The sequence below is a fragment of the Ranitomeya variabilis genome, chromosome 2 (genome assembly GCF_051348905.1).
Source record: "Ranitomeya variabilis isolate aRanVar5 chromosome 2, aRanVar5.hap1, whole genome shotgun sequence".
In the NCBI taxonomy this organism is placed as follows: Eukaryota; Metazoa; Chordata; class Amphibia; order Anura; family Dendrobatidae; genus Ranitomeya; species Ranitomeya variabilis.
Genome location: NC_135233.1, coordinates 426,030,075 through 426,168,723, shown reverse-complemented (window position 1 = coordinate 426,168,723; position 138,649 = coordinate 426,030,075). Strand labels below are relative to the sequence as shown.

General features: G+C 47.2%; 2 protein-coding genes across 4 annotated transcripts; one reads left to right on the top strand and one right to left on the bottom strand.

Moving 5' to 3' along the window:
- Positions 1-20,460: 20,460 nt before the first annotated feature.
- On the top strand, positions 20,461-132,219 carry CSTPP1 (centriolar satellite-associated tubulin polyglutamylase complex regulator 1). Of its 3 annotated transcripts, XM_077286836.1 has the most exons (9): positions 20,461-20,652; positions 74,610-74,712; positions 103,804-103,934; positions 117,036-117,120; positions 119,004-119,089; positions 119,308-119,503; positions 127,910-128,022; positions 131,027-131,090; positions 131,279-132,219. In XM_077286836.1, the coding sequence occupies exons 1-9, from the start codon at positions 20,610-20,612 to the stop codon at positions 131,454-131,456; spliced, it is 999 nt and encodes a 332-aa protein (XP_077142951.1). In that variant the 5' UTR covers positions 20,461-20,609; the 3' UTR covers positions 131,457-132,219. The 3 variants fall into 3 exon arrangements, with proteins under 3 accessions (XP_077142951.1, XP_077142954.1, XP_077142955.1); XM_077286839.1 differs by lacking the exon at positions 131,279-132,219 and having other exon boundaries at positions 20,488-20,652; positions 131,027-131,094; XM_077286840.1 differs by lacking the exon at positions 103,804-103,934 and having other exon boundaries at positions 20,587-20,652; positions 131,279-132,217.
- On the bottom strand, positions 64,149-66,025 carry LOC143809542 (uncharacterized). Its single transcript, XM_077292599.1, has 2 exons — positions 64,898-66,025; positions 64,149-64,777 (listed from the first exon to the last, which is right to left on the bottom strand). The coding sequence occupies exons 1-2, from the start codon at positions 65,023-65,025 to the stop codon at positions 64,240-64,242; spliced, it is 666 nt and encodes a 221-aa protein (XP_077148714.1). The 5' UTR covers positions 65,026-66,025; the 3' UTR covers positions 64,149-64,239.
- Positions 132,220-138,649: the final 6,430 nt, after the last annotated feature.

Genomic DNA, 138,649 nt, shown 5'->3' with positions numbered 1-138,649 from the left:
TGAGTGCTCACTCACCTGAGGCTGAAGTGCCACAGCCTCCTGTTGGATCTTTTTACAAACTTGTAAAGACTAGGTGAATGGGACACAATGGCTTGTAATAATGAAAAACATACTGGGGCCATGTAAGAACCAGCCCATAACTGCACCAGAGGCAGAGCAATGAAATCCGACACACTGGAGGCACATATGTGATGGCTGGAAACTACAACCCCCAGCATGTCCTGACAGACACAGATCAAGAGTTGTAGTCTCCAAAAGCACAGCCACCTATGAATGTGAGCAGGGCTTGTGCACTCCTGCAAAGGATGAGGCCCTCAACTATCACAGGTCTTTAATAGATTGGGCCCCCAATAGCCCCCTAGACCAGGTCACAAGTACGACTGCAACCCCTGCATCCACTATCACTAGACCCCTGGTTGTAATAATAGTGCTACTTACATTTTAGGGCTTTTATAAGCCCCACTGTATCGCCATATCCTCTTGTTATACCCAGATTCCACGAAAATTCACCAAAAAATAAGTAGCATCATGTTCATCAGGCTTTGGATATACGGGCGCGAGAAAGAATACAAATCTGCGGCCACATCCTCAGCCTAATCCAAGGGTCACTCTTGGATTTCTCCCACGGATCCGACACAAGTGAACATGACCTGTCCTAAGGGATCGTACACCCTGAGCACATGCACTGCAGATTATGCCGATGGAAAATCCACTGGGCCGGCACCAAAAGGGCAAAGAGGCGCCAATGCCACTGCCAACTAATTTTATTATTCTTAAACAACAGTTTTTTGGTATTGAGGGAAAGAATAAATCCCCTCTGTTATTTTTTAGTTTGTAGTCACACCAATAACAATTCTGCACCATTTTTAAAACATTTTGTGCCAAGTTGATCACTTTTATTTTGAGGAATGAGAAGATGTGGATCCCGGGATTCTCATACTTTCACTCATGTTTATGCAACTTTTTTGAAAATGGCGATCAAAATGTCCTATAATTATTCCAGAAGAGAGGTGGCGTTAAAAATCGGAAAACTGGTTCTAGGCAGGAAGTGTTATGTCTTAAAGATTTCCTATATTTATCAAATATCGCACAAGACTTTTATAATAACAACGCAGCCAGAAGCAAATCTGACTTAAAAATTCCTCTAAGGGTATTCCTCTAAGTCTTTAAGACGCCAACGCACTCCCTGAGGTTTTCCTAGGTGAAGTTGCGTCAGGAAAAAGCCGGCAATCCTTTTATTGAAGCAGTTTTACTGGTGGTTTTTTTAGCAACTCCACCATCCTTGGAAAAGGCTCCAGGGTCAGTTCCCATTTCCATGGAGAGTATGGTTGTTTGTGGTTTTTTTTTTTTTTTTTAAGAGAAAATATCCCCTCTCTAAACTGTGCACATAAACAACATTTTCTTTAGGGTCAGTCAGCGTGAAGAATATTGGAGATATCATTTGCATCCTATGTGGCATGAGATTATAAACCCCCATTCAGTTTGCAGCTAGCTGCTGCAGGGGGGCCAAGCCTCAAAGGCTGTGAGTGATAGATATCACACCTTGATCAGCTCAGAGCAGGACAAAGGCTGGCTTGCAATATAGAGTCATGTGGAAGCTGCCAAACAACATTCTAGAAACATCATTCCATAAGGGGTTATGGAGATACTATCCCTAGCCGTACATCATGTATATTTCCGAGATCCCCAGAACATGGCGAACACCCGCCTGGGGAGATACATAGAAAATCAAGGATCAAAGGATTTCTCAGGCCCTCCAAGGTTGGCAAACATGATTATTCTTTTATTCAAATGTAACAGCCCATAGCATGATCCTCCTCCACCATCTGTACAGGGGCACAATGCAGTCGGGGGTAACGTTCTCCTGGAGTCCCCAAACCCAGACTCCTCCATCAGACGCAGATAGAAGTGCGATCCATCACTGCACAGAACACGTCTCCTCCAGGGTCCAGTGCTGACCGTGTAACTATATATCCTCTTGTATTCTCATAGACCTGAAAAAGTAAAATTTTAGTGTTACTGCACCAGATCTAACTGCTTGTATTGTTCTTTTGTTGTTGTTTTTCTACAGTTTTTTTTTATTAGTGTTGTGTCCACAATTCTAGAAGCTTCTTCCTGGTTGTCTAGTAAACGTCTTGCAGGTGTGTAAAGCAAGCCGGATGTTTTGTTGTTGTCCTCACGCTGTTCAGGGGATGTGTCCGTGTAGTTACGCATTGTATGATATGATATATGACATCTTTCTGCTATAAACGCATCTTCAGAATGAAAGTTGTACACGATTTAGTAGAGATGAGCAAATAGTCAATAGTCTGTGGCCACCAGGACGGGAGCTCTGCCTCTTTTGATCTGTATTGCAATCTTATCGATAACTTTGATCTAGAACAGTCAAGACTCCCATCCATGGCCGCGGACTATTGACGAGGCTGCTGGATCGGGGTCCTGAGAATCGATTTGCTCATCTCTGTTGCTTAGTAAATGCAGGTAATCTATAACTGCTTGGCTTTGATGGAAGCAGCCAGGCTACAACGACTCCTGGGGTCATCGCTCCATTTAAGTTCTGGATCAATTTGTTGTTTTCCTATTATTTGATTGCACTGAATGAATCAATATAACATGATTGAGTTTCACCTTCAACTAATAGGACATAACCTGCAAATCAATTCAGCCATTGTTCTGCATCAGCCGGTGGATGAAGCCGGACGGTGACATATTTGTAAAGTGCGTTTTGATCCCTTTATGTCAAATAATCACCTGTCTCCGATCCAGCAACGATCGGATCTGGCATGACCTGAAGGCATTAGGATCCGATTTTGTCCTTGTCCCCAACACTCTGGTGCAAATCCCGGCTTGTTTAATTTCTTCCACCAGTCATCAGCTAGAAGCTACTCAGCAGATCCCAGTATAAGGGTCCCTTTCCACCCTCGAGGGAAAAAAAGGTCCGTAATCTGGACTGAAAAAACAGATGTAACGTATGCGATTGTCATGCGAGTGCAATGCGATTTTTAATCGCATCATCCGTTTTTTGTAATCACATAATCCGTATGACATCCGTATTACTGTCCGATTTTTACGCACCGGTGTCCTTTGAAAAGCCGGCAAATCAGTGCTGGGTACAGTAAAATCACACTGACAGGTTAGAATAGAGTAGATATATACACATAGAATAGGTATATATACATATATATATGTCAGTGAGACACCTATATATGTATTTTTATATTTAATGCAGCGCTAGATAGCATAAAAGTTGCTAATTCAATTGCCGGCTTTTGCTCTCTCCTTCACAAACCCGACAGGATATGAGACATGGTTTACATACAGTAAACCATCTCATATCCCTTCTTTTTTTACATATTCCTCTTCACTAATGTAACAAGTGTCTGTGTGTCAAATTTGGGGGCTCTAGCTATTAAATTAAAGGGTTAAATCACGGAAAAAATTGGCGTGGGCTCCCGCGCAATTTTCTCCACCAGAGTGGTAAAGCCAGTGACTGAGGGCAGATATTAATAGCCTAGAGAGGGACCATGGTTATTGGCCCCCCCCCTAGCTACAAACACCTGCCCCCAGCCACCCCAGAAAAGGCACATCTGGAAGATGCGCCTATTCTGGCACTTGGCCACTCTCTTCCCATTCCCGTGTAGCGGTGGGATATGGGGTAATGAAGGGTTAATGTCACCTTGCTATTGTAAGGTGACATTAAGCCAGGTTAATAATGGAGAGGTGTCAATTATGACACCTATCCATTATTAATCCAATTGTATGAAATGGTTAAAAAAAAACACACACACAATATTGCAAAGTATTTTAATTTTACTGTACACCGCGCTGAATTACCGGCTTTTCAAAGGACACCGGTGTGTAAAAATCGGACAGAACTCGCATTGTGCGAGTGCTGTGCGATTTTTTTTCTCGCACCCATTGACTTGCATTGGCGAGTCTCGTCCGAGAATCGCAGCAATACGCAGCATGCTGCGATTTTTTTCTCAGCCGACCCAGATTTTTCTCAGTCCGATTTCTGCTGAGAAAAAAATCGCAAATGAAAAGACACCTATTAAATAACATTGGTCCGTGTGCAATCCGATTTTTTTATCGGATTGCACTCGTCCGTTTTCCTCGCAAGTGGAAAGGGGCCCTAAGTGTGAAAACCAGTATGCCCCTAGGTGGAGTGACCATCGCCAGCCTGTCCATGGAAATGCAGCTGACGGATTGTCACAGCCTTTTATTCTTCTTGATGACTAGGGCGACCACAATGCTGGTGTGTACCTGACGTAACTACAATGTGGCATCTCATAGACTTCCTGCCACCAGATATGGCATACCATGTAGCGCCACATCTCAGTTTGGTGCCGGCCATAGTCTCGGGCACTGATCCAGTCTTGCAGATGGCTCTACAATAAAAGATGCGCTGCTCTCTGTCCTGGTAGGTCTCTAATACTGGTCATGCAATCCGCAGTATAATGAACACAGACCTTTTATATTGCGGAAAATAGAAAAAATTGGAGTCTGGCTCAACCGGACTGGATTTTCCTTTTCTTTTTCTTTTTCAAAAGAAAATATGGTGCATACAAAAGAAAAAGAGTCATGAGTAAGACTGCCTAGTGCAGTCAAACCGCGTCGACTGGGTCATGTTGACCATGTAAATTTTTCTATTGTATGCACCATATTTTCTTTTGAAAAATAAAAAGAAAAGGAAAATCCAGTCCTGTTGAGCCGGACTCCAATTTGTTTTCTATTTTCCTTGATGTGAGGCCAGGGCGAGGCCGGTGTCTGAGCCCCAGGGGGATGAGCATAGAGCAACTGGGTGAACTGGAAATAAGTTTCTATAACTTTTATATTGCGCTTAATCTTTAACCTGTAAGAAATAACTTTACTGTCACATAATAAACAATAATTTCGGATTTTCAAAGTGAAATTGGATCAATTATCTTTATAGCCTTTGTTTTATCTGTCGCCATGTTGTCAGATGTTATTTCCACAGAGATATGAAAGGGCTGGCAGATGAAACCTAGAATTGATTTTTGTCCAAAGGATCCTTTAAATAGATATGAGGAAGGACTTCACTTCCTTCACCATCTTGTTCTTTGTTCTGATTTTCAGCGTGATATTTCTGCTTTTTTAAGATGCTGACTTTGAAGAATGACACCAGAGAGATCACGCACAATCCCTCTGCTGCCACTACATGTGACGGACCCGCATCTCGGCACCCTGCTTGACATCACTCTTACGTCAGCGAGATCATGTGGTATGGTCTCCTCACTTGCACCAACGTGACGTTCCGTACCCCCTGGGGGCACGTAAGGTCAGCTTGGCGCAGTTTTACACACACGCATCCTGTCCACATGGGTCCAGGGAGGCACGGAGAGTGAGAGGATGTGGCCCACGCAGTCACTGATGTGGCTCATACTCGCTCACAACCCTGACAGGCTGAGAGGCCTCTTTCACTAGCACCAGTGAAACAGAGAGCTGCCAGCCCGGCAGGACTGCTACCAGTTCCTCATTAGATATACACCTGGTCAGTTAACATGATTATGTCGGGCCAGAAACCAGCCCCTTTAGCATAGAAAGTTAAACCAAGAAACGGACGTGTGGGTTCATGGATCGAGATAAGAGTAGCCCGAAGTTAAATCATATATTTAATCGCCTTAAGGACACACTGGACAATACACTACAGGTGTTTCTCACAAAATGAGAATATCATCAAAAAGTTAATTTGTTTTAGTTTTTCTATATAAAAAGTGAATCTCATATATTCTAAAGAGTCATTACAAACACAGAGTGATCTATTTCACGTGTTTATTTCTGTTAATGTTGATGATTATGGCTACAGCCAATGAAAACCCAAAAGTCATTATCTCAGTAAATTAGAATAATTATCAAAAAACACCTACAAAGGCTTCTTAAGCGTTTATAGAGGTCCCTTAGTCTGTTTCAGTAGCTCCACAATCATGGGAAGACTGCTGACCTGACAGATGTCCAGAAGGCGTCACTGACAAACTCCACAAAGGAGGGGAAGCCACAAGAGGTCATTGCTAAAGAAGCCAGCTGTTCACAGAGTGCTGTATCCAAGCATATTAATGTAAAGTTGAGTGGAAGGAAAAAGTGTGGTAGAAAAAGGTGCACAAGCAACCGGGATAACCGCAGCCTTGAAAGGATTGTTAAGAAAAGGCCATTCAAAAATTTTGGGGAGATTCACAAGGAGTGGACTGCTGCTGGACTCATTGCTTCAAGAGCCACCACACACAGACATATCCAGGACATGGGCTACAAGTGTCGCATTCCTTGTGTCAGCCACTCATGACCAATAGACAATGCCAGAAGCGTCTTACCGAGGCCACGGAGAAAAAGAACTGGACTGTTGTCAGTGGTCCAAGGTATTGTTTTCAGATGAAAGTAAATTTTACATTTCATTTGGAAATCAAGGTCCCAGAGTCTGGAGGAAGAGTGGAGAGGCGACAATGCAAGCTGCTGGAGGTCTAGTGTGAAGTCTTCACAATCAGTGATGGTTTCAGTAGGCCAACATGTCGGATTTTTAAGTAATTTTTCAAGCTGGTGTTATAAAGTATTTTAATTTACTGAGATAATGAATTTTGGGTTTTCATTGGCTGTAAGCCATAATCATCAACATTAACAGAAATAAACACTTGGAATAGATCACTCTGTGTGTAATGACTCTATATAATTTATGAGTTTCAGTTTTTGTATTCAAGAACTTATACAAATGAACTTTTTGATGATATTCTAATTTTGTGAGAAGCACCTGTATTTGGGACCAGGATGGGAGAACATATGGGGACCAGGATGGAGATTTATGGGGCCAAGATGGAGACTTATGGGGACCAGGGTGGAGACATATGGGGGCAAGGATGGAGATATATGCGCATCAGGATGGGAGAACAAATGGGAACCAGGATGGAGATATATGTGGACCAGGATGGGAGAACATAAGGAGATCACATGGGGACCAGGATGGAAAACACATTGGGACCAGTATGGGAGAGCATATGGAGAACAAGATGGAGAACACATGGGGACCAGGATGGAGGACACATGTGGACAAGGATGGAGGACACATGGGACCAGGATGGAAGACGTGGGGTCCAGGATAAAGGACAAATGGGGACCAGGATTGGAGGCATAAGGGACTAGGATGGGATAAATTATTACAAAAACGGGTCAGGATAGGGGACATTATTAAAAAAAGTGGCCCAGGATGAGAGACATTATTACAGAAAGGTGCCAGTATGAGGGACATTACTGTACTTTAGTGACTAATTAAAGGATATTATTACTGCTGTGATGTACTGTAGTTTTGTTTTTTGAGGATGCCGTTTTCAATGGGAGGGGGTCCTGTTACTGTGCAGGATGGCGCTATGTCGTTTTTTTTTCATCAAGTGTAGAAATCGGGGAAAAGTGGAGAATGTGATGTTGAAGCGATAAGCTTTCTGTGCTGGATGAAGAGGAAAAGTGAAAAGAATAACGTAAACTACAGACGTCACTGGTAAGTCAGTGTGTTACCCGTATACTGACACTATATACCGAGCTCCTGTGTATAGCGTCACTGGTGATCACTGTTTTACTTGTACACTGAGACTATATACAGAGCTTCTGTGTATAGTGTCACCGGTGGTCACTGTATTACCTGTATACTATACTGACACTATATAGAGAGCTGATGTGTATAATGGCACTGGTGATCACTGTATTACTTGTACACTATATACAAAGGAGCTCTGTATATACTGTAATGTCACTGCTAATAACTGGTGATCACCGTATTACCTGTACACTATACACCATATATAGAGCTCCTGTGTATAATGTCACCCTGTGATCCCTGTATTACCTGTACAGTATACACTATATACAGAGCTCCTGTGTATAATGTCACTGGTGATCACTGTATGACCTGCACAATGACACTGTATACAGAGTTCCTGTGTATAATGTCACTGGTGATCCCTGTATTACCTGTACACTATACACTATATATAGAGCTCCTGTGTATAATTTCACTGATGAGTCACTATTTTACCTGTACCCTGTATACTATATACAGGGCTTCTGAGTATAATGTCACTGGTGATCACTGTATTACCTGTACACTGACACTATATACAGAGCTCCTGTGTATAATGTCACTGGTGATCCCTGTATTACCTGTACAGTATACACTATATACAGAGCTCCTGTGTATAATGTCACTGGTGATCACTGTATGACCTGCACAATGACACTGTATACAGAGCTCCTGTGTATAATGTCACTGGTGATCCCTGTATTACCTGTACACTATACACTATATATAGAGCTCCTGTGTATAATTTCACTGATGAGTCACTATTTTACCTGTACCCTGTATACTATATACAGGGCTTCTGAGTATAATGTCACTGGTGATCACTGTATTACCTGTACACTGACACTATATACAGAGCTCCTGTGTATAATGTCACTGGTGATCCCAGTATTACTTGTACACTATATACAGAGCTCATGTGTGTAGTCACTGGTGAGTCACTATTTTACCATACCCAGTATACTATATACAGAGCTCCTGTGTATAATGTCACTGGTGATCACTGTATTACCTGTACACTGACACTATATACAGAGCTCCTGTGTATAATGTCACTGGTGATCCCTGTATTACCTGTACACTATATACAGAGCTCATGTGTGTAGTGTTGTGAACTATACTTCTTGGCTCCCTCTTGTGGTCACTAGTGGTTTGGCACTTGGATTGTCTTTTCCCAGGTTGGTACTCACCTGGTTCGTTAGGCCTGGGTGTTGCTATTTAAACTTCCTGGATTCTCAGTCCAGTGCCTGGCATCGTTGTAATCAGTTCATTTCTGTTTGCTCCTGTCTTCAGGTCCTGGTTCTTTGCAAGATAAGCTAAGTCCTGCTTTCTTATTTTTGTTTATTTGCATTGTTCATATTTTTGTCCAGCTTGTACAAAATGTGATTCCTGATATCGCTGGAAGCTCTAGGGGGCTGATATTCTCCCCCCTCACCGTTAGTCGGTTCGGGGGTTCTCGGATATTCAGCGCGGATATTTTGCAGGTTTTTTTGCTGACCATATAAGTCATCTTACTATCTTCTGCTATTAGTCAGTGGGCCTCTCTTTGCTAAAATCTAGTTCATTCTTACGTTTGTCTTTTCTTCTTACCTCACCGTTATTATTTGTTGGGGGCTTGTATTATAACTTTGGGGTCTTTTCTCTGGAGGCAAGAGAGGTCTTATTTTCCCTGATAGGGTTAGTTAGTTCTCCGGCTGGCGCGAGACATCTAGAATCAACGTAGGCACGTTCCCCGGCTACTGTTAGTTGTTTGTGCTAGGATCAGGTATATGGTCAGCCTAGTTACCACTTCCCTATGAGCTGGTATTTATGTTTGCAGACTTTGCTGTAATCTCTGAGATCCTCTGCCATTGGGATCATAACAGTGTAGTCACTGGTGAGTCACTAATTTACCTGTACCCTGTACACTATATACAGGGCTCCCGAGTATGTCACTAGTGATCACTGTATTACCTGTACACTGACACTATATACAGAGCTCCTGTGTATAATGTCACAGATTATCACTGAATTACCTGTACACTATACACTATATATAGAGCTCCTGTGTATAATGTCACTGATGAGTCATTATTTTACCGTACCCTGTATACTATATACAGAGCTCCTGTGTATAATGTCACTGGTGAGTCACTATTTTACCGTACCCTGTAAACTATATACAGAGCTCCTGTGTATAATGTCACTGGTGATCACTGTATTACCTGTACAATGACACTATATACAGAGCTGCTGTATAATGTCACTGGTGAGTCACTATTTTACCTGTACCCTGTATACTATATACAGGGCTCCTGTGCACTTATGATATTAGTGTTATTAGTAATGTGTTGGTGGGGTGTTATTCTGCTGCTGAAGCCAGAGATCAGGTGCAGTAGACAGTTAAGGTGATAAATGGACGGGTGCTCGTCCTTTCCAATTTGAGCAGGTTCCTTTAGTGCTAATTTTCAAAACTTGTAAAAAATCCTTTAAAACCCTCCACCATACTAAGAAGTGACTGGGACAAATTGTGCTGGACAGGAGGCAATGAGACCTGAAATGAATCTACGGGTGGGGCAAGAAGGGGAAAACGCCTTTACTTTTCATTACTGTTACTTGCATTTTGTGGTTGAGTAAAATATGAGTAAAAACAGGTGTGGCTTTTAATATGGGCGTTTTAAGGGTATGTGTCCACGTTCAGGAAACGCTGCGTGTTTGATGCTGCGCAGAGCTGCAGCGTCAAACACGCAGAGTCCAGATGTTACAGCATAGTGGAGGGGATTTTATGAAATCCCGTCTCCACTATGCGTGGTAACACGCACCCGTCGGCCCTGCGATTCCGGACATGCAGCGCGTCTTTTAAGATCGCAGCATGTCCGTCTACCTTGGGGCGCCGCTGCGCCGCCACAAGGTAAATCACAGGGCCCTATGTATGGGGTGCGATGATGCCTGATGTGTACAATGAACACATCCGGCATCATCGCGTCACAGAAGGGGGCGGGGCTTAGGGCGGAGCAGGTTTGCCGCTCCGTCCAAACCGCCGGCCATCCTGAAGGTGGACACATTCCCTAACACAAATAGGGAAACTGTTAAAAAATTTAATCCTACCCCTGTCTATAATGGAGATTGTGAGCGTAGATGGTTTCTGTAAGGGTATGTGCACACGTCAGGATTTCTTGCAGAAATTTTCCTGACAAAAAACGGACATTTCTGCCAGAAAACCGCATGCATTTTTATCACTTTTTTTCATGCGTTTTTACGCGTTTTTTGTGCTTTTTTTTCCAAATGCTTTCATTCACCCCCCACATCCGATCACTGGCTCGCTCTTCTTATCTGCATCTCAAAAACATTTCTAGAATTCGCCCTTTTCTTACTTTCGACTCTGCAAAAACTCTTACTGTTTCTCTTATTCATTCCCGTCTGGACTATTGTAACTCTCTACTAATCGGCCTCCCTCTTACCAAACTCTCCCCGCTCCAATCTGTCCTGAATGCTGCTGCCAGGATCATATTCCTCACCAACCGTTACACCGATGCCTCTACCTTGTGCCAGTCATTACACTGGCTACCCATCCACTCCAGAATCCAGTACAAAACTACTACCCTCATCCACAAAGCACTCCATGGCTCAGCACCACCCTACATCTCCTCTCTGGTCTCAGTCTACCACCCTACCCGTGCCCTCCGCTCCGATAATGACCTCAGGTTAGCATCCTCTATAATCAGAACCTCCCACTCCCGTCTCCAAGACTTTACACGTGCTGCGCCGATTCTTTGGAATGCACTACCTAGGTTAATACGATTAATCCCCAATCCCCACAGTTTTAAGCGTGCCCTAAAAACGCATTTGTTCAGACTGGCCTACCGCCTCAACGCATTAACCTAACTATCCCTGTGTGGCCTATTAAAAATAGAAAAAAAACTAAACAAAACACATAATCAGGTTCCTTGCATCGTGTTCTCATACACCTTATGCAGTTAATAGCACTCTGTGTCTGTACTGCTACATACTTAGGCAGTTAACTGGTTCATGCAGGTTTACATGAACACCCGAGCCTTACACTATGGCTGGTCCAAATAACTAAAGCAATTGTTACCATCCACTTCTCGTGTCTCCCCTTTTCCTCATAGGTTGTAAGCTTGCGAGCAGGGCCCTCATTCCTCCTGGTATCTATTTTGAACTGTGATTTCTGTTATGCTGTAATGTCTATTGTCTGTACAAGTCCCCTCTATAAGTTGTAAAGCGCTGCGGAATATGTTGGCGCTATATAAATAAAAATTATTATTATTATTAAATGCATAGAATTGCGGGAAAAACGCTGAAAATCCGCAAAATTAATGAACATGCTGCTTTTTTTACCGCAATGCGTTTTTTTCACGGAAAAAAACGCACCATGTGCACAAAACATGCAGAATGCATTCTAATTGCTATGATGCATAATGTATGCGTTTTTAATGAGTTTTTATAGTTTTTATAGCGAAAAAACGCGAAAAAACCTGAACGTGTGCACATACCCTAAATGATGCACAAAGATCAAAACGTAAAGAGATCAGGAGAAAACAGTTGTTTGTCATTGTAGCCCCCCGCCCTGTCAGTCCCTCGCCCTGTCACTCATCTACATAGGCCTATTTAATGCCTACAGCTGCCCATTCCACTCTCTGGTGACCACATTCCAATCCGGCAGACACCATTTCTCTCATGCTCGTTACACACAGATAAGCTGTGGTCTCTTTATGCATTGAAGCAATCCGTTACAAAAGTATTCATGCCCTCCTTATATTAATTAGCCGTGCTCACAGGGATCGTTTTTGGGGAATCCGAAAAGGTAAATGTCACAAAATGAAGAGAACTAAGATAAGGATTAGGGAGAATAACTGCACTCAGCATAGACGGCCGTGATATAATGGGGGTAGCGATATTTCTGGTGGGTGCCAAATGGGGATGGTATCTGCTGCCGGTCTCGGCTACATGCATGCTCTCGACATGAGATGTGTGCATATTACTGGAGATGTGGACATGGACGTGCACTTGGAAAAAGGAACTAATGATCGATCCGGTGGTGAAATGCGCAGAATCCACAGCTCCAGAAGGAAGTTGTTGGCCAAAATCTTGCGATACATGACCCCATCCATCCTCCCTGCAATGCCGTGCAGTCCTGTCCCCTTTGCAGAAAAGTACCCCCAAAGTATGATGTTACCTCCACCATGCTTTACAGGTGGGACGGTGTTTTTTTCACTCTTTTTCTTCCTCCAAAGGTGGCAAGCGGAGTCGATACCAAAAAGTTCTATTTTAGTCTCCTTTGACTACATGATCTTCTCCCATGTCTCCTCTGGATCATCCAGATGGTCAATGGCGAACTTCAAACGGGCCTGGACATGTGCTGGTGTGAGCAGGGGGACCTTGTGTGTCCTGCAGGATTTTAATCCATGACGGCGTTGTGTTACTAATGGTAATGTTAGAGACTGTGGTCCCAGCTCTCTTCAGGTCATTGACCAGTGTAGTTCTGGGCTGACTCTTGTCCTTTCTCAGAATGATCCTTACCTCATGAGGCGAGATCTTGCATGGATCCCTAGACTGAGGAAGACTGACAGTCATTTTGTTTCCTCCATTTTCTAATAATTGCACCAACAGTTGTCACCTTCTCACCAAGCTGCTTGCCTATTGTCCTGTAACCCATCCCAGCCTTGTGCAAGGCTATAATTTTGTCCCTGGTGTCCTTAGACAGCTCTTTGGTCTTGGCCATGGTGGACAGGTTGGAGTGTGATTGATTTTGTGGATAGGTGTCTTTTATACAGGTAGCGAGCTCAGAGTAGCAGGCTTCTTACAGGAAAACTAACAGGACTGTGAGAGGCAGAATTCTTGTTGGTCAGTCGGAGATCAAATACTTATTTCATGCAATAAAATGCTAATTAATTATGTAACAATCCTACAATGTGATTTTCTGGATTTTATTGTCAGATTCTGTCTCTCGCAGGTGAAGTCTACGTATGATAAAAATTACAGACCTCTCCATTCTGTGTAGGAGGGAAAACTTGCAAAATCGGCAGTGTATCAAATACTTATTTTCCCCACTGTATATACCTGCAAGCACACACACACACACACACACACACACACAGATATACACACGCGGTGATTATGTTCCAGTGGGGGCCGAGCAGCACTTACAGGATACATATATAAGCCATATGCGGCCTACGCAGACAATATGGGGGGACTGATACCCGCAGCGGGCCGCGCTCCTGGGGGGAATATCCTATCATTCTTTTTCAGCTACTGTGTCTGGCGCCAGTGAGACAAAAAAACATTCATTATTATAACCGCAGGAAGAAAGTCCAAAAACAGCAGGTTTTAGCCTTAATTCTTAAGAAAATATGATTTCCATGCCAGGGGGCAAAGAAACCCCAGACATTTATCAGGCCGAAATGAGGAGAAGCTGGACTGAGGCTGATAGGATTTTCCGGAGAAGGGGCAGAAGGTAACACAGCTGGAGAGAGGAGCGATGGATTAAATCCTCGCCCTGACATCACCGCTGCTGGGAATGAGGCTGTTTTAACAATTTTACTAATTTAATCACAGTCGAGTGTCTTTTACATAGCAGGGGTCTGTGGAGAGCAGCTCGGACATTAACACTTTACAGGGAAGGTATTGCTTATAAAAAGATAGATGGGAATAGAACATAAAATAGCTTTTTTTTCTTTTTCCAAAGACAGCGCCACTCTTGTACATGGGTTGAGTCTGGTATTGCGGATGAGCTCCATACATAAGAGTAACGCTGTTCTTTATGGAAAAATAAATTGCTGTCTCCTCCAATTCCATCCCGAACAGGCAGTGGAAAAGAGAACATATATTCAGATTTTTCTTGAAATTTCATTGGAACATATGTGGACATTGTGTCCGGATATCACGATCTGTACTCGGAGCTTGAATGTTGGGGGTGAGAAACCGGCCTAAAGTTCTCCTATGCATTTTCTCATATGTTTAGGCTGCAGGAAAACTTAATTGAAATGCTCAGGCTCAGGACTCATTCATCTGAATTATTATTTATCCTTTTTATAAGCTGTCTGCAGCTTGCATCTGCCTGCTATCAATTTTTGGGCCTAAAAAATTGTGGTTTACATAGTTTATTTTATGTTAAAAAAAAAATCCCAGATAGGAGGCACGAAGTACTCTGGTTGTTTTTTTCTTTTAAAGATTAAATTACTCAGATCAGTTGTTCCTTCATTCTGCTGCTCATTTTTCAGGTCCCTTTTTAAGAATTGTACGTTACCAAAATATTAGATGTGAGTGACAGAGACAGCTCTAGTAAACCAGATCCCTGCAAGACAAAACGGATACAAGGAGATACCAATGTATCTGTTCAAAATGGAAACTTTGCTCTTTGATCACTTTTTTTGTGCTTTTCTGTTTTCTTATCCATATACAGGTGGAGACATATCTTTGGTACAGACTGTGGGGGGCCCAAAGGATAAGGGGGCCATTACAACATGTGGGGGGCCACTACCACCCCAGAGCAACCAGCAGCTTCTGTCATAGCAGAATTATTGGACTGCAAATGGCTCGGATACTGTTCTTGTGCACAGGCCCCCTTCTCTCTGTGTCCCCCACTGTTCTTACGCAGGGCCCCTTCTCTTTGTGTCCCCCACTGTTCTTGCACAGGGCCCCTTCTCTGTGTCCCACACTGTTCTTACGCAGGGCCCCTTCTCTGTGTCCCCCACTGTTCTTGCACAGGGCCCCTTCTCTCTGTGTCCCCCACTGTTCTTGCACAGGCCCCCTTCTCTCTGTGTCCCCCACTGTTCTTGCGCAGGCCCCATTCTCTCTGTGTCCCCCACTGTTCTTGCACAAGGCCCCTTCTCTCTGTGTCCCCCAATGTTCTTACGAAGGGCCCCTTCTCTCTGTGTCCCCCACTGTTCTTGCACAGGGCCCCTTCTCTCTGTGTCCCCCACTGTTCTTGCACAGGCCCCCTTCTCTCTGTGTCCCCCACTGTTCTTGCGCAGGCCCCATTCTCTCTGTGTCCCCCACTGTTCTTGCACAAGGCCCCTTCTCTCTGTGTCCCCCAATGTTCTTACGAAGGGCCCCTTCTCTTTGTGTCCCCCACTGTTCTTGCACAGGCCCCCTTCTCTCTGTGTCCCCCACTGTTCTTACGCAGGACCCCTTCTCTTTGTGTCCCCCACTGTTCTTGCACAGGGCCCCTTCTCTCTGTGTCCCCCACTGTTCTTGCACAGGCCCCCTTCTCTCTGTGTCCCCCACTTTTCTTGTGCAGGCCCCATTCTCTCTGTGTCCCCCACTGTTCTTGCACAAGGCCCCTTCTCTCTGTGTCCCCCACTGTACTTGCACAGGGCCCCTTCTCTCTGTGTCCCCCACTGTTCTTGCACAGGGGCCCCTTCTCTCTGTGTTCACCACTGTTCTTGCACAAGAGCCCCTTCTCTATGTGTCCCCCACTGTTCTTGTACAGGGCCCCTTCTCTCTGAGTCCCCCACTGTTCTTGCACAGGGCCCCTTCTCTCTGTGTCCCCCACTGTTCTTGCACAGGCCCCCTTCTTTGTGTCCCCCACTGTTCTTGCACAGGGCCCCTTCTCTCTGTGTCCCCCACTGTTCTTGCACAGGGGCCCCTTCTCTCTGTGTCCCCCACTGTTCTTGCACAGGGCCCCTTCTCTCTGTGTCCCCCACTGTTCTTCCACAGGCCCCTCTCTCTCTGTGTCCCCCACTGTTCTTGCACAGGGCCCCTTCTCTCTGTGTCCCCCACTGTTCTTGCACAGGGCCCCTTCTCTCTGTGTCCCCCTCTGTTCTTGCACAGGGCCCCTTCTCTCTGTGTCCCCCACTGTTCTTGCACAGGGCCCCTTCTCTCTGTGTCCCCCACTGTACTTGCACAGGGCCCCTTCTCTCTGTGTCCCCCACTGTTCTTGCACAGGGCCCCTTCTCTCTGTGTCCCCCACTGTTCTTGCACAGGGGCCCCTTTTTTTACGTAATATACTATATATATATATATATATATATATATATATATATATATATTATTCTTATTTCCAGCTGTTTTGTTTTACCATTGCGCCCTGAAAACTGCGATCTTTGTCAGGCACAGAACCAGCACTGAGACAGATTGCTGAAGTGCAGTGAAATCCAGCCCATGGGGGTCAGGAAAACAAGCTGACAGCAGGCAGCCGCCATAACTTGTGCCAGACCCCTCTGCCGCTGCCTCATAGGTGACATGGAGGCTGCCAGACAAAACCTGTCAGGACAGCGGCTGGACACATTCCACTCGTTAGAGATAAATCCTCATCACAGCATTTTTGTGTGGAGGTGTTTGCTTCATTTTTAACATTTACATGCAGTGTTTCCTTTTCTTTTTACAGAAGCATAGGAAGGTTTTCCAGCTCTGACTGAAGATTCTATGTGGTTCTTCCAGGTGAAGTTTAAAGGGTCGGCACCTTTGGGAACAATTTGTTGTGGGCTTCATTACAAATGTTGCACCGATTTGCTTTGTTTCCCAGTACAGTCACCCACTTCCCTCCCGACGGTCACACAAGCTCACTGATGGATTCTCGGGTAACTCATTCTGCAACCAGCAATAGGCAGCGCAACATACAAAAGCCATAGAAATGTTGCACCCTTTGTTCTCTAAGTAAACCGAATTGCAAAAATTATTTGTAACCTTAAATAGATTAAGTAAAAAAAAAAAAAAAACCTGCATCCCCACCAAACTTATGGACGTGACTTTTTATTTTTGCATCATTGCGCTCCAAGAGTCATAATTATTTCTGTCGGCATAGCAATATTTTTTAGTAGGATGTCTCATATTTTACTTCAATTATTTTGAGACACATAAAGTGCAATATATATATATATATATATATATATATATATATATATATATAGGTTTTGTTTTTACAAAATTCATAATGACATACAGGTGCTTCCCACAACATTATATTATAAGTAGGGGCTGGGGTGGTGATGTCAGTAAACAGCTGCAGAATATGATGATGCTGCAGAAACCAGTAAAATACACAAATAAATCAATAAGGCTACGTGCACACGTAGGTTGGATCTCTGCTGATTTTTCCACACCTGTTTTCGTAAATCCGCAGGTAAACCACACTGCGGATTACCTGCAGATTTACCACGGTTTTTGTGCGGTTTCCACCTGCGGTTTTACACCTGCGGATTCCTATTATGGATCAGGTGTAAACCGCAGCGGAATCCACACAAAGAATTGACATGCTGCGGAATAAACAACGCAGCGTTTCCGCGCGGTTTTTTCCGCAGTATGTGCACTGCGGATTTTGTTTTCCATAGGTTTAATTGGTACTGTAAACTCAGGGAAAACCGCTGCAGATCCGCAGTAAAATCCACAGAGTGTGCACATAGCCTAAAGAATGTAAAGAGAAAACCGATACCCAGAATTGCTGTTGTTTGGACACTGCTTGTCCTCATGAACAGAAACCAAAACCTCATATCTGTTCTTGGGTAATAGTGACGAGTAAATGAAAGCGCAAACAAAACGGAGGGGATGTATCTGCCATTTTTCTAAATTATTCATTAAATACGACCAGTATAACCACCCCCATCCAGACCACCGCTGCGTACAACGCCCTGATCCACACCACCACCACGTACACCACCACTGCTGCGTACACAGCCCCCATCCACACCACCGCCGCGTACACCACCCTGATCCACACCACCACCACGTACACCACCACTGCCGCGTACACCGCCCCAATCCACATCACCACCGCGTACACAGCCCCCATTCACACCACCGCCGTGTACGCAGCCCCCATCCACACCACCGCTGCGTACACAGCTCCCATCCATACCACCACCGCGTACACAGCCCCCATCCACACCAACGCCGCGTACACCGCCCCATCCACACCACCGCCATGTACACAGCCCCCATCCACACCAACGCCGCATACACAGCCCCAATCCACACCACCGCCGCGTACACAGCCCCCATCCATACCACCGCCACGTACACAGCCCCCATCCATACCACCGCTGCGTACACAGCCCCCATTCACACCACCGCCGCGTACAGTCCCCATCCACACCACCGCTGCATACACAGCCCCATCCACACCACCGCCGCGTACACAGCCCCATCCACACCACCGCCGCGTACTCAGCCCCCATCCACACCACCGCCGCGTACACCGCCCCATCCACACCAACGCCGCGTACACCGCCCTCATCCATACCACCGCCGCGTACACAGCCCCCATTCACACCACTGCCGCGTACAGTCCCCATCCACACCACCGCCGCGTACACAGCCCCCATCCATACCACCGCAGCGTACACAGCCCCCATTCACACCACCGCTGCGTACACAGTCCCCATCCATACCACCACCGCGTACACAGCCCCATCCACACCACCGCCGCATACACCGCCCCATCCACACCACCGCCGCGTACACTGCCCTCATCCATACCACCGCCGCGTACACAGCCCCATCCATACCACCGCCGCTTACACAGCCCCCATTCACACCACCACTGCATGCACAGCCCCCTTCCATACCACCGCCGCGTGCACAGCCCCCATCCATACCACCGCCGCGTACACAGCCCCCATCCATACCACTGCCGCGTACACAGCCCCATCAACACCAACGCCGTGTACACCGCCCCATCCACACCACCGCCGCGTACACAGCCCCCATCCACACCACCGCCGCGTACACCGCCCCGATCCACACCACCGCCGCGTACACCGCCCTGATCCACACCACCGCCGCGTACACAGCCCCCATCCATACTACTGCTGCATACACCGCCCCCATCTACGATACCGCCGCGTACACAGCCCCCATCCATACACCGCCGTGTACACAGCCCCCATCCATACTACTGCTGCATACACCGCCACCATCCACACCACCGCCACGTAAAGCCCCCGATCCACACCACTGCCATGTACAGTGTTCCCATCCACACCACCGCCATGTACTCCGCCCCCATCCGCACCACTGCCGTGTACACCGCCTCCATTCACACCACCTTGTACACCGCCCCCATCCGCACCACTGCCATGTACACCGACCCCATCCACACCACCATGTACTCCGCACAATCTGCACCACTGCCGTGTACACCACCCCCATGTACACCGCCCCACTGCTGTGTAAACCGCTTCCATTCGCACCACCACCATGTACTCCTCCCCCATCTGCCGTGTACACTGCCTCCATCCGAACCACTGCCGTGTACACCGCCTCCATCTGCACCACCGCCATGTACTCCACCCCTATCCGCACCACCATGTACTCCGCCCCACCATCAGGTACTCCGCCCCCATCCGCACCACTTCCGTGTACAGCGGCCCCCATCCACATTGTTGCCATGTACACCACCCTCATCCACACTGTTGCCATGTACACCACCCCATCCACACTGTTGCCATGGACACCACCCCCGTCCACACTGTTGCCAAGCACACCACCCCCGTCCACACTGTTGCCATGTACACCGCCCCATCCACACTGTTGCCATGTACACCGCCCCCATCCACACTGTTGCCATGTACAGTTGCCATGTACACTGCCCCATCCACACTGTTGCCATGTACACTGCCCCCATCCACACTGTTGCCATGTACACTGCCCCCATCCACACTGTTGCCATGTACACTGCCCCCATCCACACTGTTGCCATGTACACTGCCCCCATCCACACTGTTGCCATGTACACCGCCACTTCGTGTCATCAAAATCTACATGTCATTGATAACAGACAGTTCTGCTAGTAAGCTGCTCTTTCCCCCTTCCTAATGGTGTCAGTGCAGTCCCTCCTGTACGCTCCACATCTCCCCTCAGTATTGCTGTTATACACTGGGACGTCCAGTGCAGGCGCCATAGTGCTGGAACATTAGTGCGTAGGAACGAAAGTGCAGAAAGACAGTTTCCGCCCGGGAAGCGTAGGCGCAGCACTGGATCCGACAGTTACTATGGTTACAGGCGACGCGGCCTATTCGCCGGCCCGGAACCTGCGCCGTACATCAATGACGTCACTGACGGGTCTTTCCACTCAGGAGCCGAAAGGATCAGCATGAGCCCGGAGCGGCTGTCACAGTCTGGGCCGGAGTATCTGGGTGAGCGGTGCTTTGTGCGGAACGCTGCGCCGCAGTTATGTGCAACCTGCTAATAGCTCCGGGCTAGTTTTATACCCGAGTGTGCTGTATAATATGTGTCTGTGTGTCGCTGTAATTGCTGGCTGATAATTGCTGGTGTAACACCGCTGCAGCAGTGTATGGTCCAAGGCACAGATAGTGCCGCCTCCTGCGCTCTGTAGGTTGTACGTACGGATAGTGCCGCCTCCTGCGCTCTGTAGGTTGTACGTACGGATAGTGCCGCCTCCTGCGCTCTGTAGGTTGTACGTACGGATAGTGCCGCCTCCTGCGCTCTGTAGGTTGTACGTACGGATAGTGCCGCCTCCTGCGCTCTGTAGGTTGTACGTACGGATAGTGCCGCCTCCTGCGCTCTGTAGGTTGTACGTACGGATAGTGCCGCCTCCTGCGCTCTGTAGGTTGTACGTACGGATAGTGCCGCCTCCTGCGCTCTGTAGGTTGTACGTACGGATAGTGCCGCCTCCTGCGCTCTGTAGGTTGTACGTACGGATAGTGCCGCCTCCTGCGCTCTGTAGGTTGTACGTACGGATAGTGCCGCCTCCTGCGCTCTGTAGGTTGTAGGTACGGATAGTGCCGCCTCCTGCGCTCTGTAGGTTGTAGGTACGGATAGTGCCGCCTCCTGCGCTCTGTAGGTTGTAGGTACGGATAGTGCCGCCTCCTGCGCTCTGTAGGTTGTAGGTACGGATAGTGCCGCCTCCTGCGCTCTGTAGGTTGTAGGTACGGATAGTGCCGCCTCCTGCGCTCTGTAGGTTGTAGGTACGGATAGTGCCGCCTCCTGCGCTCTGTAGGTTGTAGGTACGGATAGTGCCGCCTCCTGCGCTCTGTAGGTTGTAGGTACGGATAGTGCCGCCTCCTGCGCTCTGTAGGTTGTAGGTACGGATAGTGCCGCCTCCTGCGCTCTGTAGGTTGTAGGTACGGATAGTGCCGCCTCCTGCGCTCTGTAGGTTGTAGGTACGGATAGTGCCGCCTCCTGCGCTCTGTAGGTTGTAGGTACGGATAGTGCCGCCTCCTGCGCTCTGTAGGTTGTAGGTACGGATAGTGCCGCCTCCTGCGCTCTGTAGGTTGTAGGTACGGATAGTGCCGCCTCCTGCGCTCTGTAGGTTGTAGGTACGGATAGTGCCGCCTCCTGCGCTCTAGGTTGTAGGTACGGATAGTGCCGCCTCCTGCGCTCTGTAGGTTGTAGGTACGGATAGTGCCGCCTCCTGCGCTCTGTAGGTTGTAGGTACGGATAGTGCCACCTCCTGCGCTCTGTAGGTTGTAGGTACGGATAGTGCCGCCTCCTGCGCTCTGTAGGTTGTAGGTACGGATAGTGCCGCCTCCTGCGCTCTGTAGGTTGTAGGTACGGATAGTGCCGCCTCCTGCGCTCTGTAGGTTGTAGGTACGGATAGTGCCGCCTCCTGCGCGTTGTAGGTACGGATAGTGCCGCCTCCTGCGCTCTGTAGGTTGTAGGTACGGATAGTGCCGCCTCCTGCGCTCTGTAGGTTGTAGGTACGGATAGTGCCACCTCCTGCACTCTGTAGGTACGGATAGTGCCGCCTCCTGCGCTCTGTAGGTTGTAGGTACGGATAGTGCCACCTCCTGCGCTCTGTAGGTTGTAGGTACGGATAGTGCCGCCTCCTGCGCTCTGTAGGTTGTAGGTACGGATAGTGCCGCCTCCTGCGCGTTGTAGGTACGGATAGTGCCGCCTCCTGCGCTCTGTAGGTTGTAGGTACGGATAGTGCCGCCTCCTGCGCTCTGTAGGTTGTAGGTACGGATAGTGCCGCCTCCTGCGCGTTGTAGGTACGGATAGTGCCGCCTCCTGCGCTCTGTAGGTTGTAGGTACGGATAGTGCCGCCTCCTGCGCTCTGTAGGTTGTAGGTACGGATAGTGCCGCCTCCTGCGCTCTGTAGGTTGTAGGTACGGATAGTGCCGCCTCCTGCGCGTTGTAGGTACGGATAGTGCCGCCTCCTGCGCTCTGTAGGTTGTAGGTACGGATAGTGCCGCCTCCTGCGCTCTGTAGGTTGTAGGTACGGATAGTGCCACCTCCTGCACTCTGTAGGTACGGATAGTGCCGCCTCCTGCGCTCTGTAGGTTGTAGGTACGGATAGTGCCACCTCCTGCGCTCTGTAGGTTGTAGGTACGGATAGTGCCACCTCCTGTGTTATGGAAATATTTGGGTTGGATAAATCTTATCCCTGTGTGTGCTGTGGCCGCTCCCAATTAGACTGAGTATTTTGAGCGCTCATCAAGAATGGACTGTACACAACTGTGACAGAACAACATTCCATCAATACTGGTACTTTATTGTACATACATAGTTTTATATTTTCACATAGAAAGGAGTGGTTAGGGGTTGTCAGGGGTGGTTAGTTAATTACCATATTGTCTAGCTCCTCTGTCATTGGTTATCTAAACATATATGGAATATGGTGATTAATGCTCATATGACAGAGGGTTACGCAATTAAACTTGAGTTCTGTATGTAGGACAGAGTTGAGACATCTGACACTGTTGGTCTGCCGTTTCAGCAAGATTCAGCTATATTCTAGACATTATTTCAGACATCTGACCCAACTTCCGCTTTTTGGGATGGAAAACCCCATATGATCTGTCTGGGTTATATCAGGCTTATATCAGTTCGTGTCAGCCATTTTAAACCATTGATTATAATGTATATATTAGCTGCGAGCATATAAGTATATATTTGATTATAGAAGAGTATACATGCAAGTGAGATCTACATTATATATATATTTCTATCACAAGCCCCCCTTAGATATCACTTGCCCTAATCCTAGCCTCCTGTCCCAAAGCGCTGCAACTCTTTTGTGCTGTCGGCGAACTGACACAAGCCTAACGCCTGTGCCCCACTCCGTACAGACTTTTCGCAAATGGGCGGTCAAGAGATCTGTCCCTAACGGGGGTTCGTTGCAATCAGTCTCTTAGTCAATAGCATGTGTAGTGAGCGATGTGTAGTCTTTATCAGGTAGGTCATCTTTTCGGTCAGGCCGCAACATCATTCTGGCTTGGGTGTCATCTTCTGGTAGGGGAGCTTTCTTGCGATGCGATGAGTGGATCCAAGCGGGTCTTCCCTCCAGTTTCGCAGAGTTTGGTGTCATCAGCAGCACTTGAACAGGACCATCAAATCTGGGATCGAGTGGTGTTCTCCTTACAAACTTTTTTCCACCAACTCCCAGTCTCCTGGCTTCTAGGAGTGCATACCGGACACTGAATCTGGATCTGGCAATGAAGAAAAAAACTCGAGAATGGATGTTAGCAAGTTTCTTGGTGAGTTCAATTACATAAGCAGACAAAGTATCATATTACATAGTCAGCTGCTGAGGGAAAAGATACCCCTAACCTGGGACTAGACACAAACAAAATTTCATATAATGACAGCTTTTCTGGGCCTCTGGGAGTGTGCCTAACACTGAGTAGTGTGATTGGGAGTGTGTAGGCCTAAGTCTGACCCTACTGCTAACTAGATCTCTCATGTGAGGTTTGCTGTGAATGTGGGTCCCTGGTCACTCTCTATCACTTCTGGGACCCCATAGCTGCATATCTCGTCTCTGAGAGTAGCTTCTTTGCAGTAGTCTTTGCTGACTGATTCCTCACTGGGAAAGCTTCTGGCTGTCATCCTGAGAACATGTCCACGACCACAAGGGCATATTCGAATCCTTCACTTGGCGGAATTTGGATGTGGTCTATCTGGATCCTCTGGGAGGGGTACGGTGGTCTGGCAAGATGATGTATGGGAACTTTCTCCATTCTTCCAGGGTTGCATTGGCCACAGGTCAGACAGCTGTTTATGAACTTGGCTGTTAGGGTGGAGATTTCTGGAGCGAACCAGTAAGCACCAATCGGATCATTCATCTGTGTCTTTAATCTGTGTGTGGGCCCATGTGCCCACTGGACCACCATAGGGTACATGCTTCGGGGTAAACAGGGTTTGTAGTCCATTGAGTATACCCTTCCTTCTTCATGTGTTGCTCACTTCTGCATCCAGCATTCCTTCTTGTCCTTTGGGGCTTGCTCTTGCAGCTTTTTTGAGCAGATCCCAGGATGTCATCTTGCCAGGTTTTCCTGTCTTCAGCCGTCCTGTAGTAGCCGTCCGGCTCTACGACCTCTTCCACTTTTCCATATTGTCTTCCTTTGACTGCTTCTTTGGTTGCCATATCCGCCATATTGTTGCCTCGTGCCTCTACTGTGTTTAGTTTTCCATGCGCTTTGACTTTTAGTACTGCCACCACTTTTGGAAATTGAAGTGCGTTCAGCAGGTCCTTAATGGCTCCATGATGCTTCACGGTTGTTCTACTTACTGTGATGAAGTCCCTTGCAGCCCAGATGGGTCCGAAGTCGTGTGCTATGCCATGCGAGTACCCCAAATCGGTATACATTTTCTCAGTCTTGTCTTCTGCCATCTGGTAGGCCTTCATCAGCGCTATCAGTTCTGCTTCCTGGGCTGACAGACTGGGCGGCAGACTTCTGGACCACAGGATCTCTTGATTGCTGGTCACTGCACATCCCGTGTGGAATCTTCCTTCATCATCTGCAAATCTGGAGCCATCCACATAGAGGATCAACTCTGGGTTGGTCACTGCCTCTTCTGCCACCTTGGGTAGTCCTGCCGTTTCCTGTGGCATGATGCTGAAGCAATCATGGCCATCCGTCCGGAGCAAATTCAGATCCCATGCAGACTTTTTATCTGAGGGTCCATATCTGTATCCCCCCTTGGGAGTGGGAGTAGAGTGGACGGGTTGAGGACTGTGCATCTGGAGATGGTGACATTGTTGGGCAGGAGTAGAGAGCACTGGAGGCGAAGATGCCTGGCGGTGGAGATGTTTTAGCTGGGTTTGGTTGAGGATTGCCGAGATGTCATGCAGAGCCAGGATTTCCAATGATTTTTCCACTGATGTCAGTAGTCCTGTCCAGGAGGGCGTGTGCTGCAAATGCTGCTCTCATGCGGGAGGAAGAGGCTCCCCTTGCAACTGGATCCAGGCAAGCTGAAAAGTAGTCCGAAAGTCTCCGCTTTCCCCCCTGAAGCTGCGTCAGGACTCCAGTAGCAAGGCCTTCTTTTCTCATCAAGTAGAGACGGAATGGCTTCTCGTAGTCGGATAGGCCTAGTGCTGGCAGAGACTACAGAACCTTTTAACTTCTTGAACGAACTGAAGGCCACATCTGTCTGGAGGAACGGGGTCACACTGACGTATTCACACAGAGGCTGCATTAGGACGGAAGCATCAGGGATCCAGGCTCTGCAATTACGAAACTAGACCAAGGAAGGCCTGTAGCACCTTTTGAGTTGTTGGAGGAACCATCTTCTCTACTGTGGTCTTCCAGTCATCTGTCAGGTATTTCACCTGGTGAGCAATACAGTGTCTCTGGAACGTAACTTGCTTCAGACACCACTGGACTTTGTTCTTTGAGATCTTGCAGTACTGCTCCGCCAGGTAGAGTAGGAGATACAAGGAATGGGCTTTACACATGTCAAAGTCAACTGCACAAAGGAGTAGATTGTCCATGTATTGTAGCAGGGTTACTTCTGCTTGTTCTGTGACCCAGTTGGTGAGGACTGTGGACATGGCTTTGGTGAACTGTGGAGGGCTGTTCTGGGCCCACTGTGGCATCACTGTCCATGTGTGGTGTCCCCCCTGGTGCATTAAGGCAAACAGGAACTGGTCTTCCGGATGAAGGGGAACACTGGAGAAAACATTAGCCAGGTTGTTCACTGTGAACACTTTTGCTGTGGCAGGCACATTTGAGAGCAGAGTGTGCGCATTCGGCATAATTTCAGTTTCAAACACCGTGGCGTCATTCACAGCTCTCAGGTCATGTACCATTCTGAACTTGGCTGGCTCTCCTTTTACAGTCTTTTTTCTTGACGGGGAAAAGCGGGGTACTGCAAGGCGATGTGCGAGGAACAATGATTCCTATTTCCAGGTAGACCTTCAGTTGGTCAGAGGCAGCTTGACTCTAGGCCTGGCCTGGGCCTTACGAGGGTATGGGGTACATGGCTTGAGTGACACCCGTACTGGGGCAACTTGAGGTTTTCTCATGTGCTGGGGACCCTTAGACCATAGACTTTCTGGTACTACATCCAGTACCTCCTTGGGTAGGCCTCATCGATTGTTTAATGTTCTTGTAGGGCCGCCAGCATGACTCTTCTCGGGTCAGGGATAAAGAAAGTGTCACTGTCCCATCTTCCTGGAACACTGTGGTTGCCTTCAGCTTCTGCAGTAGGTTCGCTCCCAGCAGGTTGAGTGGCAGGTCCTTTACACCACAAACTGGGACAGGATAGAGTGTCCTGGCTGAGTGCACACGCTCAGTGGCTTTGTAAGCTGAGAATGTCTGACTTGACCATCAATGCCCATGCGAGACACAGAGGATTCTGATAGGCAGGTGGGATCAGTGAGTTCCACAGGTGTTATCACACTTCTGGCTGCACCACTTTGGATCTGACAACGCCATCCATTTTAAGGGTAATTTGAGGTAGTGGTTTTGCAGATGAAGTTTTACATGTCAGGAGCATAGTGTCTTGCGGACCTGGCTTGCTTGCCCCTGTCCTTTGGATGGGGTACTTCACTGCTTTCTGCACTTCTTCCTTGACCTGTTTCTCTGGACCAACTCTTGGGTTGCATGGGTCCAGTCTCTTCGGGGGCGTGGGTGCTTTGCACTGGTTCTGGTAATGGACAAACGTGCCACAGATGTAACACTTGACACTTCTTCTGTCTTTGTAGGGTGGTTGCGCTTCCAGGTTACTAGTCACCATGAGAGGGGCTGTCTTCTGCACCCCTGGTTGGGACTCAATCCCTTTGGCTACTGTGGACAACATGATGGGTACTGTAGCGGCAGCGGGGTCCGGCCTGCTGATTGAAGCTGCGGTGGTAAGACGGGGCCTGCAGGTGCATTCGTGGCGAGGCCCGGGGGTGCCATGAGACCGGCGGCTGCATCCAACCCAAGGTCTTGGGGCATTACAGGGGCTGCGGCTGCATCTGCCATCACTTCTTCCCCCTGCTCCGACATAGCTTCTCCCCTTTGCTAACCTTATTGAGGTCGGTGTCTCCTCTCTGGAATCTGCAGCGGTTCTTCCGGTGTGTTGATCGGCACTTTGCAGCGTCTTCACCTCTGGCTCCCCTTCCAGCGTTCTCAGCAGCACGGCACCCGTTTCCTTCTTTGCGCTTTTTGTGGTGCTATAATAGCGGCAGTTTTGGTGACAATCGGCAATAAACAGTCTCCTAGGCGCACATAAAACATTTTGCTGGGTCAGTCCACTGCTATTGACCTGTTCTCAGGCCTAGCCACTATCAGTGGTTTCCTGATTGGCTGTCTCAGTCCATGCACAAAGGCCTGTGCCAACATTTGCCTGTGTATCTGGTCATGAATGGTAAAGCCCAAGTCTTGGGATACTTGCATTACTCTGCCATGAAACTTCTTTACAGACTCTGTCTTATCTTGGCTCATGTCATGTAAGCTGAAGGCCTGTCCGGCCAGCCTGCCTTTGGTGTCATGATCTCCATGGCCAGAGAACTAGCATAAGCCTCAATAGGAACAAGCTCTTGGAAGATGTAACTATACTGACCATGAACTAAACCTACCGCATCATCTAGAAGTAGCCAGGTAGCATGTCCTACTTTTTATCCCTATATGCCCAGCGCCGGCCGGAGAACTAAATAATGCTAGCAGAGGGAAATATAAGACCTGACTCACCTCTAGAGAAATGCCCAAAAAGGAGACAGAGGCCCCCCACATATATTGGCGGTGATATGAGATGAAACAACAAACGCAGCAGGAAAATAGTTTTAGCAAATTTGAGGTCCGCTTTCTAGATAGCAGAAGACAGAAAGCATACTTTCATGGTCAGTAGAAAACCCTAACAAAACACATCCAGAAATTACTTTAGGACTCTGGCATTAACTCATAATACCAGAGTGGCAATTCCTGATCAACAAGAGCTTTCCAGACACAGTAACGAAACTGCAGCTGTGAACTGGAACCAAAATACAAAAACAAAACATGGACGAATGTCCAACTTATCTAGTAGATGTCTGGGAGCAGGAACAAGCACAGAGAGGCTTCTGATAACATTGTTGACCGGCAAGCATCTAACAGAGAAGCCAGGTTATATAGCGACACCCAGATCTAATCAGAACAGGTGAACAGGGAAGATGATGTCACAAGTTCAATTCCACCAGTAGCCACCGGGGGAGCCCAGAATCCAAATTCACAACACTTTGGCCCACTCTCTGAGTTGTTCAATTAGCTGTGGCCCTGACTCCCAAGCGTGTACGTCTGATTCTGCTGGAAGTTTGAATTGTTCCTTCATGATTGGCCAGAGTGCATCACCTGCTTGTATTTTCATTCATGGCCCAGAGATCACTCCAGGTGGCTGCATATTTTCACTGGCTCTGCTACATTCTTCGGTAAAATGGCATGGGATGCATCCCTGGGTCTGGAAGATTGTCACCTGACTTGAAGTGCAGTGCACATAGTGTAATGGTGGTGCCTCTATCTGCCCTTGCATTCTTGGTGCCTGTGGGTTTCTTTTCTAGTACTGGACAGCATGTATGATGTTCCCTCTTCATCTTCATCAGAGGAATAGTTGTGATAGCTTGTACTGGGGTCCTACACTGGCTGATTTTGGACTTAGAAGTTGCTTTTTCTTTTGTGAGGATGTCTCCCCCCTTGCTGAAGCTGTGATGGATTAGGCTTATAGTTCTATGTTGGTGTGAATGTAGGCAGCTCTGACCGGTGCTGAAGTTGTACATTATCAATACATGGTGATATCAAAGTTCATGTAAAACCTTAAGGGTTACAATATTATTGACTGTGAAATGAGGTAACGGAGGATCTGTCAGTGAGCTCGTTCTGATATCATTCCTCCCCCCTCTGCACCCAGGGCTGAGCTGTCTGCTACCTGATGTGTCTGGGGGCTGCCCACTGCATTGTGTGTAGGGGGATTTTCACTTTCGTTCCCCGATATCACAACTGGCAATGGCTGGACTGTGCCTGGGGCATAGAAGGAAACCTTGTGCTGTAAGCACCATATTATTTGAATTGGGCGTTGGCCCAGCTGGCAACAAGGAGGAAAAAAGAGGAAGAAGAAGAGGGAGGGGTTGAGGAGTGAGACAAAGGAATAGTAGGAGGGGAGAGAGAATGTGGAGAAGAGGGAGGAGAAGAGAAGGAGGAGAGAGAGAGGGTGAGGAGAAGAGGGAGGAGAGATGGGTGTGGAGAAGGAAAAGAAGGAGGAGAAAGGTGTGGTGGGGGAGTGGAGAAGGAGGGAGGAGAAGATGGAGGGTATGGAGGGGAGAGATAGAGAGGGGAAGAGAGAGAAGAGAAAAGTGTGGAGGAAGAGGAGAGGAAAGGAGAGAGAGGGAGAGAGAGAGAAGAATGCGGAGAGAAAAGACTGACAGAGAAAAAGGAGGATAGAGGAGAACAACAAGAATAATAGAGAGGAGCAATTATGCCTTCTCCCTGTAGGGAGAGACGGGGCACGCCACATACTGTGCAAAAAAACCAAAACAAACAAAAAACTACCTATACCATGGATTCTGCTAAAAGCAGACTGCGCAGATTCTCCCGTCTCATACCCACAAAAATCACTTCCTGGTTTGCTCACATAACTTTCTGTACCACCTAAACGATGTAAGCTCTGCTGCTACTTCATACCATGTATTGGCATTCAGCAATCTAACATCAGCTAACTTCCCTTATTTTCCCTTCTACGTCATGCCACTCCGCAGCTTGAAATCTGCCATTCTAATGAATTTCACGTACTTTATACCTTCCAAAAATCTTCACATACTTAACACCTTCGTGTTCTGCCACTATCTAGGGGCTGTTTTCTCATTAGGAAGTAAAAAGACTGTCCTGTTGCTCGGCCACTTTATTCCCCATGGCAAAAGCAAAAAAATGAAAAACACACAAAAATGAAAAAAACGGTACTAAAAAAAACTTCTAAAAATGAGTACCGTATTTTCCGGCGTATAAGACGACTGGGCGTATAAGACGACCCCCCAACTTTACCAGTTAAAAAATAAAATCTTCTTAAAAGTCGGGGGTCTTCTTATACACCCTATGTCGTCTTATAGGGCCGGTGAATATGTGCCTTTTGGGGGGGGGGGGAGTGATCCTGATGAGGACGAGGGGGCGTCTCACAGGAAAGTGAGTATCCCCCATTACCTTATCATAGCGCTGCAGCGTGGGGTCTCTGTGCTGGGAGCGGCGGCTGCTGTGCTGTGCTGTGCTGTGCTGTGCTGTGCTGTGGCGGCTCCTCTTCTGCAGTGTGGGGCCTCTGGTGCTGTGGGGCGGTGGCGGCGGCGTATCTTCATACAGTCGGGGCTCCTCCGGCATCTCAAAGACTGGAAGCCCCGCCGGCAACTCCATGGGTACAATGCGGTCAGGTGGCCTCCGGGAAAATGGCCGCTGCTCAGATTCAGATCTCGTCCCGAGATCTCGGGAGACGAGATCTGAATCTGAGCAGTGGCCATTTTCCCGGAGGCAGCTCAATAGGTGCGATGCGGTGGCCCGGCCGCTGGGGGCTGCGCATGCTCAGATTCAGATCTCAACGAGATCTGAATCTAAGCAGCGGCCATTTTCCCGGAGGCCAGCGCATTGTACCGATGGAGTTGCCGGCGGGGCTTCCAGGCTGAGATGCCGGAGGAGCCCCGACTGCATGAAGATACGCCGCCGCCGCCACCGCCCCACAGGCCCCACACTGCAGAAGAGGAGCCGCCACAGCACAGCAGCCGCCGCCGCTCCCAGCACAGAGACCCCACGCTGCAGCGCTATGATAAGGTAATGGGGGATACTCACTTTTCTGTGAGACGCCCCCTCGTCGTCATCAGGATCACTCCCCCCCCCCCCACCCACCATATACACCCGGCGTACAAGGCGATTCCCGGCGTACAAGACGACCCCCGACTTTTAAGAAGATTTTCAGGGGTTAAAAAGTCGTCTTGTACGCCGGAAAATACGGTATATAAAACTCTAAGAAAAACCCAAAACGATAAGAAAAACCGTCAAAAACTTAGTTCACAACCAAAAACTCAAAACTTTGATACAAGAGGAAAGAAAAAAAAAAACTTTTTTCAAAAATAAATAAATAAATAAAAAATAAAAAGGTAAAGAGATTGAAGATTGAGGAAAACTTAATTAAAAAACTTTAAAATGCCGCAAAAAGAAAAAGACCCTTTAAGAGAGTAAAAAAAAAAATTAAAAATTAAAACGGCTTTTCTCTTCTCCTTTTTTCTTTTAGAATCTCTGCGCTCAAATACAGTCAGACACACTTCCTCTTTTCGTTCCGTATGCTATTGCAATCAATGTCACTAAAATCACGTATCTGAAAACACGTATGTCACACCAAAAATGATAGATACGATTTGTTTCTTCACAAATAGCTACACATAGCCAGCATTGCAGCTGAAAACAGTCAGGGGAAAAAAAACCCAGATGTGACCGTGTGATTTACAATGCATCTCTGCTTCAGCAGCTGAAAAAAAGAAGAAGTTCAAGAGAGAAGAAAAAGAAAAAAAAACAAAAAAAAAACAACTTTCTTTTCAATTGTATGCTTCTTAAAGCAGCAATACTTGACAAACAGAAACAGATACAGATAGACAATCCGAGAGACGCCCTTTTAAAGTCTGTGACACGTGCAGGTTGCGCTGGGAACAGACAACTATCAATCGCACTGGCACGCATATGCCGGACTCTACCACCCTCCGCTCCGGTCGTCCTGACTGGCCGCCGGCTACGGGAATCTGTGGCAGCCCTCAAAACTATCACCATCCGAGCCTGGAACATGGAACTGCCTGTCCCGAGACCTTCTGTCTCTCCTATTGCACGGGAATCTGTGATAGCTTATTCAGCTATTTGACCTCCTGCTGTCTGTTACCCAGCCACCATAAACAAAAGTCACTTTTCCTTCCTCTCCCGGATTTTTCACAAACACAGAACACATACACGGCACACAGCAGACACCTCCCAGGGTCTGGATTCGTGGCTACGGATTTTTTGCACTACCTGGGAACTGGTGACCACACACCTGACCGGCAAGAGGCATAGACAAGGACTGGGCACAGGGGACTTTCAGGTAAGATGATAACATTTTCTTACCTTACTTATGGAGCTGCGCAGTCTCCTGCCCCTGTGCCAAGGCCACGGCCACAACCTCCTTCTTTCCGGTCAGTAGTGGGTCCACGTGTGCGTTTCATCCATGCCTCGCTGTTGGGGGCCATTAATGTTATGGAAATATTTGGGTTGGATAAATCTTATCCCTGTGTGTGCTGTGGCCGCTCCCAATTAGACTGAGTATTTTGAGCGCTCATCAAGAATGGACTGTACACAACTGTGACAGAACAACATTCCATCAATACTGATACTTTATTGTACATACATAGTTTTATATTTTCACATAGAAAGGAGTGGTTAGGGGTTGTCAGGGGTGGTTAGTTAATTACCATATTGTCTAGCTCCTCTGTCATTGGTTATCTAAACATATATGGAATATGGTGATTAATGCTCATATGACAGAGGGTTACGCAATTAAACTTGAGTTCTGTATGTAGGACAGAGTTGAGACATCTGACACTGTTGGTCTGCCGTTTCAGCAAGATTCAGCTATATTCTAGACATTATTTCAGACATCTGACCCAACTTCCGCTTTTTGGGATGGAAAACCCCATATGATCTGTCTGGGTTATATCAGGCTTATATCAGTTCGTGTCAGCCATTTTAAACCATTGATTATAATGTATATATTAGCTGCGAGCATATAAGTATATATTTGATTATAGAAGAGTATACATGCAAGTGAGATCTACATGATAGAAATATATATATCACACCTGCACTCTGTAGGTATGGATAGTGCCACCTCCTGCGCTCTGTAGGTTGTAGGTACGGATAATGCCGCCTCCTGCGCTCTGTAGGTTCTAGGTACGGATAGTGCCACCTCCTGCGCTCTGTAGGTTGTAGGTACGGATAATGCCGCCTCCTGCGCTCTGTAGGTTGTAGGTACGGATAGTGCCACCTCCTGCGCTCTGTAGGTTGTAGGCACGGATAGTGCCACCTCCTGCGCTCTGTAGGTTGTAGGTACGGATAGTGCCACCTCCTGCACTCTGTAGGTACGGATAGTGCCGCCTCCTGCGCTCTGTAGGTGCGGATAGTGCCGCCTCCTGCGCTCTGTAGGTGCGGATAGTGCCGCCTCCTGCGCTCTGTAGGTGCGGATAGTGCCGCCTCCTGCGCTCTGTAGGTGCGGATAGTGCCGCCACCTGCGCTCTGTAGGTGCGGATATTGCCGCCTCCCTGTCCTTTGTAGGCGCAGATAGCAATACTGCTTCTGTCAATTTCTGTAAATAATATAGCCGCGGATAGTGCTGCCTCATTGTCTTTCTCTAAAAATTATGTGCACACGTAGTACTGCTTCCCTGTTTCTCCGTGTAATTATGTAGGAGCAGGTTTTATGGCTTCCAGGTCTCTGTGTGCAAATTACATAGAAACGGTTCAGTCTCCCGATGTCTCTCTGTAAATGATGTAGGGACAGCTAGTACTGCCTCTTTGTCCCTCTCTGTAAGTGAGGTGGGTACAGAAAGCACTGCCTCCCTGTCTCTCCTTGTAGTTCATGTTGGCACAGATAGTACTGCCTCCTTTTCTCTCCTTGCAAATGTAGTAGATACAGATAGTGCTGCCTCCCTGCCTCTTCTTGTAAATGTAGTAGATACAGATAGTGCTGCCTCCCTGACTCTTCTTGTAAATGTAGTAGATACAGATAGTGCTGCCTCCCTGACTCTTCTTGTAAATGTAGTAGATACAGATAGTGCTGCCTCCCTGTCTCTTCCTGTAAATGTAGTAGATACAGATAGTGCTGCCTCCCTGTCTCTTCTTGTAAATGTAGTAGATACAGATAGTGCTGCCTCCCTGTCTCTTCTTGTAAATGTAGTAGATACAGATAGTGCTGCCTCCCTGTCTCTCCTTGTAATTCATGTTGGCACAGATACTACTGCCTCCTTTTCTCTCCTTGTAATTGTAGATACAGACAGTACTGTCTCCCTTTCTTTCCTTGTAAATTATATAGGTGCTTTCCCCCTTCTGTAACTTCTTTCTTGTACATTTAAATGTAATTCTGCTATAACACAAACACAAACAACAACCAAACAACCCCTCTGCGCTAGTCCTGATCTCGCCCGCACCATATTCTGGGACATGTGAATCTTCTGGTTTGGAAACTTGTGTTTTTCTGTAATGATTGTAGCTGAAGGCAAGACATGACACGTCGGGCCGCTCCATCTCTGTGAATACTCACAACCACACGATGAGACGCCTCCTGTTCTGATGCTATTATCGCACTTAGCAGCTAATAATATTATTAAGGGAGTTGGTGTGAAATCCATTTAGCAAGAGAGATTTCAAAAACAAATATAATCCGTATTTTACCGAAACCATTACTAGGGGCGATGGCACAGGCCTGATATATCTGTGGGCTGGTTATAAAGGGATTGTGGTGAATATGACACTGTGGTGTCTGTGGCTTCTAGGCGAACGCAGCGGCCCCTTCTGTGTTTACCCAGCCCAGGACCCCCTTCTTGGTTTAGCCAGCCCAGCACCCCCTTCTTGGTTTACTCATCCCAGCACCCCCTTTTTGGTATGCCCAGCGCCCATTTCTTAGTTTACTCATCCCAGCACCCCCTTTTTGGTATGCCCAGCGCCTTCCTCTTGGTTTACCCAGCCCAGCGCACCCTTCTTGGTTTACCCAACCCAGCACGCCCTTCTTGGTTTACCCAGCGCAGCACCGTACATTCACTTCATCCCTTTGCATCAGCTGATCGATGAAGGTGTTAGAAGTCAGAATCCCAAAAATCTGATATTGATGACTGTCAGGTGAACGGCCAGGGGATCACACAGATATCACATCGCTGCCACCAATTTGTCAGGAACCAGACGGGGGAATACACAGGTATCCCCCCACTGTTACCAAGTTGTGAAAAATCAGCACTAGGCTGCCTTCAATTGTCAGGACAATTATGCAACTGACTGATTAGATTAGTGATGGACTAGGTCGTGACTGCTTTTGCTTCTAAAGGTATCGTCACACTCAGCGACGCTGCAGCGATATAGACAACGAGCCGATTGCTGCAGCGTCGCTGTTTAGGTCGCTGTAGAGACGTCAAACACAGCAGCTCCAGAACAATGCAGGAGCGATCCTGTGACGTAACGGCGACTCACTTATCGTTCTCACAGGTCGTTAGCTCCATGTTTAACATTGCTGACATCGTTGCTTTTGCTGTCAAACACGACGATACACGCTGATCTGACTACCAAATAAAGTTCTGGACTTCTAGCTCCGACCAGCGGTATCACAGCGGGATCCAGATCACTGCTGCGTGTCAAACACAACGAGATCGCTATCCAGGACGCTGCAACGTCACGGATCATTGTCGTTCTCGTTGTAAAGTTGTTTAGTGTGAAGGTACCTTAAGGCCTCTTTCACACTTGCGTCGGTACAGGCCCATCGCTAAGCATCGGCACGACGTACCCACGCACGTTGTGAAACTTTGGGACAACGTGGGCAGCGGATGCAGTTTTTCAATGCATCTGCTGCCCATTGTAAAGTCCCGGGGTGGAGGGGGCGGAGTTCCGTCCGCGCATGCGCGGTAGGAAATGGCGGACCCGACGTACGAAAAAACGTTCCACTGAACGTTTTTTCGTGACGACGGTCCGCCAAAACACAACGCATCCAGTGCACGACGGACGCGACGTATGATCATATGTCGCGATCCGTCGGCAATACAAGTCTATGGGAAAAAAATGCATCCTGCGGGCACATTTGCAAGATCTGTTTTTTCCCCAAAACGACGTATTGCGACGGACGTCACATGATGCAAGTGTGAAAGAGGCCTAAGCTGATTGTTACGTAAAGTGAAAAGGATAAAAGTACTAAACCTGTGTAGCGGAAATGGCGCAGATCTCGGCGGAGGGAAGCACTACTTTGAATACCGTACATAACTACAGCGAACTGTGTCTTCCGGGACTGACGATGATTATAATTGAAGTCTGTATTTATCATATGAAATTCATGCTCACATGATGACCTCAGTTGGGGCCAGGGCCGGCGTCAGCACCCGGCGTACCCGGGCAAGTGCCGGGGCCCTGGCGAGACAGGGGGGCCCATTCAGGGCCGGCATTAGGGGCAGGCAGCTGCCAGTGCCTAGGGCCCCCGCTCCCCCAGGGGCCCTCAGCTAGCGGCACATCATGCAGCTGCTATGGGGCCCCTGTGAGGCAGGGGGGTCCGCCTGTCGCAAGCGCCAACTCCCCCGCCGCCACTTTGAACTTTACCGGTGTCTGCCGGTAAAGTTCAAAGCAAATGATGGAGGAGAGAGCGTCACCTGACGCTCCCTCTCCCATCATTCCCCGCTCTGCCTCTGACACTGCCGCTGTGGGTGCGCGATTATGTCATCGTGCACTCGCTGTGTGTCAGGCAGTGCAGCGGCAGCCGCCGAGACCGGAGCAGGGAGGGAGCAGTGCGGCGCGGAAACGTTGAGAGGTGAGGAGTGTTTACTACGTGGGCTGTTATATACTATGTGGGCTGTGCTGTATACTATATGGCTGTTCTATATACTACGTGGGCTGTGCTATATACTACGTGGTGGGCTGTTATATGCTACGTGGGCTGTGCTATATACTACATGGCTGTTCTGTAAACTACGTGGGCCATGTTATATACTATGTGGCTGTGCTATATACTATATGGGCTGTTATAGGCTACGTGGGCTGTACTATGCTACGTGGGCTGTGCTATATACTACATGGCTGTTCTATAAACTACGTGGGTTGTGTCCTATAATATGTGGCTGTGCTATATACTTTATGGGCTGTGATATGCTACGTGGGCTGTGCTATATACTATGTGGCTGTGTTATATGCCACGTGGGCGTTATATACTACATGGATGTGTTATATGCTACGTGGCTGTGCTATATACTACGTGGGCTGTGTTATATACTATATGGCTGTGTTATATGCGATCATGATTTGTGGTATGTGTTAAAGGGGGGCCCACTGAGACTCTTTCGCCCGGGGCCCTCAAAAACCTGGAGCCGGCCCTGATTAAGGCTGGTCAATGTTTTGTGGCTTGGGTCTGTAGCATAGCTGGGAAGAACAGGGTTAAATCCCAGCTCTGCAGTGCTTGATTAGAAGAACCTGAGTGGTTTCTCTAAGAAGCAGGAAGCAGCTTCATTGTGTGGCTGTGGTGTTGGTGGGACCAGCCAAGATGTGATCTGTACTGAGAGAGACACGTCAGGGTCTGTCTGGAGTGACCGGATAGTCAGTCAGTCTACTGGCTGTAGCAGAGGCAAGAATCCTTCTCTGAGAAGAGTCTGCAGCGGCCGTGTGCGGAGAACCGTATGTATCAGTGGTTGCTATGGACAATAGCTGTTTTGTGTGGCCGAGCCGGGGCTAGCTCAGCCATGTATGAGTAGCCAGGGTCTGTTCTGTTTACTTAGTCCTTCGTCAAGGCCTGGATTTATGTTTATAAGTTTGTTTTGGTGCTGAGCAACCTATGGAAGTCCCAAGTGGGAGATATTATTGCCATATTTGCTATCATTATTTTAGCTTTCCATAGATAGGAAACCTGGCATATGTACTGTCATCAGTCTGTCCAATATTAATTTGTAAGTGATGTGCAGGCCACCCGTGATGTAAGGGAACGCTTTGTGATCACTACTTCGTCACGACGTCCCATAATTGTAGGACATACGCCGTTCCCAAGAAAAACAATATTCATAACTGGAATCTGGAAACAAAGTCTGAAATAATTCCACAGGTGATAGATTTGTTTCTTCTCAGCCTATTGTATTCACTGAGCCCAGTCTTCATGGCTGTTCTCCAGCAGATAACCTCCTTCAATTACCTGTTTACAGCAGGAGGTCATAGAGCAACAGGGTTCAGATGAAATGCTGGATCTTTTCTTTTTCCATTCCCAAGTTACAGTTAAGCCATGCTTCAATGTTCGATATGAGGGTGACACTTCCCATCTCTAGAGATGGACTTTTAGATTTTACCATTACATTTGTGACAATGACCTATCCTAAGGGTCCCTTAACATTAAAGGGGTTTATATCAACATCACAAATGGTTAAAATTACAAAGTTCTTGTAAAAATGACCAACTTTTTTCTTTAACATTTTTTTTTGTTATCAAGAATGTAGGGAGGGAGTTTTCTTAGTTTACGGCTTGCTGACCAGGTTACCGCCACCTCCTCAGTGTTTCAGCGATGGCCGGTCACCTAGGCAAAGAGCGCTGTGCTGGGAAGTTCTTGGGTATAGAGCTTGTTTGCGCTGCTCTGAAGTTGGCCGGATCGCTGGGGGTGGATTTGCTGTAAATGTTCTTGGTCAGAAATGTATTCTGGGTCAGCAATTTTTCAGAAGTGCCATACAAATCAATGGGCCGGGTATGCTCCTCTTGGTTCGTGGGACCCACAGCTATCATAAATTGGCGTATTCCCCCAACGTTCTGCAGCAATGTCGGCGCTTCTAATTTCAGGACTGCAGCATCATGTGTCTTGCGTTGTTTAGAGATGTTTCCTACTTTCGATGTAACAACAGCTATAAAGAGCATTTATTAGTAAATCGAGCATAAAGCAGATCGGCTCCAGAAGTGATGGATCGACTTGTAGCAGAGCTCATGTATACGATGCCAGACTGAAAGGTAGCTCTTGTTCTAATCATCAGGCCTGGAAAGAATATACATAATCAGTGCAAGGCCCTGTGAATACCATATACACGATGTCACTGTAAAAGGTCACAAAGCCCACAACTGTGCGTACTGTGCCTTTAAGATGACCTTTCGCTAGCTCTGAAGATACACTGTGTTTTTGTGTTTTAACTTGATTCGAAGGGGGAGGGCGATCGGGATCCGATAAAAATAGTTATTATTAGAGATGACGCTGAAAAATTCCTTGGACTACGAAGACCAGCAGGTCAAGGGATGGCTGCCGACACTTAAAGTGCAAGTGCATGATCAAAACATCTTTTCACATCTCATAGAGACTAAGTTTTGCCAAGTGCCAAGACCACCGTTAAACATTAACATGAAGGAGCAGAAGCACTCATGGGAGCGACTGATGATGGGCTCCATGTGATACAGGTATAGATAGTACTGCCTCGCTGTCTCTCCCAGGAAATGATATAGATACAGATAGTACTGCCTTCCTGTCTCTCCCTGTAAATTATGTAGATACAGATAGTACTGCCTCCCTGTCTCTCCCAGGAAATGATATAGATGCAAATAGTACTGCTTCCCTGTCTCTCTAACAAAATGATCTAGGTACAGATAGTACTGCCTCCCTGTCTCTCTAACAAAATTATCTAGGTACAGATAGTACTGCCTCCCTGTCTCTCTAACAAAATGATCTTGGTACAGATAGTACTGCCCCCTGTCTCTCTAACAAAATGATCTAGGTACAGATAGCACTGCCTCCCTGACTCTCCCAGGAAATGATCTTGGTACAGATAGTACTGCCTCCCTGACTCTCCCAGGAAATGATCTAGGTACAGATAGTACTGCCTCCCTGACTCTCTAACAAAATGATCTAGGTACAGACAGTACTGCCTCCCTGTCTCTCCCAGGAAATGATCTAGGTACAGATAGTACTGCCTCCCTGACTCTCTAACAAAATGATCTAGGTACAGATAGTTCTGCCTCCCTGTCTCTCCCTGGAAATTATGTAGGTTCAGATAGTAGTGGCTCCCTGACTCTCTAACAAAATGATCTAGGTACAGATAGTACTACCTCCCTGTCTCTCTAACAAATTGATCTTGGTACAGATAGTACTGCCTCCCCGTCTCTCCCTGGAAATTATGTAGGTTCAGATAGTGCTGCCTCCATTATATTCATGTGTTCAGCAAAACAAATTGTGTTGCTGAAATAGGAAAAAAAAGTTTGTGCCCCTCCTCAAATAACTGGCAAATGATCATCGCTTCCAATGACGACTTTCCCGCCTCTCCCGTTCGCTGTTCAGACTGACTGCAGCTTCTCTTTTCTCCTTTTGCTCTTCTCGTCTCAGTGATTGACTTTTCCCTAGGACAATATAAAGTCACAAAGCAGTTGATAAAGTAAATGTTTGCATACTTTCCAGGGTTCACTTTCTTTTGGAAATGTTCGCTCGTCAGATCTCTTAGATGTCAGTGCGGTATGAATGCACGAAGCGCGGGGCATTGTAGCTGTAGTACATGCCGGTTGCTTATTGCGGGAATTATTATTTTAGACATACTATAGTAAAATTCTGGAGACATGAGTAACGCTTTCCAGATTGTTATCGTTCTTGTGAAGAGGCCAAGGTAAAGTGGTTGCTCCTTTTTGCTAAATGAGTTTTGTGCGTGCGGTTTGGACGCTCTGTGCATTCTTGGTATCTTCCCGCATCTGTCTTTCTATTGGAAATATTCTGTGGCTGAGACTTCGCTATCCTTTTAGAGCCAGAACCGAAACCATCGTAAAGCCATCGTTAAGTCGGGGTCGTTAGGTCAATTCCAGAAATTGTGGTTTGTGATAGATGGTAAAAAGAATGTAAATGTTAGGACATTTATGGGAAAAGCTTTGTAGTCTTCACACTAGTACCCATAACCGAAAGCCGCTATAAAATATATCCTCTAATCTCGTCCTCCTTTACCTTCTCCTTCTCATACACTGGACGGAGCTTGTGCCATATTGGAGGACAAGTGGTCTTAGTGGTTAGTGCGGCACATTCCCGCACAGCCTTACCTGGATAATAATAATAATAATAATAATCTTTATTTATATAGCGCCAACATATTCCGCAGCGCTTTACAGTTTAACAGTTTCAAACACAACAGTCATAGGTAACAACGTTAACAATACAGTAATAAAGCAAAAATAAGACAAAATAAGACGACCCTGCTCGTGAGAGCTTACAATCTACAATGAGGTGGGGAGATACAAAGTACAGGTGTGTATTTACAATGGTGTATTTACAGTGATGGTCCAGCCATCTTCAGGGGGTGGGGGGTAGATGGAGATAGTGAATGGGCTACACACACACAAACATAAAATGAGTTTGATTAGGGAACGTGATAGGCCGCTCTGAACAAATGTGTTTTGAGCGAGCGCCTAAAACTATGCAAATTGTGTCTGGTCCTAATGTCTTAATAATAATAATAATAATAATAATTTTATTTATATAGCGCCAACATATTCCGCAGCGCTTTACAACTTATAGAGGGGACTTATACAGACAACAGACATTACAGCATAACAGAAATCACAGTTCAAAACAGATACCAGGAGGAATGAGGGCCCTGCTCGCAAGCTTACAAACTATGAGGAAAAGGGGAGACACAAGAGGTGGATGGTAACAATTGCTTTAGTTATTTGGACCAGCCATAGTGTAAGGCTCGGGTGTTCATGTAAAGCTGCATGAACCAGTTAACTGCCTAAGTATGTAACAGTACAGACACAGAGGCTATTAACTGCATAAAGTGTATGAGAACATGATGGAGGAACGTGATTATGTTGTTGTTTTTTATTAATAGGCCACACAGGGATAATTAGGTTAATGCGTTGAGGCGGTAGGCCAATCTGAACAAATGAGTTTTTAGTGCACGCTTAAAACTGTGGGGATTGGGGATTAATTGTATTAACCTAGGTAGTGCATTCCAAAGAATCGGCGCCGCACGTGTAAAGTCTTGGAGACGGGAGTGGGAGGTTCTGATTATTGAGGATGCTAACCTGAGGTCATTAGCAGAGCAGAGGGCACGGGTAGGTTGGTAGACTGAGACCAGAGAGGAGATGTAGGGTGGTGCTGAGCCATGGAGTGCTTTGTGGATGAGGGTAGTAGTTTTGTACTGGATTCTGGATTGGATGGGTAGCCAGTGTAATGACTGGCACAAGGTAGAGGCATCGGTGTAACGGTTGGCGAGGAATATGATCCTGGCAGCAGCATTCAGGACAGATTGGAGCGGGGAGAGTCTGGTAAAAGGTAGGCCAATTAGTAGAGAGTTACAATAGTCCAGACGAGAATGAATAAGTGAGACAGTAAGAGTTTTTGCAGAGTCGAAAGTAAGAAAAGGGCGAATTCTGGAAATGTTTTTGAGATGCAGATAAGAAGAGCGAGCCAATGATCGGATGTGGGGGGTGAATGAAAGCTCGGAATCAAGGATGACTCCAAGGCAGCGGGCATGTTGCTTTGGAGTAATGGTGGAACCGCACACAGAGATGGCAATGTCGGGCAAAGGTAGGTTTGTAGAGGGAGAGAACACGAGGAGTTCAGTTTTTGACAGGTTCAGTTTCAGATAGAGGGAGGACATGATGTTAGAGACAGCGGTAAGACAATCACTGGTGTTTTCTAAAAAGGTCGGCGTGATAACAGGAGAAGAGGTATATAATTGGGTGTCGTCAGCATAGAGATGGTACTGGAAACCAAATCTACTGATTGTTTGTCCAATAGGGGCAGTATACAAAGAGAAGAGGAGGGGGCCTAGGACTGATCCTTGAGGAACCCCAACAGTAAGGGGAAGGTGAGAGGAGGAGGAACCAGCAAAACAAACAGTGAAGGATCGGCCAGAGAGATAGGAGGAGAACCAAGAGAGAACGGTGTCCTTGAGGCCGATGGAGCGGAGCATAGTGAGGAGGAGCTGATGATCCACAGTGTCGAATGCTGCGGAGAGATCCAAGAGAATTAGCATGGAATAGTGACCATTAGATTTAGCTGTTAGTAGGTCATTAGAGACTTTAGTGAGGGCAGTTTCAGTAGAGTGTAAAGAGCGGAAACCAGATTGAAGAGGGTCGAGAAGAGAATTATCTGAGAGATAGCGGGTAAGACGGGAGTGGACCAGGCGTTCCAGGAGTTTAGAGATGAAGGGAAGATTAGAGACAGGTCTATAATTAGCGGCACAATTTTGATCGAGGGAGGGCTTTTTAAGTAGTGGATGTATGATGGCATGCTTAAATGAGGAGGGAAAAATACCGGAAGTGAGGGAAAGGTTGAATATTTTTGTTAGGTGAGAGGTGACAGCCGGGGAAAGGGACTGGAGGAGATGCGACGGAATGGGGTCGCTGGTGCAAGTGGTCGGGCGAGAAGATGCAAGGAGCCTGCTTACTTCTTCTGTAACTGGTTCAAAGTCAGAGAGTGAACTAGATGCAGTGGGGGAGGGAGGACAGTGCTTGGTATGAAGAGATTGGGAAATGATTTCCTGTCGAATGTGGTCAATTTTTTCTTTGAAGTAATTGGCCAGATCGTCAGCGTGGAGATCTGTGGTTGGGGCCTGCTCTCTTGGGTTGAGTAGGGACCGGAAAGTGTCAAAGAGACGTTTAGGGTTATTGGACAGCGAGGTGATGAGGGTGTTGAAATAGGTTTGTTTGGAGAGGTGAAGGGCAGAGTTGTATGTTTTTAACATGAACTTATAATGGATGAAATCTTCGGGCAGATTAGATTTTCTCCACAGACGTTCGGCGCACCTGGAGCACCGCTGCAGGAAACGTGTTTGCAGCGTGTGCCACGGTTGTCGCCGTCTGTGCCGAGTTGTTCTATGTATAGGAGGTGCAGCTTCTTCCAGGGCACTTTGCAGGGTTTCATTGTAATGCTTCAGAGCAGAATCAGGACAAGAGATGGAGGAGATTGGGGCCAATGAAGACTGCAAGTTCTTCATAAGTTTCTGGGTGTTAATGGCCTGTATGTTTCTATAAGTGTGGAAAGTGGGGATGACCTGAGCGGGATGGCAGTTCTTGATAGAGAATGAAAGAAGGTTGTGGTCAGAGAGCGGGAGAGGGGAGTTTGTGAAATCATCCAGTGAGCAAAGCCGGGAGAAGACCAAATCAAGGGAGTTTCCATCATGTGTTGGAGAGTTAGTATGCTGCGAGAGGCCGAAAGAGGAGGTTAGAGATAAAAGGTGAGAAGCAGATGGGGAGAGGGGAGAAGCAATTGGGATATTGAAATCACCCATGATGAGGGTGGGGGTGTCATAAGAGAGAAAGTGTGGAAGCCATGTGGCAAAATGATCCAGGAACTGGTGAGAGGGGCCGGGAGGACGATACACCACCGCCACTCGCATGGAGAAGGGGACGTAGAATCTGACAGCATGGACCTCAAAGGAAGGGAATACAAGTGAGGGTACTTGGGGGATAACTTGGAAGGTACATTTGGGTGAAAGGAGCAGACCAACGCCTCCACCTGCTCTGTTGTCTGATCTTGGGGTATGAGAAAAGTGTAGTCCACCAAATGAGAGAGCAGCAGCAGCGGTGGTGTCTGACTGCTGGATCCAGGTTTCAGTAAGAGCCAGGAGATTAAGAGAGTTAGAAAGGAAGAAGTCATGAATGAAGGAGAGTTTATTACACACAGAGCGAGAATTCCAAAGAGCACAATTGAAAGAGACAGAAGGCATGCATGGAATATTAATAAGGTTAGAGGGGTTTCTGGGTGTAGCAGTTGGGAGGTTTGACTGGCTATAACATGGGGGGCCGGGGTTCGGAGAGATGTCTCCAGCAACTAGGAGAAGGAGGATAGAAAGAGTGAGCAGATGGTTAAGTGATTTGTGAGAGCGTCTCTTGTGTTGGATGGTGGGACTGAATGGATCTGTACTGTTAAGCAATGTGAACAGAGCATGAGTGCTATACATAGGAGAGGCCAGGACAGAGGGGCCAATATGGATGGAGTGTAAAGAGTTGATGCAAGGGCGGTGATTGTGTGTGAAAGCAGCAGCCATGATATAGATTATACAAATACATATGGTGAGTATTTGCTGTGTGCCAACTGAATAGGGAATAGATTTTGATTGTCTTACCCGTCTCCTGCCCTGTCTAACTGCCATGTTATAACTGCTGAATACTTTGAAAAAAAAAATGTACACGAATAATAGTGCACGAATGCCCCCTGCATGAATGCTTCCCCAAGCTATATCTACATTTATAGGTGGCCAGCTCTTAGATCTCACTTTTTTTTTTTTTTTTGGTCTTCCCCCCTCTCGTTACCAATCAATCTAACTCAATTGAGACAGCAGGGCACAATAAATGTAGTGATCAGATAAACAAATGTCCAGGTCTACATGGATCATAAACCCCTTTGAAAAACAGTTATGCGAACTCTTGGCATAAGGACAAGCAGAAGAGAATTAAATATCTAGAAACAAAAACAATTGCATAACAAGCTGGCTAACAAATATAGATATAAGCAGGAATCAATGCTGAAGGTAGAAGGACTCTGATACCATTCAAGCTTGCTTGCTGTCAGGGAATGGAGCAATAGACATGCAGGATATTTCAGTTCAAAGAATGAATGATATGTTACCATTCAAGCTTGCTTGCTGTCAGGGAATGGAGCAATAGACATGCAGGATATTTCAGTTCAAAGAATGAATGATATGTTACCATTCAAGCTTGCTTGCTGTCAGGGAATGGAGCAATAGACATGCAGGATATTTCAGTTCAAAGAATGAATGATATGTTACCATTCAAGCTTGCTTGCTGTCAGGGAATGGAGCAATAGACATGCAGGATATTTCAGTTCAAAGAATGAATGATATGTTACCATTCAAGCTTGCTTGCTGTCAGGGAATGGAGCAATAGACATGCAGGATATTTCAGTTCAAAGAATGAATGATATGTTACCATTCAAGCTTGCTTGCTGTCAGGGAATGGAGCAATAGACATGCAGGATATTTCAGTTCAAAGAATGAATGATATGTTACCATTCAAGCTTGCTTGCTGTCAGGGAATGGAGCAATAGACATGCAGGATATTTCAGTTCAAAGAATGAATGATATGTTACCATTCAAGCTTGCTTGCTGTCAGGGAATGGAGCAATAGACATGCAGGATATTTCAGTTCAAAGAATGAATGATATGTTACCATTCAAGCTTGCTTGCTGTCAGGGAATGGAGCAATAGACATGCAGGATATTTCAGTTCAAAGAATGAATGATATGTTACCATTCAAGCTTGCTTGCTGTCAGGGAATGGAGCAATAGACATGCAGGATATTTCAGTTCAAAGAATGAATGATATGTTACCATTCAAGCTTGCTTGCTGTCAGGGAATGGAGCAATAGACATGCAGGATATTTCAGTTCTTGGGTTAGAGCATTCCAGAGGATTGGCGCAGCACTGGAGAAGTCTTGGAGTCGGGAGTGGGAGGTACGGATTAGTGCAGAGGTTAGTCGAAAGTCATTTGCAGAGCGCAGAGGTTGGTTAGGCCAATAGACAGAAATGAGGGAGGAGATGTAAGGGGGCCGCACTATGGAGAGCTTTGTGATAGGGTAATGTTAGATCCACAGAATACCACGACACTCCTGGGCCCAGTAGTGCAATTCAGCCCTATTGATTTAGATAAAAGTAATGTCACAATGGGTGTATCTTGAACTTTTCATCTAGAGGTCGCTTTGTCATTGAATCTTTTCATAGTGTTATGTCAGAAGTTTGGATCTATGGTGATCTGGGTGCCAAGACCCCCCTCAATCACTAAAATAAAGAAAAGTGCCACTCTCCTGAATCTAAAGACGGACTTCATAGGCTTTTTGGTAAGCCAATGTTCAATTTAGCAATTGGTAAGGGTCTCAGTGCCCAGACATCCACCAAACTAAGCTTGTGATATATCTCTTTTGATGGTTACACTTTTAAGATGGCAACCCAATGACCTAGCTTCACACACATACACTTGATTTGGGCTAAAAAATCCTGGTTCTTGTTTACCCCAACACCTGTCATTGAGGGAGAAGTCGGTGACCTTACACACTGAATAATTGGCAGGTCTTGCTGAAATAAGGGGTTCGGGCAACATTTGTCATTTATGGGCTCCCTAATTCCCAGTGTGCATCCCACTGCAAAATAAAGAAGAAAACACATCACTGCGACGCGTGGTCATGGTTGGTGCTTTCCACTGGCCAAAAGGCTGATGGAGTAGAGTAAGGCCCATCCAGGTTCTTCTTCAGCTCTTGTATGGTCCGTCAAGTGGATGAAATCTTATAATGGATTCCTTTAAAGTTGCACAATGTCGCACAGCAGATGAGAGAAGACCTGGCCCTCATCGAAACCACGTCCTGCTCATTACAACCCCTCAAGCCCCAGTGATTCAGACCACTTGGGACAGGACACTGGAGTCAATGTTGGTATCTCTTCCTATATAGAAATCATTGCCAATTGGTGAAGAAACAAAACCACAGACTCCAGAGAGGTGGCAAGAAGCAAAATCATGGACTCTACAGAGAAGACATTGCAAGGTTTTTGTTTGTTTTTTTTGCATGAAGGTCCTGAGCAATTAAAATATTTTTACCATTATCTACCTGTTACTAGAGAGAAACCTAAGCAGATGAAAGGCAGATGATTCCAGATATTGTAGATCACATATCTCATCATATTAACCTTTAATCAGGGAGAGCTGACAAATCCTCGAGGTTTGCCTGGAGTACCAAAATTGTGATGCTGATTATAGATGAGTGGATCGCTTTGGTCTATGGACCAGGTCGGTTCTCTTCGGCCTTGGACAGGAGCTTACTCTAGGATCCAAGGCTTGGCTTAAGATTTGCCAGAGTGCCGAGACATCACAAGTGCGCCTCAAAGATGATGTCTTGCCAAACTGGTACATCAAATAACCCAGAAACTCATGAAATTTGCGTAGTTCCGGTCCCCGGCCAAAGAGTACCGAGCTGGACCGTGGTTGCACAAATCGATCTGCTCATCTCTAATACTGATCCAGTTTTGGCTTTGGATCAATGTTAAACTCATTTTGCCTCAGCAAAACCACAGTCAGATATGACCTACAAAATTATATGGTGGCAATTCAGATAAAGGACGAATACATGGAAGTCTTGTGGCTACTCAGTTGGTCCATGGTGTAGACCAGTAGACAGTTCATGGCACTCACAGGCTCTCTCTCTCCTGTAAACACTCTTATCTGCGCCCTTCTTCGCCTTTGTTCTCCCAGTGAACATGTCTCAGGCAGGCCCTCTTCTCTGAAGTTTTCCCAGGGTATGCCACTATCATTTCAGCCTCTTTGAGCTCAGCCCCATTTGTCATCATTAAAGGACTTTATTATCATAACACACAGTTTAGCCCGATCCCTGTCATCAACGCTTGCAAATCTCAAAGTTTACTTTGCAAGAACACTACAGAAAAAAAATCCTGTTTGCCAAGAGATGTTTTTTTTTTTTTATTATTTTTATTCTTGTAGTCTTTTTAGCTTTTATTTTTCTTCAAAGCGTGCTTCTTTCCCCAAGTGCTAGGAGCCTGTCCCCAGCTGTCCCATTGTGTGGAGCAAGCTCTTGTTAACACCATTATCTGGCAGGGAGATTACAGGTAATTGTAATAAAGCTACAATACTCAGTCTCTGCAGTCACATTCAGAAGGCTCCAGGCCGCCCCGGGCGATCCTATCAGATGTACAGTCTTTCAGAACCTGAGTTTGCTCTTCTCTCTGATCTTAAAAGCTACACCTGGGGCTTTGGGTTTAGAGGTAAAACAAGGCAGGTATGTAAGGATGGGGGGCCACCATCGACATGACTGTGAGGAGTTTCTGTGTGCCTATGTCACAGATATACAATGACTAAATATCGGGGACCTTTTACACCCTGTGGTTTGTTTTTGCCCCCCCATCCCGTCTCCTTTACAACTGAAGAATAAGATACGGCACATAAAAGCTCTGGTCTTGGACATTCGAGAAGATCTGAGTCATGAACGGTACTAATCTTGTTATTCACATGATACTTTTCTGTCCCAAAGCCGTAAGGACATAAAACAAACCGATTTATCTGTGTTTGGAGAGTGTCAAGTACAGGCAACTCTTTGACGATGAAAGTCATTGAAAATTTATCGGTGTTTTTCCACAGTGCAGACCTTACGTCACAGAGCTGGCTATTGATATCAGGTTTTGAGCCAAAAGGCCCCTGTAAATGTTGGATTAAAATGTGAATGAAAGCAAGGGTTTTGGCAGCTCTGGCTACCCAGATAATCATCTGTATAGTGGGATACTGACTCTTCCCTAGAATTATCTGGAGCGTGGGAGGGAGGGGCCAGGGAGCGTGGGAGGGAGGGGCCACGGAGCATGAGAGGAAGGGGTCGGGGAGTGTGGGAGGGAGGGGCCGGGGACGGAGGGGCCGGGGAGCGTGGGATGGAGGGGCCGGGGACTGTGGGATGGAGGGGCCTGTGCGTGGGAGGAAGGGGCCGGGACATGTGGGATGGATGGGCCGGGGCATGTGGGATGGATGGGCCGGGGCATGTGGGATGGATGGGCCGGGGCATGTGGGAGGAAGGGGCCAAGGAGACTGGAAGAAACTGGAGAAGGACAGAGGTGTTCTGATGAGGGGGAACAGTTTCCTGGAAAGTGGATTGGTCATTGTGGGCCAGTTGAATGACCACCAAGGTCTCCCGATCTGACCCCCTTAGACTTTTATCTTTGGGGTTGGGGTCATCTGAAGGCAATTGTCTATTTCTCAGTCGCCCATGACAGCACTACCAGAGAGAGGGGATCCGCCCTTCAGGGACAGGAAACCTACAGGATAAAAGGGCGGTACCTCTCCCCTGCATCAGTTTGGTTTCCTGTCCCTGACGGGGAACCTCTTTGGACGGTACCTGTTGAAGATGACCGACGAGGACCCGGGGCCGGCCAGTCCGACGCCCCTGCTACGGCTGGTCCGGTATCCGAAGCCGCCACAGCCACTACCGATGGGTCCGGAAGTGTGTGCGGGGGGAAGCGCAGCCGCCGCTCCGATGGGAGCCTGGGGCTTCATCATGCTGCGAGAACGCCGAATTCCAAGATGGCGTGGCTGTGGGCATGCGCAGTAGGAAAAAAAAAAAAAGGGACGCTTCCTCTTTCCGGCAGCCACAGGTGGAGGGGATAAACGGCGTTTATATGGGAAGATGCATGGAGGCTCCTTGCTGCAGGCTGTTCCACGGTAATACCATGGAGGACAGCGATCAGCAGCTCCAACCGCCGCCACCGCAGCAGCAGCAGCAGCAACGCCGTCGGCAGAAATCGGACGTCCAGGAGAAACGGATTTCTGCAGGCAACCGAAGCTCTCGGTCTGATAGCCGTTCCACCCAGCGCAGTAAAAATTCCAGCGTGGTAAATCAGCTGCCACCCACGGATGCTTCTCAGGCGACCCCCTCCTCCAGAACCGGCAAGAAAGAGAACGGGGAAGATGAAGCATAGAACCTGCCCCTTATGTGGAAAAGCTTTGTCACAAACGTGGGATAAAAAGCTATGTGACTCTTGTATAGAACGAGTCCTCTGTGAGGAGACCCCAAACTTCGCCTCCGAATTACGATCAGTAATTAAATCGGAAGTCGAGACTATGTTTAATTCCCTTAAAAGTAGAAAGATTGCTAGGAAACAACCTATTCCCCTGGTGGGTTCCGACCCTTCCTACTCTGAGAGTAAGAGCTCAGATACGCATGACTCCTCATGCTCTTCTTCGGATAACGAGAGTGGAGGTCGTCATTGTTTCCCCCTAGAGGAGGTTGATGGCCTTGTTAAGGCGGTAAGATCAACAATGGGGGTTCTGGACCCCCGTTCTGACAAAACTGTCCAGGACATTATGTTTGGGGGACTATCCCGGAGAAAGCGTATAGTATTCCCCCTTAATGAAAATATACAAGCGTTAATTAAAAAGGAATGGGAGAAACCGGAAAGGAAAAACGCATCGGTCCCCTCTATTAAAAGGAAATACCCCTTTGAAGATGAGGCTTCTGTCTCATGGGATAAAGCCCCCAAACTAGACGTTGCAGTGGCTAAAGCCTCAAAAAAGTTTGCCTTACCGTTCGAGGACATGGGAACCCTGAAAGATCCTCTCGATAAGAGAGCAGATACCTTTCTCAAAGGGGCCTGGGAGTCAGCAGGAGGATGCTTAAGGCCTACCATAGCGGCAGCTTGCACGTCACGGTCTCTAATGATCTGGGTCGATAACCTAGAGAAACAGCTCAGAGATGGGGTCCCCAGAAATAAAATCTTAGAGTCTATCCCTATGATTAGAGGAGCTACGGCGTTCTTAGCGGACTCTTCGGCTGACTCAATTAAATTGACATCTAAATCTGCAGCCCTTTCAAATGCAGCGCGTAGAACCTTATGGCTAAAAACCTGGCCAGGGGACTTACAAACTAAGCAGAAACTTTGCTCCATCCCGTGTGAGGGCAAGTTTCTTTTTGGAGAAACTCTGGATGATATTCTGCAAAAAGCGGGTGATAAAAAGAAAGGTTTTCCCATCCTGGCCCCAACATATAATAAGCGGCCCTTTCGGAATAGGAAATTTTTTAAAAGGAGACCGCCAAGAGAACAAACCCGATGGGATGACGGGAGAAGGAAGGATAGAGGGTTCCTTTTTGATAACTCCCCTCGCGATAGAAACCCCCCCCCTGCAAGTGACATCTCTCCCAGGGTAGGAGGGAGGTTATCTCAATTCCTCCCGGCCTGAGAGAAAATTTCGACCAGCCCTTGGATTTTAAATTTAATACGAGAAGAGCTTCACATAAACTTTCTATCCTTACCCCAAAGGAACTATGTGGTAACACCGCTGAGGTCGTCTCCCCTACAACAAGAGGCTCTGGAGCTAGAAATCGTAAAACTGCTAAACAAATCTGTCATCCAAGAGGTCCCCCCTCTGGAGAGGGGGAAGGGATTTTACTCTCCATTGTTCCTGGTGCCCAAACCAGACGGAACCTTCCGGACCATAATAAACCTACGGAAGTTGAATACCTCTGTAAAAAAACAGAGATTCAAAATAGAGTCAATAAAGCCAACGATAAAAAATCTGTTTCCAAACTGTTTTTTATGATAGCTCTAGATCTCAGCGACGCGTATTATCACGTCCCCATCGACAAGTCTTCTCAGAAATTCCTCAGACTGGCGGTAGTCATGAAAGGACAGACAAGGGAATACCAATACAAGGCTCTTCCCTTTGGCATATCAATTGCAACGCGACAGAGTCAGACATTTAAAAAAAATTGGGGTGGTTAGTGAACCTCCTAAAGTCGAAGCTGGAACCAGCCAGGGTTCAGGAATTTTTGGGTCTCACCTTGGACTCAAATTCTCAAATGTGTCTCCTTCCACACGAGAAAAAAAAATAAATAATCCACTTAGTGTCAGAAGCACGTGCAAACCCTACCATGACCCTAAGGAAGGCGATGTCATTACTGGGGTCCCTCTGCTTGTCTTCCAGCAGTTCAGTGGGCACAGCTCCACACAAAGACCCCTCCAGTGGGACGTTTTAAGAAACCAGAAACTACTGGGAGGGCGGTTAGAGGGTCGCATGACTCTAGATTTGCCTACTATTCGTTCCCTAGCTTGGTGGTTAGATCCCAGCAACTTATCAAAAGGGGTTCCCTGGGTGATAGAGGCGTCTCAGATAGTCACTACAGACGCAAGTCCCACAGGGTGGGGGGCTCACCTGGACAACAGAATCGCTCAGGGGTTATGGACAAATCAGGAGCTCCAGTCTTCCGCAAATCAAAAAGAACTGAGAGCGGTAAATCATGCGTTACTGTACTTTCTAGATGAGCTACAAGGACATCATGTCCGAGTATTCTCGGACAACAGAGTAGTGGTGTCTTACTTAAACCACCAGGGGGGAACCAGATCCCAAACATTAATGAGAACCACCTCCGAAATGTTCAGCTTGGTTCAAAACAACTTTCTTTCCCTATCGGCCCTACACATAAAGGGGGTAGAAAACCAGAAAGCGGACTTCTTGAGTCGTACCCAATTAAAACAGGGAGAGTGGTCTCTAAATCAGGGGATCTTCAACAAAATCACAGATCTATGGGGAATCCCCGTGATAGACCTCTTTGCCAATCTTCACAACAGGAAGGTGGAAGCCTTCTGCTCCCTAGATTCCAGGGGGAACCCTCAGGCAGTGGATGCATTCACAATTCCCTGGACACAAGCACTTGCGTATGCTTTTTCCCCCACTATTCTCATTCCAGCAGTCCTACGGAAGATCAGGCAGGACAGATCCAGACTCATCCTAATAGCCCAAGAGAGCCTGGTTCTCATGGCCGAGGATGCTATCGATCACCGATCCCTGGGTTCTTCCGGATCTTCCGGACCTTCTGTCTCAGGGACCGGTGTTCCACCCTCAGTCAGAGAATCTCCATCTGACAGCGTGGAATTTGAGAGGTCACTATTGAGGGAAAGAGGTTTCTCTGACAAACTAGTATCTACTCTAATGAAAAGTAGGAAACCTGTGACCACAAAAATCTACGGTAAAACCTGGAAGAAATTCCTATCCTCTTCTGGGGTAAGGTTACAGGACGGGGTTCCAGTTGCTGAAATATTAGAATTTCTACAATGAGGGTTAGACCTAGGCCTTTCAGTAAGTACCTTAAAGGTACAAATAGCAGCTCTAGGAACATTATACTGTGAAAACATAGCAGCCAACCCTTGGGTAGTGCGGTTTGTCAGAGCAGCTGCAAGGTCTAAACCCATAACTATAAATAGATTACCATCCTGGGATTTGAACTTGGTATTGTCAGCCCTAACAGAATCCCCGTTCGAGCCTTTAGAATCTCTACCCCTTAAGATTCTCTCACTAATAGCACTGACATCGGCCCGTAGGATAAGTGACCTCCAAGCCCTATCTGCAAACCCTCCATTTACACAAATCCTGGACGATAAGGTTATACTAAAAACAGACCCTGCCTATTTACCAAAAGTTGTCTCCACATTCCATAGGTCTCAGGAAATAATCCTTCCTTCTTTCTGTCCAAACCCTAGAAATGAGAAAGAAGAGAAATTCCACACACTAGATGTGAAAAGGTGTCTAGTCCAATACCTTAAAATCACCTAACAGCATAGGAAGGAAGGGTCTCTCTTTATGTGTTTTCAGGGGCCCAGAAAAGGACTCAAAGCTTCTAAGGGCACTATTGCTCGATGGGTAACAGACGCAATAGCCTTGGCGTACTCATCCACCGGAAACGCCGTTCCACAGGGACTGAAGGCCCACTCTACGAGGGCTATGGCGACCTCCTGGGCCGAAAGGTCAGAGGAACCATTAGATCAAATTTGTAAGGCGGCCACCTGGTCATCACCTTCAACCTTTTTCAGACACTACCGCTTAGACCTAGCCTCTTCATCTGACTTAACCTTCGGAAGAAGGGTTCTGCAGGCTGTGGTCCCTCCCTAACCAATATATCTCTGCAATTCTCTCTGGTAGTGCTGTCATGGGCGACTGAGAAAGTCATAGTTACTCACCGATAACGGTGTTTCTCAGAGCCCATGACAGCACCTGCTTATTCCCCCCCCCTTATCACGTGTGCGGTGAGCACATTATTTTGTGTGAAGTGGTTTTCCATATAGACACGGTGTTTACTTGCTAAGCGATATGATAAAATTGTTTATTTTTTATTGTTGTGACTAACCTGGAGGACCTCCGATGCTCTGTAAACAAAACTGATGCAGGGGAGAGGTACCGCCCTTTTATCCTGTAGGTTTCCTGTCCCTGAAGGGCGGATCCCCTCTCTCTGGTAGTGCTGTCATGGGCTCTGAGAAACACCGTTATCGGTGAGTAACTATGACTTTTTCCTTTAAGATACGAGATGTGCAGCATCTGAAACAACGGATACTGGAAGCCTGTGCTAGCATTTCTTTAGCAGTGTTGCTATCCGTGTGTCAAGAGTGGGAGAAGAGGGTTGCATTGACAATCCAACACAATGGGCAGCACTTTGAACACATTTTATAAGTGGTCATAAACTTGTAAATAACTCATGGAAGAATAAAGTTACGTTAAAACCAAGCATACCATTGTTTTTCTTGTAAAATTCTCAATATGTTTGATGTGTCACATGACCCTCTTCCCATTGGAAAAAATAAAGTTGATTCCAAAATGGCCGACTTCAAAATGGCCGCCATAGTCACACCCAACTTGAAAAGTTTTTCCCCTCCCATATACTAGTGTATATCACCAACCATTCCCATTTTATTTAGGTGTATCCATACAAATGGCCCACCCTGTATATGTCAATAAGTCTTGACAGGTTATTCCCTTTAATTAAACCTAAATAGAGCCCGACTCATCGTGAATGTATTTCTGTGCGTTCTTTATCGAAACGGAATTATTCCAGTTATCAGCACTGCTCTGGTCCCTTCACAATGGAGGTGAACAACTTATTTTCGCATTGTTCTGGCGGCTTTTAATCTTGCCCTTCGCGAGGGCCAGGCCTATTTCCTGCCAGCTCTGCCCATGTGAGCACGCATCATTAGAATCAAAGCACTCGCGAGCGAGACTTGTACACTTGTAAAGTCCAGGGATATACAGCGCCAGTGCTATTAAAGCTTTTCAACGGAAAACTGAAAAGGGTCCCTGAGTTAGGATTGTGAGGCGACAGAGCATCTCGGTACTTGGCAGGCAAAAAAGACACTCATTCTTCCGAGGCTGAAATAAAATGAACTCCTACAGAGTAGCTGTACCAGCAAAAGGGGGGCTCCCTAAACTGCCCCAGAGGAAAATCGTCCTCTGGCCGTGGTCCTTCTCCCTAATCAAACATGCTCAGCACGGCCTCTCTGAAGGCTTCTCCTGACACTTTTTTGTGGTGGAAGTAAAGGGTAGTAATTAGTCTTCACTGGCCTCCAGTGGCCCAGCCCAGGCCCCATTCACATCGGCTTGTATCACACTGCAGTTCTTTGGGAACACGTTGTCCAAAGATGTTTCTCTCTGGCTCCTTTTTCTTCTGTGGTAGCGAGTGTTTTATTGCTCAAACCTCGTATGGCACTTGTGACAAAGCCATGAAAATTCAATGATTTTCCGGGATACCTCTTCTGTGTTTACTTTCCTGATTAGTTTTCTCACAACGAGAGTCACTTGTTGTTCTACTTACCTGACCACCCTTCTGTCCGGGTGCAATTATTTCCAACTAATAGTGAAAAAATCCTTCACATTTTGAAAGGTAAGCAGATGGCAAGATAGATTAGATAAGTGGTCAGATTGGTAGACCTCTCACGTACCTCCGTATTCTGGAAGATATTTTCGTATCCACTATCCTCCCTATCAAAACAAACCATCGGTACAACAAAGGAAGAATTATATGTTTATGGCCTACTTTACACATCGTAGCCCATATGTAACACACATATTTAATCCAGTTTCCCCCCTTTACCTTTTTTAATGATTTATTTCTTCACCCCTGAGCTTGATGGTCATGTCAATTTTTTTTTCAAACATGTTCACAATATTATATTTCTTGCACCCATTAATGTCACTTAGTCCCAAGTACAGTTTCAAGACAAACCGCGTCATTTTGGGTGACTCTTAAGAATAAGCTGTCCTGCGTGTACTTGAAGCATAACACTATTTCACAAGTTTCCCCTTTGCCAGCTTTATTTATAACTTTCCGTTTCCTCTGAGCTGGTGGGTAGAAACTAACTACTATAATGTCGCCCATACACAGCACACCAACACAACCGAGAATCCTGCTGACTTTTCTCTATGTAGTACTGAGCAGTATAGCTGTGAATCCAGCACTAAGGTGATATATAAATACTTAAGAGAAGCATTGAGGACCTTTTTCAGCAATGTTGAGCTGTGTACCTGTGAATCCAGCACTGGTGGATTATAAAATGCTTAGTAGAAAGCAGCATTAGGGAGGACATCGCACAGCAGTACTGAGCAGTGTAGCTGTACCTGCAGCTCAGGTGTTAAAACACTCACAAGAGAGCAACAGTAGCACCATATGTGTGTCTACCTCTTTTTTTGCTCTGATCTTCCTACCTTCGGCTGTAAACTGATCTCTCAGTGAGCTAGTGGTCCAGTCTTGCCTTGAGCAGGACGGATCTTACAAGTTTTTCAAAGTGAATGATGAGTGTGGGAGCCAGGATGAAGGGAGTAAGTAGCTTATAGGTGGGAAAAACGAGCAGACTTGTCTGATACGATATATCACATCGTTTCTGACATTGACTTGTACTATTGATTTAGAAAGAATCTATTTGAATCTCTGCGACCATCTAAATGTCCTCGATGAATGATGCAGCGTCACCACTAGAGTAAGTATTGCTACAGTTAATATTTCCTGGAATATTACCCCCAACAAGAACAACCCTTTTTTAATAGATGCAGTTTGTTTTTTACAAAAGCCAAAATTAGGTTCTGAAGGAATGGACCGAAAGAACTGTATAAAAAAAGTGGCTGAGGGCAAACTCCAGCAATATCTGTGCTGGTCGTCCGCCTCCATGTCCTTTATATCTGTGTTATTTTTATTCCGTTGTCTGTAAACTTCCATCCCAATGTTTCTATGGGAAGGGAAAACTGTCCTAAGTCTTCCAGTTAGCGGAGAGTCCAGCCGTGATACAGGGTGGTCGGCCATTTAAACCAGTGCTCTGATTTTGGCTGACTTTTTTCTATTATTACGTGTTAGCTTTTAGTTTTCTAACTTGATTGTGCCGCAACCCATGGCAAAAATACATCTGTTCCTCATATGATCCTGCACGTGTGACTTTGGTGCCATCTATTCGGCCTTTCCTGGAAAGATGGCATATATAAACTTCTTATAGGAGCAGCGATCTGCTGGCTTGGACTTGATTTTCCCTGGATGAGCTGGCACTGGGCATCCCTGTTCGTGGCATGATCTATTTCCATGTTGGATATGTCAATCACCGCGTCTACGGACCGGACAGACGTATGACAGCCTATCTGGCGCATGGGATGGTCAGCCAGTGTGGCCACCATAAAAGCTGCTGATAACCTCCATCATTAGAGCCACTTACATGGATGTTATCGTCCAGGATCAGAAGAACATGAGGACGTGCCCTCAGCGTGACGGAGGAGCATTCATGCCACTCTGCAAACCTGCAGCTTTTATCTCCCGGCGGTTCCTATTTCAGACACAGAACAGGTGTGTGTTTGTGTCAGAGGTAAGTCTGTGCAGCGAGCCCTCCCCGGAGATGGCTTCTAAGACCCTGCGCTGGTCTCGTTAGTAGCCCCCATCGCTGTCTCCCCTCTGTCTGCGGCTTCTGGTTCAGATAACAAGTGATAGAATTGAAAGCTATAAGGAGACAGAGGATCATTGTCGCAGTGAGGCTACAGGCGCGTCTCATGTCTGTGTGATGGGCGCTGTCACCATCATCTATGGAATACGTCACATCATTGACATTAAAGGGAGGAATGGTGGTGGGGGATGGAAAGAAGTGTGCAAAAATGGCGTCAAACTTCCAACCCTAGTATTCTAGGACATGATAAATGTTGTTCTACGTTCTGCGCCAATTATACTATTCACTGCAGTGGCTTCAGATGATCAATCACATCAGCATTATGTAATGTCTCTTGTAGGATCGCCTACAGATAGGTCGGCTCTTTGAAGGTCCCTCGGCAGTCGAAGCACTAGAGGCTGAACTCCACAGCTCCATACACCGTGTAGTGACCAGTTTGGATCACATTGACTCCAATAGGAGCTGAGCTGTAGTACCTTGAACGGCCACCATACAGTGTACGGAGCTGTGTGGTCCGGCGCTGCTCACTGTGTACAAGCCGCTGATATGGGACCTGCTGACAGCTGATCAGCGGAGGTGCTGGGTGTAGAATCCTCACTGATCAGGTATTGATGACAAATTCAACAATTTGGTCAATTTGGTGCAGATTTTTTTTCCCGTAGAACTCTATTGGAAAGTCCAAATTCATAAAAAAAAAAAAAAACGCTATTCCTAAAAGTAGGAAAAGTCATAACGTGACTTGAGACGTCATAACAGGAGGCTGCACTGTGCAGAGACTGTCAAGGATCCATGCAAGGATGCCTCCGGAGACCAGCAGCAATCTGGTGAAACCTGAGCAAACCTGTGCTGAAAATACACTTTTTGGTGAGGATTTTCCTTGCAAACTCTTGTGTACTCTTGTGTATTTTCAGTAGCAATTTAATCTAAATGTAAATATAGCCTTAGTATGCGGACACCTTCCTAAATATTAAAGAGATAGTTCCACAATCAAACGTTAATGTCTACTCATAGGCTTCTGTGGAGACACGTGGGTCGGTTGGGGCTTTAGTCCTCTGGCTCAACACCGCATGGATCAGGGATCATCCCACTAAAAGCCCCCTCTCCGTTTATCGTGGGCATAACACTACTCAGACAACACAGGGTGTGGGTAACACGGTGTGGCAATAATTTATTGAACTACAAAACAGGCAAATAACATATAGAACAGTCCCAGCAAAATACCCAAGATGGTCCAAACGACTTGCCGTCATAAGAGCAGCTGTGACTTCAGAGCTTCCAGGGCTGACTACCCCAACCAGGGGCACCCCGTTTTTGGCGGGCACCCACAGAGAAGAGGTAATGACAAGCTTAGGAAGCTAAGGCTAGTTTCACATTGGCGTTCGAATCCGCAGCGTTTAATCCGCATCCGCAAGTGCAGGAAAAACGCTTGAAAACGCGTACAAACGCGGCGTTTTTTAGACGCATGCGGAAACGCATTCGGTTAAAAAAACGCCAGGTTTGTACGTGTTTTCAAGCGTTTTTTCCTGCATTTGCGATTTTGGTGCGCATGGTGACATATTTTACAGGAGAAAAATCGAGGTAACTAGATAACCAGGCCCAAATATTTTGGCCCACCTCATATCTCTATACTAAAGACACACAAAGCTGCAGTCTTTTATTTGCTAACTACTGGAGATATGATGTGGCCAAAAAATAAAGTGTGTGGCGAAGTTTATTTGGCGCACGGTGTGTGTTGCCGGCGGCGAAAGACACAGTAAACCAAACATAATTGTCCAAAAAAAAATTGTTTTTATTTTTAAAAAACAAAAATATTTATTTAACTGCGCCGGCTTGGGGTAGAGTGATGCAAACGGGGGGTGTGAAGCACTGAGGCCTGGCTAACTGTGGACGACGCAGAGGTGGCAGGAGAAGGGGCAATGAAACTAGAAGGGTCTGGAAGTTCGGGGATGGGGCTTGACACATGAGAGGCTTGAGACGCACTGGAAGGGTGAGACAAACCTGACATTACAGACACACTGGGAGGTGAAGGGGGAGGAATGCTAAGAGTCCTCTGTTTTGTTTTTTTTTGTTTTGTTTTTTGGGATTGCCGGGTTCTGGGAAGCCTCGGTGGGCTCATATGGCGTGGCATGGTCGTGGTGGGTGACCTGTCAGGGTCCGGCTGTACTGTGTCAGTCCATAGTGCTCGTAGAGCGTGCAGCCATGCCAGAGTCCATAGTGCTCGTAGAACGTGCAGCCATGCCAGAGTCCATAGTGCTCGTAGAGCGTGCAGCCATGCCAGAGTCCATAGTGCTCGTAGAGCGTGCAGCCATGCCAGAGTCCATAGTGCTCGTAGAGCGTGCAGCCATGCCAGAGTCCATAGTGCTCGTAGAGCGTGCAGCCATGCCAGAGTCCATAGTGCTCGTAGAGCGTGCAGCCATGCCAGAGTCCATAGTGCTCGTAGAGCGTGCAGCCATGCCAGAGTCCATAGTGCTCGTAGAGCGTGCAGCCATGCCAGAGTCCATAGTGCTCGTAGAGCGTGCAGCCATGCCAGAGTCCATAGTGCTCGTAGAGCGTGCAGCCATGCCAGAGTCCATAGTGCTCGTAGAGCGTGCAGCCATGCCAGAGTCCATAGTGCTCGTAGAGCGTGCAGCCATGCCAGAGTCCATAGTGCTCGTAGAGCGTGCAGCCATGCCAGAGTGCATAGTGCTCGTAGAGCGTGCAGCCATGCCAGAGTCCATAGTGCTCGTAGAGCGTGCAGCCATGCCAGAGTCCATAGTGCTCGTAGAACGTGCAGCCATGCCAGAGTCCATAGTGCTCGTAGAGCGTGCAGCCATGCCAGAGTCCATAGTGCTCGTAGAGCGTGCAGCCATGCCAGAGTCCATAGTGCTCGTAGAGCGTGCAGCCATGCCAGAGTCCATAGTGCTCGTAGAGCGTGCAGCCATGCCAGAGTCCATAGTGCTCGTAGAGCGTGCAGCCATGCCAGAGTCCATAGTGCTCGTAGAGCGTGCAGCCATGCCAGAGTCCATAGCGCTCGTAGAGCGTGCAGCCATGCCAGAGTCCATAGCGCTCGTAGAGCGTGCAGCCATGCCAGAGTCCATAGCGCTCGTAGAGCGTGCAGCCATGCCAGAGTCCATAGCGCTCGTAGAGCGTGCAGCCATGCCAGAGTCCATAGCGCTCGTAGAGCGTGCAGCCATGCCAGAGTCCATAGTGCTCGTAGAGCGTGCAGCCATGCCAGAGTCCATAGTGCTCGTAGAGCGTGCAGCCATGCCAGAGTCCATAGTGCTCGTAGAGCGTGCAGCCATGCCAGAGTCCATAGTGCTCGTAGAGCGTGCAGCCATGCCAGAGTCCATAGTGCTCGTAGAGCGTGCAGCCATGCCAGAGTCCATAGTGCTCGTAGAGCGTGCAGCCATGCCAGAGTCCATAGTGCTCGTAGAGCGTGCAGCCATGCCAGAGTCCATAGCGCTCGTAGAGCGTGCAGCCATGCCAGAGTCCATAGCGCTCGTAGAGCGTGCAGCCATGCCAGAGTCCATAGCGCTCGTAGAGCGTGCAGCCATGCCAGAGTCCATAGCGCTCGTAGAGCGTGCAGCCATGCCAGAGTCCATAGCGCTCGTAGAACGTGCAGCCATGCCAGTCCATAGCGCTCGTAGAACGTGCAGCCATGCCAGAGTCCATAGCGCTCGTAGAACGTGCAGCCATGCCAGAGTCCATAGCGCTTGTAGAACGTGCAGCCATGCCAGAGTCCATAGCGCTCGTAGAACGTGCAGCCATGCCAGAGTCCATAGCGCTCGTAGAACGTGCAGCCATGCCAGAGTCCATAGCGCTCGTAGAACGTGCAGCCATGCCAGAGTCCATAGCGCTCGTAGAACGTGCAGCCATGCCAGAGTCCATAGCGCTCGTAGAACGTGCAGCCATGCCAGAGTCCATAGCGCTCATAGAACGTGCAGCCATGCCAGAGTCCATAGCGCTCGTAGAACGTGCAGCCATGCCAGAGTCCATAGCGCTCGTAGAACGTGCAGCCATGCCAGAGTCCATAGCGCTCGTAGAACGTGCAGCCATGCCAGAGTCCATAGCGCTCGTAGAACGTGCAGCCATGCCAGAGTCCATAGCGCTCGTAGAACGTGCAGCCATGCCAGAGTCCATAGCGCTCGTAGAACGTGCAGCCATGCCAGAGTCCATAGCGCTCGTAGAACGTGCAGCCATGCCAGAGTCCATAGCGCTCGTAGAACGTGCAGCCATGCCAGAGTCCATAGCGCTCGTAGAACGTGCAGCCATGCCAGAGTCCATAGCGCTCGTAGAACGTGCAGCCATGCCAGAGTCCATAGCGCTCGTAGAACGTGCAGCCATGCCAGAGTCCATAGCGCTCGTAGAACGTGCAGCCATGCCAGAGTCCATAGCGCTCGTAGAACGTGCAGCCATGCCAGAGTCCATAGCGCTCGTAGAACGTGCAGCCATGCCAGAGTCCATAGCGCTCGTAGAACGTGCAGCCATGCCAGAGTCCATAGCGCTCGTAGAACGTGCAGCCATGCCAGAGTCCATAGCGCTCGTAGAATGTGCAGCCATGCCAGAGTCCATAGCGCTCGTAGAACGTGCAGCCATGCCAGAGTCCATAGCGCTCGTAGAACGTGCAGCCATGCCAGAGTCCATAGCGCTCGTAGAACGTGCAGCCATGCCAGAGTCCATAGCGCTCGTAGAACGTGCAGCCATGCCAGAGTCCATAGCGCTCGTAGAACGTGCAGCCATGCCAGAGTCCATAGCGCTCGTAGAACGTGCAGCCATGCCAGAGTCCATAGCGCTCGTAGAACGTGCAGCCATGCCAGAGTCCATAGCGCTCGTAGAACGTGCAGCCATGCCAGAGTCCATAGCGCTCGTAGAACGTGCAGCCATGCCAGAGTCCATAGCGCTCGTAGAACGTGCAGCCATGCCAGAGTCCATAGCGCTCGTAGAACGTGCAGCCATGCCAGAGTCCATAGCGCTCGTAGAACGTGCAGCCATGCCAGAGTCCATAGCGCTCGTAGAACGTGCAGCCATGCCAGAGTCCATAGCGCTCGTAGAACGTGCAGCCATGCCAGAGTCCATAGCGCTCGTAGAACGTGCAGCCATGCCAGAGTCCATAGCGCTCGTAGAACGTGCAGCCATGCCAGAGTCCATAGCGCTCGTAGAACGTGCAGCCATGCCAGAGTCCATAGCGCTCGTAGAACGTGCAGCCATGCCAGAGTCCATAGCGCTCGTAGAACGTGCAGCCATGCCAGAGTCCATAGCGCTCGTAGAACGTGCAGCCATGCCAGAGTCCAGAGTCCATAGCGCTCGTAGAACGTGCAGCCATGCCAGAGTCCATAGCGCTCGTAGAACGTGCAGCCATGCCAGAGTCCATAGCGCTCGTAGAACGTGCAGCCATGCCAGGGTCCATAGCGCTCATAGAACGTGCAGCCATGCCAGGGTCCTGCTGCATCGTGGTGGTACGGAAGGCCATGCCAGGGTCCTGCTGCATCGTGGTGGTGGCGGTACGGAAGGCCATGCCAGGGTCCTGCTGCATCGTGGTGTCAGTGGAGGAGGTCCAAGCAGGAGCAGCGGTTGTCGTGGTGGCGGTGGGATGTCCAACTGTACTCGGCATGGTGGTGGTGCTGAATGGTGTCCGGCACTGCTAGGAATAGAGGTGGCCGTGCAGTGGTATGCAGCAGAGGTCGGCATTGAGGATAATCATGACAGTGAAGGCACAGGTGGATATGCCGCCACTGTCTGCTGAAAATACCGACTCTGCTGCATAGCCTGCATGTAAGCAGCATTGCAGGCCTGCATGACACTCAGCTGGAGATCAGGAGTAAGGTGTTCCGACATGCCCTGCTCAATTTGGTTAAAAAAATGATGTGCTGGCCTCTGGAGGTCGGCTTTTACTTGGTCAAGGCTTTTGGTGTCCTCCTGGATACGTGTATTCATATGGCTAAGTGAAATATCCATTCGGTCACCCAAAGCCTTGAGTCTTTCGTGAAAAACCGAGCTCAAGTGCAAAAACTCGGGCATGAGGGACCTGTCCGATGCCCGCTGCCGGGAGGAGCCCAAAAAAAAAGAGGCAGTGGCAGAGGACTGCGAAAGGGGAACACCTGATGGACCAGCTTCCTGGTCTCCAGTTAGTGTGGCAGGCCCACTTGCTGCAGCGCTGCTGGATGGCTGGGACGGGTCCGTGGCTGTCTGATGAAGGACCGCTCCAGAACCTGGTCCAACAGTAGTGCTCCATGTGCTGTGAAAAAAGAAAAAAGAAAATGTATACCAAGAATTAACCAGACGCAAAATCCTATGGAAAAGAAATATACAGATTATGGCAATACAATACAACCAAATGCAAGGGGAAAATACTTACGTTCTCTGGACAAGGACCGGTCTTAAAAATGCCAGAACGCGATGGTATTTGTATTTTCTGATCCTTGCTCCTGAACCACTGGGAACACGGCTCTCTTGACACAGGTCCTTGTTGAAGCGGTCCGTCATCGAACGCCAACGTGTTTTCACTTTGGCCACTGGTAAAAAAAAAAAAAAAAAGTCAGAAAAAGGACTTGGCCGTGCTCACACAACTGTGTGTGATGAGAGAAACTCCTGAGAGTTTCTTTCATCACACACAGTTGTGTGAGCATGGCCAAGGTCTCTGCTGCTTCACACTGCATTGCAATAATTACCAAATGCACTTCGGACCCGATTCGGGGCGTTGTCCCAGCCATCCCACATCGCTATGGCCACCTCATTCCATAGGCGCCGGATCGTCACGTTGTTTGAGTGCTGTGGAACCCAGGTGTCCCACAATGGGACTCGCTCCTGGACCAGGGAGATGAGGATATCGTTGTCAATGAGGTCCTCATCCCGTTCTGGAACCTAAAACATAAATGAAGACATTAAATGTTGCATACATTAACATAAGGAAAAGAAAGAAAACAGAGGCTGAGAAATGGCATGAATAAGGAAAGTCAAGATAAAAAAGGAGTCCAGAAGAAAAATGTAAAGAAAGAGGAAAGTAAAGAAAGGAAGATTCAAGAATACTAAAGTGAGGATACAGTAAACAGCCTTGTATACATACACGCTGCCGACTTGCCACCCGACCGTGACTCCGCTGCTCCTGCCCAGTCTCAGCCGCAGTAGAAGTAGAGCTCTAAAATTAAAAACTAAAATTGTCATATGTGTAGATGTGACAGTGAATACTTAACAATCTGAGGAGGCAAGTACTCCCCTCACTGACATGTTCTACTTCAGAAGGCCCAGGACATTGCTCCTCATCAGAAGAAGACATTCTGATGCATGCATGCAGAAAGAAAGAAATGGCAGAAATTAGGACATGTAGAGACAGAAAATAAAGGCATTGGATAGGATATACGGTACTCACATTGTTCAGTGTCTTGTTTTCCTCCAAGGATGTAGCCTGCGTCTCGTCTGCTTCAGTGTCTGCTGAGTAGTGACCTGCAAATGTCCACTCCCTCCCTTTATCACCTTGTATGTGGGGGGTGACTAAATAGTGTCTAGACATGTTTTTCTGTGGTGTTACGAATGCGTTCACAAACGCAAGCAAACGCATTTGCTTGTGAACGCATGCCTTCATATAGACAGCAATGCGGTTTTTTTGGCGCATTCCTTGCGCAATCGACCGCATACGTCTCCAGGCGGTAAATTGACGCCTCCAAAAATTACTACATGTTGCATTTCCGCAAAAAGCCGCAGACGACGAAGTGACGCATGCTGCGTCAAACGCGGTAAAACGCGAACGATTGCAAACGCATGCGTCCCTAATGTTAAAGATAGGAATACACAATGCATGCGGATATTTGCGGAAGAAACGCTGCGGACACAACCGCAAATGTGAAACCGGCCTAACCGAGTGCAGTGAGGTATGTGGTCACGAGACCTTAATATCCCAACCTGGATTCTTCAAGACGTCTCTGAGGGTTTAGCGATGGTCAATGGAACAGATCTATGTTCTTCCAGCTGGGGCCTTGGTCCCGTAAGCTGCCATCCTGGAAAGTCACTTGGAACAGAGGCAGTGTCTCCTTATATAGTTCACAACTATCCTTCAAGCCATCATTTACAGGGAGAAGGGGTAATGAAGTAACCCCCATTGTTTGATTATGTATAGTTTATCCTACAATGTTTGCAAGTCAACAAACTGCATGGCCCGGTATAATGTGTAATCAACATATTAGCAAACATCATTGTTCAATTACCTTGTGTCCTTATTTTGCAAAGATAACAGTACAATAAACTGCAGGAGCTGATATAAGAGGTACGGTAAGTAACCATTTATCAATTTGGAAATATTACGGTAATTCAACCTACAAGAGCAATAATTCAGACAATAATCTATAATTCTGTGCCTACGGAATTTGCGTCTGGCATAATTAAGAAGAAATACTGTGTTGTCACAGCTTATAATAACTTCTAGACTGGTGGTGGTACCACCACGGAGACTCCCACTGATCACCAGAAAATGAAGAACTTTTGTCCATGCATCGTGTAGTGTGACAATATCAGTTCAGATGGTCCATGGATGGGACGCCCTCATGGTCCATGGTCGGCGCGCGCTCATGTTCTATGGTCGGCGCTCGCTCATGGTCCGTGGTCGGTGCGCGCTCATGGTCCGTGGTCGGTGCGCGCTCATGGTCCGTGGTCAGTGCGCGCTCATGGTCCAGTGTCTGTGTGAACGGATGTGCCCCAGTTATCTGGTAAACAGTAACCCTAATTTATGAAGACATTTCCAGTACGAATAACTGAGGAACGGACAAATGCCTAATTTTTGTTTCATTTCCGAATACAGTCTTGTCCTGAGAGCTAATGGGTCCTATCTGCAGGGGTAACTAGGTGTGAATGTGCGGTGTGAGCTGTGTTTTCTGTTTGCTACAGTGAAAATAATGCCTGTATATCTCATCTCATCCAGAGCAATCCGATCCCCTGTGATGTGCGGCCCGAGGGTCAGGTCTGATAGCTTGTTAATGCCCAAATATCCAGCATGGAGGGGGTCAGCAGCCCCCCCCCCCCGGTGCATGTCTTGCCCGATCAGCAGTGTTTGTATTCCCTTTTAGACTGTTTATTTCCAGGTCGTGTGTGATCTGAAATAGCCCTGTGTCAGCGAGGGTCCCGGCAGCATGTGGGTGACAGCCATGCATTCCTCACATCACAGGTCAGCAACTACAGCCTGGGCCTCACATGGACCCGCAAAGCCAGCCGATGCCCAGCAGATGCGTGGGACGATCCGCTGGAGGATGTGATGGTTCTGGCTCTTAGTCATTGGCTTTTCTGTAAGAGGAGGGGTGTATGGGAAAGTCAGGTAAGAGCTGCCGGCCGATAAATCACCTGTCTAGTGTGTATGGGGGCCTTGTGCTGCACAGACTGTAGCTTCTGGTCCGGTTATGCCACATTATGGGGACCCTCCAGCTGGCCCGGTCTTTTTCTGTAATTACATGGGCCATTATTACGATTTAGGAGGGGAGACAATACCTCTTTTTTAATGTCTGTGAAGACTCCCACATCTTTTCTCAACCATCACCGGCTGCCGGAAAATGTTCTGAGAATGTGCCGGACATCTCGGATGGGGAGGTGACCACACACAGTCATTCTGGGGGGCTTTGGGTCAGGTTTCAACCATCCTCTGACAATCACAGGCTAGAAGATCACACGAGGTTTCATGTTCACAGACTGGGTCAGTGAATTACCGTAATGTTTCCGGAGAGTTGTGATCTTATACGGGGGTAACAAAAGTACGGGGAAAAACAAAGACCGATTAAATATTAGGCCTCGTTCACACCTCAGTTTTTCACGTACGAGTTCTGTCGACGTGATTCACAGAACGATTTACGTGTCTGTGTATGTTTGTGAACCGAGTGCCCGAACCAAACCGTAGACGCCCAGTCTACGATCACGCTCCGGTGCAAGTCTATGAGTCAGTGAAGACTCGGCAGCACAAGGTGACATCCTCACTGCATCCGTGAGCTGCCAATTGTTACGTTCCTTTGATAAAAAAAAGGAAAAACTTCTCCTATGCAAAAAATAAAAAATAAACTGATGGTAAAAACCGACAAATTGCGGAAACACTGATGAAAATTGGACTCCCATCGATCAGTTGATCTGATTTCTATCTACCTGTAGATTGCAGCCACTTAATATCGATATGCAGTAAATCCGCTCATTTTAGGCAGGGCCTGCGTGATGGCGGTGGCAGCGGGACGCTGGTTTCATAGTGGATTTTGGAAAGGGATCTGAGCTCGGTCTAACACTGAACAGGCCACTAAGCTTTACTTCCTCAAATAATATTTCAGGTCCTCAGCTGTCAAGAGGTGGGAACCTTCCCTAAAGAAAGACGTAGAGAAAATACAGAAGGGAAATGTGAGAAGGTAAATCATGGCTCAAAGGCATCGCTTCCCCCGGCCCATGTGAAGGAAGCATGGAGCTATGTGCAGGCGGAGGATTGCATTTCACAGGAAGGTCACAGCTGAGGCTCAGGCCTGGATCAAACCCAGTCCTATAAATCTCCGCCATGCTGGGGGAGTGATGGCTCCTACCCTGCTGTCACACAGATCGTAGTCCAGCAGCAATGTGGAGGTCCTGGAGTCTATCAGCTGTGCTGTCATCTACTGACAGTGGCTGAAGGCACCAGGAAATGGTCAGATCAGCGGCCCAACCGGCACAGATATTCCGGCACTGTCAGGACATGGTCAGATCAGCGGCCCAACCGTCAAAGATATTCTGGCATTGTCAGGATATGGCGAGATCAGCGGCTCAACCGGCACAGATATTCCGGCACTGTCAGGACATGGTCAGATCAGCGGCCCCACCTGGCACAGATATTCCGGCACTGTCAGGACACGGTCAGATCAGCGGCCCAACCGGCACAGATATTCTGGCACTGTGGTCTGGTAGCCCATGGGAAAATCCTTCTTATATCAAAATCCTCACGATCAACATAAGAGCCTTTTCCAACTCTGTCGTACAAATGACCGTCCTCCGAGGGGTCCGAGTACCATCCGTGAATTCGGCTACAGAATCTAGAGGGGTTGGGTTGGCCTTTGTGGGTAAAGGACATTATCCACACTGGCATTGTATGCACCAGCCTAAAAAAAAAGATAATTGAGAATAATGCATCAACTTTATTAAAAGGCACACACAACTTAATGAATTTGGCGCAGTTGTAGAAGACTAGACCTCCCAAGAGGAGGTGCAGATTTCTGCCAAAATTAGCATTTTTTTTTCTAAAATAAAACTTAATAAATCTGTTTTAAAAGTCATTGAAAAATGTATGGCTCCAACTTTTTTAACTTTTGATGAGCGCACCTCAAAAATTTAGGACAATTTGTCACTTTTACATGGTGATTTTTTAAAAATATTTGGAAGTTTTTAGGCAGAATGCAATTTTTTGGGATTTATTTTATGCCGAAAACTGTCTTGAACTACCTGATAAATGTGGGCCGTACTTACAAATATGGTTAAAACATTAGAAAAGGCAACTTAATAAATCCTGTTAGAAGTTGTGTCGTTCTCCAGCCACGATATGGTGGATACGATGTGCTAGTTACTTGATTCTTTAGGATCTGCACATGTTCTAGTTTTTTCCTTTTATTTTACCTGCACATACCGGTAGTTTTCTGACCTGCATACATGCCAGAATCCCAGCCGAGACCAGTGATTGGCAGCAGCGGTCTCTAGTGTGATCGACATTGCTGATCACTGCATGAAGGGATTGGAGACCAGCAGGGACCTCTGGAGCTGCTTTAAAAAGTTAAACTAAAAGTCAGAGGTCAGACCCGAGCTTTAACGCTCCCAGCTTCCCAGTATGAGAACCAAGACTTTCATCATGAAATGGCTTCAGTTTTAGGGTCTGCGGCAGGAGTAGATTTACTTCCCATCTTGTCATTACGTTTTCACAGTTATTAGGTTTTCCAGACTTTTCCTCTACAGTCTGATTGTGCACAATGGGCTGTAGATGGGATTTTTTTTTTTTCGGACACTCATGGATTATTCATGGGGTTTGGTTAGAAAAGTTGTTCATGAGGACATTTCCGATGTAATGATGGTCACAGCCGGTGAGGAGAAGTTACCTCCTTGTTGCGATGGAATGCCATTTTGCTTTGGTACGGCTGTGATGGGCCGAACAGTGGGGATTAAAAAGACAATACACGATATATGGTCCGTTTATTTCTGGGCCCTAAAGGGGCATTCACCGGGAAGACATTGATGACCTATCCATGTGCAAACGTGCTGCCGATCTGACAAGTGTCCAACACACTCATTCATACCGGTATGGAAGCATTGTTCTCAGCAGCACATTACCCCATGTACATAGATGTGCTGCCGACAATATTCATGCTCTATGAGGACAGAATGATTTTGTACTTTCAGATAACTAGTTCCCAAACTATTTTATACTTCTGAAACATCAAGCACAGATGACACTCGCCCTCCTCTGATCTACGGCCCGCGCTCTGCCGCTGGTCCAGTACCTTGCAATAGATAAGTCCCGTGCAGCACTCTGTTGTCCATGCACACATGGTGTAGCAATACGGAGAAATCCAGGGCAACAATCATCCTTCTTTTGTATCTTCATTGGTACAGAAAAATCGCAACGTTTCGGCCACGTAGTGCCTTTACCGAGCCATAGAAATGCATCTCTTTTTCTATAGCTTGATAAAGGTCCTGAGCAGCCGAAACATTGATTTTTCTGTCTCAATAAAGTTACCAAAGGAGGACGTCTGGTGCCCTGGTTCCTGGACTTCACTGATCCAGTATCTGTTTTGGCTGCAGCAGTGACATCATGACCCCGCACATCACCACTGCAGCCAATCTCTGAGCTTGGTGGCTAGTGTCAGTTGTATAAGCAGGACTGCGAAGTTCAGTAATTGACTGCAGTGGTTATGTACTCGCGATGTCACCACTGTAGACAAACCAGATGCACCACAACAGTGGCAGAGAGTCGGTGCTGGGCCCAGGGATGGTGAATACTATTTGTGTTGGTTGTTTTACAAGTATGAAGTCCTTTGGGCACCAGTGGACTGTCCCCATACAGTCACCCTATGCAAAGGGGCATTAAGTTAGTAGGGGTTATGCCGAGCGTTATGATGGCAGATTATCATATCACACACAATCTCTGTCTCCCAAATCGTCTTAGGTGACCTCTCATTCTCCATTCTGTCCAATCACTCTTCGGCTCGCGGTAAAGTTTCTTAAGGGATCGTTCCACCTATGTGATCTCCTTAAAATCCAGAATCCCATTGATTGCGAGCTGTCTGCTAAGCGATGTGCAGTACATCAGTATGGGTTATGGCAAGGATTGGCCATAAATGTTAGAAGGTCTGAGCTTTAGGACCAGCTGTGGCCATGAGCATGGAAGGAGCTGCACAGGGGGTCTCATCACTTCAAGAGATTGTCCATTTACATAAAATATACTTAAAATAGCAAAGTATACAACTAAATAATAGAGTTCAGACAATAAAGGGGTCCTGATCAGAAGATATCCGCACAGTGCCGGGTCCCGGCTGCTCCTCTGCAGGTGTGTGCTCTACACAGGGGAGGGTTTCATGTCATCAGCGCTTCATGAAGGGGGCTGGTTGCTCACGCCAAAGCTCAAACAGCCCCCTTATGTCTGTGTCTCAGCTGCGAGAGAGAAATGGGGTTGACTTAGCCAACCCCCTCCACACACACATTGCTGATGATGTGTCCTGTGTTCAGCACAAACCGAGCATGGTGCTGCCGGGACCCTGAATCACCTTTGATAGTTCAGCGGTATCAACCGAATGTATAAATTCACAATTTGAAGCATATTTAATATTTTTTTCCAACTAGACACCCCTTTTAACTACTTCTACAAGTTCATTATTTCAAGGATAATTGGGCCCCCACCAATGAGAAAACTTTAACATCTCCTAGCAATATGTTGTCCTATTATATTGTGGAAAAACCCTTTTAAAGGGGACCTGTCACTCACTATAAATCAGTAATTGTTGTACCTTATGTAAACGCCGCTGTTCTCCTGAATCCGACGATGTTTTTCTTTTGTTCCTGTGTGTCTCCGTTCCTGAGATACGGCCTCCCTTTCCCAGTATACAAATTTAGTCTTGTTACTAAGTGGGTGTGGTCCCTATAAACACGCCCCACGGGAAGCCACTCCCAGTTGGCTGATAAGATGTGTATAATGGGAAGAGAGGGCCGTATCTCAGGAACGGAAAGGCGCAGGAAGAAAAGAAAAACATCGCCGGATTCAGGAGAACGGCGGGATTTACACCAGGTAAAGCGATTACGTATTTATGGCAATTGACAGGTCATCTTTACACCACATCTTTCTCTTCTCTTTGTCTTATTAACCCTATATTGTGTACAGAATTGTAAACCTCTCAAGTCATGGGAAATGTGTTCAGCACACAGGATTGTGACGGCCCTGATTGTGAGCAGATCATGGGCTCCACATCAACAATTTATGAGATGTTACAGGGTTAACACCATGTAATTACAGCTTTAAAGGGCCAGGCGCTCCGAAAGGAAAGTGTCAATATTATTTTTTCCTCTAAGTGGCTGCTTGCGATTTAATGGCCCAGGTTGGCTATGGGGGATTTGTGAGTGTCTGTGATTTATTACATGGCAGGAGGGTTTGCAGGTTATACAAGTATGTAGGTCAGGTAGCTCAGTAAGTGATACTTGACAGTACCTTGTGGCCCACGTGGAATGAATCTCCAGGGGGCAACGACTGAAGAACAAGAGACCGATATGCAATAAGAAATGTGATGAATATTGGCCGAGAAGCAGAATATTCATTAAGATTTATTTTCTCACCTTTTTCATAAAGTTTTATAGATGGCTCCACATTGTTCTCTCCTGTGACCCCAGCAATCAATGTGCGAGATCTCCCACTCACTAGGACATCATTGCTTTGTCTAACATTCACCTGAAATTAGCCCCATACCGCCCCATGCTGCATATTCGGGGGGTAGCGCTCTGTTCCCCCTCTTCAGTGACCTGGTGGTTGGACTTTAGGGGCAATGCTTGTAACTGAGTGTTTCCATCCATAGAGCAGCAATGGAGGTCGCATCAGTGAATACTAAGGTTCTGCAGCAATGGTATGGCGACCCCGGCAAGTGTTAAAGGGGCAGTCTCCATATTGATACATGATAATCGTTAGATCGCATCCCCATCACGAACCATTACCATGGACCTTTTATTGCCTCTCACCTGGTGAGGTGGATCCACAAAGTCTCTGGTCTGGATGAGCAGGTCTTAAGCAGTGTGACCAGATGATACCGGAGCAGCAGAGCAGAGGAGTTGTGGATAGAGTTGTATCGGCGATGGAGTTGAGCTGGTGAAGTCAAGCTGGACAGAAGTAGCAGAGCTGAGGAGCTGAGCTGAGGTTGTGGACAGCAGGATGTAGCAGAGCTAAGTAGTGGTACTGGAGGTTTGAATGTAGCAGAGCTGAGCTGTGTTGCTGGAGTACTGGGGACTTGGGTGCAGCAGAGCTGATCAGTGGTATTGGCGTAGTGGGGACTTGGGTGTAGCAGAGCTGAGCAGTGGTGCTGGAGTAGTAGAGACTTGGGTGCAGCAGAGCTGACCTGTGTTACTGGAGTAGTAGAGACTTGGGTGCAGCAGAGCTGACCTGTGTTACTGGAGTAGTAGAGACTTGGGTGTAGCAGAGCTGAGATGATGGCATTGCAGATACGTTTGTCAAGCATGTGACTGTGTTCATCTGTGCCATGAGCTTGGAATGGGGGGGTCACTTGCACAACTTTTTCCTTTTAATTCCCCCTGTCAGTGGAGACACAAGATCCCATTCTAGCGATTGGTGGCGATCCCAGCGCTGATCTGACCATTTATCACCTATTCAGTAGATGATTTCTGTGGACTGGGACTCCCATTTACGTTCCCCTACAGAGGCAGATTATCGGGTGTAATGTGCGGCCGCGCTGGGTCTTCCATGGTCACTCCTGGTAGTCGCAGCACTCGGACCCTGAGCTCAGGACATGGAATGTAATTGACTCTGGACTTGTGGGATTTTGTGTTCTGGGCTATGGAAATAATAGCACATAATTAATTCCGTCCTCTCCGCTCTGTATTTTCTGCAGCTCAGAGACACGTCCTGACCTACATGGAGGATGCCCTCACCCAGCTTCTGGAGCATAAAGATGAGGTTGAGCCCAGCAACATCGCCAAGTTCTTCTCCGAGTAGTGAGTATTCCTTCTTTACTCCGTATATAACACATTGTGGACGCCTCCGATGCATCACCATAAGGCCGAGCAATTACTCAAAAGCCGTAACCAAAAAATGTTTAGAATATATAAAATACGGCCGAGCAAAGCATATGGCTGAAGCCACAAATCTTCATCAAGACCATGAGAGTCCAGATAAGCTGCAAAACAAGAGAAACCGGCACATGGCTCCTACCAGAACTCTGCTAGACTCAAGGGGCATGTGACGGCCAGGAATCGACAGGCCAGGGTCATAGGACCTATGGTCTCCTATGGTCCTGGAAGCGAGGTGCAGCCCATCTCGTTAAGCGGGCTAGGAGAATTGACTGGCAGTGGTGGGCTTTAAACATCAGCCATATCATCACCCAACTGGGAAGAAATGTGAAGACCTTAAAGGGTGAGTCCCATCTATCTCAGCGCTGAGCTCGGCTATCCTCAGAAGTCCCATAGACAGTGAATAGAGTCCTCTCTATCCTGGACATCCCAGTAGCTCGGAACCCATTATATTGCATTGGGTGGGATACGTTGCTCCCAATACTGAAAGTAATCACCTATCCACACAGTAGTGGTAACTTTCTGTTCTGTTGGGGTCCATCCATATTAGGGCCAAAGTCCTCCATCGGGTTGATGGGAGCCCTGATATGAATTTCTGGTCCTTTTCCGCTAAGTGATGGCCATTAGCGTGGTCTGAACAGGGAGCACAATGCAGGTACATATCCGACATATCCTGTAGATATTTCCGCCTTTTGTCTCTGCCATTATTTCCCATCCCAGCCCTCTCCGTACTTGGATATGTTCTTCATGTTTGGCGCCATCGTTGGCTCGTTCGTTATACGCTCCTGTATCCCTCCTCTCATCTCTGCGCTGAGCGACATGATCCCGGCTTCCGTATCCCCCCTGGGGCTCGCTCGTCCCCTCTTCTGCTATGACGGCTGGATTCCAGGTCAATTGTTTGATGTTCGCTCTCTCCAGCTTTCACCTCCAGGGCATTGGAAGCATTTAATGATCTGCCGTTTACACGTTACATCAGGAGAATAAGCGCCTTTTGTTCTAGTCAGTTCTTGAACTTGGGAAGGCATTGAAGTAGCTGGTCTTTTCAGAACTTTGGGCAAGTCCCCAGCTTTTTTTTTTTTTAATTTAGGTTGCTTGTATACCGCCAACAGTTTCTGCAGCGTTGTTCAGATTGTCGCCATTCTCAGCAGTGTTTGTCACAGCGGAACATACTAATCTATCAATATGTTCTGCAGTGTGGGAAGAAAGCGGAGAATCCAGACGAAACGTGCTCAAACTAGAGAAGATCATCGCCCGGCAGACGTTCAACCATAATGGACTGCCAGACGTTCCAGAGTTCTCTGCAGATTTGTTTTTACAGCTCGTTGCCTAACGTTTTGGCCAGCTCTGTGGTTTAGCAGTGATAGCCGAATATATGCAGTGCTCTTTCCAGTAGAGCTTGGAATGAAATTGGTCAGGATCACTGGAGCACTCCTGATGTGGCCAACTTCAGCGCCACTGCACTCCCGATGTGGCCAGCCTCAGTGCCACTGCGCTCCTGATGTGGCTAGCCTCAGTGCCACTGCGCTCCCGATGTGGCTAGCCTCAGTGCCACTGCCCTCCCGATGTGGCTAGCCTCAGTGCCACTGCCCTCCCGATGTGGCCAGGCTTAGTAGTGCCACTGCCTTCCTGATGTGACTAGCCTCAGTACCACTGCGCTCCTGATGTGGCCAGCCTCAGTAGTGCCACTGCCTTCCTGATGTGGCCAGCCTCAGTAGTGCCACTGCCCTCCTAATGTGGCCAGCCTCAGTAGTGCCACTGCCCTCCTGATGTGGCCAGCCTCAGTAGTTCCGCTGCCCTCCTGATGTAGCCCACCTCAGTGCCACTGCCCTCCTGATGTAGCCCACTTCAGTCCCACTGCCCTCCAGATGCTGCAGAAGCATAGCTGCCTTATATAACATCATCGAGAGCGCACATGTCACGGGTTTACCGCGACAGAAAGGAGCCACAAGACCGCAGCGTCTGATTTCTCCTACTCCTGCACTGATTAGAAGCACTTCACCTTCATATTAAACGGTGTAAATTTCTTTTTAGCAGTGCAGGGGTTAATCTGCTCAGTTGAGAGCTCCTGGAAGCTTTCCTGCATTTAGTTTCTCAGCTGTGCACTGTTAGCCCCTCCCATCTCCTATATAATCTGGACCCTGGCTAGCACTCATTGTCAGAGCTAGCTTATGCTGGAGGTTGTTGGTCGTTAATATTGGAGAAGGCGTTTGGTAGATTTATCTGTCACTGTTGCTAGGTTTTGGATTTGTGATAATTCCCTTCTTTCTACTTTGATTTAACCCCATCCTCCACTCCCCGTTGCATACCTCTGTTGTTTGTGTGAGTATATTTGTATGATTGGTATTTTTCATTACCTCTGTTCTTATTACCTTGTTGGTGTATTATGGTGCACTATTACTCCCATCTTCCCTGGGTGGGGGAAGGGTACAGACCGATGGAGGATCCAGGAGGTAAGACGAGGTATGTGGTCCGGGCGTCTTCACCATCAGAAGTAATCCGGGGAACAGGGTGAGCTAGAGTGCTCCTAGTGTTAGGGACAGGGAAGGAGCCCCTGGTCCTGGGACTCCTGACAACAGTTGTGACAGCACAGAACTGGGCAGCGGTGCAATGACACTGCTGATCTGAATGGTCAATTACTCAGGATCGCACCACTCCTGACCAAGCAGGAAGTCAGGGGGCAGAGAAGCAGTGCGCTTCTGACATAAGACAGAAATAACTGTTCAACCCTGAACGCAGAGATGAGAAAATTCTGGGCTAGCAGCAGCATTGGGAAGAAGTAGTCCCAAGTGCATCACCACGCCCCTAGTGCACTTTCGGCCTGATTTGCATATGGCTTCGGTGCTAGATTTCTCAAGATTGTTACATCAGATGTCTTAAAAATGGGTGTCTCTTTATTGGGGGCCAAGCATCTGTACAGTGGTACTACTGCTGACACATGTTGGAGCAGGGGAGACGTCTCAGCAGTACCGTGCACCATGAGCAGATGCCGTTCTGAAGACGACAACAGTCAGGATTTTGTGTTTACACTTGGTTTATTTCACAGGCTCTTGGTAATTAAGAGGTTAATAAGATTGACTCTTCCTCTCCATGTTACAAGCAATATCCGGTAAACTATTCAACAGGCGACCCCTGGGAAGCCCCCAAGAGCCGGAGTTAGCCGCGTTGGGAACAGACATCTCATGTCTTCCTCTCCTAAGCTCCTAGAGAGCCGCAGGGTGAAGACTGCATCACATATTATTATTATTATTTATTGTTATAGCGCCATTTATTCCATGGCGCTTTACATGTATTCCTGACTAATACATTTTTTTTTCCAGTCTTGAAGACGTATTCAGTTGAGATTAGTCAGTGTTGCAAATTTTGACTCGTGTCATTTTTACACTACAGTTTGTGACTTGCTGCTGCTTTCCACCGCTTACGCCTTGTTTTTTAAAAAAACTTGATAAATTAGTTCACGAATTGCGACTTTTTCAAAAAGTTCCAAAAATGTCCCATTTCTTACTCCCATAAGGAGGATGGTGAATCGGGAGAAAAAAACGCTTTAGACAGAAGTGTTATATCTAAAGGTAAGATGCCGTGCTTCTGCCTGATCTCGCTCTCTAGCCATGGATCTGTAACTCGATGCCCTTAAAGGGGTTGTCCATTACTTCGCTATTGATCACCTATCTTTAAGAGATCCGACACCCGCACCGATCAGCTGTTGTCAGACATGAGCCACTGAGCTGAATGATTGGCTGCAGCGGTGATGTCACAGCCTATGCACTGAGATCAGAGCAGATGGACCTGGGGAGGGTGAGAACTTTCTGATTTAGTTATTTTACATTACAGGAAATATTTGGAATCCACTTTACTAAAAGTGAACAACCCCTGTAACGATCGATTGTTCCCTGTACACAGTTTGCATCGGCCTTTTGTCGAGCGCTGATCGACTTCTGACGTCGGCACAAACCTCTTTAGCAGAGTTATTTTGGGTGGAGACGGGTTTCTGTTACTTTGTGCTGATCATGAGATCTGATGTTACATTCTGACCGGATCCGGTTACATTCGCATTGTGGCAGGAAATATGTCTGCATTGTGCAAACCTGGTATTTTCTGACTTTGATGAAGTCACGGAACCATTGCTGAGTAGACGTGATCCCGTGTAAACCTGCGTTGTGTATATTGTCTTATGCCATTCTGGCTACTAAAGATCATTTTCTTTCTAAGATCGACTTCCGTCATTTAGGATCGGCTCGTGGACTCCGCTGTTACAAAGAAAGATGCTGAGTGGCTCTATAAGTGATCGCAGTCACTGGTCGTTCAGCCCTCGGATTCACTCTAAAGTCATTTAAAGGGAAGCTTTCAGGGCTTTATAGATCCGAGCACAACCATACAAATAATATCTATCTTCTGGTGATCTGATGAGCCAGTGCTGAGATATCACATGCAAATTAGCCTGGAGGTGCACTGGGGGCGTTTTAATATACTGACACGCCCCCAATGCACTTTGACGCTGATTTGCATGTTGATTTAAAGCTCGATTTTTGAGCACTGGCTCGTCCGATCACCACAAGGCGGGTGTCATTTTTATTGCCGTTCTATGTCCCATGCAGCCAGAAAACGAATTTTGTTAAAAGTCATCCTGACGAAGCAATGATTTACAGGAATCCATTTTTCAAGTAATCATCAAAAGAACAATCTGCTCATGTAGTTCTGTTATTGGAGCCAAAAGAAAACCTTTCCTGCACTTCATCCTTTCCAGGACTTTCTGCTCATGGATAAGCGGCGCCTATGGTGTCCATCAGCTGCTTATCTGCCGGTCGCTGACCGTGGCGCTGTCATGTCTGTGAGTGTCAGGAAATGTTAGAAAATCAAAAAAACAAGCAGTGCTCCTCTGTAACTGAGAAATCTTCCCGTCCTCCTGCTGCTCCTCCTTTCCTCACATCCTGACGTCTTGCAGCTTGAATGTCTTGGATCTGGATCTGCGTCTAATGAAGCAGATTGTGTAGATGCCACAGGGCCGAAGTGACAGCTGGGATCTAATTCTCAGCATTCTGCTCCTTAAATCCTTTTAGGAGATTCTGTCTGTGTCGTCTGGCTGATAACAGCGAGAGCCGGATGTCTTGTAATATCCAAAGTTTCAGCATGGAGCCCCTGATGGATTTTGGGGTCCGTGACTGTGGTCAGAGGTTGTGCTCGTTCATGTGTCGCTTCCTATACGAGCCCCCTCTTTTCTTACCAGACATTTGGTTTTTCCATTCCATTGACAGATGTCGGAGGAGGGGCGCGCGCCGTACCCTTCAGATCTCCCTCCTGGACATGCATGACATGTGTAAAATGCCTTCATATTAGCGGGATCAACACTCCCTTCTTAAAAACAGGGCTCAGAAAATATTATGTCTCATACCCATTCTGGTCTCCTTAAAGGGATTGTGTCCTTTAAAGGGGTTATCTAGCCACTTATTTACAAATGAAAAAAAATACTGTAACACTCAGAATGATGTAAAATGATACAAGACTCTCCCGTTACATCTTAGGTTCTTCCAGTCTTTTATACTTCCTGCTCTGTCCGGGCATAGATGTGAACGCTGCAGCCAATCACTGGCTGCTGCAAGGACGTGTTGGACATCGCTGAGGTCAATGATTGACTGCAGTGGTCACCTGATGGGTTTTTTAGTTTCTTCTTCCTCTGTATGGACATATGACATCTGCAGCCAATCCCTGACTGTTCAGTCCAGCGAGGAGCTCGGCAATCATCAGAACAGGAGCGCACTGGTCGGACGGGCGGAGTCACGCTGCCACTGATCCATACTATCATCCATCAGGAGCGCAGCGTCCCCCGATCAAGCTGGGGAGTAGTGCGCTCCTGCTCAAGAAGATGAGAACACAAGCAGTAGCCCCTCCATGCCTTGCAGAGTCCTTCAGCAGGACGGACACCCTTGGCTCCGTCCTTGGGAGGGCGAAAAGTCCGTGAGTGACTGACCACCGTAAAAATGGAGATTATAATCTTTTATAACCATTTGTGTGTTTTTCTGGCATCTCTGGTGCTTGGACGCCGCAGGTTCCCCATCATTGTACGCATGCACGTGAGCGAGTCCTGCATCCAGCAGGTGCGCGGCTTCTCGCTCCTCTCCCCCTGCCTTGTCTGATCATGCGATCCGGTGGTTTTCCCCATACACCTGCCCTCCGGTGACCCGCATGCAACCTCGCTCCTTCAGCTGCAGTATCTGCACAGACACATCCCCTTGGCTTAGTGTTCAGAGCTTATCGGAGAGGGCAGGGGAGGGCGGGCGGCCGTTTCAGCAGGTGCCTCTGTATAGATCATAATCCATGTAGAATTCTATCCCCAGGGCTATTTAAACAGTATTTGTTACAACCGGGGCTATAAAATAATTACATTGTTTCCTTTTAACTCCGCCGCCGCATTCCTGAGAAACGTGTATCATTTCTTCTAGTGGCGTATTAATGGCGTCTGTTCGACTTCACCGGCCCGTGACCACATCAGTCAGCGGACCCCACCGATCACTGGCCACGCAGGATGAATGATGCGCCCCCTTCGCCACATTAAAAGCTGAATTTACCCCACATCGATTGACTGTAGGCTTTTTTCTCAGTCGATCACAGCAAGAGAATTTGATTCTGAAAATCTCAGTAATTTACTGCAAGTTCTGCAAACTTGATGAGCTATTAAATTGCAAGTTTTTTACAGAATTGTTGCAGATTTTCCTTCTTGATGTATCTATTATAACTCTTATTCCTTCTAATTTCCTTCAGATTTTCAAGTGAATGGAAATTCCTTTATCTTTAATCTTCTTCTTGATTCTTTGTCGCGGTGTTCTGCAGATTTCTAGGGGGATCTTTAACTGAGGGGTCTGCAGCGAAGCCGACGTGTGTGAACTTGCTCTAATTCTACTCTCATTCCCAAAGTTCTACTTTTTTCCAAAACTTTTTAAAATACACAAACTCAACAGTCACAGAGAAAGGACAGGATTTGTTTGTCTTTTAAAGGGTTTGTCCCAAGTTTATAAGCAATCCCCTGTCCTTTAAGATTGGGGATAACTTATTGATTATTGAGATCACCTCAATTCCTGAGAACCCCCATCTGGATGGCATAGACCTCCATTTATAGTCTATGGGTCCGCTGCAGATAGGCGAGTGCTGTACTCTGCTTTCTCTGACAGTCCTAAAGATGGTGTCATACCGAGGTCCACATGCTCGACGTCCGCTCTGCAAAGCCCCGCTTTTAGTTTTGATGGGTGCATGAGATAATTTATATACTTGGTACAAGCCCTTTAACTTGAAACTTCATGACAACGTAGACCTGGACGCATGTTGTGCAGCCGATGGTCACATTATCTTATTCCTACAGCACCCCATAATGAAAGTAATTGTGACCCCAAAGTTACCTGCATGGCAACATGTAAGCCTCGGAGATCCGGCAGGTCTGGACTTGTGATTACCCATGTGTCCTGATAGCTCGTAGATCGCAGCGCACGTTCACTTTTATAGAGCGGCGGTGTGCTTAATTTCCATCTTTCATTCCTGTTCCCAGTGGTCGGAGTCGACCCCCAAGTTATCACCTATTAGGGGATACATTTAATGATGGGGATAAGCAATATGTGACTGTCATTGGGCAGCGCACGTGATGGAGAAGGCTCAGGAATGTTTAACCATTTCATAAGAAGATCAATGCATAGCTGTGTCAGGAGGAACAAGGTCTGCCCGATGACAAGCGGAGTTGTACAAATACCTGTGATCGCAGGATGAACGTTTCTCTCCGCGGCCGAGCTTGTGTAACTCAGTGTATGATGAGTAACGTGGATTGTACGGGTCAGCGCCAGGCTACTGTCCCTTATTACCGGTATGTTCTTTGTGTTCGGACTTTTCTAGCAAGACTCAGCATGGATCCTCCGGACAGGATGTGCCCGCCAAACCAGTAACCGGAGGAGTCCCAACACCCCCAATAACCTCCGCCATCATCCAACCTGACATCTATTCTCTTTCTATCCCTTTTGGCTGTTTCCTACTAAGTCCTTTCTTTATGGAGTGTGACTTGGAGGAGGGGACAGCGCCCGATGTCTCGCACACTACAATAGGAGTCGCTGGGTCGCCTTGATCAAAGGGATGTTCCCTCTTTATTTGCTGGCTAAGTTCAGCTATCTGACAGCAGACCCTGTAGGCAGATGAGCAAAAGACGCTTTTAACTTACTGACCTCTTCAGGCCAAACCGACTGGAGAAAGGGAGGATAAAGAGCTTTAAATGGCCCCTTTGTCACCGAAAGGGTCATGGCGGCATGGGGGAATCGTACATTGTCAGCCACAAAGGGGTTAAGCTTTTCCAAGCTATTGTCCAGCTCGATGTATTTGTGCGTGTCAGCGCAAACTACGCACATACACTGTCATGGCTTCTTCTGCAGGCCCGGAGCATTGTAAGGTTTGTTTGTATGGTCATTTTATTTGGGATAAATATTTGGGGATTGTCCAGGGGATCCAAAAGTACTAAATGGTCTCTGACCGGGTGAAAGAAATAAAAGAAAAACTCGTCATTACCGATCCCACACAGAACCGGGTCCAAGATGCACCCGATTCCAATAAATCTCTACTTCATGGTTCATCTCATTGCACCAGAAATGACCACTCTGCCAATCTACGGCTGAGCAGGTCACTGAGCCACTGGCACTACCCAATCCCCCGCACCTCGACTTCCGGAAACTTACAACCCCAATTCCCAAAAAAGTTGGGTCACTGTGTAAAATGTAAAGAAAAGATGAAATCCGTGCATTTTTCAGCAGGTCAACACTAGACCCCACACTGCATCCATCACACGGCACGGCGCCACAGAAAGAGCTCAGCGAGGAACCGGCTGCCTGCAGTCCGGACTTATCAGCAATAGAAAACATTTGGTGCATTATGAGACCAAGACCCCGAACTGTGGAACAGTGAGTTTCCAACATCAGACAAGAAGGGGACAGCGGTCCTCTTCAAAAACTCCAGCAATTGTAATTGTTGGGGAGGTGAGGAGACAGACTATTGTAAAAAACAGAGAATATGTTACACAATGGTAGATACGGCTCTGGGGCAATAGAGGAGATGGCCCACGAACAACGCCCCGAGGTATTGGTGGACACAGCCCACAATAGGGAAAATGGCCCGCGGACAAGGCCCCGGGGCAATGGTGTACACTGACCAGGGACAATAGGGGAGATGGCCCGCGGACAAGGCCCCGAGGCATTGGTGTACACTGACCAGGGACAATAGGGGAGACGGCCCGCGGACAAGGCCCCGAGGCATTGGTGTACACTGACCAGGGACAATAGGGGAGACGGCCCGCGGACAAGGCCCCGAGGTATTGGTGTACACTGCCCAGGGACAATAGGGAAGACGGCTCGCGGACAAGGCCCCGAGGCATTGGTGTACACTGCCCAGGGACAATAGGGAAGACGGCCCTCGGACAAGGCCCCGAGGCATTGGTGTACACTGCCCAGGGACAATAGGGGAGACGGCCAGCGGACAAGGCCCCGAGGCATTGGTGGACACAGCCCACAATAGGGAAAACGGCCCGCGGACAAGGCCTCGGGCAATGGTGGACACAACTGTCGGGACCACACTCAGTCGGAGCAGCCTTTGGAAGTGGGGAATCACCAGAAATAATACACAAGACACGTCTCGTATAGTATATCACTGGGAAGCCTCTGAAGCACGCCTGCCTTCAAGGTGCTATCCCCTCTTTATATAGTTGTACAGGTAGTTTCAGTGGTTATACAAGTTTTGCTTGTTTAAACAAAGAGAGAAAAGAGAAGACAAAAAAAACAGTTTCGGCTATGTGATAGTTTCACAACAAACAAAACAGTACAGTTTCGCCTAAGTGGCAGTTTCACAAACAAAAAATAGGATTTCACACTATAGCTAAAATGTCCTTGAATGGACAGGTCAATATTGATCACAAATTCTTTTTGGTTCATTGAGGTAACCATTTTTGTTCCGCTCTTCACAATCCCCCCTTTGACATATTCCATTAAAAACCTTGTCATATAGACGATTATTTTAGTCATTCTTTTTGTGATATTACAAAAAAAACCTTTATATTCTCGCATCCATTACACAAAATTTATTTGTGCATACCGAGATACCCTTGAGTACAACCTTGAATAATACATATATAATTACAATAACTATAACTGTATGTATTAGGCTTTGCATAATCCCGGTAACCCACCCACCGATCCCCCTGAACCAATTGGCCGGGTTAAGAAAAGAAAAGGTATCTGACCACCAGCTATCCTTATTTTGGTCATTGTCTTTGTCATACTGATCCCTGAGTCGTTGTACGTCTTCTAATTTAAATCTCATACTCATAGTACTATTCGGGTCTATATAATGACAGCAGGTGGGTCCGATGATTTGACACATACCCCCTTGTGAGGCAGTTAGGTAATCCAATACCAGGGTATGTTGGTTAGTGACTATTATAAGCTGATTCTGTACAGCTATACTAGTATTTAATATGTCCAATATATCCCAAATCTGGTCATCTAGATAATCCGTGGCTCTAACTAATTTATCCCACATCTGTGTTAACATAGGATAAATAAAAATGGTACTAGCAATTTTGTTGGGAATTCCCGTTTGTACTATATGTGGCCTCCCCGAGGGACGTGGTGAGTTATCTGCAGCTCTTTTATACAGTGTGTGCTTGGGCATGGCTTGCATATTCACTTGTTTGTTCGAAATTATGAAAGTAGCCGGGGTTAGGCGTCCTAATGTACAAGTACCCTTTATACCTACGGGAAGCCATTTATATGCTCCTTCTCCGCATATCCAAAATGTACCCTCAGGCAGATCCCACAAAGCTGAGTGCTGCAATACCAATCTGTGAGCCAAATCCACAAAACTAGATACATTCTGAAGCATACACCAAGAGGGTTTTTGTCCCAAGGGGCTACAGTACCCGGCTGCGGGATTCCCACATACATGCATTCCGTTGACATACTCATCGGATTCATTACAAACCAGGTTCCCCGGCTTACTTGTACAACTGTTTGCATCACCTTGGGGGAACAACTCGGAATGTTCCCATTTTCTATTATGTATGTACCTTTCCAATACTGTAGGTTTGAAAGCATCAGAGGAAGGGGTGGTTGTACTGAAACTGAGCTGTAGATTTTCAGTGGGGACCTGTCCTAAATCAGTTAATCCAGTCTTATTCCTAGGTACCCATGCTCCTCCTCTGAGTGCTAAATATTGTAAGTTGCCTATTTTTCCTGTAAGATTGCCCTGCCACCAAGGAAATTCTACCCATCCCACAACTGGTATGGCGATTGTAGTATTCCATAGTCTAGTATTGCCAGGTTGGTTGTTGGCCAGGTTGTCTGAACAATTAGGCCAAGCGAATATTTCTTCAGCTGACACGGGAACTGCTAGAAAAGGTATACTTGTGGCTGATACTGGTGAATGGGTACAGATCCAACAATCTGCCAGGGGTTGCGTATTATTTAACAAATCATGCACTAATTTTCTATGATGTTGTACGAATCTATTGTTCAAAGGGGCTAGAGAATTCAATCTTTCCCATGCCTCCGTTGAGGTTAACATTATTAACATCAATATCATGAGTCTTATACTGCTTTTTTGCAATGGCTTGCATGTATCCATGATGCCTTTCCTTCAAGCTTGACTGCTGTTGGAGTTGTTAACAGGACTTGGAAAGGTCCGTCAAATCTCGGTTCCAGAGTCTTTCTGGTGTGTCTTTTCACGTAGATTTGATCACCAGGTTCCAACTTGTGGCCTCCTTCGAGATTTTCTGGATCTGGAAGGGAAGCAAAAACTTGCGAATGCACTTTAGTTAAACGTTTTTGTAATTCTTGTACATAAGCAGTTAAAGTCTCAGTATTCAACATCAGTTGTTGTGGAAAATAACAACCCAAATTTGCTGCTCTACCAAAAAGAATCTCGTGTGGTGACAGCTTAGCCTTCCCCCTTGGGGCGTTTCGGATGGAATACAGGGCAAGTGGTAGACACTCGGTCCAAGGCTTTCCTGTTTCTGCCATGGCCTTCTGGATTTTTAATTTTATTGTTCCATTTAATCTTTCCACTTTACCTGAACTCTGTGGGTGATACGGAGTGTGAAACTGGTTTTCTACTCCCAACATTTTCATAACATTCTGGAATATTTCTCCAGTAAAAATGGGTACCCCTATCTGACTCGATCACCTCAGGCATGCCGTAACGGGGTATCAGTTCATGTGCTATTTTAATGGCAGTAGTTTTTGCTGAGGCTTTACGAACTGGATAAGCCTCTGGCCACCCTGAGAACATGTCCACACACACAAGCACATATTCGTATCCATTGTACCTAGGAAGCTGGATGTAGTCGATCTGGAGTCTTTGAAAGGGATACAGTGGTCTTACATGATGCTTGGTTGGGGTTTTAATGGTCTGACCTGGATTGTGTGCCAGGCATATAGCGCATGCAGCACACATGTTCCGAGCGAAATTATCAAAGCCTGGAGCCAACCACCTTTCTTTTACCTTGAGCGTCATACCGTTTGCCGATACATGCGTAGGTAGGTGGAGGTCACTCGCCACTGCGGGGTACCAGGCTCTGGGTAAACACAACAAAGTTCCTTTTTTCCATAATCCTTGCTGATCTTCTGCCCCTTTTTTCTGCCACTGCCCTCGTTCTTCGTCGTCTACCTGTTTCTGAGCTTCCTTCAATCTCTCCTCATCATCTTCAGAGCTATCTAGTGTGTGGGCATGATGTAAGGGTTTACGTGCTGCCTGTTTTGCTGCTTTGTCGGCTTTATCGTTACCCCTGGCTTCCTCGGTGTCGAGTCTCACATGTGCAGCCACCTTTATCACCGCTATTTCTTTAGTTTCTTGTGCTGCCTCCAGAATCTGTCTAATGAGGGAGGCATGTTTAACAGGTTGGCCTGAAGCAGTCATATAACCTCTGGCTCTCCATATTACGCCAAAATCGAAAATAATGCCATGTGCATATCTAGAATCAGTGTATATGTTTGCTGTCTGATCTTTGGCTATTTTTAGAGCTTCAACTAATGCCGTAAGTTCTGCTTCTTGTGCAGACTGATTAGCAGGGAGAGGTTCTGCTTTCAGCACTTCATGCTGAGTTACTACCGCATAACCTGTATGAAATTGTCCATTCATATCTGCATATCTACTGCCATCTATGAAAAGTTCAAATGTAGCATTACAGAGTGGCTTGTCACGTACATTACGTAAGCCCTGAGTCTCTTGTTCCATTAATTGTACACAATCATGCATTGACTCTGATGGGTCAAAGGAGTTGTAGAGTGCAGTTTCCTCAGGTATGGTACCCCCCTCAGACTCTAAAGGGAGCAAAGACGCGAGATTAAGAGTCTGAACCCTGGCAAAGGAAATGTTGGGCGGCAGTAGTAGGGAACATTGGAGACGGAGGTGTCTGGCCATTGAAATATGTTTAGGTTGGACCTGGTTAAGAATGCCATGTACATCATGAGTGGTCTGAACTAGAAGTGGGTGATCAAGAACAATCTCAGAAGCTTTATCTAATAACAGTGAAATTGCGGCTACTACTCTTAGGGTACCGTCACACATTGAAATTTCCATCGCTACGACGTTACGATTCGTGACGTTCTAGCGATATCGTTACGATATCGCTGTGTCTGACACGCTACTGCGATCAGACACCCTGCTGAGAATCGTACGTCGTAGCACATCGTTTGGAACTTTCTTTCGTCGCTTGATCACCCGCTGACATCGCTGGATCGTTGTGTGTGACAGCGATCCAGCGATGTCTTCGCTTGTAACCAGGGTAAACATCGGGTAACTAAGCGCAGGGCCGCGCTTAGTAACCCGATGTTTACCCTGGTTACAAGCGTAAACGTAAAAAAACAAACCGTACATACTCACCCGTCGGTGTCCTTCAGGTCCCTTGCCGTCTGCTTCCTGCTCTGAGTGCCGGCCGGAAAGTGAGAGCAGATCACAGCGGTGCTGCGCTCTGCTCTCACTGTACGGCTGCACTCAGAGCAGGAAGCAGACGGCAAGGGACCTGAAGGACACCGACGGGTGAGTATGTACTGTTTGTTTTTTTACGTTTACGCTGGTAACCAGGGTAAACATCGGGTTACTAAGCGCGGCCCTGCGCTTAGTTACCCGATGTTTACCCTGGTTACACGGGGACTTCGGCATCGCTCCAGCGCCGTGATTGCAACGTGTGACCGCAGTCTACGACGCTGGAGCGATGATTATACGACGCTGCGACGTCACGAATCGTGCCGTCGCAGCGATGAAAATTTCAATGTGTGACGGTACCCTTACACAAGAAGGTGCGGCTCTAGCTACAGGGTCCAGATGAGCTGATATGTATGCCACCGGTCTCTGTTTGTTTCCATGTTTTTGTGTGAGCACCCCTGTAGCATGTGAGGATATCTCAGCTGCCATCAATTGAAAAGGTTTAGTGTAGTCTGGGAGTCCCAAAGCCGGAGCTGATACCAGTGCTGTTTTCAAAGAGGAAAATGACTGTTTAGCCTCTTCACTGAGTGAATATGGCGTGTTGGCAATACAGTCATATAAAGACTGCATGAGTTGACTTGCATGTATGATCCACTGTCTACAGTGTGAAACAATACCCAGGAAAGCACGCAGCTGTTTGTGATTCCTGGGTTCAAGCATGTTACGTATGGCTTCCGTACGTTGAGGTGTGAGGTGTCTGATGCCCTGTGATATGCAGTGACCTAAGAACACGACTGTTTGTTGACAAGCCTGGAGTTTCTGTCTATTTACTTTGCAGCCTTCTTGCGCTAGGAAAATTAAGAAATTAACAGTTGAGGTAACTGCCGTCTGCTCATCAGGGCAACAAATAAGTAAGTCATCTACATACTGTAGAATGACTACTCCTGGTTCTGGGGTGAAATTTTTCAGCACGGTCTGCATTGCTTCAGAGTACAAAGTTGGTGAGTGTACCATACCTTGTGGCAATCTTGTCCATGCTAATTGTTTACCCTTGAATGTAAAGGCAAACAAATGCCAACAGTTCTTATGTAGTGGCACAGAAAAAAATGCGTTTGATAAGTCAATTACCGTAAAATATGCAGCAGTGCTGGGAATTTGAGACAGTAAGGTATGAGGATTCGGTACCACAGGGGTGACCGGTGCCAAAACCTTATTGATTTCCCGTAGGTCGTGCACCATGCGATATTTCACCATAGTTTCTTTGGAGGACACTTTCTTTTTAACAGGATATAAGGGTGTATTGGCGGGTGACCTGATTTCTACCAAAACACCTTGTAACACATAATCCTGAATTTGTTGAGAAATCGCCAGTTCTTGCTGGGCGCTGATGGGGTATTGCCTAAGCTGAGGTAAAATGGTTCCCGGGGCAGTTTCTAACAGTATAGGAGCTACTGATAAGAATCCTACATCAGTGTCTCCTTTTGCCCATAGGCTGTCAGGAACCCGAGACAAGTAAATTTTTGCTTGTTGAGTGTAAATTTCGGGAAAATCCTCCATTGCCTGTATTCTAACATATTGTTCCAGGGTTTCTGCATCTTCAGGGATGGTCAGCATAACTGTGCCATTTTCTCTAAAATGGATGTTTGCGTGCATTTTACTTAAGACATCAGTACCCAGCAAGCAGGTAGGTGCACCTTTAGCAAATAAAAATTTGGATACAAAGGTTTTAGGGCCAAAGCTCACATTTAAAGGTTTTGTAAAGGGCAACGCCTGAATTTTACCATCATACCCTTCTGCATATGTTACCTTTGAGGATATATTGTCAGGATATGGTAAAAAGTCTTGATTTAAAATGGAGGATGTTGCTCCCGTATCTATCAGAAAAGGTACATTTTTACCCTCAACCTCAACTTGTATTATGGGTCTTCTAGAAGGAAGAGAGACCTGCATAACCTTCAGTCATTCTGAGCTGTCTGTTTGATCAGGCGCTGGGTTATTTATCCTATTTTTGGGTACAAAGGTTCCTGAATCTATATCTGCTTTTCTCTTCCTACATTCCCTTTGGAAATGTCCTGGCTTCTTACAGTAATGACAAGTAAACTTTTGATTAGCAGAGCCAGTATTCGCCTGTGCAATTCTTACTGGCTTAGAATTTTCTCTTAAGTCCATTTCTATCCCTACAGCTTTCTGTCTAGCCAGGTGTGGGTCTTCCAAGGTTCTCCAATCAGGGGTTGCGGCCTTAAGCTTTTCCTTCACTTTTGGAGACAATCCATCTATAAAGGTTTTTGTAACTAACCTCATCATTCCTGAAGCGGTTAGATCCATGCCTTCATCTCTGAAATTATTTTCTACACTTAGATAATATTCGTCTACTGATTGTCCAGATTTCTGAGCCACCACTCCCGTTGTTCCTCTCTGCCTCTGTTTTTCCCTCATGAAAACCATTAAGTGATCTACAAATTGCGTACCTGATTCTATCGTTTGTAAGGCACCATCTCCTGCCTGGGGCCTATGTACAGTGGGGCAAAAAAGTATTTAGTCAGTCAGCAATAGTGCAAGTTCCACCACTTAAAAAGATGAGAGGCGTCTGTAATTTACATCATAGGTAGACCTCAACTATTGGAGACAAACTGAGAAAAAAAATCCAGAAAATCACATTGTCTGTTTTTTTATAATTTTATTTGCATATTATGGTGGAAAATAAGTATTTGGTCAGAAACAAAATTTCATCTCAATACTTTGTAATATATCCTTTGTTGGCAATGACAGAGGTCAAACATTTTCTGTAAGTCTTCACAAGGTTGCCACACACTGTTGTTGGTATGTTGGCCCATTCCTCCATGCAGATCTCCTCTAGAGCAGTGATGTTTTTGGATTTTCGCTTGGCAACACGGACTTTCAACTCCCTCCAAAGGTTTTCTATAGGGTTGAGATCTGGAGACTGGCTAGGCCACTCCAGGACCTTGAAATGCTTCTTACGAAGCCACTCCTTCGTTGCCCTGGCGGTGTGCTTTGGATCATTGTCATGTTGAAAGACCCAGCCACGTTTCATCTTCAATGCCCTTGCTGATGGAAGGAGGTTTGCACTCACAATCTCACGATACATGGCCCCATTCATTCTTTCATGTACCCGGATCAGTCGTCCTGGCCCCTTTGCAGAGAAACAGCCCCAAAGCATGATGTTTCCACCACCATGCTTTACAGTAGGTATGGTGTTTGATGGATGCAACTTGGTATTCTTTTTCCTCCAAACACGACAAGCTGTGTTTCTACCAAACAGTTCCAGTTTGGTTTCATCAGACCATAGGACATTCTCCCAAAACTCCTCTGGATCATCCAAATGCTCTCTAGCAAACTTCAGATGGGCCCGGACATGTACTGGCTTAAGCAGTGGGACACGTCTGGCACTGCAGGATCTGAGTCCATGGTGGCGTAGTGTGTTACTTATGGTAGGCCTTGTTACATTGGTCTCAGCTCTCTGCAGTTCATTCACTAGGTCCCCCCGCGTGGTTCTGGGATTTTTGCTCACCGTTCTTGTGATCATTCTGACCCCACGGGGTGGGATTTTGCGTGGAGCCCCAGATCGAGGGAGATTATCAGTGGTCTTGAATGTCTTCCATTTTCTAATTATTGCTCCCACTGTTGATTTCTTCACTCCAAGCTGGTTGGCTATTGCAGATTCAGTCTTCCCAGCCTGGTGCAGGGCTACAATTTTGTTTCTGGTGTCCTTTGCCAGCTCTTTGGTCTTCACCATAGTGGAGTTTGGAGTCAGACTGTTTGAGGGTGTGCACAGGTGTCTTTTTATACTGATAACAAGTTTAAACAGGTGCCATTACTACAGGTAATGAGTGGAGGAAAGAGGAGACTCTTAAAGAAGAAGTTACAGGTCTGTGAGAGCCAGAAATCTTGATTGTTTGTTTCTGACCAAATACTTATTTTCCACCATAATATGCAAATAAAATGATAAAAAAACAGACAATGTGATTTTCTGGATTTTTTTTTCTCAGTTTGTCTCCAATAGTTGAGGTCTACCTATGATGTAAATTACAGACGCCTCTCATCTTTTTAAGTGGTGGAACTTGCACTATTGCTGACTGACTAAATACTTTTTTGCCCCACTGTACCTGTAGATTTGCTAATAGCTCCTGGAAGAGTCCAGGAGTCATTTTCATTCTACATAATTCTTCTCCATCTGCCCAAACTCCAGCGTGAGTCTGCATAATTTGCTGTATATATTGTGCAAATCTAACTGGACACTGGGTGGGATCTGGTGCGTTATGCAAGAGAGACATGCCTTCAGCGGGGGACCAAGGGAAATATTGTCGAGTTTGGTGATATCTAGTTCCCATTACTCCGTCAGCACCAGGTTCCCTAAAGGGTCTTGGTACTACCCTAACAGGGGCAAGTACAGCGCCATGTCTAGGTGTACCACAGGCTAGGCAATCATTTCTCCAGTCTGGATTTTGTTGTCCACAGTGCGGACATACCCATCCTCCTGGTCCGGCTAAACTTTGAGGTGGTGTTTGGAGAAAAGATGGGGCATGTGGGTTAAGGTATGGGGGTGGGGTGTTCTTATATTCCACATTTTGTTTTTCTCCATAGCCTGCGGGTCTAATACACCACTTTTTATTCTGTTGATTATATGTCCATCCCTCTTTTTCTGCTACCCTAGAGACATCAATCAACGCTTGGATCTGATCTATCCATTTCTTGTCTCTGATTATGCCTTTTTTTTTTCCTGAATTCCTTCCCATTTTTTTTTACTAAAGGCTTCCGCCTTAGTAACTCCAAACTTACTAAAAATCTTTCTCAGCCCCTTAGTGGCATCTTCACCACTTCTCTCCTTTATGATAGTATAGATATCTAATTCTTCTGGTTCCGACTTTGTTTGCTTATTCCCCATTTTCTTATCCTGAGCTTTTTTTCTTTTCTTGCCCTAGGTGGCGTTTGGGTATGAGAATACCTCGTTACCTTCTTCCTAAGGAGCTAGGATGTTTAACGGCTTCTGCGTACCGTGTTGATGTAAGAAAATCCTGATTCCTACACCTATAGCAAACAACACAAATGCAACCAGACAGAGGATCAAAATACAACGTATCTTGTCCCAGGCTAATTTATCTGTCCTGGGCTCATACTATCATACACTTATCCGTCACCAGGTTTTCGTCAAAGACAGGATCAGAGATTGAACATAGGCGCGGAGGTCTCCCCGAAAGGACGCAACCACGTTGCCCAGTGGGACAGTCACTTCTTCTGTTTCAACACCCTGGGCGGCTTATAGGGCTATTCCCAACTTCCACACACCTTCTATTCACATTCACTCTCATTCAATGCCGTACTCCGTGAGGTGGTCAATTCCTAAGTAGTTCAAGAACCCGAGCTATAGGTATCCTCCTCTACTAGAACTACCCGCTAAAGGACACGACACAGAAAATCTTACGGACAGTGCAGGGCAGATATAAGAGATCTAACAGTGTCTCTTACCTGGCCAGGTTTTTATTCATCTGCCGTCCATTATCCCAGATTCTCTTTTCGTTCGTATTCTGCCGGTGTTCTTGAAGGAGTACACAGACCTCGGGTCCCTGTTCGGGCGCCAGGAAATGTCGGGACCACACTCAGTCGGAGCAGCCTTTGGAAGTGGGGAATCACCAGAAATAATACACAAGACACGTCTCGTATAGTATATCACTAGGAAGCCTCTGAAGCACGCCTGCCTTCAAGGTGCTATCCCCTCTTTATATAGTTGTACAGGTAGTTTCAGTGGTTATACAAGTTTTGCTTGTTTAAACAAAGAGAGAAAAGAGAAGACAAAAAAACAGTTTCGGCTATGTGATAGTTTCACAACAAACAAAACAGTACAGTTTCACCTAAGTGGCAGTTTCACAAACAAAAAATAGGATTTCACACTATAGCTAAAATGTCCTTGAATGGACAGGTCAATATTGATCACAAATTCTTTTTGGTTCATTGAGGTAACCATTTTTGTTCCGCTCTTCACACAACCAAGGCACTATAGGGAAAACTGCCTGCGGACAAGGCCCCGTGGCAATGGTGGACACAGCCCAGGGATAATATGGAAAATGGCCCGCGGATAAGGCCCCGAGGCATTGGTGGACACAGCCCACAATAGGGAAAACGGCCCGTGGACAAGGCCCCGGGGCAATGGTGGACACAGCCCAGGGACAATAGGGAAAACGGCCCGCGGACAAGGCCCCGGGGCAATGGTGGACACAGCCCAGGGACAATAGGGAAAACGGCCCGCGGACAAGGCCCCGGGCAATGGTGGACACAGCGCAGGGACTATAGCGAAAATGGCCTGCGGACAAGGCCCCAGGGCAATGGTGGACACAGCTCAGGGACAATATGGAAAACGGCCCGCGGACAAGGCCCCGGGGCAATGGAGGACACAACGCAGGCACTATAGGGAAAACGGCCCGCGGACAAGGCCCCGGCGCAATGTTGGACACAGCATGGGCACAATGATGGGCACAGCCTGAAGATAATTGTGGACGTTGCCCGGGCACAATGATGACAAAGGCATGGGCACAAGGGTGGATGCAACCCGGCAGCAATGTTGGACATGACCTGGGCACAATGTTGTGAAACAAAAATCAATCCCTAAAAAAACAATGCCATACAACCTATTAAATGTATCATTCAGTTAAGGGGTATCACATGGGCATTGGAATATAGGACTGCTGAATACTCAAGTTCAGGGCCAAATAGGATCAGAACATATCAACAGAAGGGGCGCACACAGGGCTACAATAAATTTGTAGATTTAGTCAATTTTCTCAAAAAAAAGGAAAAATGTCCAAGGTTCACCTTCTGATCTGTTCTGTGTGATAAAGAACGGAGGTAAGAGATTTCCAAATCATCGCATTCTTCTTCACACTTTAAAGAGCGGCCCAACTTTTTTGTAATTTGGGTTGAACCTTCTTGGTCCCACATTGATACTCTGAAAATGGCCTCTCCCCTAATCAATGGCGGAGTGGCTCTGCTGCAGCTAAGATCAAAAGACCTTTACAATGTGTTGAGACGGTATCTGGATATGGTTAGAACCAGATCAGCGAAGGTGAGTATTTCTCCTTAGTCCTGACTCGACAAAGCAAGAAGGTATGGAAATGCCAATCAGTGGCTCAGGAGAGTCACCGCTGCAGTCAATCACTGGCTCAGGAACGTCATCGCTGCAGCCAATCACTGGCTCAGGAGATTCACTGATGCAGTCATCCATTGGCTCAGGAACATCATCGCTGCAGAAAATCACTGGCTCAGGAGAGTCACCTCTGCTGCCATCCATTGGCTCAGGAGCGTCACTGCTGCAGAAAATCACTGGCTCAGGAGAGGCACCTCTGCAGCCATCCATTGGCTCAGGAACGTCATCGCTGCAGAAAATCACTGGCTCAGGAGAGTCATCATTGCAGAAAATCACTGGCTCAGGAGAGTCATCGTTGCAGAAAATCACTGGCTCAGGAGAGTCATCGCTGCAGAAAATCACTGGCTCAGGAGAGTCATCGCTGCAGAAAATCACTGGCTCAGGAGAGTCATTGCTGCAGAAAATCACTGGCTCAGGAGAGTCACCTCTGCAGCCATCCATTGGCTCAGGAATGTCATCGCTGCAGAAAATCACTGGCTCAGGAGAGTCATCGTTGCAGAAAATCACTGGCTCAGGAGAGTCATCGTTGCAGAAAATCACTGGCTCAGGAGAGTCATCGCTGCAGAAAATCACTGGCTCAGGAGAGTCATCGCTGCAGAAAATCACTGGCTCAGGAGAGTCATCGTTGCAGAAAATCACTGGCTCAGGAGAGGCAGCGCTGCAGCCAATCACTGGCTCAGGAGAATCACCTCTGCAGCCATCCATTGGCTCAGGAACGTCATCGCTGCAGAAAATCACTGGCTCAGGAGAGTCACCTCTGCAGCCATCCATTGGCTCAGGAACGTCATCGCTGCAGAAAATCACTGGCTCAGGAGAGTCATCGTTGCAGAAAATCACTGGCTCAGGAGAGGCAGCGCTGCAGCCAATCACTGGCTCAGGAGAATCACCTCTGCAGCCATCCATTGGCTCAGGAACGTCATCGCTGCAGAAAATCACTGGCTCAGGAGAGTCACCTCTGCAGCCATCCATTGGCTCAGGAACGTCATCGCTGCAGAAAATCACTGGCTCAGGAGAGTCATCGTTGCAGAAAATCACTGGCTCAGGAGAGTCATCGCTGCAGAAAATCACTGGCTCAGGAGAGTCATCGCTGCAGAAAATCACTGGCTCAGGAGAGTCATCGTTGCAGAAAATCACTGGCTCAGGAGAGGCAGCGCTGCAGCCAATCACTGGCTCAGGAGAATCACCTCTGCAGCCATCCATTGGCTCAGGAACGTCATCGCTGCAGAAAATCACTGGCTCAGGAGAGTCATTGCTGCAGAAAATCACTGGCTCAGGAGAGTCATCGTTGCAGCCAATCACTGGCTCAGGAGAGTCACCGCTGCAGCCAATGATTGAATGGGTGTGGTGTGGCAACAAGACCAAGAAGTTGAAACCTGTAAGAACTGGACAAGAGCTGAGGGGGATCAGCGAAGGTGAGCACTAGTGCTTTAATTGTTTTAACTAGTCTGACTCCTTTTAAGAATATTTTTAGTTCTTGGATGATCCCTTTAATTCGGTAAGAAAATAAGTTCACAGAACTCATTGCCGCTAATACTTTAAAAGTTTACTTTGTAAGTTGTCTTATTTTCAGATACTTTTCAAGGGCAAAAACAAGGCAGAGAATGTGATCCAGGCGCACGTAGCATTGAGGCAGCGCGTGCGGCTTCTATGGAGCCCTTGGTAAGGGAGGGTCCAATACATATTGGTTGTGTCCCGATTTTAATGGCTGGTGGGAGACTCTAACGCAGATGGTGGGGTCCACGGGTCACCTGAACACAAAGTGGTAATGAACCCATGTCTTGAAAATGTGTTTGTTTGTCTTTGCTATGGTTCCCTCCCGTCTGTTCTTATTCACTACTTCTGTCACGTCTCCGTGGATTTCAGCCGATCACTGTTGGTCCCAGTGATTAAAGCCTTTGGTTGTCTACTGTGGATTCTTTTAGCAAAAAAAATAAATCGACATGTACAAAGTGGAATTTTCTTTAGTTTAGCCAAACCATCCAACCGGGCAAGAAGCCATCATTGAAGAGTTTGTGACCTTCATGGGGAGAAGATTTTGGCAGCGACTTTGCAGTAGGACCGGCTCTCAACTCAAGTGTCGTCCCCTATTTTGCCGGAGTTGTATTTGGTTGTCTAAATGTCGGTACTCCAAGTGACCAAAATACCAAAAATTCCCTTTACCGAGTTTGGAAACTCCAGGACATCATTCCCGACCTCTGTCTTCTGTAGCGGAGCTCGGATGTAGCCGGTGATTCATCCATGTGCGTTTCACATCCGCATGTCTCATTCTTGTTGGGATTTCTTATTTTTCTTTTCATCTTGTGAGAATTTGCAATTTTTTTTTATACTTCTTTTTCGTTAGTCCTTGAGGGAAATCTCTGAGTAGGACGCTGCCTTTCTTCTAACAGAATCAGTCAAGACTTGTTGACTTGGCACAGGACTAAGAAAGGGGTTTGAGTCGGGGTGGTACCTGGCATCTCATGACCTTTTATGTTACTTGTCTACAGGTTTTTGTGATTGCTTAAACGTTTCTCCTGCTCTGGCACTGTGCCCGTACCTAATTTTGAAACAGCCGGAGACAATGATGCTCATTGAAATGTGTCTCTCTGTTTGGAGCTTCACAGGCCACGCTGTACATGCAGTGCTCGTGTTTCCTGTCCCTGGATCCCAATGTTCCATACATCCCGTGTACTCGGCAATGCTGGTGTCTAGTCACCCTAATGGGTGAGAACATCTAAAATAAAAGAGATCTGACATTGCAAACCTGAGTACTGGGCAGGGACAGATTAACCACTACCTAATAACTGTGCTTTAGTGCTGCTCACTGGCGCTAATCCCACCAATATCATGCCCAACCAAAATTTAACTTTGTAAATGTGAATAATCATTACTTCAATGGAGTATATTTCTGGATTAGAGACGGTCTCAAAAGCTGTGTGTGATAAATGAAAAACTCTTAAAGGGGTTTTCGAAAGTTACATTTTTGTTTCTAAAGGCTATGGACACCTTCACGCTGTTTGTTGCCTACTGGCAGAAAAACTAAGTAAAATTGTCTTTACATAGCTGGACTCCAAAATCTGACATACATCATTGGACCTGTGCTCTTGACTATGACTGCTCTTAGTCAGCAGCATATCAAAAGGAAATCTCTCCAGGAATGAAGCTGTGCTGATACTTGAGTGCTAGTGGAGACAATAGTATCCTGGACACATCGATCTCTCATCCAGCAAGTGTTACAAAGAGGCTATACAGACCTCAGATCCAGCCTGTATTATTGGGAGGGCAAGCTGACCTAGGATCCAGCTTGAATTACTGGGAGGACAAGCAGACCTCACATCCAGCCAGTATTTCCGGGAGGACACACAGGCCCCAAATCCTGCCTGCATTACTGAGAGAAACACACAGTCCGCATATCCATCCTGTATTACTGGGAGGACACACATATCTCACATCCAGCCTTTATTACTGGGAGAAATACAACAGACCTCACATTCATCATCAAAGATGACATATACAAGGAGTTTGTATCTTCTCCCCATGTTTGCGTGGGTTTCCTCTGGGTTCTCCGGTTTCCTCGAACACTCCAAAGTCATACTGATAGGGAATTTAGATTGTGAGCCCAATGGGGACAGTTATGATGTCTGTAAAGTGCTGTGGAATATGATGGCACTATAAATGTAAGCATAATAATCATATATTACTCGGAGGACACACAAATATCTCACATTCAGTCTATATTACTGGGAGGAACACACAGTCCTTACAAACAGCCTATATTACTGGAAGGACACTTATCTAGCCTATATTCCTGGGAGGACACACATAGCAAATAGATCAATGGCTGCACTCATTTTTACTGTACTAAAGCAAGGAAATGTGCGATACATGAAATGTGAATAGCATAATGGCTTGTGAAATCTATGAAAAAACACATGAGATGCTTAGCACAAGATTTGGCCAAAAATTGTGAGCCCATCCACCAAACGTCAAGGTAATCTCAGATCGGATGGGTACCTGACCTGTCAGCCTAGTGTGAACACTTACCTCTGGGAGGACACACAGATCTCTTATCCAGCCTGTATTACTGGGAGGACACACAGATCTCTAATCCAGCCTGTATTACTGGGAGGACACACAGATCTCTTATCCAGCCTGTATTACTGGGAGGACACACAGATCTCTTATCCAGCCTGTATTACTGGGAGGACACACAGATCTCTTATCCAGCCTGTATTACTGGGAGGATAAACAGATCTCTTATCCAGCCTGTATTTCTGGGAGGACACACAGATTTCTTATCCAGCCTGTATTACTGGGAGGACACACAAGTCTCACATCCATGTATTACTTTGAGTGTGTGTGCATGGGGCCACATATCACAGGTTTCACACTGCATATCAGAGATCTGACGACAAATGAAGGAAGGCAGATTGCATCCTGAAAGCAGTCTAGCGCTCCAGAACGTAAGTGTGTCATAAATGTAAGAGCTGGCATGACCCTTTCTTAGGATGATGCTATACATTGGTTCTTCAAAACCAAATGCTGAGGGTTAAGAAGTATAAAGCCAAGGCGGCTTCTGTCCCTTTTTTGTTCTTTCCGGATCCCAGTTATGGGCAGCAATGTGTCTTATTTGCAGCCGTTTGCCACGACTGTGTGAATGGTGTCATACAGAATGTTTGTTTTTTTCTGGTGGTTGTGGTTCCGTGCATTTTGTTCCCATGTTTCTTACGAATTGTCGGGTGAATCATACTTATTTGTGGATGTTTTCTAGCGAGTCCAGGCAATTGCTCCTCGGCTCAGATTATATGCATGTGTAATTTTCCTTCCATTTCTGGGCACGGTTTACTTCTATATGTTTTTCTTGAATGTCATAACAACCTGTTTAGTTGGTGAACGCTTCCAGATGCTCCGAGATTTCTGTAAACACGTCTCGCATCCAAACTCTGTCTTCACTAATGGTTCTCCCATATTGTCTGTCCGAGCACCGTGAGCAATGGCCGGTTATCGCCGGATGAAATGCATCTCTCGCTACATGATGGGTCTTATGAGGTTATGAAGGCAATGTGGGACCCACTTGTAGCTTTGCGCTGTTAGAATTTTTTTAAAGGGAACATTTTAGGAGCTTTAGAGTCCTAAAACAAATTTCTGCCCTGATTTGGAAATTCTGAGGAAATGAAAGTTATGCATATGAGACTGCAAGGGCGGGACAGGTCTTATTTGTGTTATTTGCTACCTAGCCCCACCTCCTTGTTTGATTGAGGTCTGTTCAGTAGTGCAATGTCATGGCACCATGTTGTCCCAGCGCCCGCACAGTCATCTCTTTCTGTTGGCAAAGTCATCATTGTTGTAATACAGCTTAAAGGTAACAGCATTCACGGCGTTCTCTTTAGGCCATGAAGAAAGCTCACCTCCTCCCCCTCTCTGCACAATACCCCCTGCACAGGTCCCAGAGCATGCCCAAATTACTAGTCCATCTTATTAATAGGCATCACCTGTGTATAAATAACATAGGATCTGCCATACTCAGTATATGATGGTCATTGCTCACCTCCTCCTCCTCTCTGCACGATCCCCCCTGCACAGGTCACAGAGCATGCCCATTTTACTATCCCATCTTAATAATAATAGGCATCACCTGTGTATCAATAACATAGGATCTGCCATACTCAGTTGGTGATGGTCATTGCTCACCTCCTCCCCCTCTGCACAATACCCCCTGCACAGATCACAGAGCATGCCCAAATTACTAGCCCATCTTATTAATAATAATAATAATAATAATAATAGGCATCACCTGTGTATCAATAACATAGGATCTGCCATACTCAGTTGGTGATGGTCATTGCTCACCTCCGAAACGTGCGTTGGGGTGTGTGCACACATCCAGGAACCCCCAATCCGGTGCCTTTCATCATATAGGTATAGTTGTCAATATGCATGTCTTTATTACTTAATTGTAAGGTCGCTTGGCTTTTTCAGAGCCTTATCTACCTAGTAGATCTCTTTGAATTTTCTTAGGCATCTTGTTTTATATTGCATTATTACTAATGGCGGTTGTCTTACATTGGTATTCATGGTGGGTCCCTGTATGTGTGCACACCGTGCATGTTTTTTACCGTTGTCAATTTTTGAATATTTGTATTGCATGCTGTTCCCTTACCTGTTGTGCTGTTTGTTCTGATTATTTATGAATAAAGTATTTACCTTTTTATATATTTACGGACTGTATTTGGTCGTTTTTTGGTGGCTTTTTTAGCCACATTTTCTCTTTAGATCACAGAGCATGCCCAAATTACTAGCCCATCTTATTAATAATAATAATAATAATAATAATAATAGGCATCACCTGTGTATCAATAACATAGGATCTGCCATACTCACTATATGATGGTCATTGCTCACCTCCTCCCCCTCTCTGCACGATCAACCCCCCCCACACACACACACACACAGGTCACAGAGCATGCCCATATTACTATCCCATCTTAATAATAATAGGCATCACCTGTGTATAAATAACATGGGATCCGCCATACTCAGTAGGTGATGGTCATTGCTCACCTCCTCCCCCCTCTCTGCACGATACCCCCTGCACAGGTCACAGAGCATGCCTAAATTACTTTCCCATCTCAATAATAGGTATCACCTGTGTATAAATAATACGGGATCCGCTGCTCTCAGTAGGTGATGGTCATTGCTCACCTCCTGCCCCTTCCCTTTCAGTGGCAGGCAATACGGCCTAGATGCCACAGCTGCTGGAATCCACAGTGATCACATGTGATCTGTAGATGAAGCTGGCAGCAAGTGTATTCAGTCCCTCTACAGCTCCACCACAGGGGAATGAAAGCGTTACATGGTGCCCTGTGTAATGCACACACAGGCCTGATTCTCCACAGAGAGCGAGGCAGTCTTAGATGTGGCGCTGCAGAATACAAGGGGCCTGATCCTCCACAGAGGGCGAGCCAGTCTTAGTAGTGGCGCTGCAGAATACAAGGGGCCTGATCCTCCGCAGAGGGCGAGCCAGTCTTAGTAGTGGCGCTGCAGAATACAAGGGGCCTGATCCTCCGCAGACGGCGAGCTAGTCTTAGTAGTGGCGCTGCAGAATACAAGGGGCCTGATCCTCCGCAGAGAGCGAGGCAGTCTTTGTAGTGGCGCTGCAGAATACAAGGGGTCCTGAATGGGGGGGATTTCATGTTCGTCCATATACAGAAAATCTTAATTCCAAAACGAGTCCTTAAAAGTCGTACTTCAAACGTTTAATATTTATCCCACATGGTGAACGGCATAAAAAAATGTCAGAATTGTAGTTTTTTGATCACTTCTGCCTACCCCATCAATCGGGGGAAAAAGCCTAAAAAGAAGTATTATGTACCCCATAATAATGCTAATAATTGAGCTCCACCTGCTGAATGAGCAAACAGTTACACAGCGGCACCCACGAAGAAATAGAAAAACGTTTTTGGGTCTCCGACTCTGGCGTCACAAACAATCCTAATTTATTTTTGTAATTTTTTGAAAAATTCCATGAAACTGCCCAAATTTAGTGTCCTGTAAACGCTCTGAATGGAGAAAAAGGTCATTTTTACCGCACAGGGAAGAACGTAAAGCGTAAACCCCAACGGTACTTTTTTTTTTTTCACTCTACTTTTTCTTCATCCAGTTGAAACTACATCTCGGAAAAACAAGGCGTCATATGGAAATGTTAGCGGACGGGTATATAAAGAAACCCCGCCATGCTGAAAAAGACGGGGACGGAAAGGGATTCATTAGGAGGGATAGTGACAATTGCTATTTTTTATTTTGGCCAATAATATGCTCAGAATTGTTATGTCCCTTCCCCCCCACAATACGGGCAGGGTCTTACCCCGCAGGGGCCGCCTGTGTTTTTTGGGGTAATTTTTCACGTGGTCATTATTAATATTCTGATGTCGCTGTCTTCTCTCCCTCCGTAGTTTCTCCAGCGCTTCTCGGGGGACCCACGTCCTGTTCAGAGACTTCGCCTTTGTCCATTGCACCCCACACAACCGAGCGTCTTTTCTCCGTCTCTTCTGGAGATGTTTCAGGACCATTGCAAAGAACGGAGGTAAGGGCGAGAGAACGGAGGGGGGGGCTGCCGTCTTTTTTTTTTTTTTTTTTTTTTGCATTGCTTTGATGTGGGTGCCATCTGCATTGAGAATCCCGCAGTGGGGGGCCGGGTAATCTGCGGCTTTTTCAGCTTAAGAAGGATTTTATGATTTTTTCATCTCTAATGAGACAATATGGACATACGGTAGATTATAAGGGAGGAATGTAAATGTCTTGTTTTCTTCTGGTCGGTGAGTGCCCACCGAAACAGCTGATAAAAAGACTGAGTGATGAATTATTAAAGGCAACCTGCCCCTCCATTTATGGTGCCGAAACATCGGTCCGTGTGAATCCAGATCCCGGCTGCACCAGACAGCTTCTCCCCCAGCACTCGAAGTGACTGACAGGTGTCAATCAGCTAGAGTAGTGCAGGAAGACGCCATCTGGGGGCTGATGGGGGTCCCAGTGGTCGAACTCCCAGCGATCAGTAAATTAATTCATTACTCGACACCGCGGACTCTGCCGGCCGGTCTCGTGTCTGGATATCTTAACTATACATTCACTGAAATGTTCCATCGTACATCCGGCTCTGATTCATACTGCCCGCGATTTTGAGTAATTTATGCCCTATCCCATAACTTGCTGATCGCTGGGACCCCATCAGTCCTGACTCCTGATATGTTGGAATTGTGGAACCTGTCGCCAAACAGAAAGGCTGACCCTAGAATGGTCACCTGATGCTACGGTTTCTCCTGCTGACTGTTTCCTTATACACATTATGGGATATGGAAAGTCGTTTACCGTAAAGTCACGTTCTTCATGGCTGTCACAGCAGAGTTGTATCCAGCGCCGCCGTCCCAACATGCCATCTCTCTTTTTTTCCCTCTTCCCCGGTGGCGTCCTTCTCGGCATGCGTAACGCTCTCCTCCCCTCCTTCACCCGAACATCTTCAGTTGTACAAATAAAACCATTTTGCAGTTTATATTGCAAAAAATTCCCCTGTAATTAGGATGCTGAGCCACCGAGCTGGGACTTGTAGCTGAGAACATGGCGTGGACGGTATGCAGAAGGGCAGGCGAGCACGAATCAAGGAGACCCCATGGTGTACCTACTGTTCATTGTACCAAGGTAGATAGTGTATACTGCTGTCTGGAGGGGCAGAACTCCAGCATGCCTGCCAGTCTACGCAGGGTCATATGGTCCAGGTAGGACCTGTAGACATTTACCACCTTTTTGCCCCCAGCCTTTCATTCCGGAGAACCCGTCCTGTCTTTCATCACCCAGACAGCTTTATTCATTTTAATGGGGTCTGTGTAATGCTTCATTTTCCCTGTGGGGGTGCTGCAGGAAAATAGAACCCTTTTGACCAGATTTTTTTTCCCCCCACAGATTGTAGTTGATTGCACTTTAAATTTTTTTTGGGGGGAGACGGTACCCCCAATATCAGATCCCACACTCAGCTTCCATTTACTTCTGTAGAAGCTGAGCTGCAGTACCGAGAACGGCCACGACGCAGTGTATGGACCTGTGGTGTTCTGGCCTGATACACCGCGTACATCCGGCCACCGTGGGACCTGTACAGCTAATTGTGGGGTGACTAAGGAGAGGTCATCAATGGTTAAATAGTGGACAACCCCTTCAGTTGCAGTTATATTCAGAATCTCCTTTAAATTGTTTTCTTTTTTTAAACGAGACAACCCCTTTAACTGCACTAATAAATCTGTAGCCGTGCGTGTTTTACACTCTGTACTATGAATACAACATCCGGTCTCTGTCGTGGTCCCGATGTAACACATCCTCCTCTGATGGCGCTTCCTCCTACTTGACCCCTACTTGGTGTAAAGAAAGCACCTTGACCCCGATCTCTCCTCTCCTGATCCATCTTCTAAGCTAATTTATGATCAGTTTAAGAGTCAGACTCCTGTATTTATTTAATGGTCTTCCCAGCAGAGTAACGTTCACACTATTGGGATCCGATGCTTCCGGCGGTCGTCATTTGCAGCAAGTCAGCCGTGTCTTCCAATGTTTTATTCAGAGAAGGGGCTGACACTTTGTTACGTCACCACATCTGCAAAAATCGCAGCATACAGAAGGTATGGAACTGACACACGGACCCGAATCCTGACTGTGTGTATATTACACCGCTGCAAGCAAGGCTTCAGGGGTTAAGAATAACAAATGTCAGTCGTCCATTCTCCTTTTAAAGAGATTTCTGGGACTGTAATATTAATGACCTCTGTCAATCTGATACTGCAGTACCTGGCACAGCCACAACCAAATGTGGTGCCAGAGAGAAGACGTGGTGCCGTCATTCAGCTGATGGGTAGATTACTGGATGAATCGGCATTATAGTTCCACAAAATCTATTTGAAGCACTGGCCGAGACCTGTAACTCGCCAGCTGTTGCAAAACTACAACTCCCAGCATGCCTCTCTATCCAAGATCACTAAAACGCAACAGAAAAGTGTTCATCAGGAGCAGACGTTCTGGCAGATTTCTGTCACCGTGAGACCGGCATTTCTTGAGGCTGCATATCTTGGTCCATCTTAATTAGAGGGGTCTTTGCCGGAGGTTTCCTTCCTCGCAGGGTTTGTGGTTCAATTCAAAGCTAACAGCAGAAATAGCGCAGCGTGGACCGGCTGACCCCGGCTAATCCAAACCTGTTATTAAATGTTCACTTCTGGGAAGCTCAGAGCTCGGCGTGACGTTCGCGATAAATGGTCTTTACAGAAATCTGCAGATTCTCCTCAATATGGTGACGTCAACGATAACTTTCGCAGCACAGCTAAGGCTGCAGAGTCTTTGTCCAGTTTGTGGATCCACGGCACTGGTAATGTAGCATGCACCGCTCCATCCAAGGGATCAATGACACCGCTCCATCCAAGGGGGCAATGACCCCGCTCCATCCAAGGGGGCAATGACCCCGCTCCATCCAAGGGGGCAATGACCCCGCTCCATCCAAGGGGGCAATGACCCCGCTCCATCCAAGGGGGCAATGACCCCGCTCCATCCAAGGGGGCAATGACACCGCTCCATCCAAGGGGGCAATGACACCGCTCCATCCAAGGGGGCAATGACACCGCTCCATCCAAGGGGGCAATGACACCGCTCCATCCAAGGGGGCAATGACACCGCTCCATCCACGGGGGCAGTGACACAGCTCCATCCAAGGGGGCAGTGACACAGCTCCATCCAAGGGGGCAGTGACACAGCTCCATCCAAGGGGGCAGTGACACAGCTCCATCCAAGGGGGCAATGACACAGCTCCATCCAAGGGGGCAGTGACACCGCTCCATCCAAGGAGGCAATGACACCGCTCCATCCAAGGAGGCAGTGACACAGCTCCATCCAAGGGGGCAATGACACAGCTCCATCTGGGGGCAATGACACCGCTCCATCCAAGGGGGCAGTGACACCGCTCCATCCAAGGGGGCAATGACACCGCTCCATCCAAGGGGGCAGTGACACCGCTCCATCCAAGGGGGCAGTGACACCGCTCCATCCAAGGAGGCAGTGACACAGCTCCATCCAAGGGGGCAATGACACAGCTCCATCCAAGGGGGCAATGACACAGCTCCATCCAAGGGGGCAGTGACACCGCTCCATCTGGGGGCAATGACACCGCTCCATCCAAGGGGGCAGTGACACCGCTCCATCCAAGGGGGCAGTGACACCGCTCCATCCAAGGGGGCAATGACACCGCTCCATCTGGGGGCAATGACACGGCTCCATCCAAGGGGACAATGACGTTATGTAGAAAATCTCTGCGGTGCCAACATCTGCACCTGACAGTCGGCTAACATTGCGTTACTGAAACCCTACAAAATCTTATTCTGCATGTAGGTACGATCCGCCAGGGGCTTCTGTGCCCCCAGAATGTATCCATCTTATCCCGTGTGTGTATCCTGCACCTCCGGTTTCCTGCTTGTCCTGTGGACATTACACATTGTAGGGACCACTTCTGATATTTCCATCTCTGCCTCGTTCTAGAATCATCCATCTCATTACAGCTCCGAGCAGTTTTGGCCAACAGAAGATGCAGACGTTGATTTCTCAGCAGCTGCCGAGTGTAGTTTGTGAATCGCTTCGTTGTCCCATAGAGGAAGTCGTGAGCAGGAGACCCCCCATTAACATCCGTGTGCCCCTAATAGGCGACAGCATGATTACTATGGGGGCTGTGGTGATTCTCATCTTGCTTCAGGATGAGACAGGCACTTAAAGGCTTAATCTCAATATGAAACCGTATTGTCGATTAAAAAAGGTTAGGTGGTAACTTGCAGATTTAACCAATTTACATTTCATCCCCTATCAGACACCAACCAATCTACAGTTCATCCCCTATCAGACACCAACCAATCTACAGTTCATCCCCTATCAGACACCAACCAATTTACAATTGATCCCCTATCCTTTGCATGGGCGTATCTATCCATTGAGTCTTTTAGGAGTCCCGCAACTGACCGTATACATAAGCCACCTGACTACTGAGGCCAGCGATTGGCTGCTATGATCACATGACCAATGGACAAGATGTCAGCACTACAGGGCCTGTGAGGACGGCTGGAGCGGCAGTGCCGTGCAGGGAATAAACAGGTGGATGACGGACCTTGTATTATGTTCCAGCAATTCCTGCTGCTTTGCAGTTTTCTGAACATCTTGCAGCACGTTTTGCCGTGGATTTCCCACTGCGGAAGGTTGATGGCAGAAAGATCTGATGAGATCATATTGTTAAAGTGTAACTAGTTAGGTGTGAGTTCTTTTTTTTATATATTGTGGACCCTTAAACGCCCTATTGACCAGTGAATTTGTAGTTCCTGAGACCCCCACGATCCCTGAAAACACTGCTGAAGCGATGGTGCACACAGTGGCGTATAGACACATAGACTCCTGCACAATGGTGCACACAGTGGCGTATAAACACAGACTCCTGCACAATGGTGCACACGGTGGCGTATGGACACATAGACTCCTGCACACAGTGGCATATGGACACAGACTCCTGCACGATGGTGCACACAGTGACGTATAGACACATAGACTCCTGCACGATGGTGCACACAGTGGCGTATGGACACATAGACTTTCTGTTGAGCCCGTACACCACTGTGCGCTTATTATACAGGATAACACATCGTGTTGCATTATAACACATGTTTTCGCAGTGGGCTCATTTTGTGGGGGCCTGCCATGGTGGTCCCCAGTGTTTAGTTGCACCAGGTGGGAATGGCACGGCCGGTTGATCGTCCTGGCCGCTAATGGTCATACACTGGGGAGTTTACATGACGATACTGGTTTGTTAAACATTTGTTTTTTCGGAGTCACGCCATCATGTAGACTCCAGCCGCCCGGCAGATGCCGCGGTGCCCTGCGCTGGTCTCGCTTCCACATGGCACATACTTGCGTGGTGTCGTGTTCTGTGGCGCTCAGTCGCTGGGAGGTATGGAGGAGGCCGGGAACAGATGGGCACAGCGGGCCTGTGGTGGTAAGAACAGCTGGCTCCAGTTTAGCTCTGTCATTTTCTGCTTCCTTCTGGGAAGATCAGAGCTCCGTGGGCAGTCTGTGCGCCGGCTCCACCGTGGGGGAATTAAAGGCTTGGGCTTCGCTTTCCGTACAGATGACTGTCCCCTTTGGCCTCCGACTTGTTTATTTTCCTTCTATTCCTGCACGCTGGAACAGCAAATTAGCAAACGAGTGAGTGCAGAGTTTATTTTCATGAGCCAGAACCTAGTCATGGAGTGACCGAGGCCTCCTCTGATCTGCAAACAGTATAAATATCTCCAAAGCCACATGGGGGCTTCACTGACCAGCAGTCCGCACACATGAAAGAGGAGGATGTAGCCCTGGGCGTCCTGGCTGGGTGCTCTGCATCTTGCCAGTCTTCGGGATGTGGTATATCTTCCCTACAGGTCACGGATCTCATCCGCTAACAGGAGGTCCGGTAGGAAGAACCATAGCAAACCCCAGCAGGGCTCGGAAATAGGCTGCTATGGCTTGTCCTCGGCGGAGGATGGACACTGGATGCTTTCATTAATTACATGTACCCGGTGATCGCCAAGAGCCGAAGATAAAAATGGCAGCACTCTGGTCAAAACGCGTCCGCTGGGGTCTGACTGCCAGGACCAGCACCGGTCCAGAGAACGGGGCTCCTGTGTGAATAGAGCTGTAGTGGCCGGGCTCCAGAGAGCGGGGCTCCTGTGTGAATAGAGCTGTAGTGGCCGGGCTCCTGTGTGAATAGAGCTGTAGTGGCCGTGCTCCAGAGAGCGGGGCTCCTGTGTGAATAGAGCTGTAGTGGCCGTGCTCCAGAGAGCAGGTCTCCTGTGTGAATAGAGCTGTAGTGGCTGGGCTCCAGAGAGCGGGGCTCCTGTGAATAGAGCTGTAGTGGCCGTGCTCCTGAGAGCGGGTCTCCTGTGTGAATAGAGCTGTAGTGGCCGCGCTCCTGAGAGCGGGGCTCCTGTGTGAATAGAGCTGTAGTGGCCGTGCTCCTGAGAGCGGGTCTCCTGTGTGAATAGAGCTGTAGTGGCCGCGCTCCTGAGAGCGGGGCTCCTGTGTGAATAGAGCTATAGTGGCCGTGCTCCTGAGAGCAGGGCTCCTGTGTGAATAGAGCTGTAGTGGCCGTGCTCCTGAGAGCGGGGCTCCTGTCTGAATAGAGATGTAGTGGCCGTGCTCCTGAGAGCGGGGCTCCTGTGTGAATAGAGCTGTAGTGGCCGAGCTTCTCTGCCTGTCCATTCACATCTGTTGTTCTCTGGATTGGTGAGGAGGGGTATGAATGGAGCGGCGTTGGTCGAGCCTGATCGCTGCCGAGCCATCCACACAGGTGGAACCTACAGAGTCTGATCACTGCCATAGGGTCCCGACTCCCAGGCCCTTCATTCTTCCATATTGCACGATTGCAGAAAGCGTTTGAAAGGATCGGGAGTGATCGACCGTGATCACTGGCAATCCGTGTGAAGTCAGCGAGCGCTGGACGTGCGGTCTCCGTAAATCCTGTAGACTTGGCAGTGGAAAAGAAAAACGTGGCCTTGGTGAGCACTGCCAGAAAGATGAGGATCCACTGGGAAGTATAAAAGGCTTTTTATTCAGACCACGCGTTTCGGAGCCGATGTGGCCCCTTCCTCAGGTTCAGTCTTATAGACCGAGACTTCAGACTCTGGTCACAGGCAATAAAAGACAATAAAACCCTCCTGTGTCCGACACAAGACGGAAGAGGAGCCGGCAGGACCCTGGACGGAGCTGATTGCTGAAGATGGAGGCACCTTCAGATATATTAGGGAGTAGCTGCTCTGCCCCTTTAAAGGGAACCTGTCACCACGTTTTTGGAAGATGGGATAAAAATAGCGTTAAATAGGGGCAGAGGTGGGCATTACATTAGTGTGTTTGTTATGCGTTTATTACCCACCTAAGTTGCCGAAATACCTTTGCAAAGTCTCCGTTTTCGCCTGTCAATCAGGCTGGTCTGGTCAAAAGGGCGTCTTGTCTTCCCCCAGATTTTGCGTAGTTTTCCGTTGGTGGCGTAGTGGTGTGCGCATGCCCAAAGTCCTGAATCCTCTGCCAGGGGATTTAAAAGAGGCCGCGGGATGCCGCGCGTGCGCAGATGGATATCGCGGCGGCCATTTTCCTGAAGCCGCAGCCAGCAGAGCGCCGCTTCTGCGCACGCGCGGCCAAAGGAAGATGGCCGCGCCCACCGATCACCAATGAAAACGAACAGCGCGCTCTTTTAAATCCCCTTGGTGACAGGTTCCCTTTAAGCTTGTCTTATAGGTCACTGTGCCTTTTCTTTTAGCAATGAACCCTCTTGGCAAGTCAGAAGGAAAGCCAGTCCCTATGATGCCCTCGGAGTGCCCGTCCACCTGTCTCCCGATCGTACACGTGCTTACAAAAGGGAGAGAGGAATAAGCTGCTGCCAAAGGCCCCTGGCAGCTGCTTAGCTTCTGTGGGAACAAGGGATCCTACATGCTTGACCCTTCTTTTTTTCTCGTGAGACTTCGTTCTCCCGCTATACATTAGATAGATGTTTTGCAACCCGCCAGGGCCGACTATGAGGCTGGGAGAAATGTGATTATTATTAATTATTATTATTATTATTATGTCTCACGTGTCAGACTTGTTGGGTGGCTTTCTGAGATCTGGAGAGCCAGCAAAATAATCCTCCTCGCCTAGTGTCCAAACCAATGCAAGACCTTCAAGACTCCATTCATTCAAGCCCCCCGGAAATCTGCTCTCCCTGCTGAGCACGACCCCAATATCTGACTGGACCTCGGTGACATTTGCTGTTATATTCACCCAGTCTCCCATAACAAGGGGAGACCTTCCTTACCCCCCCAAAAGGTTTGGCGGATCTCCAGCATGGTGCAGAAGCCCCCAGTAAAATTGATCTCCCTGCTTTACAGCCAGTGGCTGCTTTGCCGGGTACATTTGCCCGTTACTCCAGAGCTGTTTCCAGGGATTGTTTTGACTGCTGCTCCGCGCCTTCATTCTGCAGCACTTTACTCCGCATTTACTCCGCAGGTTGCAGGATGCTGCGGTATTTGCTGCTGACGCGCCCCCTGCTGGTGTGATGCAGGATCACTATTCCCTATACATTGCACTATGGGCCTAAATTATGTACATTTCTAGGAATTCACCAAATTGTGATGTTGGTAATCGTCCTGTTCACACCGCTCTGTTATAGTGAACGCAAAATTGTCGGGCTACTTGCGTTATATTTTTACATGTTCTCAAATTTTGCCTCCTTTACTCTTTAGATTACTTATAGTCTAGAGCTGCATTAACATTTCTGCAGGCTTCAGAGCTGAGGACTCCCAGCATTCATTGCTGCTGCTTCTTCTGGTGATTTGTATTTTCAAAATGTCATCATTACATCAGGAAATCTAATGATCAACTGCATTATAGGAGCTCAGCGAAGCGGCCAGCGGGAAGTCTGATGTAACTGCGCCAGCAGAATAGTGAGTTCAGCTCCGGAGTGTAATACAGGATGTAACTCAGGATCAGTAATGTAATGTATGTACACAGTGACTGCACCAGCAGAATAGTGAGTGCAGCTCCGGAGTATAATACAGGATGTAACTCAGGATCAGTAATGTAATGTATGTACACAGTGACTGCACCAGCAGAATAGTGAGTGCAGCTCTGGAGGATAATATAAGAGGTAACTCAGGATCAGTAATCTAATGTATGTACGCAGTGATTCTACCAGCAGAATAGTGAGTGCAGCTCTGGAGGATAATACTGTAGGTAACTCAGGATCAGTAATGTAATGTATGTACACAGTGACTGCACCAGCAGAATAGTGAGTGCAGCTCTGGGGTATAATGCAGGATGTAACTCAGGGTCAGTAATGTAATGTATGTACAAAGTGACTGCACCACCAGAATAGCGAGTGCAGCTCTGGAGTATAATACAGGATGTAACTCAGGATCAGTAATGTAATGTATGTACACAGTGACTGCACCAGCAGAATAGCGAGTGCAGCTCTGGGGTATAATACAGGATGTAACTCGGGATCAGTAATGTATGTACACAGTGACTGCACCAGCAGAATAGCGAGTGCAGCTCTGCAGTATAATACAGGATGTAACTCAGGATCAGTAATGTAATGTATGTACACAGTGACTGCACCAGCAGAATAGTGAGTGCAGCTCTGGAGGATAATACAGGATGTAACTCAGGATCAGTAATGTAATGTATGTACACAATGATTGCACCAGCAGAATAGCGAGTGCAGCTCTGCAGTATAATACAGGATGTAACTCAGGATCAGTAATGTATGTACACAGTGACTGCACCAGCAGAATAGGGAGTGCAGCTCTGGGGTATAATACAGGAGGTAACTCAGGATCAGTAATGTAATATATTTACACAGTGACTGCACCAGCAGAATAGTGAGTGCAGCTCTGGAGGATAATACAGGAGGTACGTATGGAGGTATGTACAGAGACTCGGATATCTTTTGCTAGATATACAAAAATGTTTAGTGCCAATGTTTCTTTTGGAGGGGGGTAATTTTGTAAGAATTAACCCCTGCTGCACAGGTCGTTCACATACAATACACCAGTCCTCGGCTTGGCTCGTCCTCCTCGCCATCCACAGATTACCCGCAGTTTCTAGTTGCTCCTTGGTTTTCCTCTTCCCCTTCTTTGGTTTTGGTCTGCTTCTGCTGGCGGCTCCTGAGCACTTCCCGGAGCCGGGACACTATAGTGCATGCATTGTGTTTCCATTATGGAGGGCAGTGCTGCCCCGGTGGTTGTTCTCTGCCCCGTGTTGGTTGTAATTACTTTATCCGATGCCAAGACTTCCACGAGCCGCTCCCAAGAGCTTTGTGGCAGAAGGAGAAGATTTTTAGGGAGGGAAACCACTTTGCAAATTATACTGTGCTGCCGATATTTATACACTGAATAAACACCAGCGAGGTCGTGTCAGCCCCTCTTTACCTTCATAGGAGACGTCCTGACCACCCGGGTCCCTACACAATCATTAGTCACACAGGACTGCAGAGGAAGACTCACTTAAAGGGGAAGTAACTCAACTTCCAAAAAGGTCTACCCCGATTAGAGCAAAGTTGTAGATACTGTGAATATTTGCAGCAATGTTTCTTTCCTGCATCATCCTGCGTGGGATATTCTGGGTTATGAAGCTTATAATATTGCTTCTGTATATTCCCTGTGTTGGGCCATTACAGGGGCTGCCCCTGTCGTAAGGACTGACCACCTCTGATGAGAATTCAATGCTGCAACTGCAGTAAAAACTGACAAAGAAGTCTGAAAACAAAGGCCAGGCAGCATGTCAAGGGAACGTGCAGCCATCGCAGGACACGCCGTATCTGCGCCCCTTTCCTGATGAGCGGCCTGGTGGCCAAACTTAGAAAGTTTCTTCCCTTAGGCTGAGTTTGGATGTGCGACCTTCACCTGTATCTTGCTTTGCACAGTAGTATGTAAAAATTTGAGTACCCCTGGTCAAAATTACGTTTTTTGTGAACAGTTAAGCAAGTTGAAGATAAAATGATCTCTAAAAGGCCTAAAGCTAAAGATGACACATTTACCTTTTTATTTTAGGCAAAAAAAATCGCCATTTTAAAAATTATAAAAAAGGCAAATGGGCCGATGCAAAAGTTTGAGCACCCTTGGAGATTTGTGTGCACATATAAATTTGACCAAGGCTTCAGACCTTAATTAGCTTGTGAAAGGCCCACAAAGTAGGAAAAGGGCTGTAAGAAGAGAGCAAAGTGTTTTTCAAGTTGACCTTTCCTCAGTTCAAAATGTTATTAAGAATTGTCAGTTACCAGTAACAGTGGAGGTCAATATAAAGTCTGGAAGACCAAGCAAAATTTCAGTGAGAGATGCATGTAGGATTGCTAGAGAGGCAAATCAGAACCCTCACTTGACTTCAAAAGACCTTCAGAAAGATCTAGCAGACTCTGGAGTTGTGGTACATTGTTCTGCTCTTCAGAGAAACCTGCACAAATACGGCCTTCATGGAAGAGTCATTAGAAGAAAACCTCTCCTGCGTCCTCACCATAAAATTCAACTTCAGAAGTATGCAAGAGACCATCTAAACAAACCTTATGCATTTTGGAAACAAGTCCTGTAGACAGATGAGGTTAAAATAGAACTCTGTGTCCACAATGATGAAAGGTATGTGTGGAGAAAAAAGGGGAAAGAATTTCAGGAAAAGAACCTCTCGCCAACAATTGAGCATGGGGGTGGATCAATCATGCTTTGGGGTTGTGTTGCAGCCAGTGGCATTGGAACATTTCACTGGTAGAGGGAAGAATGAATTCAATGAAATTTCAACAAATTCTTTATGCAAACATAACACCATCTGTAAAAAAGCTGAAGGTGAAAAGAGGAAGAGGAGGATTTCTACAAATGGAGAAAGGTCCTATACACACAACACAATACACAATAGACAACTTCAAAAGGCGCAAGATGAAGGTTTTACAATGGCCCTCACAGTCCCCTGATCTGAACATCATTGAAAATCTGTGGCTAGACCTCAAAATATCAGAGGAAGCAAGACGACCCAGGAATCTCACTGAACTGGAAGAATTGTACAAGTAAGACTGGATGAAAATCACTCAAACAAGGCTTGAAAGTCTCTTTCAAAAAGTGTTTACAAGTGTTGATACTTGCAAAAGGGGGCACTACTAGGTATTAACCATGGAGTGTGCACAAACTTTTATAACATCCCATTTCCTTTTTGAAATTACTAAAATTTAACAGATGAAAACAATATATATTTTTTTGCCTAAAATACATAGGAAATGTGTCATCTGTAGCTTTAGGTCTCTTAGAGATCATTCAATCTTCAACTTGCTTAACCGTTCACAATAACAGTAATTTTGACCAGGGTTGCCCAAGCTTTTACATGCCACTGTATGTACTACAATCACGTCCCCATGTCTGTTTATAAAAAGGCCCAATTCTGTTTCCTTTGTCATTTTTGCAATGAATTTGTGAAAAACTGATACCTTGCAGATTGTATCAATAAGGTCCGTGTGTTAAAGACAATGTGTTTGCTATTTAATCTGAGAGCAGCATGATATAGTGCAAGAGATCCTGATTCCAGGGATGTGTCACTTATTGGGCTGTGTGCTGTAATTTCAATACAATCAGTGGTTTATCAGCAGGAGATTATCACTGCCGGACTAGGTCTCACGTGCAGACCATTCCAGCTAATCTGTGTAACCCAGCCCCTGCCACTGATTGGCAGCTTGCTGACACTGCACAGAGGGAGCTGCCAATCAGTGGTGTGGGCGGGGTTATACCCGGCTCAGCCTTTGAGCACTGCTAAATCTACAGCACAGAAAACCGAGATTCTATCAAAACTACAGCAAGCAGCCCTGTAAGTGACACATCCCTGGAATCAGGCTCCCTGCCCCTACATCATGCTGCTCTCACATTACAAAAGCCTGGTGATAGATTCATGAGTTCAATGAGCGAGAGTCCTCTGCAGATCACACTTGATGATGCATTCTGCAAATTTTGTCTGAATTGTGCCGTTGCCGTTCATCGGTCTGAGTGTCATCCGTCATGCACACGACCAGAACAAAGACTGATCCTGTAGAATGGTAGGTCGTACCGCCATAGGCAAGCATTTATAATGCATTTTTATTTCTGCCCCTTAGATCTCCTGGCAATGAAGGAATATCAGTGCCTCCTCCAGATGCTTTGCCCAAACTTCCCTATGGATATGACACAGAAAGCAGCCAGGTGAGTGTGCGCTGTCACGACGGATCCTGCTGAGGCAGAGAGACATCTGGACTCCGCATAGAGAAGACAGAGGCGGTTAATTACCATCCCTGCCTTCCTGATCAGTAGCAGCGCTGCTTCCCCCATCCTAGTTATTACCGGGTGGGGAGAGGGAGCTGCAGCTGCTGGTTCTTAGCAGACCGAGATCAGCTCAGCAGTGCAATCCGGAGACTGTGTCTCCTGTAACTGGGGTTAAAAGCTATCCACGGTTACAGGAGAAATCAGAAACTTCCAAAAATATCCTCTTAATTTTGAAATGCCCCCCCAAAATGGAAAATTTTTCCAGTCGTGAAGATAGTTTAAGACTGGGATATTATTCCATCTGAAAAAGTTTTGTCATCTCACAGTCTGCCAAGCATAGAAGTTGCAGAAATAGCAGACAGGTTGTGGCGATTATGGGGCACATGGCGCAGGGGTGTACATAGCGGGCACCTATAGCAAATTAATAGATGCTGTCCCCCTGCTGGTGCTGAAGGACCACCGGAGATGCCAGAAGCCGCTTCCACAGGGGGCTCGTCCGTTCTGGCCCATTGACCACATCCAGCATCTTTATACACGTGCATTTTCTTAGCACAGTGGTCACAAGGGAGCACGAGGGGACAGGCGGTATACAGAGGGAGTATTATAGGCCATCAGTTCAGCGCCCAGCTGGCGATCACACACCCCAGGGACACCCACACAAAGCAGCAGAGGCTTCATGCCGTTCCCCAGCGCCCGCGGAGTCACTTCTCACAGTCGGTGACTTCTCTACAGTTCTATATTTGGGGGCCCGAGGGGGATAACTGAAGTTTTGTAGGAAGTGTAAAAAAATCTAACAGATCTACAAAAAGCTTTGGAAAAACACATGAAAGAGACGCCAGGAGACGCGATGTGCAGGGACTGTGAGGATTTGGCAGTTGTGAGCGTGATGGGAACATAAAGCGGTGCCCCGATCGTCCCATGGCTCCAAATTCTTACAGTGGACCGTATCATCACCAAAAGCTTTATACAGTGTTATTTGTGTCCCATCGATTTCCAAATGGACACCCTCCATTAAAGGGGAACTCCAGCAGTAATAAGTGATCGGACCGCTCTCCCTGCTCTGCAGCCCATGGCATTCAGTTCCACAAGATCCACGATTATCAGCCATAGTGCACAGTATTCCTCTCCACCCATACAAATTAAAGGGCTTTTCTCAAGGCTTATCTTCAGGAGTGCACCGCTCCCCTACCTCCTGAGTTCATCCTTGCCAGGATAGGTCCTCTGTGGATGATTGACAGTTCAGGCCGCTGACCCAGCCTGCAGTTTCCAGTGCTTCTAGCAGATGCAGCTTTGCCTTGGTGTCCCGACACGCAGAGCATCGCAGCTTTGATAGTAAGGTGTCAGGACACGCAAAGCATCACAGCTATGGTAGAACGGTGTCAGGACACGCAGAGCATCACAGCCATGATAGAAAGGTTTCAGGACATGCAGAGCATCGCAGTTGTGATAGTAAGGTGTCAGGACACGCAAAGCATCACAGCTATGGTAGAACGGTGTCAGGACACGCAGAGCATCACAGCTGTGGTAGAAAGGGGTCAGGACACGTAGAGCATTGCAGCTGTGATAGAAAGGTCTCAGAACACGCAGAGCATCGCAGCCATGATAGAAAGGGATTAGGACACGCAGAGCATCGCAGCTATGATAGAAAGGGGTTAGGACACGCAGAGCATCACAGGTGTGATAGAAAGGTGTCAGGATGTGCAGAGCATCGCAGCTGTGATAGAAAGAAGTCAGGACATGCAGAGCATCACAGCTGTGATCTTCCTCAGCCTGCAGTGACTGTACCCCCTCATCAGTGTCTGTTTTCTCATTGCTCTCTCCAGGATTGTACTGATGGATGATGCTATGGACTGCCTCATGTCATTCTCCGATTTCCTCTATGCCTTCCAGATCCAGTTTTATTTCTCTGGTGAGGATCACACAAGTCCCTCGGGGCCGTCACAAGCTGATTATGTACCGTCTGTATAGCGATGTCTTCCTCATGCCTCCGACCCTTTACAGGAAGTCTTGTCTCCTGGTTTTCGGGGATGGGCTCACGGGTTTATGTCCGGCGATGTGACACATGTTGCACAGTTTGGCGTTGTGTGTGACGTACACATTACTGTCTGTTCTGCTTTACATATGTAGAGTTTCTGGAGAACGCTGCCGCCATCTATCAGGACCTGCTCACCGGAAAGAGCATAAACACGGTTATTGTGCCGACGTCCCGCTCCGCAACACCCTGCCAGCGGCAGCCATACAGTGACAGTGCATCCCCTGATGGCGTGGACGCCCCACACTTCTATCAGTGTCTGGAGAACCTCTGTGAGCGGGAGTGGCACAGGTAACTGCAGCCATGTAGAAAGCCCAGACAATAATTTATAGAAGCGCTATGCCTGTCCGGGGGAGTGACGCCTGTCCAGGGGGAGTGACGTCTATCCAGGGGGGTGTGACGTCTGTCCAGGGGGGTGTGACGTCTGTCCAGGGGGGTGTGACGTCTGTCCAGGGGGGGGGGTGACATCTGTCCGGTGGGAGTGACGTCTGTCCAGGGGGGGGTGACGTCTGTCCAGGGGGGGGTGACGCCTGTCCAGGGGTGTGACGTCTGTCCACTTGGAGTGACGCCTGTCCGCAGGGTGTGATGTGTACTGCGGCTCAGCCTCCCAACCTGACATTAGCAGTGCCGAGATGCCAGACTCGTCATTGCAAAGTGCCGATCCTAGAATGTTCCATGGACAACACAAAATCAAAGTTGCCCTGTCTTAAAGTGATCCTGACAGCTCACCGACGCTGTTAAACGGCCTTGTGACTTTTTACAGCTTTTTTCACACAGTCCAGTAATGTCTTTACTGTTTCATAAAACTGCACATATTTCCGTAAAATGAACCTTGTTGTTTGGTACTGATCCGGGACTGGTCCATCACTTGTTTGGGTTCAGTAGCTGCAGTGACGCCCCCTGGGTTGTGATTGATGGCCCCATTGTCAGGGAGAGACTAGGTGAGTGAGAGCTAATAACCCGGGCCCCTGCAGTGTCCCTCAGACTAGGGAAATCCTGACTGACCCTCTACCTGGAGTTTACACTGAAGGTGTGCATGTCCAGGCCTCGAACCTCACCCTGTCTCCTGAGCTCAGCCCTAGGCTGAAACCTCCGCCCACCACCCAGTGAAGATGTTATTCCCCAATACCCACAGTTAGCACAGACAAGGATAAAGGGAAAAATATACACCACGCCGCAGTCACTCAGGAATACACTATAAATGTGCAGGGCAAAATAAATACAAATATAGGAAGGAGTAAATAAGACAAAGGAAAATACACCACCAGCAACGAATCTCCAACCACCAGCTCTCCTCACCAGACCGAGATAACAACGCACAAGACAGAAGCTATAATCGGCGACGCCCCCAAAGATCAGGAGAACTATTTAAAGGCAGTGGGCATGGCCCAGCTTCCAATCCGAGGATAAGGTAAATTAACCCCGGAACAGCTAGATAAAATCTAGCAGACGCCAATGAGCAAATAGTGGTCGAAAGCGGAATTACCGCTGTCTGTCGGACGACCTGGTCTGAACAGCGTCCGACATGACACCCATACAGCATCAGTCCCATACAGCGAGTGCTGTATAAGTTCATTTTATTGATTCATGTGCAGTTCTATAAAACAATGAAGACATTACTGAAATAAGTGAATAAAGCTGTAAAAGATCACAGGGCAATTTAGAAGTAGATGGATTCCCTTTTAAAAGGGTTGTCCAAGTCTTGGAAGTTGATGACCTATCCTTAGTATCAGATTGGTTGGAGTTAGACACTTGGGACCCACACGGTGGTCAGAAATATGCATTGCACAGAGGTGGGACAGGACCCCCTCATACACCGTGTAGTGGTCGCTCTCGTTACTGCAGCTCAGCTCCTATAGAAATTAATGTGATGGGAGTCGCAGTACTGAGAACGACCAATACACGGAGTACGGCGCTGTGCTGTCCCAGCCCTGTACATTATGCACATCGTCCGCGCTGGGGGCTGCAAGCAGCTGATCACAGGGGGTGTCTGACCCACATGGGGGGTCTCAAAATATGGGAATGAAGTTGAGGTCCAAATGCAAAACCAACACCCAATTACGGTAATTTTTATGGGAGTCCGGCGCAGGAAAATCCACTTTGCAAAACAGCCCCAACATCCACCTGAATGAATGCAGGATTTGCATTCGATTTTCTGCAGGAATTGTTGTGGTTCCATGTGTTGGTCTGGGGGCCGCGCTCCACCTTCTGTGCTGAGAGCCCGGCACATTCTTCCTATGGGTGTGCCCAGCCCAGCTCGGTAAATACCTGGGTCACATAGCTGTGGCCGCCCTGCTCATTGTAAGCCCTGCACCTGGAGGGTGGGGTGAGACCAAGAAGAAAGGGCCTGCTTCATTCACAAGAGGTCTGAGCACTTTGTGGAAATCTCCGACCACTTCTAGTCACTTATCACATACATGAGAGAGGATGAGGAGGCCTGAAGGGCGGCGAGGAGGAGCCGGGGGGTCAGGGCTCGAAGGGTCCATTATATGTGATAGAGACAGAACCAAGCAATGAGACGCCGCTCTTATAGATGTGATAAAGAAGAGTCTGACAATACACTCACTCATTACTGATATAGCACCAACACATGCTGCAGCGCGGTACAGAGATTCACCAGTCACCTCCCCAGTAATGATCACATTATCATTATTCCCAGGAGCAAGTATAACTACACTGTATGGAAAAAAGGCCTGGGCCACACTCAGTATATAACCACCGGCCCCCCACATACCGTCTACCATTACTACCATGTGACAGAGCGGCCGGAGGTGCGGAGCTCACTGATACCAGCGCAGGCCTGTAATAGGAACCACCGGGGGAACAAGTCCGTCCATGACATTTCTTCTCCTGAATCTTCTCCATCACCTCTGAGTGATATTATTGAGAAGTGGAAGGAGCTGCAGACACTCAGCCACGAAGTGGAGACCCCGTAATGTTACAGAGTGGGGGGCCGAGATTGTGAGCCCGGCCTCTCCCAACATCAGGGTCTGACCCCCCCCCCTTCCCCACTAGTGCTCTTCTGAAAGAAGGGTCCAAAATTCCCTCAGACGCCTCCAAATCTTGTAGAAATCCTTCCCTGAAGAGCGGAGCCGTTATATCTGCAGAGGAGCGGCTCCATATTAATGGATATAGATGAGGACAGAGAAGCCCCCGGAGGAGGATGTGAGAGGCACATACTTTCTCCATATTAATGTCTATGGATGTAGATGAGGACAGAGAAGCCCCCGGAGGAGGATGTGGGGGGCACATACTTTCTCCGTATTAATGTCTATGGCTGTAGATGAGGACAGAGAAGCCCCCGGGGGTGGATGTGAGGGGGCCACATACTTTCTCCGTATTAATGTCTATGGATGTAGATGAGGACAGAGAAGCCCCCGGAGGAGGATGTGGGGGGCACATACTTTCTCCATATTAATGTCTATGGATGTAGATGAGGACAGAGAAGCCCCCGGAGGAGGATGTGAGAGGCACATACTTTCTCCATATTAATGTCTATGGATGTAGATGAGGACAGAGAAGCCCCCGGAGGTGGATGTGGGGGGCACATACTTTCTCCGTATTAATGTCTATGGCTGTAGATGAGGACAGAGAAGCCCCCGGGGGTGGATGTGGGGGGCACATACTTTCTCCATATTAATGTCTATGGATGTAGATAGTACAGAGAAGCCCCCGGAGGAGGAATGTGCATGGAGGGGGCACATACTTTCTCCATACAGTCTATTTTCGGTTTTAGATGAATCAGTTGACGAGATCTCTGCTTGATGTCGTCCTTGGGGTCCTGGTGATGGTGGCCCCTCTGGCCGTTGTTGTTGTGTTTCTGTACAGATGGTCTTGCATCTGGGTGGATAAGTGTGGGGGGCACAATCTGCTGGAGGACGCGGTGCTGTGACCCCGGGTCTTTATGATACCGCTCTTTGTAACGCTGCGGCCCCGCACGATGCCCGGCACTTCATACTTGTTTCCTTTTAGGTTCCTTTCACACATCAGTTTTTTGCCATCAGTCACAATCTATCGACTGATGCCTCCGGATCCGTTTTTTTCTCATAGACTTGTATTAGCGGCGGATGGCCTCACGTTTCATCCGTCGTTCGCCGGATCCGTCGAAAATTGTTTGTCCGGTGGCTGGAGACAATTAACAAAATATTGTTTTTTGTGTCCATCACAAAAAGGGACAGCGACGGATCCGTCACCGTCTATCGTTTGCTAGAATGGAAGCCTATGGGCATCGGATTCCATTTTTTTTTTTTTTAACTCCGCATTCTCTGCCTTTTTGGGATCCAGTTAGCCAGATCCACTAGTCGGATCTGTCGAAAAAACGAATCCGTCGCATCAGCTTTTCACATTCTGCGACGGATCCGTCGAGCCAACAGATTGTGACTGATAGCAAAAAACTGATGTGTGAAACAGGCCTTATACATGACCCGTGATTCATACTTGCGGCCGCCCCCTGTGACACGGTGGACATCGCGTTGTCTTTGTACGTGTCAGGTTTTTCACTTGCTTCGTTTCTTCTCACATGAATCGTTTTGCTTGGCTACACCGAGAATGCGGATTTGTGTTGACGTCTTGTTGCCGTGGTAACACGGTGGGATTGTTACTTGTGTTATCAGAGATCATTTCTGCTTCTGTTCCTGACATTCTATATTCTCCGTCTCGTGTGATCGGTGGTTACACCGCTCTCCACTCTGCTTCAGCTGCTTTTACTTTTCTGTTACTTGTCGTGTTTGTGCCGTGGCCTCTTCCGTGGCCAGCGGGTCCATATGTGTCCTGTCCTGCCCGGACTTGCCGGTCCATATGTGTCCTGTCCTGCCCGTACTTGCCGGTCCATATGTGTCCTGTCCTGCCCGTACTTGCCGGTCCGTATGTGTCCTGTCCTGCCCGTACTTGCCGGTCCGTATGTGTCCTGTCCTGCCCGTACTTGTTCACCATACTGATACAAGTGCCGGCTGGAAACCTGCAGCTCTCTATATCTCCAACTTCTGTTTATGCGAGAATTATGTTTCTCTCTAAGATTTGTCGGTAGTTACAAAATGTTACGGAAATTTTCACATTTTACAAATGTGTAGAATTTATATTTCACGTTATGATTAGTGATGAGCTAGTATACTCGTTGCTCGGGTTTTCCAGAGCACGCTCGGGTGGTCTCCGAGTATTTTTTAATGTTCGGAGATTAAGTTTTCCTTGCCTCAGCTGAATAATTTACAGCTACTAGCCAGGCTGAGTACATGTGGGGGTTGCCTGGTTGCTTGGGAATCCCCACATGTAATCAAGCTGGCTAGTAGCTATAAATCATTCAGCTGCGGCAAGGAAAACTAAATCTCCGAACACTAACAAATACTCGGAGACCACCCGAGCGTGCTCTGGAAAACCCGAGCAACGAGTATATTCGCTCATCACTAGTTATGATTTACTTGCCCTAATTACTGGTCATGAAAGAATATTTTCTCCTACAATTCATATTGACTGTGCCGGGCTCATCTTTCTACCCAACCATCTTCCCCTCATCTCCGTCTTCCACAGTGATGTACTGCCCCTACATCTCCTCATCATCTCTGTCTACCACCCTATCTGTCCTCTGCAAAGTGCTGCACCAACAAACATCTCCTCATCATTTCTGTCTACCACCTACCCATCCTCTCCACTGTGCTGCACCACCCTACATCTCCTTCTCATCTTTGTCTACCACCTACCTGTCCTGTCCACAGTGCTGCACCACCCTACATCTCCTCTCTGTCTACCACCTACCCATCCTGTCCACAGTGCTGCACCGCCCTACATCTCCTTCTCACCTGTCTACCACCTACCCGTCCTGTCCACAGTGCTGCACCGCCCTACATCTCCTTCTCACCTGTCTACCACCTACCCGTCCTGTCCACAGTGCTGCACCGCCCTACATCTTTCTCACCTGTCTACCACCTACTAGTCCTCTTCACAGTACTGCACCACCCTACATCTCACCTGTCTACCACCTACCCATCCTGTCCACAGTACTACACCACCCTACATCTCATCTGTCTACCACCTACCTGTCCTCTCCACAGTGCTGCACCGCCCTACATCTCCTCACCTGTCTACCACCTACCCGTCCTGTCCACAGTGCTGCACCACCCTACATCTCCTCCTCATCTCTGTCTACCACCTACCTGTCCTCTCCACAGTGCTGCACAGCCCTACATCTCCTCCTCATCTCTGTCTACCACCCTTCAAGATTTTTTTCTTGTGCTGCACCAGTTTTCTGGGATGCACTTACCGAGCCCAGACTACCAAGCTTTAAGCATGCCTTGAAAACACAGTTTATTTAGGTAGGCCTATGAATTTCTCTGATCTCCATATTCTTTTTCTACATTTTTTTTACAGTTTTTTTTCCTCAGGACCTGGTCTCTTCTTTCAGCTGTAAAGCGCTGCGGAATATGTTAGTGCTATATAAAAATAAAGATTATTATTATTATTATTATTCAGCAGTACATACAAGCACAATGAGGAACGTCTTCACATTCTCCTGTTTGTGCAGTGAAACATTACCCAGTCCATCTAATGAAACGTGTGAGGGTTGGTGACGTGGAATTCAGCCATGTCCATAAAATGGCCTTAAAGGGAGTTTTCCAACTTCTTAAAACTTCCCCCAGCTCTATTTATACAAACAAGCAAAAAAATAAAATGCACAAACGTTGATCAGCATGATTGGCACACGATCCACTGATCATAGGTGTTCAGGTTTCCTGCAGCGCCACCACATGGAGAAAGGAAACATTACATGATACTCATGCAGGAGAGTCGACCTTTCCTGTCGTGTTCACGCCGGGTCATCCAGAGCGAGGCGCGATCCTTGTGGGCTGCTGGCGCTTGTAGTGACTGCGTGTAGCAGAACAGAATTCCATATAAAGTCAAGTTGTTGTTCCGTGACAGATTTCGGTTGAAGTCCTCCGATTTTTCCAAATTCTGCTCCACTGGCTGACATCTAAGTCTTTAATGTTGGGGTGGATTCCTCATGTGAAATTGTGTGAAAAGCTCAGTCTGGTTTCCAGTCCATTTTGCTTCATGTATTTGTCTGGCAGCGCGTTTCGCAGCAGTGCAGCCTTATGTAATATTACCGTCTGTGGCTTTCTTATAATCGGGGCTGCGTTATGTCGCTAGGCGTTTCAGTGTATCGGTGCAGAAGTGACGCCATGCCGGAGTGCTGGATATGGCAGCACGCAAAATCCGATTATCTGCACCCAACAACGGAAAAGACAGCGGACGATATAACCTGCATCGATCGGACAGAACGTTATCTGATTATCTCAGGACGATGGTGCTCGGCGGGGAAAGGGATATACTGTACTGGACTTTGGGAAATATCTGAGCGATTGACGAGGGCCAGATTGTGATGTGTGGATACAAACTTCAAAAAACTGACCGTCACATCCAAACACAGACTAAGTGTGAACAGGTGCTGAACCTAGAGTCACCAACTCATATACTCTCAAACAAAAAGGCAGCACACTGTAGTGCCATAGCATGCAAATATGAAAATTAAATTGCATTACTGCATTAGAAATATGAAAAATTTGAAAAATGAAATATGAAAAATTGAGAAAGTTTAGCGCATAAATTGGCCAATTCATGTGTTCATGGAAGCCACGATAAGGCATTTCTCGTTTCCAGGGCCTAAACGAGAAACACATTAGGTTCCCATTCAGATGAAGACTTTATTCTCAGAGAGGAATGGCATTGTTTAGGCCCTGGAAACGAGAAATGCCTTATCGTGGCTTCCATGTACACATGAATTGGCCAATTTATGCACTAAACTTTCTCAATTTTTCATATTGCATTTTTTTTATTTTTCATATTTCTAATGCAGTAATGTAATTTAATTTTCATATTTGCATGCTATGGCGCTACCTTTTTGTTTGAGTGTGATGTGTGGACTACTCTCATCAGATTCGCTACTCTCATCAGAATCACTAATCTCATCAAAATCACTACTCATCAGAATCACTAATCTCGTCAAAATCACTACTCTCGTCAGAATTCCTACTCATCAGAATCACTACTCTCATCAGAATCACTACTCGTCAGAATCACTACTCTCGTCAGAATCACTACTCTCGTCAGAATCACTACTCTCGTCAGAATCACTAATCTCATCAGAATCACTACTCTCATCAGAATCACTACTCTCATCAGAATCACTACTCTCGTCAGAATCACTGCTCTCGTCAGAATCACTAGTCTCATCAGAATCACTAGTCTCATCCGAATCACTAGTCTCGTCAGAATCACTAGTCTCGTCAGAATCACTAGTCTCGTCAGAATCACTAGTCTCGTCAGAATCACTAGTCTCGTCAGAATCACTAGTCTCGTCAGAATCACTAGTCTCGTCAGAATCACTAGTCTCGTCAGAATCACTAGTCTCGTCAGAACCACTAGTCTCGTCAGAACCACTAGTCTCGTCAGAACCACTAGTCTCGTCAGAATCACTAGTCTCGTCAGAATCACTAGTCTCGTCAGAATCACTAGTCTCGTCAGAATCACTAGTCTCGTCAGAATCACTAGTCTCGTCAGAATCACTGCTCTCATCAGAATCACAACTCTCATCAGAATCACGATCATCAGAATCACTACTCTCATCATCCCTCGGTCTAATATTGTGACTGTACTGTAGAATTACATGAGGACGTGCTGCATCTCAATCCTCTCCTTCCTTCTCTCCAGTACCAGTCCTCCGCTGACATTAGTTGCAGAGATCCTGAGCGCTGCTCCCCGGATCACCTTCTATGGATTCCTGATGGCGCTGTCAAAAAATGCCGGAATTAACCAGAGCATCGGTGAGTGGCTGCACGTACAATGGGGACCGCGGCGTCGTGCCGGAATCAGGGGCTTGATAGATTGGTGCTCAGGACTTCATGAGGTTTCAGAGCAGTGACCCTGCAGTGAGGGAGAACGGGACGATGGTGCACAACAAGCACCAACTAGTGCAGAATGGGGACAACTGGTTTCCAATGTAACTTTGTTTTTATGAGTTTTTACGTTTTGTTTTTGTTTTTTTAAATGGTTGAAAAACGCAGCAAAAACACTGAAAATAATTTATATACTGACTTCAAAAAATGCTCCGCAGCTCAGAAAGCATAAGGGGAAAAAAGCAGCGTGTGAATGACCTTTTAGAAATCTCATTTACTTTGCTGGTACTGTAACATGCAGCATTTCTTTCTGCACAAGAATACGCAGAGAAAAAAAACAAACAAGATGCCCCGTGAGAATATGCCATAAGGGAATGTGCACACGGAATCTTTTTGCTGAGTTTTTGGAGTAGAAACTCAGCGCAGATTTCACGTTTTGGAGGAGTTTTGCAGTTTTGAGGAGGATTTGGAAAGTTTCCACTCTGCCTCTGCTCCAAAAACGGGGAGGCATCCCCGTTAATGGGGTAATCAGAGTTTGCCGTGAAGATGGGGGTCCCTCTGGTGGGACTTCTAGAAGAGCACTCTGTTGTGCGCTGCCAGGATCGGAGCGGTGGCTCCGCACGTCTGGCTCTCTCCATTCATTTCTATGGGAGCGCTTCCATGGGTACACCGCCACTCCACATAGCGCACCTCAAGTGGTTCTACCACTGTAGACATTAATAAGGTGATAAATGTGATCGCTGGGGGTCCCACCGCTCCTCCGTGCACGGACTCGTGCTCCATGGCGCTATATCAAAGTCTATGGGACTGAGGAAGACCGCTGAGCCCCATAGACGTGACCCCCGCTCCATCCAGACTCCTCATCACTGCCGTCATTCAGGAGCTTTGCACATTGGCGCTAATGATCGGTGCGTTCAAGCAGTGTCGCCCTGTAAGACGACTTTGCTGGAGTAAAGGGCGGCCATTGTGGTTTAGGTCTCTGCATACGTCGATCCCTTTGCCTTTACCAGCACCAGGAAATCACTCCGAGCGGTCTACAGGCGACTCCGGGGTCTGCGGCGGCCCCTCTATGTCTCACCCACTTTTTCTTAAAGGGAACCTATCACCCCGTTTTTTTCGGTATGAGATAAAAATACTGTTAAATAGGGCCTGAGCTGTGCATTACAATAGTGTAGTTTGTGGACCCCGATTCCCCACCTATGCTGCCGAAATACGTTACCAAAGTAGTCATTTTCGCCTGTCAATCAGGCTGGTCAGGTCGGATGGGCGTGGCTTCTTCCCCCAGATATTGCGTAGTTTTCCGTTGGTGGCGTAGTGGTGTGCGCATGTCCAAGGTCCCCAATCCTGCACGGGGGGGTGAAAATAGCAGCGATGTCCGTTATTCCATTGGTGGTCGGTGGGCGCGGCCATCTTCCTTTGGCCGCGCGTGCGCAGAAGCGGCGCTCTGCTGGCCGCGGCTTCAGGAAAATGGCCGCGGGATGCCGCGCGTGCGCAGATGGAGATCGCGGCGGCCATTTTCCTGAAGCCGCGAACAGCAGAGCGCCGCTTCTGCGCACGCGCGGCCAAAGGAAGATGGCCGCGCCCACCGACCACCAATGGAATAACGGACATCGCTGCTATTTTCACCCCCCCGTGCAGGATTGGGGACCTTGGACATGCGCACACCACTACGCCACCAACGGAAAACTACGCAATATCTGGGGGAAGAAGCCACGCCCATCCGACCTGACCAGCCTGATTGACAGGCGAAAATGACTACTTTGGTAACGTATTTCGGCAGCATAGGTGGGGAATCGGGGTCCACAAACTACACTATTGTAATGCACAGCTCAGGCCCTATTTAACAGTATTTTTATCTCATACCGAAAAAAACGGGGTGACAGGTTCCCTTTAATCTGACAGTAGTGATGAAATAACGGAAAAAGCTGCGAACACCACAGACGGGCGCCAACATGGGCATCTTTGTTATTCTCTTGGGGCCGGTGATTTAATGAATACGCCCCATAAACTCCACGCAGATGGTTCATTGGTCGATTCGGGCGCAAAGCTGAGAGGATGTAACGTTAACCGCCACGTTACTTTAGGGTATTTTTAGCCTTGAGCCGTCTCTCTAACTATTTGGGGGACTTCACATGGAGCGGTCTCACGTTTTATCACCTCTTTCTTGCTTTTACCCTTATAGCACCTGTTCAGCAAAACTAAACCCCCACCAAGGACCCAAGCGAGACGTCGCCTAGCCATTCATCTGCAGGACAAAACTGTACTGTTCAAGACCCGGCTCCTTTCCTTTAGATCTATGTTACTTTTTAGCTCTTTTTTTTTCTTTTTTTTTTTTTTTTATTATTTTACAATAAGTTTTAAACTTTGCAGTTTGAAGAAAAATTGCATCAAATCATCTCAAAATGGAAACCACCAGCAAGCTGCTGTTATCTGGGGAAAGAATGATCGGGCATGTTGATTTTGAACATGTTCAATCCTTTGTTCTCAAAGGGAGATAAACGGCTAGTAGATGTCTAGTTGGGACATTTTTGGCCAGCTGACAATAGGCTCAGCCGAAAGCTTTTATGCCCACCTTCAGGGTGCAGCTGAATCTTTGCGGATTTTTTGCCCCCTCTGGGGAAGTTTTGCACAATATCGCGCACCTTTGGTCTCTGCACGTAGCTGCACTTTGGCCGCGTATTCTGTGTCTGGTCTCGCCCTTCGCTAGGAGACTAACACATAAGTCTGCCCTGCACTGATCAGAGGGGTCCGAATAGAAGTGTCGCCCTCCGTCATGTCCTATGTGCCGCCATCTCTGCAGCTGCCGATCCATCCCGCACATTTCAGTGACGTCCACAGTCCGGCTGCCGCTCTCCTCCATGCAGGATATTCTTTATGCCCATGACACATAATTATATTTCCGCCATCTTTACTGTATTTATTGTCTCCTCAGGAGCTTTACCCGACAAAGCTGGTTTGCTGGTTGATGAAGTCCTGGACAAGGAGCTGGACAAAATGTGAGTACACGAGACCCTTCCTGGCGCCACACTTGTCTCTAGGCAGTATCGGGTATTACAATTCATCGACCTGCAGTACCTGACACTGTCCAAGGAGAAGAGTGGCGCTGTTTCCTGAAAAAAAAAAAGAAAAAAAAAAGCCCCCATTACTAATTCTGGAAAGGAGTCTCACGGTTTGTCTTTTGTAGTGTCGCTCAGTTATCTGCCTGCTCCATTTCGCACCCCGCCACCACTGCAAATCTTCTTCCTCCCTCCCGGGATATCATTCGTGTGGCTTCTCCTAAGAAGACGCTGCCGTCCCGCCGACGTCCAGAGCTGGAGAGCGACGGTTCCACCGAAGAGACGGAGGATTCCTCTGACAACTAGGAGAGAACCCAACAGATACTGCACCTCCCGTCCTGTGTGCTGTGGGGGATCATTCCCAATGGCGGGGATCATTCCCAATGGCGGGGATCATTCCCAATGGCGGGGATCATTGCCAATGGCGGGGATCATTGCCAATGGCGGGGATCATTGCCAATGGCGGGGATCGTAAACCGTGGCGGGGATCGTACACCGTGGGGGGATTGTTTTTTTTTTCGTTTTATATATGTTTTTGTATTTTGTGATGATTTTTTTTTTTTTTTTTTTTTTTTAGTTTCTCCCTCCCTGGTGTTTAGGTTTGTTGGCAAATTGGTTTTCCAGCCAAAGACATTTATATCTGTAGGATTTATATGCCTCGGGTTTCTGACCTATGAGGGTCCCACCATATCGGGAGAGCTAGGGTCCCCTTTTTTTAAAATGGGGCATCTACCAGCCGCCATATCAAGGAGGAGATAGATTGTATAGGAGACTGTGCAGCCACCTCACCCTATGGACTTCGGGGTTAGGAGATCCCCGTTCTGCTGAGTGTGAACCTCTGTATACTGCACATTTTGACGTACCCCGTAGCAATGCCCCTTTAATAAACCAGCATGTAACTGGGGTGCTGTATTTGCTCTTTACCCACAGGTCATACTGCATGGTGTGAACAGACCCTCCGTACATATCTTTTGTTACATAATACCGACCTAATTTATTGACTTATTTTATTAGCTTTTTTGTTAAGTTGTTTTTTGTTAAATACTGATTAAATCTGTTGGGAAGTCAGAAACGACTGTTATTTTATACTTTTCCGGGTGATTGTGCTTTATCCTGATGTGTGTTTGCAGCCTCCACATGACAGCCGGTGCCTGCGTCCTACACCCCATAGAATGACCCAATACCCAGCAATATCTTCTGTCACATGATCTACCCCCTGTGCTGCTCAGTACTTGGTGATAAGAGCAGTTTATATCTTTCCTGACATTTCAGGAAACTCATCAGAATATGCCGCCCTGTGTGCACATGAGGCAATCACTATTTCTGGCCATTACTGTATATAATTTGTGTTCTGCACCCCCTCCCTCCCCTCTCATTTCTGCTGAAGACTTTGCCTCTTTCTTTAAACAGAAGATCGATACGATCAGAGAAAGCTTTGGCCCACAGCGCCCACTGCCCCTCTTAGCTGCTCACCCCTGCTCCTCCAAAACCAGCTTCTCCACCATGACAGAAGATCAGCTCTCCACCCTCCTGTCGAGATCACACCTCACCACCTGCACGCTCAACCCGCTCCCATCTCACCTCATCCCTAACCTTTCCACGGTCTTCATCCCAACCCTAACGCACCTCTTCAACCTCTCACTCACAACAGGTGTCTTCCCCTCATCCTTCAAACATGCCAAGATCACACCCATCCTCAAAAAGCCCTCCCTCGACCCATCCTCTGTGTCTAGCTATCGCCGATATCTCTTCTTCCTTATGCCTCCAAATTGCTGGAGCAACACATCCATCTTGAACTGTCCTCTCACCTCTCCTCCTGCTCCCTCTTTGATCGATTACAATCTGGCTTCCGTTCCCATCACTCAACTGAAACTGCCCTAACTAAAGTCACCAATGACCTACTAACTGCCTGGAACAAGCGACACTACTCTGTCCTCCTTCTCCTGGACCTGTCTTCTGCCTTTGACACTGTGGACCACTCCCTTCTGCTACAAATCCTCTCATCTCTTGGCATTACAGACTTGGCTCTTTCCTGGATCTCATCATATCTGACAGATCGGACATTCAGTGTCTCCCTCCGCCACACCACCTCCTCACCTCGCCCCTTGTCAGTCGGTGTTCCTCAAGGCTCTGTTCTAGGACCCCTACTCTTCTCCATCTACACCTTCGGTCTGGGACAGCTCATAGAATCCCACGGTATGCAGTACCATCTCTATGCTGATGACACGCAGATCTACCTATCCGGACCTGACCTCACCTCCTTACTTACCAAAATCCCGCACTGTCTGTCTGCTATATCAGCCTTCTTTTCTGCTCGCTTTCTACAACTGAACATGGACAAAACAGAATTCATCATCTTTCCCCCATCTCACTCTACCCCTCCACCAGACCTATCCATCAATGTCAATGGCTGCTCACTTTCCCCAGTCCCACACGCCCGGTGCCTCGGGGTGATCCTCGACTCTGCCCTCTCTTTCAAGCCACATATCCAAGCCCTTGCCTCCTCCTGCCGCCTCAAACTCAAAAACATTTCCCGGATCCGCGCATTCCTTGACCGTGACACCACAAAAACACTAGTGCATGCCCTTATCATCTCCCGCCTCGACTACTGCAACCTCCTACTCTCTGGACTCCCCTCTAGCACTCCAGCACCACTCCAATCCATCCTACACTCTGCTGCTCGACTAATCTACCTGTCTCCCCGCTATTCCCCAGCCTCTCCCCTATGCCAAGCCCTTCACTGGCTTCCTATTGCCCAGAGACTCCAGTTCAAAACCCTCACAATGACCTACAAAGCCATCCACAACCTATCTCCTCCATACATCTGTGACATGATCAACCGGTATCTACCAACACGCAACCTCCGATCCTCTCAAGACCTCCTTCTCTACTCCCCTCTCATCTCTTCTTCCCACAACCGCATCCAAGACTTCTCCCGTGCTTCCCCCATACTCTGGAACTCTCTACCCCAGCACATCAGACTCTCGCCTACCATAGAAACTTTCAAAAAGAACCTGAAGACTCACCTCTTCCGACAAGCCTACAGCCTGCAGTGATCCTGAACCTACTGAACCGCCGCACAACCAGCTCTGCCCTCTCCTAGTGTATCATCACCCATCCCCTGCAGTTTGTGAGCCCTCGCGGGCAGGGTCCTCCCTCCTAATGTACCCGTGTGCCTTGTTTTTTGCTCATGTTTAATGTATTTGTCTATATTTGCCCCGTATTTCACATGTAAAGCGCCATGGAATAAATGGCGCTATAAAAATGAATAATAATAATAATTCTGCAATATCACTAGTTATCCCCTCTGCAGTCTCTGTCTCTAGTTTTCAGCTGTCTCTGAGCTAGTTAGTAGAGGCCGGCTGCTATGATGTCTCCCATACACAGCACACAGAGACATGAGGATTTCTGCTTTTTTGTTTCTACATAGCACATGTTAAGATGCAGCATGTAGGAGGACATTATACAGCAATACTGAGCAGTGTAGGTGTGAATCCTGCTCTGTGGTTGCATAAACCACTTATAAGAAAGCAGAAGCAGCATGTAGGAGAACATTATACAGCAATACTGAGCAGTGTAGGTATAGATCCAGCTCTGTGGAGACATAAACCACTTATAAGAAAGCAGAAGCAGCATGTAAGAGGGCATTATACAGCAATACTGAGCAGTAGGTACCGGTACATACTGTTGTTGGTTCCTGATGGAGTCATAGTGCTCCGAAACGTGTTGAATAAAGCCACTTTTTCATTGGACTACCTATTTGGACTTCTATTTTTTCAAGAGGCACAAATAAGAATCCACCTTTATATCCCATTTGTTTTATTTTGTTGAAAGGAGCAGACCAACTCGTCCACCTGATCTGTTGTCTCGGAATATGAGAAAAATGAAGGCCACCATATGAGAGAGCGGCGGTGGTGTCTGACTGTTGGATCAAGGTTTCAGTGTAGAGCCAGAAAGTGAAGGAAATTTGAAAAGAAAAAGTCAAGGATGTAGAGGACACGCTTACCAGGAGTTCCAGAGGGCACAATTAAAATAGACTGAATGCATGCAAGAAATATAAATGAGATTTGCAAGGATTTCTGAGTGTAGCCGGAAAAGAATTAATCTTATTACAAAAAGGGCTGAGGTTATGAGAGATATCTCCTGCTACTAGGAGATGGAGAATACAAAGAGTGAGCAGATGGTTGAGTGATTTGTGAGAGTGTTTCTTGTGTTCTATGATAGGAGTGAATGGATCTGTGCAGTTTAAGATTGTGAAGAGAGCATGAGAGAAGAGAGGGGCTGATATGGATGGAGTGCGCAGAGTGTGTGAAAGGACGGATGATGTGAGTGATTGCAGCAGCCAAAACATAAGTGGCACAAATATATACGATGAATACTTTTTGCATTTCAGGTGACCTGGGAAGAAGTTTGTTTGTCTTACTTGTCTCCTGCCCTGTCTGACTTCCCTGGTACTTTGTTAAAATCTGCACAAGTGCTTCCACTTTGCTTTGCCCAGAAGTATAATAACTTTGTGTTTAGATCTAATACAAATTTAACTCATTAACAATCAGTCAACTGGCTTAAGACAGCAGGAGACAAAAAAAAGCAAACAAACAAGCTTGCAGACTAACATTGATCATGAACTCTTTGAGCACGAGAGATAACCTGACAGCATCTGGGTACAAACTTGATAAGATGAATGAAATGTATACAATTAATACATGCATGCAAAGATTGAAATGAGGGTTCGGGCTTTAAAGCGATCAATGGAATATATACCTGTATGAAGAGAAGGGAGATGAGTGTTTGCCAGGGCAGTTAAACATGACATGACTCACTTTGTCTGCACTAGTGCCCCCTGCACAAAGGCACGGAGGACGTTATACAGAAGTATCAAGCAGTGTAGCTATGAATCCAGCACTGAGGACAGATAAAGCACTTACTGGAAAGCTTCAATTTGGATATCATTATTAATGAATGCTGGGCAGTGTAGCTGTGAATCTAGCTCAAGAGTGAGATGAAACACTTACTTTACTTTCTTCCATGCTGCCACTTTCAAATTCAGCATGGAAGGCCTTATAAACTAGCTCCAAGCACTGGGGTGAGATTAAACATTTCCTGGAAGTGGCAGCATAGAGGAAATTACATAGCAATACTGATCAGTATAGCCGTGAATCCAGTATGGGAGTGAATGAAAACACTAGAAAGCAGCAGCAGCAGCATGAAGTATACTGCTGTACTGAGCAGTATAGCTGTGAATCCAGTATGAGAGTGAATGAAAACACTAGAAAGCAGAAGCATGGATTATACTACAGTACTGAGCAGTATAGCTGTGGATCCAGTGTGGGAGTGAATGAAAACACTAGAAAACAGAAGCAGCATGAAGTATACTGCTGTACTGAGCAGTATAGCTGTGAATCCAGTATGAGAGTGAATGAAACCACTAGAAAGCAGAAGCATGGATTATACTGCAGTATAGCTGTGAATCCAGTATGGGAGTGAATGAAAACACTAGAAAGCAGCAACATGGATTATACTGTAGTATTGAGCAGTATAGCTGTGATTCCAGTATGGAAGTGAATGAAAACACTAGAAAGCAGCAGCAGCAGCATGGATTATACTGCAGTACTGAGCAGTATAGCTGTGAATCCAGTATGGGAGTGAATGAAAACACTAGAAAGCAGCAGCAACATGGATTATACTGCAGTACTGAGCAGTATAGCTGTGATTCCAGTGTGGGAGTGAATGAAAACACTAGAAAGCAGTAGCTCACTATCTCCCTGCCTGTTTGTTGAGAGAAAAAGTGACTCATAAGAGGAAAAAAAAAAAGATTTCTCTGACAAGATATATTACAGTGTTTCTTATATTCACTTGTTCTTCTGATTTATGTAAAGGTTGTTGAAACGACAGCGAATATTTATCTCCTTATAATGTTGCTGCCCTCACAGCATCACAATTGGAGTAGTGCACACATAGGGGATCTATACGTGGATTGTTCACGTGCAAGTACCCTATAGAGCCATAGATAAACATCAAGTCTGCAAACCTCACTAGATCGCTCATGGACCCCTTCATGTAGTATTCTGGATAAAAGTGTATGTGGAGCTCCTGTATCCAGTGTATAATGACAGTACCCAGTCATCAGTAGTGATACTGAAAAGTAAGTGACCCCATTACAGCTCTACATTAAAATGAGCAAGGCCTGCCACCTGCTGGACACAATGTGGATGTGCACTTCAGAAATGGTAAGTTTTGTTTCAGAAATCCTCTTGTAGAGAATGTTGTTACTGTAATATTGTTTCTATTTTCTGTTTGTAACTGTGAGGTGTACTATATTATTACATACATAGCAGCATTATTTATACTTAAAGGGCACATGTACCCAACATGTTACCCCTTATGTAGATTACAGGACCTGTATTACGGCACCTATAGAGTCTTTGGGTTACTTGTTTTCTGTTGGGATATGAATATATTGCTTTTTTTTAGAGATTGACGATGCAGCACAGTACAGGGGCAACACGTGGCGACACAACCTGTGGCTCCCTAGTACTATGGTGCCCCGATACTGTCCCCTTACACCTGGCTGTGATGAATAAGCGCAGATCATGTCATCTTCTACCACTCGTGGTTTATTATGGCGCCGGCCTCCTCTGTGTGGGCAGCGGGTGCAATCTAAGCACAGACACCGGCCACAAGAACGGAACCCAAACATGGAGCATAAAAATAAAGATTATTATTATTATTTTGAAGCAGACCGCTCCGGTCAGGAGACCCGCGTCCGTCATTGGACGGAGATCCGCAGATGTCTGCATGATCCCTTAGACTTTGACGTTACAGAAAACGGATCCAGTTGCTCTTTGCTTTTTTGCTGGACTAGATGGACAGAGCGTTTTTTTTTTTACCCTCCAGCTGAAAAATTGAATTTCGGCCAAACTTTAGAAATTTTAGGAAATTTTCGTCCCCATCCGAATGTGTGGGTGCAGTCCTGTATTATTTATTGGAAATAATTACTGCGTGTGTGAACAGAGCCTGAGCAATATGCTTGTCCTGCAAAAAAAACAGGAATCAATGAAATAATCTGCAGCTTTAAAACCCAGCAAACATGGAGGACACCCTGCCATAATCTCCACTGTAGGACCGGTGAAAATCCACCAACCATTCATTCTCCATTCATAGGCGACATATTTTAATCGGTTCACATCAGCTTTTCTCATAAACTTTGTCCCACCCTCCACCAACATTCTTTGCCCCCTGGTTCTTGTTTTTTTTCCTGAGTATTTTTAAAATGTATTCTATTTGGAATTGCACTAAACTCTCTCCGTCTGTCCCATAGAGAATGAATGGCGCCGCGGTGATCATGTTCTGCCAGGCTCGATTCATGGTGGGATCTCGGTGATCAGTAAGTAAAGTTTATATAAACAGCGCAAACCCTTTAGGGCTAAGTTCACATGTTGCATATTTAGTAAAGATTTTTCTGCAGCGTTTTTGCATTTTATCTGCAGCAAAGGATGAAT

Excerpts from the sequence above, each read along its gene's own strand:
- LOC143809542 (XM_077292599.1), bottom strand. The coding sequence starts at position 65,025 with ATGACGGACCGCTTCAACAAGGACCTGTGTCAAGAGAGCCGTGTTCCC. Across the intron at positions 64,778-64,897 it reads CCGGTCCTTGTCCAGAGAAC|CACATGGAGCACTACTGTTG; the intron begins GTAAGTATTTTC and ends CTTTTTTCACAG.
- CSTPP1 (XM_077286836.1), top strand. The coding sequence starts at position 20,610 with ATGAGCCCGGAGCGGCTGTCACAGTCTGGGCCGGAGTATCTGG. Across the intron at positions 103,935-117,035 it reads GACCATTGCAAAGAACGGAG|ATCTCCTGGCAATGAAGGAA; the intron begins GTAAGGGCGAGA and ends TCTGCCCCTTAG. Across the intron at positions 117,121-119,003 it reads ATGACACAGAAAGCAGCCAG|GATTGTACTGATGGATGATG; the intron begins GTGAGTGTGCGC and ends TGCTCTCTCCAG.